Source organism: Rhamphochromis sp. 'chilingali' (assembly GCF_963969265.1).
Source record: "Rhamphochromis sp. 'chilingali' genome assembly, chromosome: 2".
In the NCBI taxonomy this organism is placed as follows: domain Eukaryota; kingdom Metazoa; phylum Chordata; class Actinopteri; order Cichliformes; family Cichlidae; genus Rhamphochromis; species Rhamphochromis sp. 'chilingali'.
The window spans coordinates 25,378,621-25,521,291 of record NC_137930.1 but is presented as its reverse complement, the minus strand read 5'-3'; the positions used below and the strand labels follow the sequence as shown (position 1 = coordinate 25,521,291).

Below are 142,671 nucleotides of genomic sequence, written 5' to 3'. Positions count from 1 at the left end.
CAGGTGTGAAATGTGTGGTTTTCAGGGTTTTTATCGGTTTTCAGCGTTATTTTGTTATTGTTTTTATTGTTAACTCGGTTTTCCTGGGTCTTTTCATGTGTGTTATGAATAAATCTTCTTTCGGTACCGGTACTAGTTTTATTTTGTTGTATTTATCCGCGACACCTTAAAGGCCGGCCCGTGAAAATATTGTGGGGCGTAAACCGGTCCGTGGCGCAAAAAAGGTTGGAGACTGCTGCTCTACACTATATCGAGATATGTCAAGTTTTCAGCTAATTGCTCTTTGGGAATCAAAACTGTGTTATTAGATTCAGCTATAGAAATGGGAACAAATGATCTGTGTCTAAAGAAAATTTTCTAAAGATACAAATTAAAATTAGTTCTTTGCTATGTGTAGACAAAATATTGATTTATCCCTCGAGTTAGTGGCCTTTTTATGTTTAAACGATTCATAGGTCAGTATTAATTGACATAACAAACAAAAAGCATATTCCTCTGAAAAAGACCAAGTATGTGGACTGGACTGAAAATGAGTAAAAAAGCAGTAAAAAAAGAAGCAAAACAATGAAAAAAACTTTGGAAGAACTTCAAAAAGTCTGAACAACTATTGCTCAAGACCACTTTCCAATACAATCTGGCTCCTATGAAACAACAACAAAAACAAATGAGAGGTGTCTTATCAATTTGGCCATTTCTATAAATCGGTAGGTACAGATACATATAGATTCGTGCTTTGAAGGTCTGAATGTCACTTAAGGTGATGATTTTGTTTAGAAAGAAGGATGGCTCCACCTACAGGTCACAAACAGTAAAAGCACAATCACATCAATTAGATTGCTGAAATTAAACTTGACTACACTTTTTTTATTACAATCTGCAGAGGTGAGAAGTAACGAAGTACAAATATTTTGTGACTGTACTTAAGTAGAAAACCTGGGTATTTATTTTTCTGACAACTTTTTACTTTTACTCTCTGCATTTTTAAACAACTCTGTACTTTCTGCTCCTTACATTTTCAAAACAGGCTCATTACTTTAACACATTTGAGGGGAGGGGAGTTGTTATTCCTCGCCATTGCTGGCCTTCAAGCATCATAACGATTTGAGCCTAAACTGTCTGCCATAGTCAGACGTTAAAGTGGGCTGGTTTTTTTTTTTTAGCACACTTTTAGCACAGTTTGTTGCTAGCTAAAGCAGTGTTTCCCAACCACTGTGCCAGGTTGGAGGAAGGTTGGAGGTTCGATCCCTGGCTCCTCCAGTCTGCATGCCAAGTATCCTTGGGCAAGATACTAACCCCAAGTTGCTCTCCAATGCATCCATCGAAGTATGAATGTGTGTAAATGTGGTTAGACAGCACTCAGTTTAGAGTCAGTGCTTGTGAGGATTGGGTGAATGTGGCATGTTGTATACAGCGCTTTGAGTAATCTGGAGAGTAGAAAAGCGCTATATAAGAATCAGTCCATTTACCTGATTACAGTTTTTTCTGATTGCTTAAGCACATTTTTTGTAACTATTGGCTAATTTTGTAAAACTCTTCACACAAATAAGAAAACCTGTCACCCAATAATCAAAACATTGTAGTTCCCTTGCAAAAGCAAACACAGCTAGATTAACTCTTCACACCTTCGTAAAAATGGTGTTTCCGTATCAAACAGTACACACAAGCCATCATCTACTAAGCACACAATGCGCCAACTGCACACTGATGGTATGAATACAAAACACATCTGGCTTTTGCTTTCTCTGTGCACAAGGTAGGCTATGTCAGTTTGAGCTCATACTTCTGTCATAGATCCATAAGCATAGAGGGATCCAAACTTCAAGTACTGGTGTTTATTCAAACACATCAAAACAAACACAAGTGTTTATTTCCAAGTATAGGATTATTTGCAATCGCCATAATGACTATATGGGTTACTTGGTCTGCAGTGAACATGCTTCCTCTGCCCCCAGCATCTGGTCATCTAGCAATTCTGTAAAGTAACAATTTCAGTATTTTTACATCAATGGTATTGGTGTGTTTCTCATTGGCATATGGCAGTGCTACAAATCTTTGTGCGAAGTGACTGTACTAACCGATTCTCATTTCAAGATGTCCCTATGGTGCTTGCTACAGTGTAGCGGCTCGAGTTAGGCTGGACCCGTTGGCCAGCTACCCTCAGGGTCATTCCACGGTTGATTACATGGTCCACTATTGTAGCTCTGATGTCATCAGCAATTCTATTTCTTACTCTTCCTACCCTTCCTCTCCCCCCCTCCTCATCTTCCTCTCCCCCCTCCTCGTCTTCCTCTTGCTCCTCCTTGTCCTTGTCGTCCTCTTCATCCTACTTCTTCACCTCCACGTCCTCTTCCTCGGCCTCCTCTACTTCTCACTCTTTCTGCTCCCTCCATTGTACTCCGCACACACAGCTTACCTGTATTATAGTGCTTAGGCTGATTGCAAAGTGAACTAATTATCTAAAAAAGTTTTCACATGTGAAAGTGTGCCAGACAGTTGGCAAATTAGTGTTAATGATAGCCATACATGTGTATACTTTTGCTAGGAGTGTGTTGGAAATTTGGTAATTGAGTGTTGTGCAGTGAATTGTGCCTACAGTTTTGCAAAGTGTGTGTTACAAAATTGCAAACTGAGTGCAAAGCAGTTTTTGTGCTTTTAGTTTTGCAAACTCAGTGAGTGGTTTTGCTATAAGTCTGAATAGTTTTAGAGATTGTGCTACAGGAATCACAAAAAAAAAAAAAAAAAAAAAATGTGCTTAAGCAATCAGAAAAAACTGTAAATGGGTTGCCAACCGCCAGTAAAACAAGAAAACGAAGAAGAAATTACATAATATTCATGCTGTGAGACAACGCAGCAATAGATAAATATTTGAAAAAAAAAGTAGTCAATCTGACATGGGTCCTGAGCATGAGTAATGGTCAGTAGTGGTCAGAAAACAATAAAGGTATACTGGGGACAAACCGAGCCAACTCCGCTATGCCTGGTGGAGGGAAAAAATTATCAATATGCTTTTTGTGACATTTTTGTTTGGTGGTGTGATTTTTCTAATGTGAAATATATGCCGAATTGCTGAATTAAGTTGTGTATATCCACAAAGAACCAGCTCCAGTAGGCAGGTATCCTGGCTTGACTTTATTTATTTGGCTCCGATTTAATAGTTTGCATTAAGATTTTGTGTTACTGTAATACTTCATCTTTACTTGTGAGCAGTAAACATGCTGAGTTGATTTAAAACACTGAGGAAAAAACATCGTGTGAAACCTGGAGGAATAATAATTAAGTAAACTGTCTTGAGAATTTATACTTCACACAATAAATAATTAGGCTCTTGCTGGAGCCAACAGTTGGAGACACAAAGAGCACACTGTTTATTGCAGCTCAGGTTTTTTTTTTTATTGAATGCAAAATGCAACATAAAATAGACAAGTCCATGAAAAGCAGATAAAGCAAAATATATAACATTTTCAAGGTATGCTTACATCTCATCTGTGCATAAAATCTTCGTAATAGCACTAGTAAATCCCATCATCAAATCTGATAAAATATTAATTTTGGTACGATAAACTGCATACTGTAACAGAGTTGGACATATCTGCTGAAATCACATATCACACTCATACAGCTGATTGCTAAAATTCAAATAATATGTTAATCTCGCACAATAATATAAAATGTAGTTGTACAATGTGCCCTAACCTAGCCATACAGAAAAAAAGCAGTATGTCCTCCACAATAATGCTCAATATTTACGACCTGATTAACGTAAAGCAAAGTGCAGAGTAATGATAACAGATCCAAAGACAGACAGACAGTGTGAAGTTCAGTGTGTCAGACAGTGAAGAGCAGACTTTTTAGTTAAGTGCCATGTCTCTCAATGACCAACGCTGAACACCCTGATAGACCTTCAAAATGTACAGCAGCAGCTTGGCCTACACTTTCTGCACTGATGAAGCTAAACCCATAGACACCAGGGATAATGCATGTAGAAAGGGCTGTCTGTGCACTCCAGTGGGTTTGTTTGTTGTACATGAGCTAATGGGAACAAGTGATTCTCTCTGGATATGGATGTACTCATTCAGGCAAGAATGATGGAGGTCAAGGTGGGTCTCTGGGGCCATTGTAGCTCTACTGGAACTAAAGAGAAACAAAAATGTAAATCACTTCAGAATATTGTAAACACATTAAATATTGCAGACTTTTAATTTTTCACAATTCCACCTCTCACATTATTTGGGAGACATTTTCACCCTCAAGGTCAAAACTAAGCACTTAGGTTAGAAATGGGAACAAATTTCTAACTTCATGTCTGCTACAGTAAACAGCTGTTTTGTCTTGGGTCTGTAGGATATTAGATTTTATATTATTTCAATATTTTGAGCTATTTAGAAAACATTTAGTATTGTTAATTGGATGGAAAATAATGATCTGACAGCAGCACAGTAAGATAAAGGGAGATATATACCTCATTGCCTTGCACGTCGTCTGTGACCCCATTGAGTCGCAGGTCGTCTGTGACCTCATTGGCCTCCAGGTCTTCAACGACCCCATCGTCCTGGAGGTCTTCGATGACCTCATTGCCCTGCAGGTCCTGACTTTGCACCCCGTTCAGAACCTATATAAAAAGAAATTTCCAAATTTTAATTAAAAAATGCACAAATTAGTAAACAATAAATGGTTTTTAAGTTTTTGTGTACCAGCTTTAGCAAGATGTGAAGCAAATAGATACTTTCATTTCACTTTCTACTCAATTTGAGCACTAAAAATGCTTTCTCAAGCCTCATTCATTCAATCATACAAGGGCTTTTTTCTTTACCTAAGGACCTTTAACCTCACTGACACAGTATGGACACTGCATGGACGGATCGGGGTGTGAGTGTGTGGAGATAAAGCCAAAAGTGTGCTTAGGTGCACACTCAGTGTGAATGTGGACTTCAGTATCTTGCCTAAGCACACTTTGACATGCAGTTCAGTGGAAGAAGGGATTAAATGACCTTCCCATCTGAGCCACAAGATATGTAAATAGGTGTTGTGCTTTTATATTGTGACTAGCAATTAGTTAGTGATGAATACTCACGTCTGCTTCATTGAGTGGAAAACAGTTGCCTGAAAGATCAAACACCACATTTGTTATTTAAAATTTGACAGAAGATGTAAAATAGTTGCATTAAACTACCGTGGGTGAAAAATCAGTGTGATTTTGGTGCTGAGTGTTTGTTCTAGTGCTGTCTCACCTAAGCCGCAGCGTCTCTCCCGCCAAGCGTCCAGATTCAGACGAGGCGCCGCTGTGCATGCCGTGAGCCGGTTGCGTGCTGATGTGACACTGAAGACATCACGGGTGACAGATTGAATCCCAGTGTTTTCACAGATAATAGAGGACAGTGTCACACGAGACAGAGCTGCTCTCTGTTGTGGGGTGAAGACACCTGGGTTCTCGTACCACAGCCTGAGAATTTTTCACCAAGTGGAGGAAGGAAGAGATTAGTGTCAACAGAATCTATATCTTAAATGATATACTGATGTCAATAAAAATAATATAAATAAACATGCATTAGCAAAGTTTCAGATTTTCTGTTTTCAGACATGATGTATAAATTATAAACGCCATAACTCTAAACTCCACATCCAACACTGTTTTGCAAGCATCCATACCCATACAGACCTGTCACCCTGGCGAATCCTTTGGAACTGGGTTGCGATGAGGCAAGCAAACAGAGGCCCGACACGGCCACCCTCGGCAAATGGCTCTGCAACGCCTCCGAGCCAAACATCAATGTTGTCGGGGGTTCCATAGAGCTCCAGCAGCTTGCGGGCCAGGTTGTTGTTGTTCAGCACCCTACCCAGCTCTTCTTGATTCTTGGGCTGAGACAGACCACAGAAACTCCGCCAGGCGTTGTAGCCTTAAGGAGAAAAATACATAAAGTTAGCACAGATGAGAACAATTCTGAGATGATGAAATGCTAGAAAGAAAAACCTAAAAGTGAATAAGGGATGTACCAGGGATGCCGTGGTCACGTGCCCGCTGCATGTTGAGAGAACCGAGGTCCAAGGATATATGCTGTACAAACTGGAACAGCTTGTCTCTCAGAGCGGTCACCATCATGTGATCCTGGGTGTTTAGTTTAGCGGGACTGCCAAACAAACCACGCAGCAGAGGGTCAATTCCACCTGGAAATAAAAGAGAAAAAGATTAGGCTGACAGTTTAAGACAGAGGATAAAAAGAAAATTCAACACAAGTTTTCTTCATGCAACTCACCCTCGAAAGCGATTCTCCAGGGTGTGAAGAAGGCTTTAAACAAGGGTACACTAGGGAACTGAGGGTGATCCCGGAAGTTTGTATCCAGGCGGAACATAATTGGCTGAACAGCTAAGTGGGCGAAGCGGTAAGCTGCGGTTGCAAAGACGTTGGAGATGCTGGGGTCAACGGCGGGATTATAGCCGGGGTAGCGGCCAAGCTGTCTGCGCATTGCATTGGTGCCAACGATGTGCGGCAGATAGTCTCTGAACACAAACAACTGAGAGAGACGGAGAGCTTTAATTTGAGTAAATATGAGCAAATGTTGGCGAATATAAAAGCTGATTCTGAAGTTTAGCTACCTGTGTGTAAGCACCCATGATCTTGCGGGCCTCTTGGTAGAGCGTCTCGCTGTCCCAGTGGGGGTTTATCCTCTTCAGTGCACGAGCAAGGCGGTTATGCTCACGCAAAAACAATGTGTGAAGGGAGGTCAGACCGATGTTTTCATCCACACGGGCATCACCTTATGAACAGAAAGAAAACAAACATCAATACTGTTCATCTCCTGCTTAGACTGTACATTTAGAGCAGTTTAATGGATTAGTAATAACTGAGCAGCCACTTCTGGCATTAAAAAATAAAACCAAAGTGCCACTAAGTGCAGTTCCTTTAATGATTGCTTGAGAAATTACTAACCTGCAATGAAACAAGGAATCTCCCTGGCGTTTGTATCGTTGGTGACTCTTTTGCGAGTAGCGCACATTTGCACCTGGAGACTGTGGAAGGGCAGCAGCTCACGCCCGTTGTCTCTGAACTCTGTGTTTACTCGCAACAGGCCGCCATCGTCAGTGAGATTGCGAAGAGTTAGAGCGAGCTTATCTTCAGAGCCATACACCTGGCTGAGATCGAGGAAGGCTGTCAGCGCGTTGACCTGCTCTCTCCTGTTCGTCTCACCACCAAAATTTAAGGCACTGTATCCTGTGCCGCAAGCCGGGGCGGATCTGAACGCAGGGATGCACTGAGAGAAGGATAAGCGAGAGTCGCCGGGAGGAAGCTGTTCATAGACAAGAAAACATGGGTGAAAAAAACTGCTGGTCATGGATACCGAAAACAACATGCCACTGTTTGGTTTCGTGCGTCAGACACTAACCGGGATGGGAATGCATGGCTCGGTGTGCTCACAGCTCTCGTCACAGTTCACCCCGTTGCTAAAGGAACGGATGCTGGGTGAGAAGGGTGTGAAGGTGAGATCATGGTCGTTCCACTGGCCAAACAAGGTCACCATGTGAGAGTACACGGAATCATTGCTTATGCCTGCGTCTCCTGTGCTTAGGATGTTGTTGGACACCTGTCGCACCTGAGAGTAAAGAAAGTAAGAATGCACAATTCTGGTATAAAAACTAGTAAATACATCCATTAAATTTAAAATTAAAGTCTGATATGTGTGCGTCCTACCAGTGGGAGCAAGAAGTTGTTGAATTTCCGGGTCCTGTTCCATCCTTTGGGTTCGGAGATGCCGTCGTCATACTCAGCAGGCAGCCAACGGGTGAAGGGGGTGTTGGAAGCACCGAGACGTGGGTTCTTTCTAAAAGTAAACAAGAAACACCCATGTTTGGAAACACCACTTGAGAAACTCCAAGGGAAGTGTACACATCTTTTGCTATAGAAGGTCTCAAATTTTTAGGTGTATTGCGTAAGGATTTCCTTTGAATTTAGACTCTAGTTGGTCTCAAAATCAACTAATTCCACACAAAATCTTTTCATTTTTTCTAGGAATTATGACATAAATTACCCACCCACCCCCTATCCTCAGCAACACATTATTATCCATGAAATCAAAAAATTAAAATAGGCTACATGATGAATAATGCAGTATTTTTCTTGTCGAAAATGAGAATGGTTTTATATTTTATGTTTGAAATGCACAATGGTGTGTGTTGTTGCATATGCATAAAAGAAGTGCTACAGAGGTTAAAGTAGAAAGTTTCTCTTACAGGTTGTTGCACACGCTGGTGATTGTGCGGTACTTGATGAGGTTCGGTGTGGTGACGCACTGCGGAGCTTTGACTCGAGCGGCACATCCAGTTATTTCAGCAAGTTTTTGCAGATCTTCGGGTTTGAGCAAATCTGGAAAATGTGACAGAAACAGTTAAGTGAGTGCAACTTTGTCACCTTCACAAGTCTAATAGTTAATTATATTAAGAGAGAATTGAGTCTTGCATCATGAAACACTAAAGATTCTCAACTCCAGCCAGTAAAAGTTGCCGCAAAGATTGTGTGTGTTGCCTTTGTGTGGACGCTGCATGTCTAACCTGTTGCATTGAGTGAGCGCTTGTGCACATGATGCACTTTCTCCTGCACAAGACGGATGGTTTGCGCCATGTAGTCCGCAGATCTCACCGCAGAGCGTGTATCACCTCGGGGTTGCTTCAGGAGACGAAGAGCATCGTGAGGACTCACCACATCCCTGCGGACTCGTCTCAGACTCCTGGAGGGAAAAAAGTCACACAGTTGGAGAAAAAGGTGCATTTCTTCTTCTTCTTTTTTTTCCCGAACTGATAAATTATGGCATTACTACTGGCTTAAAAACCAGTTGAAAAGCATTTTACTGCGTAGGTATGTGGGTTACTTTAAAAGAAAGCCTATGAGATTAACTCACTCTTCTCTGGAGTACTTGTATGCATCATCCACAATTTTCCTTGCTTCTTCAAAAGATCGCTGAAGAAAAGGACTGCCAAGATATTCTTCTGCAGACAAAGAAAATTAACAATCTTATGACATGACTGGGGGAAAAAAATATCAGGTGAGGATGAATATTAGTGACAAAACAGCAGCGTGAAGACTTACTTGCTGGTTTAAGCTCAGCGGGCACCAGGCAGATGCCCAGCATAAGCAGGACAGAAAAATGCATTTCTGAAACAAACATTTAATCAGAATCCAGTTAAAAACACAACAACAAACAAACAAAGTAACAAAAAACTTTTTTTTTATTATTATTTTTTAAATTTGGTGTCACATAAAAATATCTAAGAAAGAAAAAACATTTTGTTACCTGTGAAGGTTTCAGATGCTCTCTCAGGGCTTCAGATGCTCTTTGAAAGCTGGTGGTAGTGATGCTGTCTCACATTTTCACCCTTTTTATACTCTGTGGGAGGCCAGAGGCCTCGCCCCCATAGATAGAGCAGGTACAGATACCGTCAGTAAAGCGCTCTTCCTTGTTCCTTCTATATGTGTTGAAGGAAATGCTTTGTTTTTATCTCATCAGTTACTGCTTCTGGTCAACTGATAGGACTGACAATAATTTTTGGGAAACAATATAAATATTTTGGCATGCGTACCACTTCGGGTGGTTGTCATCATGGCAACAGCAGAGAAAAAAAATATTAATATTTGTAATTTCATTTAGGGATTTAAATAAAATTATTTATCTTCTTTTTCAGTTTTATTTAAATGCTTTCTGTCATCAAACATAATGATGTTTTTTATTCACATTAATCTCCTGAGCTGACTTTGCAGTCTTATCTGAGCACGTTGCATTTGGCTTTTCTGCACTTTATATTTCATTCTGCTCAACACAGACCTGCTGCATCCCAAACAATGGAAATAATTTAAATAAATTAAAGGAGATAGGAGAGGGAATGCTATGCAAAAAATGGCCTGTATGTAGATATGAACCTTGCACGTTTTGGTTTTCATTTATCACTTTCAGCTTTGGCCATCAAGCACACTAACTTTCTTTTTTCTTCTTATTTCTTTTCATAAATAAAAGTTAGACTGTGCTGGGTTGGCAGTGTTGCCTCATTCAGGCAGTTCTTATAAAAGGCTTTAAAGCATTTACGGGGTCTGTCTTTTTGTTTCATTTATTGATGTAGTTAGCGACGCGCAGCATTACAATACAAACTTCCTGTGAAACTTGGGGCAGATTTTTTTTTTATTGATAAAAAATGAAAATCTTCATTGAAAACTAAGCATAAAAATCAGTAATTGTGTTTTTTTACCATTCTTTCCTTCTGGGCAGTTCGCATTAATGCTCTATTAACTGAAGGCGTTAGCCACAGACGAACAAGTAAATAAGTAATAGGTTGTATTTGTTAGACATGCTTGAGCAATGAGGAAATGCAGTGAACCATAATTTTACCTTGTACCATTTTATCTGTGGGTGGAGATTCCTGTAGCTTTTGTATATACACTGGCTTTGTGTTATTTGTCAAAGCAACCTGTGACCCAGGGGATAATAACACAAGGAACAAGTCTGAGAGAAGACCATCAACCTGGATAACAATAACTATGTGCACGTAGTCACAAGAAAACCATACTTGTTCTCGTTAAGCTCAAAGATTAGCTGAAAACACAAGTCGTGACAGTCGATGATGAAAAACACCTTTCATTTATTAATAGACTTCGTATTTCTGCTGATAGACTGCAGGATTACATTAGAAGCTGGCCTAGCTGGAACTAATCGCACATGTTTTTATACTTCATTTCTTCACAACATAGGCCGTCCTAAAAATGTCTGATTGAACAAGGAAATAAATCATTTGGTTTTTATTTTAGGTCAGCTACAAATATTCACTTGTTGAGACTGGATTCATTATGCGTGTGAAGAAAACCATCTTTTTTCCTTTCATTGTGTTTCAGGTCATCCTTTGCATGTTTACTGTGTTTATCCTGGAAGTGATTTGTGAACTGCAAGCAGACTGATCATCCATGCAACAAAATAATTTGACCTTTGTTTTTGAAATATTTTTTAAAAATTGAGGTGCAAAAATTAAACATCAGGTAAATTTTCAAGCTGCAAAACAACTTCACTTCTGCACCATTTTTGCCATCGTTGTCTTCAAGAAGGACATTTCACAGGGTGGGTATCTTTGCCACGCTGGGGTTTTATTTTTTTATTTCATTTTTTATCTAAAAAAGACGGCGGGACTTCACTTGAAAAGTTGGGAAATTGGGCTTGCAGTCATGTCAAAGAAGAAGTACATCCTCTTTTGAGTCTAAGGTTTTACATTTCAGGGCATAATATTAATAAAACAAAAACAAAAAAACATCCTTACGAGATACTAAGTAAGGTACACACAACTTCAGATGAACAGCAACACATGCCTTGTTATATTGTGCCATTATTTTATTTATTTAACAGACATAAGTCAAAATGCAGAAGCAGAGGGTGGAAAAACTAATGACAACCTTACTGTTTCCATAGTAACTAAGAAGGTAAGTATTAGTCAGGTGATGCTAATTAAATGCAGTCATTTACCTAATCATCAACAACGATGAGCGTGTCTATAAAGTTTTAGCAGTTTGTTGATCTGGAGCATTCAGGTGTGTGTTAATGAAATACCAAGGAGGAAAGATATCAGCAATGATCAAGGACTACGCTTCAGACTCTCAGTTAACTTTTAAAGTTCATGGCAGGACAATTAGACTGAACATGTGTGATTTCTTTGGAAGGCTTTCAGGGAGAAAGCCTCTTCTCTCTACAAAGAACATGTCAGCACAGCTTAGGTTTGCAAAGTTGCATCTGAACCAACAACAAGACTTGTGAAACAATGTCGTTTAGACGGGTGAGACCAACGAGGAGACGTTTGGCCATAGTGCATGGTGCAATGTGAAGCACGGCGGTGGAGTGACCTGGAGTGACCTCTTGACTCTCTGTACTCTAGAGTCAAATGTGAGGCCATCTGTCTGACAGCTAAAGCAGCTAAAACACTCCTCAGAGATTTGGGTCCATACTGATGTGACAGATTTGTCGGCCGCACGTCCATGATGAGAATCTCCTGTTGCTTCAACTTGAAGCAGCCACATTCCAACTCACTTAAATCACCATTCTTACCCATTTCAATGGTCAGCAGGTGATCTTGACCATTTTTGCATACCTAAATGAGTTGCATCGATGAGCAGTTGATCAGGTGTACCTCACAAAGAGCCTGGTGACTCTATATTTTTGTTACGAGACAGTTTAATGCTTGCTTTAATGTGGTAATGCAAAGCTTGACTCGAAATAAGAACATTTCCTGCACATCAAAACAAATCACTGTTAATGAACTGAGATTAGTGACTGACAGTGCATGCAAATCTTTGGATGTGTCTAAGACCTTAAACATTAAGAACTATGATTCATGTTTTCGTTCAGACTGTCTGCCGGTGATAAAAAAAAGTTTATTTTTCCTTCTTTCTGTGAGGAAACCTCTGTTTTTCGCAACATTAGCTGAAGGATTTCACTTGCAGCCGTGTCCAAATCAGACTTTGAAGGAAGTAAAAAAGCAGAAATAAAAAGCAACGACTGAGATGTTGTTAACTAACTTCAAGGTTTAGCAAGAAATCCGATTTCACCACAGGGTTGGGTAGTAAGTTTCGAGGTGTTTTGTATTAGACCTGATTCTGCTTTTAGATTTTAGCAACAAGGCTGCACAATCAGTGCAACATTAAAGGTGCAGCACTTTCATTTTTAATGATCCCTTTTATCTAAAATTATTTTGTGAGATTGAACAATGCCTCTTAGTTCAGTTAGTAATTCCGCTGGTGCTTTATACTCACCTTCATTATAAACATGATAAGGAAACTGGGAACTAGAGACAATAAATCGTCACGCTTGCTTTGGTAGTTCAGCATGCATGAAATCTTATCTTAACTCACCACCTTTATCAGATCGTCCTAATGGTTAAACCACATTAACCCTTTTTACGTTTGTCTTTCTGAATCTGGTTCACCCCCCCCCCCCCCCCCCCTTGTTTTTCTTTCCACCAAAGCAGTTTAGGGTCATCAGGGCTATAATAAAACATCTTTGTAACCATTTTTTAAAGCAAGGTTAAAGGAAGGCTGTGTCATAAAATACATTTTACCCATTTTTGACTTTTCTTCTTGGAATTGAAAACTTAGCTGCTTGACCTGATTTCAGCCTGAACAAAATCCTAATATTCAGGGAACATTTCAGGAACTCCGTTATTGAAGTTTCGACGCGTCTTGTGAAACTAAAAGACAAATGGCATGTCTGTTGTCTCACGTGTGTTTCCTGTTTTTAAACAAAGACAAATGTTATAGTGTAACGAGTCTGCATTCAAAGAGTGTGTGTTCATTATTATTTACCATTTCAAATGCTTGATTTAAAAATAAAAAATCTATAAATTACAGCAGAAAAGGATTTCTGTCAGCCCTGGCATCACTTCACCTCTTTGAACTGCAGTTCTGTGTTGCTCCAGTTAATAACTGACCCAAACACAAATGCAGGTACTTTACAGTCAGTATTTACATTTGTAGCACAGCGGTTTAATATGCGATTCAAATGGTTGTGACTGTACTTGTTTATATTGTGTTTATATCAGTGAGTAATTCTGAAACTTTCTATCTCATATAGATAAGAGTTCTGAAGTAGGTCATAATAAACACACTGGCCACTTCATTACACACGCCTGCTGACGTTCATACGTTCGAGCGTCACGACGAGGAAAGAAGTTAATTTAATTGACTTTGAGTGTGCCGTTACTGTTGACAGGCTCCCTTCATCTCAAGAGTCGATTTCTGCTGAAACATTTGAATTGCAGGGTCAGAATTGGATTCAATTTCAATTTCAATTTTATTTCTATAGCACATTTAAAAGTCACAGGTACAACAAAGTGCTTCACAAACGAGCCATACTTGCAGGTTTACAGCAAAAGAAAACAATTAACAACAAAGAAATACAGTTATAGGATGGTAATATTGCAACAAGCACGAACCGGGAAGAAATTAAGCTAAGTAGTTATATATAAGTTATATAAACAAGATGAAAGCACAGGCTGCTGGCAGTGGTGTAATCATGTAGGGGGTATTTTAATAGCACACTCTGAACCCTTCAGTACCAATTTAGCAATGCCAGAGCCTATATATTGTTGCTAGCCGTGTCCATCCCCATATGACCACAGTGTAGCTTTTGATGGCTTCATTCAGCAGAAAAAAAAACAAACCTCAAATCATCTCAAATTGATTTTCTGAGCATGACAATGAGTTCACTTTACTCAAACTGACTCCACCATCATTAGATCTCAATCCAGTAAAGCACCTTTGATGTAGTAGAACAGGTGATTTAATTCACAACCATCAAATCTACAGTAACTGTGTGATGCTATCATGTCCATATGGACCAAAATGTCTGAGCACCTTTTTGAATCTGTGTCATGAAGTATTCAGGCATCTCTGAAGACAAAAAGATTCTAGCAAGTGTGCACAGAAACACACAGAGTAATAGAGACAGACACAAAGGTAATATGTGTATTAAATCTATGTTTGTTTGTCAACTTCAATCCATATTCCTCAGAGAAGCAGCTTCCACGTATCCCACCCCTGAAATTAAACTATATTTGCTACTGGCTTTATCTTCTGAGATTCAAATTTCAAATATCCATTCAAATTTCACGAGACTGTATTACAAGACTGTACTGTTTTCCAGCTTTTGTTTGGTGATTGGTTTGGTGATTGGTGTCCTCGCTTGCAAAGCTGCAAATACAAATATTTATTGTTTCTGGTTATACATGAACGACAAACGGAAAAAACCCCGTACTGTGATCTACAATGAAGAGATGAGCTTGATCGAGTCACAAATTGTGAGGTTGAAGGAAGAAGAAATGTGCAGAATGCCAAACTGATTTCACAAGCTGTGAAAGAAAAAGTACCTTGGAGAACAATGGGTTTAAATTAAACAATGAGTGATGCAATATTCAGTGGAATTCCAGCCTTTTTATTTACTGTATCTATTGTGACACTAGGAACACGATACTATAGCTTTCTGTTAATGTCTGTCATCTCCTCTGATTCAGATTACATGATACACATGATCACCAGGAAGTTTTATTTTTTATAGGGTTGAATAATGAAGCGGAAGAACAAAAAGAAAATATTAATCATTTTTCATTTCAGTACACGCCTCTGCAACACAAATCCAACACTCTTTGTTAGTTTGCGTGAGATACTATTCAACCTTTAACAACCATCATAAAAGTACGTTATTACTCACAGGGCAGTGCATTTCTTATTGTGCAAAGAGAAGTTATTAAGTGATAATGTGATAAACTAAATGACTGTGGGGTTTTGCAGAATAGCAACGATGAGGAAGGATCTTCCTGCAGTGTTGATGAGCCAGGTAATGAGGTGACGTTGGTATGGAACAGTGTTAAACCATGTGGTTGATACAATTCACAATGAGGATAGTGATGCCAAACTGCATTTCTTAGCAGCTTTTCAAGGCAGTTCTTGGAAAAATATTTAACAAGCAAATAAGCTGTCAAAAAAGAAATAGCTGCTCTGTTTCTTAATCTCTGGCTGACAGTGGCCAGTTTAAAACATCTCATACCAGCTTTGCTCTGTATTTTTAGATATTGTGCAACATTTACTGGGTTTTCCTGCATGCACGCAAAAATAAAATGAAAAATAAATTGGCAACCCCTCCAAGAAAGCTTTGGGCTCACTGTTTATTTAATCAAAATAATATATATATATATATATATATATATATATATATATATATATATATATATATATATATATATATATATATATATATATATATATATATATATATATATATATATATATATATATATATTTGTTCTTAACTTCTTTTAAGTAGCACAATACAGAATCACTATGCAGACCAGTTATGCTTACATAAAGAGTCAGCCCACAAAGGCCCATTTTGATCCAGGAACAAACTCTCCTTTCCCCGCTGTATGTCGACTTGTATCCTCAAACATAAAGCCTGAGGGGGGGCATAAATGTTGGACCTTTAACTGTATTTTCATAAATTTTACAGCCTGTCCTACTGATAAAGACCTTCCCCACAGCCATTCATACCACTAAACTGAAGTAATAGGTGAACAATTAAATAAACGAAAAGCTCCTGTTTTTTCACTGTGCACTCTGGAAAGATCTTTTCCAGCAGTTTGCTGACAGCAAAAATAAATAAAATAAAATAAAATAGGACATTTTCTATGACTTAACAAAACACTTCTGTAATTTTACACATTTATTTCTTACAATTTAAGCTCAAGCCCTGACAGACATCTTTCATTTACTTCAGCAGTATTTCTTTATCATGTAAAAAAACAAAACTGAGAGGTACTGTTGAAATGGCACTTCCTTCTCTTATACTGAGATCTCTCGGGAATTTAAAGTTAAACTACTTTGCACTGACAGAAAGACCGCTTAAGACCAAAGTATGTTGTATGTGGCTCATGAACATACATGATTTACATGAACGTGATGTACGCTTGACACTGAATACTAATATTCTAATTACTTTCCTTGGAGGCCAGCAGTTAAAACAATAAAATAATTACTTACTGTTGGGGGCGATCGTGGCTCAAGAGTTGGGAGGTCGCCTTGCAATCGGATAGTTGCCGGCTCGAGCCCCGGCTCCGACAGTCTCGATTGTTGTGTCCTTGGGCAAGACACTTCACCCGTTGCCTACTGGTGGTGGTCAGAGGGCCCGGTGGCGCCAGTGTTCGGCAGCCTCGCCTCTGCCAGTGCGCCCCAGGGTGGCTGTGGTTACAACGTAGCTTGTTATCACCAGTGTGTGAATGTGTGTGTGAATGGGTGGGTGACTGGATGTGTAAAGTGCTTTGGGGTCCTTAGGGACTAGTAAAGCGCTATACAAATACAGGCCATTTACCAGTACTTGAAAAGTAAGCTGGAACATGAAAGGGAACAAAGGCAACAGAGCTGACCACAAAAGAGGAACATGTGAGGGAAAACAACACATTAAATGAAGCTCAGACAATGGTGGCAGCAGACCATTTTTTTTGTAACAGTTTCACTTTGTTACAAAGAAGTGCTTTACCCACACTGAATTAAAGTCATCTGTGCAGCACTGAGGCTAAAGGATAAACAAAAACAGAAACATGAAGAAAAGGAGCCTACATTTCCAGTTCTTCCACAGATTTGGACACCTGACAGCTACATGTGTCTGCAAAGGTCAACGTAGCACCAACCAAGAGCCATGTTCAAGGCCTGGAGTTTCATCAGTAATAAGTTAGTAATAAACGAAACTCCAGAATCATTGTGTGGTTCTGACTTTGACTTTTGAATCATAGTTTGGTTCTAGGGAAGTGGATAAAAAATGTTTTTTGCCACAGGTATGATAATAATGATCGGGCCATGAATGGGACAAAACCCCTCGGAGTAAAGAAATGACACTTCCCTCCTGATTATGAATTCAAAACACGGCAGTGGACTTTTATCGGTTTTATCAGATGTGATCACATCAGCCAATTCCTGGCGTCGCTCTCGCTGTATCCTTTAGATTAAAAAAAAAATCCTATTAAAAAGTCCTATTAAAGTTTTTCCACCTTTAGTACTAAAGAGTTTTCAGACGGAAAAGTAGAAGAGAAAAGAATCATACCCAGGCTGCTGCACCAAGCATTGTGGCACATGATCACCTGCTTACAGTTTTTGCCCGTTGCTTGAACACTATAAACCCATGCTTAGACTAAAGTAACACAACTTGAAGCTTTTGTTGCCATACCTCAAACACATGTACCCATACCTTGAACAAAAGCGCTGCTTTGCACTCTGGTTGCAATTATGCAACACACTTACTCCTTTATGCAACACACATGGTCCTGCACACTACACTCTATTTCATACATAAGACACCTCGTTCACAAAATGACATTTCAGGGTGCCATTTGGAAAACACATGTATCCAAAATACAAAACACATCGGGTAATTGCAACCACTCAAATACACACCTGAAGGCACTTACTTGCAAAACTGAACACCAATTAGCCAACTACAAAAAGCCCTCAATTTAGCCAATTCAAGAACTTTGCAAGCATGGATGGAGGGAGAGCAAGAGGAAGAGGAGGAGGAGGAGGAGGTCGAAGAGGCCATGGACGGACCCATATTTCTGATGAAATAAGAGCAACTTTGGTGGACCATGTCATCAACCATGGCCTGCCTATGAGGGAAGCTGGGCAGAGAGTCCACCCACATCTAAGCCGCTTCACAGTGGCATCTGTAATAAGAACATTCCGACTAGAAAACAGGTCTGTCTTCACCTCTCTACCTTCTACTCTACTCAGATGGTTTTTATAGCACTGTTCTACAGTATATACCATTACCATATCAAGTGTACAGGGTATTGCAGAGTGCTAATGCTCCTTTTGCAGCCAAAGTGGTAGTTTCTGTGAAACATACCATGATTACTTATATTGAAGTACAGTGTTGTACAGTGGATGATACAGTGTATACAGTAAAGTACTGTAAGAAAAACAAGCAAAGCGATGACAATATGTGGTTGTATTTCTCTAGAATGACTCGAAGACCTTCTGGGGGAGGACGCCAACGCCTGTTCACACAACAGCAGGACCTTGCCGTTGTGGACCTAGTGGGGGCAGACAATGCCATCCGTCTCCACCAGCTACGAAAGCAAATACTTGCAGACAGGCAAGTGTTCAACAACATAAACCATGTGAGCATCACCACCATCAGACGCATCTTGGGAAAACACAGCATCACCATGAAGCAGCTCTACAGAGTCCCATTTGAGAGGAACAGTGACAGGGTCAAAGGACTTCGAGCTGAATATGTACGGGTAAGTGTAACTGTCCTTTACATGTACAATAGAGTATTGGTGAAATCCAGTAGCAGCTGAATATGTACCATATCAGTACCACATGGATCTATTCTGAGAGCTACACAGGTACCTGTGTGATGGGGTGAGGGTGCTGTATGTGTAGCACTGTAGTACAGTAATATGTTCTCTTTTTTTTTTTCAGAGAATCTTGGCCATGGATGGAGCTGCACAGCCTCATGAATTCATTTTCATTGATGAAGCTGGATTCGACCTGTGCAAAACAAGACGATGGGGTCGTAATGTAATTGGCCAAAGGGCAATTGTGCACGTCTCAGGGAAGCGCGGGGGAAATATCCCATTGTGTGCCGCCATAAGCCTTCGAGGGCTTCTGCATCATCATGCAAAACTAGGTCCATACAATAGCCAACATATACTCACATTTCTAGATGCTCTCCATAATATAGTTGTACAGAACAGACCAGATCAGCCCAGGTTTGTGGTGATATGGGATAATGTCAGTTTCCATCGGGCTGCTCTGGTCCAGGCCTGGTTCTCCAACCCCAACCAACTTGAAGTGGTATACTTGCCCCCTTACTCACCATTTTTAAACCCTATAGAGGAATTTTTTTCGGCCTGGAGATGGCGTGTATATGACCGCCAACCACATGCCCCCATGCCTCTTCTGCAGGCAATGGAACAGGCCTGCGGCGACATTCAGGTGACAGCAATCCATGGATGGTTTCGACATGCAAGAGGAGTTTAGGTTTAGAGAGTAGAGTTTCAATTTGGCACAGATGTGAATGGTATATTTCCCAGTGTTGTGTCATGTTTACTTGTGTTTAGAGTTTTGGCACAATGAGCGAAGTTTTGCAAAATGTGTTCAAGCAACGGGCAAAAACTGTAATCAGGTGCACTAAACTGGCACTAAAACTGACTTAAGGTTTCAGTGGACGGGTTAAAAACACAATGGTTGTTACTGTTATTACTGGCAGTGCGTCAGTAATGTTCTCACCTAAGTTATCTGTTCCAGTGATAGTGAAGACTATAATAATTAATCCTTTCACCCACCAGAGGTCACTACTGGTTTCTTAGTGTTTTTTGTTTTTTTTGCATATTTGTCATAATTGCATGTTTCAGGAAAACATATAAACGTTAATATTAGACAAACATAACCTGAGTAAATGTAAAATTTAGTTCAGTTCAGTTTCATTATTTCATTTATTAAGGGGAAAAGGCTGTCCAAAGCTACTTACATAATTGCTCCCTAATCCTAATAACTGGTTGTCCCACCCATGGCAGCAAGAACTGTAATCATGCATTTGTGATGACTGCCGATGAGTCTTTCACATCACTGTGGAGGAAATTTGTCCCACTCTTCTTTGCAGAACTGTTTTAATTTAGTCACATTGGAGGGTTTTCAAGCATGGACAGCCAGAAGGATCTTATGTCCAGACTTTCACTAGGCCACTCCAAAACGTTCATTTTGTTGTTTTTGAGCAATTCAGATGTAGATTTTCAGGTGTGTTTGGATCATTGTCCTGCTGCATAGAGAGCAGAATTCACAGTTCCAACAAATTACGCCAATTCATCCGGGTCCTGAAGCAGCAAAGCAGCCCTAGGCCATAACACCATGTTTGACTGTTGGTGTGATGTTCTTTTTATTAAATGCTGTATTAGTTTTATGCAGACGTAACTGGACTCCAACCTCCAAGAAAGTTCAACTTTTGTCTCCTGAGTCCACAAAAGTCTTGGGGATCATCAAGATGTTTGTTGACAAATGTGAGACTTTTTGGTCAGGAGTGGTTATTTCCCTTTCCATGCATGCTGCTGTTTCACTTTCTACAAAGAAGTGCTTTACCCACACTGAATTAAGGTCATCTGTGCAGCACTGAGGCTAAAGGATAAACACAAACAGAAACATGAAGAAAAGGAGCCTACATTTCCAGTTGTTCTACAGATTTAGACACCTGACAGCTACATGTGTCTGCAAAGGTCAATGTAGCACCAACAAAAAACTGTGCTCAAGCCCTGGAGTTTTTTCAGTAATAATTTGGGATTAAATGATACTCCAGGATCACCGTTTGGTTCTGACTTTTACTTTTGCACTACGGTTTGGGCTCAGAGACAGAATTACACCCAGGCTGCTGCACGAAGCCTTGTGGCACGTGATCACATGCTCAACCAGGTTGTAAAGCTGAAGCTTTGGCCATCACACACCTTTGCCATTGTAACACACATTCCAGAGAATTGATTTATTGGCAGGAACACTTACTGGCAGTGTGTCCATAATGATCTCACCTAAGATAGTTATCTGTTCCAGTGATAGTGAAGACTGTAATATTTAAACCTTCCAGTCATTCACTGAGTCTGGATGGTCCCTGTTTCATTCCCCCCCCCCCCCCCCCTCCCCCCTCCCCCACCACCACCACCACCACCAGAGGTCACCACTGTCCATCCCTGACGTGAACAGCTCACCTGTTGTCAGCTCTGGTTTTCCTGGATTTGCTCACGAGACTTGGATGGGAAGTTCGTCCCCAGGCTTAAGTGTTTCAGTAAAAGCCATTCTTACCAAGGTCAGCACCTGGAGACAGAACTGATAACAGATCTGTGTCAAGTCTATGGGTGTCCCAACACACCCTACCGGTAAATGAGTGATTGAACCAAACGGTGGCTGAGAACAGAAACAGAATTATCTCCTATTACACCTGAGTGGGTTAGGGAATAATCAATAACTAAGCTATATCTATACCAATACGAGAGATAAAGAAGAACAACAGGAAGCTAGGATTTCCCTGTTCTTCCAGGTGAATATGCCCCAGCTGTATATCTGAGAGCAAAGTTTGGTGACAGACATAAGGGACGTGAAGTAGAAAGTCCCCCCTATGATGAGAACTCTGAGTTAAAGCTAAGAGTCACAGCATAGAAAAGGCAGCAAACTCTCCGACCACTATAAATTTACAAGCATAAATAAAAAAAAGCAGAACTTTACTGTAAAAAGTTGCAGTTACAGGTGCACAGTGTAAATCAAGCATGAGTCACAAATGGAGTCCTTTCACTTCTTTGTAGCTGGATGTTACCTCAAACATAAAAAGCAGGCAGATTTTCTGCAAGAATACAGAAAAACACTCCAGTAATGATAAGCAGCTGTGCACCAAGACTGTAATGGGGTTGAAAGGGAATGACATTCATGTAAAACTGTCTCACTGTTGGCATCTAGACCGGGGTGGGGAACTCCAGGCCTCGAGGGCCGGTGTCCCTGCAGGTTTTAGATGTGTCCTTGAACCAACACAGCTGATTTAAATGGCTAAATTAGCTCCTGCAGTTCTCCAGAGGCCTGGTAACGAACTAATCATGTGATTCAGGTGTGTTGACCCAAGGTGAGATCTAAAACCTGCAGGACACCGGCCCTCAGGGCCTGGAATTGCACACCCCTGATCTAGACTGAAACTGTAAGGCATATTGAAATAACTGAAGTGACGTGTTCTCCTCTGACAGGTGCTGCTACTGTATTTTTGTGGTTTCTCACAGGAAAACTCAGGTTATATCGAGAAAGGGGAAGACTGTCGGGGGACAGCTTTCAGCTCTGGAAAACATTTACAGCATGCACTGACTTAGGAAAGTCAACACCATCTGCAAGGACCAAGCACACCCATGCACAGCCAATTTGAACTTCTCTCATCCAGCAAACTAGAGCAACCTTTCACACATAGACCTTGAAGCTCTGAATTACGAGCCAAGAGCCATAAACAGGTTTAACTAGTCCATCAAATGTCCGCATAACGACTGTTTGGACACAGTTTTAACTACCACACTGCAAACCTGCACTGCAACCATATTATTGCATTACCTGAGTCATTTTGAAACCATTTGCAATTTGCACTGTATTCATATTTTTTATTGTTTTATTAAATTACTATTTTTTTACTAGGAAAATGATTTTATTATATGGAAAACTTGCACAGTGTAAAGTCATTGACTGCGCTGTGAAAATACGGTTTTGGACATTTGTGAACAACAAGAATGAGAGAAACATAAACATTAAAATTACTCACGGTGACTTAATGACCTCAGATTTTTCCCTCAAAGGTTAATCAGGTAGAGACTATATAAAAACAGCATGAGCTGCACCAAGTTTAGTGGTTTACACATTTGCCTGGTGATCCCAGATTGCAACAGAAAGGACATCTAGTGTAAAAAATCTGGTAATCAAACATGCAGAGCTACCTGCTGGGCTGTTTGATTTGGAGGGGGGGGGATTGGCCCTTTTAAGACTACATGTTTCCCAGCATATATTCACAAATGCCCATTGATTGTTAAAGGAAAAAGAAAACAAACAATCAAAATTCTCAAGAACATATCAGGAATGCATCCAAATCCAGATATCTTTCTGTTTCAAGTGTTCTTAATTCGTGCCTGTTGTGGAGGGAATTTCAGGCCCTGGAAGAGGTTTGCAGTTTCAGACCACCGCTGTTCAAAACGGTGATGCTTCTCATTATCTGTGTCCACAGCTGTGAACGGGGCAGTTTTCAGAACTTCACTTGGTTTGGTGTGAGATTTAGTAAAACAAAAAACAAAAAAATTGGAATGGTATCAAAAGAGTGAGAGACATTTTTCTGAACAAAGCAGAACTAGATAATAGTTAAATAGTAATAAAATAATTGTAATCTAGATAAATATGACCCAAAGGTTTATAGAATTTGGTTAAATCAGCCAAATCCATTAAAAATGTATATAAAGTCCTTATTAAGTTGTTATAATTGAAGAGCCTTACAGTTTTCTAAATTCTAATTTTCTACATTGTCTTGTATAGAAATAAACGACTTCAACAATTTGCATTATAATTTAACTATATGAAAAAAAAAAGATTTCTGTAAAGTCCAGAGAGCTGCGTCTTTCCAACAAAATCACTCCACGAACTCCCTGTATTTTGATATTTGGTACAATTTCCAGTTGAATAGCTTTTGAATTATTTCTTGTCTAAACATGTGGGAGCAGGTACATCTGAGGTGTCACTGAGCAGTCCTTTGTTGTAATGCAAATATAAAAGTTGAAGAAGCAAGAAAGGGAACTAGTGCCATGATTTCCTGTAACTGAAGCCTCATGCTGCTTTTGACTTTATTTGAACCTGAACATGTGATTGTGCAGGTGTTACAAAATGTAGCGCAAACAATATGGCCTCGGTTATCTTCTACAGCAGTCAGTGAAATAATAATGCACATCTTCACGAAAAAAACCCCCACACTACTCTGCACAAATTAGTGACCAGGAACTGGTTGTCCCACCCATGACAGCAAGAACTGTAATCATGCATTTGTGATGACTGCCGTTGAGTCTTTCACATCACTGTGGAGGAATTTTCTTCCACTCCTCTGCAGAACTGTTTTATTACAGCCACATTTTTATGGTTAAAGGTTAAACGGCCTGTTTAAGGTCATGCCGAAAGCATCTCATGTCCAGACTTTTCCTAGGCCACTCCAAAACTTTAATTTTGTTGCTTTTGAGCAATTCAGACGTGGATTTTCAGGTTTATTTGGATTATTGTCCTGCTGGATAGAGAGCAGAATTCACAGTTCCAACAAATTATGGCAATTCATCCAGGTCCTGAAGCTGCAAAGCAGCCCCAAACCATCACACTACCACCACCGTGTTTGACTGTCAGCGTGATGTTCTTTTTATGAAATGCTCTTTTTTGGTCAGTCTCTGTTTTTTATTGTTGACCTTAACAGAGGAAAAGGAGGCCTGCAGATCTGTATATGTTGTTCTGGGTTCTTTTGTGAGTTGTGAATGTGCTCTTGGATTAATTTTGCAGTGGGAGATTCACAAATTCTGGGAAGGGTCAGCACTCTTCCAAGGTTTACCTGTTTGTAGATAAAGGCTGTCACCATGGTTCATTGGAGTCCCAAAGCATTAGAAATGGCTTTGTAAACTTTTACAGAAAGTGTCTTTAAATTGTGATGTGATATCTCGTTTTTTGAGATCTTTAATTTCACTTTGTCCGACAGGTTCTAGTTAAGTGTTTTCTTGATTCAACAGGTCTGGGTGTGGTTAGTGAAACTAACCTCAGGTTTCTACAAATGCGATTAGTCACAGCAACTTTCTTTCTTTTTTTTCTTTTTTTTTTACAAACAGTAGGCCCAGTAGGCGGGTGTGTTTAGTTTTTTCTCTTAATAAATGAAACCATCATTTAGAAAATGTGTTCTATATTTACCCCGGTTTTTAGTGTCTAACAATACTTTTTGTTTGATTTTAAGCATCTACTCTGTCTGACAGTATTGAGCTAGTTATTCTCATTTTTTCCACAGGAAGTAGTAGTACAAATGGCATGTCACAGAAGTTTTAAATGTAAAAATAAACTTAACAACGACCTACAGTCATAGATCTGTGGTTATCAAAGCTTGTTGTTAGCATTAGGTCAAGGCTGTAAGGCAAATTCCTACATGTTTTATATTATTTGCTGATATTGCACAGACTCTGGGAAGCTAAAAGGAACGAGTTGAAGCAGGAGAAACATTTCCCCCATTTATGTTTGTCAAATGCAAACTGAGATTACAATCTGAAACAGTTACGTTGTGAATGGTACAGTTTTAAAGAAAGAGCGATAAAGTATGCAGAGTTGGATATGACAGTGTAGTGCATTAGGAAATACAGCACATACTTACAAAAAAAGCCCACACATGTCTTGAAAGATAAAATAATAACTTGTTTTTGCACCTTTGTGTGAGGAAGTGAATATGAAACTCGACTAACATTACCATATTGAGAATGGGAGGGGAATAAAAAAACTTCTGCTAACTGAATGAGATCTTATCAAATTGGTTCAAGCGTGCCCCCCCCCCCAAAAAAAAAAAAACCTAACAGGTTGAGACCACAGCTGTGGATCAGATATAAGCAGCTCTTGCAGTTCACCCACAGATGTGAGGAAGGAAACCTTCCAGAGACTAACAGAAGATGGCCCTGCTTACATTTGCCCTGCTTCTCTCCATCGCTCTCCAAGGCTGTGGTAAGACAATAAAATAAAGTATAGTGATGAGATTAATTAAAGTGAAGGTTATTAATGAAAATTTCTTCCTGTAGCCTTGACTTACAGCAGCGGTGGTTTGGAAAGCGTTCCTGAAGAGTTAAAAGTAAGTGATTTCTCATAGTTAAGCCATGTTTTACATTTAAATCAGGGGTGTCAAACATAAGTGACGGGGGCCAGAATCAGCTCTGCAAGGACTCCAATTCAGTCCACTGGACGGCTTTGGAAAATCTTTTCATGAGTCTTACCCAGTGTTGGTCAAGTTACTTGAAAAAAGTAATCAGTAACTAATTACTGATTAGTTCCCCAAAAAAGTAATCCCGTTACTTTACTGATTACTTATTTTCAAAAGTAATTAATTACTTAGTTACTTTTTAAAAAACACGATTTACAACCTGAAGAGGTGATAAAGCGATAGATCTTTCAGCCCAATTCTACTTTTTCTACATAATCCATCATACAAAATGTAATCAAATGGAAAAGTCTCTTTTTAAAACTTGTTTTATCAGTTTTAATCTTTTAACTTTATGCATCAAACAAAAATAAAATTATATGCACCATTCTCTGACTTGAAGAAATTAATTTAACATTTAAACCTATTTTCTGCACATTCCAGCAGATAAAATAAAATATTTTTTGTGTTTACACTCAGTCTTTCAAATAGATGCAAGTAAAACACAGCAGAAAATAAATAAAGTCAAAGACTAGTGGTCCCTTTGCTCTATTTTCACCTGTAAAGCAGGAGTGAGGTAGGCAGAGGTTTACTTACTTTGAAAAGTAATCAGATTACAGTAGCGCGTTACTGCCCATCTCTGGTCTTACCGCATTGCCTACTAATAAAGGCCTCCTGCATGGCCACTCAAAGTAGACCAAAATAAATAAGTAAAAGACATGAAAGTAAAAGTATGTTGTGTGTTTTTTTCACTACTGACTATAGAAATTTCTAATTTGTTCAATGCGTGAGGTCTTTTATTTACTTCAGCAGCATTTCTTTGTCATGTAGAAAACCTGAGATGAACTGTAGAAATTACATTTCTTTTTCTTATGTTAAAATATCTCAGGCAGTCAATGTGTAGTCTTTAAACTCACAGGAGGGGAAACTTCACTTGTCCGGCCCACTTATGATCAAAGAGGGCTGTATGTGGCCCTCGATGTGAAAAGAGTTGGACATCTGTAATTTAAAATTTAGTAGTAGTTAGTGAAAAGGAAAAAACTCACATAATTTCCCTGAGTACCATGAACATGTTTGCAGACTTTTTCCCTAAAACTCTTTTTTTTTGTGGGGAATTGTAATGACACTATAGGAGTGTGTGATACTTTAGCACTGCTCACAGTGAGGGCAAAAGCAAATGTAAGGGCGCAGTGTTGAGAAGTGAGATTTTCATTTCTTCAAAATGAAGAAGTCTGCTGTTACGCGTCGAGTTATAAAAGGTTGTAAAAGTTTTACCACCTACTTTTGAATCCAGATTGAATAAACTTTAAACCAAACTAAACTGTGCCCACAGCACAGAGATCCCAACAAACCTAGATTTAGGGTATTAATTTATGTTCATCATGTGATTTTGTTTTTCAGACCGGAGATGTTTGCCAAGACTGCACCAAAATATTTGAACTCCTTGTTGACATGCTTTCCAATGCAGACCTGCAGGTGAGTACACCTGGTGCCCGAGGAGCAAACACATTCCTAAATGTTCAAATTTGCTCGCTGATAATGTTATCCACATCTTCCATTCCCATATTAAATATATTATATAAGATTAAAATATGAGACCTGTGGCATGAATAAAGAAAAACTAAATATTTTACATTCCAGGAATTTTTAGTGTAATCTTATCATCTAGAGCACATTTTTCACCTTCGGAGATGTAAATAATCTGTAACCAGTTGTGCATGTCTTAAAAACACACACACCAAACTAAAGGTCACTTCATAGTTTTGGTGGTGAGCCACTTCCTATTTTTTCTAAGAAAAGTTGAAATGAAATTTACCATTCAAATTTTGTTCAGACACACACACACACACACACACACACACACACACACACACACACACTTGACTTCCAAGATCCTCTTTTGATCTAGCCTGATCTGGTTTACAGGCTCCAAAGACAGAAATAAGTTGGGGTTTTTTTTTTTATCACGTATGTTGATAAACATTGATATAAAAGAGGATGTACACATGGAAAGATGCAGAGAAAGATGTTTGGGATTTATTACATAGTATGTGTCTGGAGCTTATGTAGCACAGCAGCATGCTGGTGTGAAGTCAAGCAATGCCTTTATTTAATGAACACAGCAGTATTGTGAACACCCCTTGTTTTCCTTTTTCACACTGACATGGAGTGATGTATATATAAAAAAAGAAACAACACATTAGTGTCTGAATATTTGCGTTTCACCAAACACCGCATTGCTCAGTGTCCACGCTTCACCTTTAAATCGGTTCTGCCGCTACGAAGTAACACCTAAAAAATACCAGCGTTTAATCACATGTCACTGTATCAGTGCACACTGTTAATCTCAAAAAACAAAAATGAACCAAATATCTGTTTAAAAAAAACAAACAAAACTGTCACACAATACTGTGCAAAAGTCTTGAACCACCCCTCGTTTTGTTGTGTTTTGCTGGGGAAAAGGTGCAGTGGTTCATTGCAATGTGTAAGCATACATGGAAATACAGCGTAAGAGACAAAAACAGAGTCTGATTCTAATGAGGTTGAAAGTCAGTATTTGGTATGACCTCCTTTATTCTTCAACACACCCTGAACTGTTTTCGTGTTATCTCTTAATATTCTTATTAGTCTTCAGAAATAGTTCTCCAGGCTTCTTGAAGGACATTCAAAGCTCTTCTTTGGATGTCGGCTGCCTTTTGTTCTGCTCTCTGTCAAGATGATCCCACACTGCTTCAATAATGCTGAGCTCTGAGAGGCCCATCCATTACCATTAGAGGCAGGCACACTACTGGATAAAATGCATCCCCACACAACAGGAGATGCCAGATGGCTGTAAACACTCACTGTTGGATCGCTTTACTGAGCTCCTCTGAAAATGACTTAAACCCAAAATTTTTCAAATGATGATTCATCACTCCATAAGTCCTGTTGCCACTGATTTTCAGTGTAATTTGGTCAACCTTCTCTTGTTATTTCCCTTCCTTAAGAGTGGCTTCCTGACAACCACCCTGTCCACTCAGACTCAATCTCTTGTTAGGCAATGATGAACACTTATCCTCTATTTGTCCAGTTTCCTGAAACTTTTTACGGACACGCTGCACCTGTCTGCCAACCTTTGATTAGGTTGGTGCAAAAATACTACTAATACTAGGGTTTTGATGCTTGAATGCATCATAGGTCAGCATTAAGTGTCTTAACAAGAAAAGGGTTCCTCAAGACTTTTAAATAGTATTATATAGAGGAAAATATGAAAACATAAATAAAAAGTAACATATGCCTTGTTCTCAACCACTACCACATGACACCATAATAAACAAGTCTGGGAAAAAAAAAAACCCTGCTACTGTTAGGCACAAATAGAAAACTGAATAGTATTCATTCAGTTCACTTGTTAACTCTGTGACTGTTAAGATTTTGTACTGAAGCTTTATATCCACAACACTGATTCTGGTTTAGGGCCTCACATAGTATTAATAGGTGGTTAATGAACATGTTGTGATTGGATGAAAGCTAAAGGGGCAGAAGACAGGGGGGCGATCGTGATTGATTGAATCTTTATTTTGAACATGTTGAAAAAGTACAACAAAATAGAATTAAAAGAGACAAATGAACAAAGCAAAACAAAAGGAAAACGAGCAACCAGCGGGGCGATCGTGGCTCAAGAGTTGGGAGTTCGCCTTGTAATTGGAAGGTTGCCAGTTCGAGCCCCGGCTCAGACAGTCTCGGTCGTTGTGTCCTTGGGCGAGACACTTCACCTACCGCCCACTGGTGTTGGCCAGAAGGGCCGATGGCGCGATATGGCAGCCTCGCTTCTGTCAGTCTGCCCCAGGGCAGCTGTGGCTACAACTGTAGCTTGCCTTGCCTTCCACTAGTGTGTGAATGGGTGGATGACTGGGTGTGTCAAGCGCTTTGGGGTCCCTAGGGGGGACTAGTAAAAGCACTATACAAATACAGGCCATTTAAATGCATTTTAATAAATCAACAAGTTTATTTATGTAATGTGAAAAAAAAAAAAAATGCCACACCTGCTCTGCTTACTTAGCTGAAGACAAATGGGGCTACCAGTCTTTAAGTCAATATTCTGACTCACCGCTTTATTCTGCACAGAAAAAGATCATGAATGGCATTGAAAGCGTGTGTGCACTCATACACGGTCCAGCTGCCAATCTCTGCAAACAAGAGGTGGAGAAGATGTTCCCACTGGCCATCAATTTTGTTACTTCCATCTTGGTAAGTCTGAGAAGTCCAAAACCAGATGCATCCTTGAGTATGGCATTTCTGACACTGAGAAGTCAGTAAACATGTTTTCCTCTCTTCCACAGAAACCAGCGGAGGTGTGCAAAATCCTCGGGCTCTGCAGCTCTTGTGATAAAGAGCAGATGCTCAGCTATTTTGCCCAGGAGGCCCTTCAGGCTGCTGTGACAAGTGATAATGTGAGTATCTGAAGTTTAGAAAGACACATTGCGGGGAGAAAAAAAAAAAACAAAAAAAAACATTGTGCTGAACTCTTGCCATTTATGTGCCTCAATCAGGTGAAGCCTTCAACCGAATGCTCCTTCTGCACCTTCCTCATCAAGACTTTGGAGGGTTTGCTTCCCAAAGAAAGAACAGAGGTGAAACACGGTTATACCGCACATAAAAACAGTACTTCCTTGTGCTGCACACAGACACTTAAAAGCAATCAGACCACACAGCTGAGAGTAATCACTGCCCGTGGTTTTTTTTTTAAACTCTGCTCCTCTTCTACAGGAAGCAGTGGTCAAGCTGCTGGAAGAGATCTGCCATATTCTGCCGGCCTCCTACCGCAACCAGTGTGAGACTGTGATCGACAAGGTCAGCAGGACAGTGCTGGATGCAATACTGGCTTATGCGACCCCGCAGGCCATCTGTCACCTCATGCACTTCTGTAAAGGGGAAGAATCTCTGCTTGTGGGTCAGTTTGTTCTCCCTTGCTTCTATTGCAGTGATTGTGATCGTTTACATAATATGTCATATGTTGGACACAAAATCTCCAGAGACCAGGATGTCCAATAATTTGTCTTGTACATGCTTTATATTTAAAAAAAAAGTTTAAGTGCAGACCTAATATGGCATAATTATACATTAGTTACAACTGCATCATTCATGCATTACAGTACTTTTTAGGCCCAGGAACTGAGATTTAAATTTGATGCATCCGTCTAATCTGAAAGCACAAATCAAAGTATACAAAACGTCCCTTTAAAGAATTCTCAGTTAGCAAGTGAACTTTCTTCTATCTCCTGCTTTAAACCTGCAGATCCATGCACTCTGACAACATACAGATGCAGAGACGTCAAGACTGCTCTCAAGTGCGGAGTAAGTAAACCTCTATTACAATGAATTCACCCGTTCAGCTTTCAGACACTGCAGTATTACATGCGATGCATGTCTCACTTTGTGCAGACTCTGTTCTACTGCCACAAATTTGCCTGGAAGCCTCTGAACTACAACACAATCTGAAGGATTAAGGTGGGTGTACATTGATTTCACACAAACTGTAATCAAAGTAAAAAACATGCAGTCTCAATAACACAACTTCTTTTCAAAGCAGATCCAATAAGAGTCAGCGTGGTGGACGCAGCAGATATTTCATCGAGCACCAAATCTTCATCAGCAGCATTTTAACAGTATTTCACATCCCAATTTGATTTCTTACTGCATACTGTAATTTTTGCATTATATATTCAGCCTGCACAGAGTTATGAAATGCAGAAAACATTGTGTTTAAGTCATCTTTACTCCGCTACTGCTACTTCTTGTAGCAGAGTAAATATTACTGGCTCAGAGTTAGATTTCACTTATTGCCTTTGTGCTTTTTTTTTTTTTTTTTTTTTTTTTTAAATATACCAACCATTTCTCAAGTTTCCTGTCTCTTCTTTAATAAAGTGTTTTTGTAGTGTTTCCCAGCTGACTTGACAACATATCCTTTGCTGTTAAATAGACTTATGTTTGAGATTTAGAAGTCAAATGAGGTAAAAGTGTTTGAGTCGACTGCTGAATGTAGGGTGGGCAGATATTTTAGTCTTTAGTCATCTTCCTACTTTCAAGTCAGCAGTTTGGAAGAAGTAATAAAGCACAAATAGAGACCGGAAGTGTTCGTCTTTACCACCTCGCAGACAGGATCACTTCTGCTTTATTTAAAAACATGAAAGTGTCATCTACAGCAGCACAGTTTAAAGATGTTGAAGTTAGCCCTTCACATAAAACAAGCACAGCCTGTAAGCACAAAGCAAGGGTGCATTTTATTTCAACAGTTTAAGAGAGTCAACAACAAATCACACTCGGAAACGCCAAAGACGGAAACTAGCCTTGGGGTTGTCAGGGTCAAAATGGTAAGTTGTGTACTTTGAGGTAGGGGAAGAGGAAATTTGCAAGAGGAGAAAAGGCACTTTTTTTTTTTTTTTTTTTTTTTTTTTTACCCCCCATGTTTAGCAACTGCTGGCAGACTTAAATGATTTTAAAAAACAAAAACTGAACAAGGGAGGGAGTGCTCCTCAAACACATCGTCCACAGGAGACATGTAAACAGGCTGGTTTCTCTGTACAACACCAACTACTATTTTCTCCATCTGTGGATGAGCGAGAGGAGACAAAGTTTAAAAAGTAGGTTCCTTAATTTAAATAACCAGTGTGACATTAGCCCGTCAGCCACAGCATCCTGTTATTGTGATTGCATCCTGATGCGTTTGCTGCATGCCTGAAGGAGCACGATGAAAAAATAAAATCTTACCAAACACTGCAACATTAATATATCACTTTAAGCATGCGCCAAGTCTGAATGAACGCAGTCACATAAATGCGACACCTGCATCTCTGTGGGTTGCTCAACTCACAAGACAGCAACCTAGAAATAAATACACTGGACATGGCAAGTTATCCCACCAACTCTTCCACTCGGCGGCAAGATTAAAACAGTCGTCTACAACTGATCTCTCCCTCCCTCTGTCAGAGGTTGTGTGTGAGGGTGCAGATGTCAATAAGCGCAAGTAGTCTTTTGCACAAATGCCAGATATAAAGCCTGCAGGATGACCGTAACTATTGTGGGAGTGTCTGAACAAAGGTGAGGGGAACATTAACCCTCTTTCAGACATGTTTGCCAGATTTGTAGGAGCAATTTAAATCTGTAGTACATGCAACGAGCCACAAGGTGGTGCTACAGGAGTCAGACTAAAAACCTACTTCACTATAATTTTGGGGAACACAGCACCATCTAGCTGCATGATGCAGGCATATTTTAAACCTGCCAATAACCAACACAGGAACATCCAAATGCTGCAAGCCTGAGTTGAATCAGCATTTAGGTGAGAAGTGCAACAGGAAAAGCATTTAAAGGCAAAAACTCCATAAAAGCCTCAGGTTTGAATCTAGCCAGGGTCTGACAATCACACATACATGAACAATCTAGAGTTTTAGCAAAAAAGTGTATCAGTCTCTTTAAAAGAACAGCAGTTATCTCAGAACAGTTTCTCATGGAAACATTTGATTTGTCACAATCATAGCCCACAATGTATGGCATTAAATATGAATACATCGCTTTAAAAACAAATATTTTAAAAGAAAAGCTTCTTTTACAACTTCTGCATTCGATTAACAGCATCTGTACATGCAATATGCGTTTTAGGTAACCTTAAAACTACTAACTGAAGCTGTGCGGTGCTCACATCTTTGTGATGTAGCTTTACTCTTCATGTTCCACTTTCCCATTGAGTTCAGGCGGGACAAACCAGGATAGGCAACAAGATTGGGAAATGTTTTCAGAATTTAAAAAATAAAATCGACTTGACAAACATTCAGTTGTCCCTCCTTGCTAGTCAAACTTAGGTCCCACATTCAAACACCATCATAAAATATTTAAGTACGGTGTTTCCATGAGATAAAGGCAGCCCCTGCTTAGAGGTGACGGAGCCCAGGTTTCTCTGTAATACACCCAGACTCTGTCTCGGTAATGCCAAGTACTGTGCCTTCATCTTGGTCAGCAGAACGTTGACACATTTAACATCATTTGTAACATTCACATGGTTTTAAAGCCTACAAAATAAATCGAGGTACAGCCCAACATAACCACGAGATCATAGCAGCTTCTGACTTCTCTGTAAAACGTCAGAAAACACTGGCCTGAAGGGACAGCACAAACAAAAATAGAAATAAATAGAAAACTGTAGCGTTTGACCCATCTTTGCCATCAAGAGGTTTATAAAAAAATATATACATTTTTTTTTTTTTTTAAAAGGAGTGCAAGTGGAATAGAAGACGTTTCTGTACTGTGTAGTTACCGTCAAGTTAGACAAAACATTTCCACTGATCACTTCTAAAACTACACTGCAGTGAGATTCTGAATTTGAAGGTTGTGGAATACTAGAAGTGTTTTCATTACTGTATGCAAGTATGGTTTTAATATGGAGGTGTCAATAATACCAGATTTGCTGACATACAAATCGGTGCACTCTTTCCATAGGTGTGCCAGGAAACATGATCGCCATTAATTATGCAAAAGAAAAAGAAATGCACCAGAAATTATTTGAATCTGGCCGCAGCGCTTAAACTCTGGTCTTGGCAACTGAACTGAAATAGCCATTTTTTTTCTCTGCAGGGATGTGTACCAACATGTGGATAAAGGGCATTTTGTATGTAGCAAAGGCTGTCAAAGTGTGGCTGTTTGTGAGAGGACGAATTTTAAAAAGGGAGAAGACTGGAAGAAGGATGACAGATACAAGGCCCATTAAACAGGAGGGGGGTGTTCAGTACATCAGCTTCTTTGGCACCTCCCATGAAAAGACGTCACGACCAAAGTGACCGTAAGCTGCTGTGTGCTGGTAGATGGGCTTCTTCAGGTCAAGATCTCTGAAACAAGAATTAAATAGTGACTCGCCAGCTAAACATTTCTGCTCTTGGTAGTCGGCATCACAAATGCAGTTTGGTTAAAGGAACGGTTTTAACAACATACAATAGCTGAAACTTGTTGTTTAGAGATGTTAAAAACACAAGATTGTAGAGGAATGTTATATCATATAACTCAAATACACATGCCAATGTTTTACCTCATTAACAGACTAGGTTCCATTTTGAGAGTTTTCTGACATTTAGGCCCCAGACCCCAAGAGAGAGGGAATAACGTCTGATTGGGTGAATGCCAGTTTCACTGCTGAAATATAGAGAAGTAAAACCACCTACTTTGTGCCCAATTTCACCTACCAACTACTTGCCAGCTGGTCAAGGAATCCACATTTTTCTCCGTAGTAACCGTAGGCTGCCAGATGCTCAGACCAGTTTCTAGGCCTGTACAGCTAAGGGCTTAGACTACATGACTAGCTTTTTTATGCCTCTTGTTTAAAACCAAATGACAACGATCCTAATAAAACAGAACTAAAGTGCAGGTTTGGTAGCAAAGACCTGATACTGTCACAGAATACCTGACAATAACTCCTGGACGGAGGTCAAAGTTCTTGTTCACAATGTCCAGCAGCTCCCTTTCACTCTTCTGGGAGGTCCCGTAGTGGAAGATTGAGACAGAGAGGGGATGGGAAACACCAATGGCATAGGATACCTAAAACAATTGTTAATCATAAACACATCATTCAAAAATAATGACAGGAGAGACATTTTAACACCAAAGCACTCCACATGTGCTTTAGTACACTGATTATAGTCAAAAAGCTTCTCCAATTCAATTGTGAGTGTGATGATACAGAGCTGATCATTGCTGCAGTTAAGCCCAGGAATAGTGAGCTTACGGACAAGCTGCAGAGACCAGTTAGAACTGCTCACCACTTGATTTGCTTTCCCAATAGAGCAGCATTGAGAACTTTTTAACTGTAGAGTACATTTTACAACACATACTGTACACACTGATCAACAACTCAAGTCTAGGCAGTCACAGAAAATATTTTCTATGCTCTTAGAAAGCACAGGAATCCAATACCAGCAAATGAAAATCCAGAGCAAGATGCAATGATGCATGTACAATGGTAACAGGTTTTTGCAGACAAATTAAATATGAAAACATTAAAAGGTGATTAAACCAACAAGCAGAATTCAATAGATGACAAGCTGGTGCATGACTGTCTACGGGGAGCTGTAAACACTGCTTTTTGTGAGATGTAAAACCATGAATTTGAGTACCTTCAGTTCTATAGGCAGCTGAGTTTTAAATCCCATTATATGCAGGTTTTAGATTGAGTAAAACTGATATACTGTGTACTCACCTGGACCAAGACACGCTTGCAGAGCCCAGCTTTTACTAGAGATTTGGCCACCCAACGGGCAGCGTAGGCTGCAGAGCGGTCTACCTTTGTGTAGTCCTTCCCAGAAAAAGCTCCACCGCCATGGGCTCCCCAACCCCCGTAAGTATCGACAATAATCTTACGCCCGGTCAGTCCAGCATCACCCTGCCAGAAGTAAAGGTGGAGGTATTAGTCCATTAAATCTCACTAGAAAGTTTAATGACCTTAGTGTGACAGCATGGCTGCCTTCAAAAGGTTTACAGCTTTTGTTTCACCTGTGGTCCTCCAATGACAAAGCGCCCACTGGGCTGCAGGTGGTAGATTGTCTCATCGTCAAGAAACCCGCTGGGAACCACGGCTTTCACCACCCGCTCCTTCAGAGAGCAACGCATCTCATCCAAACCTACGGCCTCATCGTGTTGCACAGAGATCACAATTGTGTGGACGCGCAGAGGTACCATGGCTCCTCTATCCTGCCTGTACAGAACAGTCACCTGAGGGAGAAAACAAAGACAGGTGATGGCTCCAGCTAGTATGATCACAGGCTTGAACAAACGTAAGCAAAACAGTTTGCAGGAACATCTGCAATAATAATGACATGCATCTGTATTTACCACAAATATTTTCACTGCCTGTGGCTAAAGCATTGATAGTTAATGTGAGGATGTCTTTTAGCTAACAGTATCTTTCCAAAAACAGCATAAAAACCCACAACACAAATCTTCATTTCTTGCAGAGCTCCCAAAATGTAGGACAGACAGTATTGTCCAATTTTATCTGAACTATAAATATAAATTGTATAAAGATGATGTAGCTTCTGTGTTTGAAAAGTGAAACCTGTGCACAAAAGCTTTAAATCTGCAATGTTTTTAAGGTCCACCAGGTGGAGATACCTGCAGCTGGCCTATGGGAGGACTGCTTTCTTTTTTCACATTGCTTTTCTGGTCTTTCTCCTTTAGATAACAGTAGTGGGGAAATGAGGGATTAGGGGGAAAGACATGCAGCAGTGAACCTTTGATTGGAGTTGAACTTGGGCTGTTGCGTTTAGCTTTTCAACACAGTCACCTGCTTACTATGCAAGATAAACTGGTGCACAGGAAAGACTAAGAGTCAACATGTTCAAGTGAGAATGTACTCTTTACAAGTCAGTTTTGTAAACTGTCTTAACACATCCCATCAGAAAGGAGGATAATCCATGGCATGACTTGTCTACCAAGTTGTTAGCCAATGAGTGTGCAGTTTCACAGTCAAACCCTCTCTCCTCACATCAGGTTTTACAAAAAAAAAAAAAAAAAAAAAAAAAAAAAAAAAAAAAAAAAAAAAAAAAAAAAAAAAAAATTATTTTGAGGCTTCAAAGCTGGACTTCCAGAACTAATGAGTGGCATCATGGTAGCTACATCCACCCATCCAACTTTTACACCGTCTGTGTGAGTGAAACTTTATAAACTGCATCAAAAATGTACAAGAGTCAACAGCAAATGCACCAAAACAGGAACAGAGGGCACCAAGCACTTTAAACACAGAATATAAAATATTACCATTCATTATTTATACACAGTATTAAGATTTCCCTTTTACAGCATGTCAAAGCAGGAACTCAACATTCAAACCACACTTAAATCTGCAAATACTGTCTAAATTATTCAGTACAGTCAGAAATAGGGTTACAGCCAATTACCAACTAACCATAAGTGTACAAACTGAAGAGGAGGAAAAACAAAAGCCGAACAAAGGAAGGAAATAAACAAACTTAGCTTCCACCTACACTTATAACTTAAAGAACTGGCTCCAAACTGTAAATATACTTTGACCACATACCTGAGTCTTGGAATCGGGGCGGAGCCAGGGCAGCTCTCCATTTCTGCGCAATTCAGCCATCTTGGCATTGAGCTTGTGAGCCAGGACAATGGTAAGCGGCATGCACTCCTCTGTCTCATCAGTGGCATACCCAAACATCAGACCCTGCCACAGTTGCAGTCATGTGTCAAATCATTAAATGATTTACCAAATCATTAAAGTACATTACTGCTACATTTCTGGCTTCAGTTACTTGGCTCTAGACAAAATGTAAGAATCAGCTGACCTGATCACCGGCTCCGACATCCTCCTCTTTGCGATCCAGGTGAACGCCCTGGGCAATGTCAGGGGACTGCTGCTCCAAAGCCACCAGCACATTGCAAGTCTTGTAATCAAAGCCTATAAATCCCCCAAAATAAGCCTCAGTAAAATGTTTCAGCTTATCATTATACGTCAAAATAAAGTAGTATTAGGACAAATTTTGCATCTACTGAATTTGTCACTATGTGCAAACAAGATCTGTAGACCAACTATAGTTGATAATAATTTTTAAAAAGTTCAAGAATCTTTCAGCCTACGTCCATGATATCAGTGGCATTAAGCCAGAGTGGTGGCACAAGTCTTTTTATGAAAGGGTAATAATCAGACTTCAAGATTTACTGTAATTTTCTCCAAGAGAGAAGAGAGTTACCATTACTTTTCTTTCTTTGGCCTTTTGGATACAACTGCACACATTTGAACCGGAGCTAAACTCACAGCTAGCTGATCTTACCTTTCGAAGAGTCGTTATAGCCAATATGTTTAATTGTGTCCCTGACAACCTTCTGGTAGTCCACATTAGCCCTTGAGGTGATTTCCCCAGCCAACAGGATCATCCCAGTCTTGGCAACAGTTTCTGAGGACAAAAAACAAAACAATATGCAGTGAAAGCAATGAAAATGGCCTGAAGAAAATGCAGTTCATTAACAACTGTTGCCTTTTTCTTCAGTGCGCATGCGCCAACCAGCGTGCAGCCTGTTACAGTCGCTCCTGCTTTTCTCTTAGTTTAGCTCTTTTTTCTTACGTATTCTTTTTTTTTCTGACTTGTATTTTCCTCCGTTTTCTATCTCTTACTCAATCATGTGGATTGAGAGAGTTTTTGTTCTTCTGGTGGCCGTGGAACTGTTACTTTTATCATGGAACGGGACCGCGGCACATCTCCTACACGCACGGACTGTTTACTCCAGAGATCAGCTGATCGCCCTGATGCCGGCCAGCTCGCTGGCCAGGCCCGCAGAAGTGCCCGCAGAAGTACCAGCTGAAATTTGGAGGAAAACACATCGGGGATGCAGAGGTCAAGGACAGAAGAGAAGAAAAAAGGTGACGGTGAGACAGCGGAGGCTCGAAGCGAGGAGGAGGTTTAAACCGTGTCTGCCGTCTATCGTGATGGGAAATGTGCGATCGTTGGCAAGTAAAATCGACGAGCTCTCAGCACTGGTACGGAGTCAGAGGGAATACCGAGAGTGTAGCCTGATGTGTTTCACCGAATCATGGCTGCACCAGGTCATTCCCGATGAGAATGCTTCCGTGGAAGGCTTCCACACTGTTCGGGCGGACAGGGACAGCATCGCTAGCGGTAAGCGTAAAGGAGGTGGGCTTGCTGTTTTAGTTAACAACCGGTGGTGTAACCCTGCCAACATAACAATCAAAGAAAGGATTTGTTGCCCGGACACTGAACTGTGTGCTGTTGGACTCAGGCCGTATTATTTACCCAGGGAATTCTCTCACGTCATCTTGGTGGCTGTTTATGTTCCCCCCTCTGCTAACCCCACAGCTGCATGTGACACTATCCACTCTGCCATAGCTCGGCTACAGACTCAGCACCCGAGTGCCTTTATTGTGATCTCGGGTGACTTCAACCATGTATCACTGGACAATACACTACCAACATTCAAACAATATGTGGACTGTCCCACCAGGGGAGAGAAAACTTTAGACTTACTGTATGCTAACCTCAAGGATGCATACAGCTCCTCCTCCCTCCCCCCACTTGGTAGGTCAGATCATAACCTGATTCACCTCACCCCCCGCTATGTGCCAATTGTGAGGAGGGAACCTGTGACCACCAGGACTGTTAGGAGGTGGTCAGAGGAGGCAATAGCGGAACTACAGGGCTGTTTCGAGGTGACCGACTGGGAAACACTCTGTGAGCCTCACGCCGAGGACATCAATGGGCTTACTGAGTGTATCACAGACTACATAACTTTCTGCACCGACTCCATTGTTCCAGCTCAGACTGTTCATTGTTACCCAAATAACAAGCCGTGGGTGACTAAGGACATCAAAGCCCTCCTCAACAACAAGAAGAGGGCTTTCAGAGGGGGCAACAAAGAGGAGGTGAGGAAGGTCCAGGTGTTACTAAAGGACAAGATCAGAGAGGCTAAGGACAATTACAGGAGGAAGCTGGAGTGGAAACTCCAGCAGAACAGCATGAGAGAGGTGTGGAGGGGCATGAAGACCATCACTGGATTCAGGCCAACCAACAGCAGGGGAGCTGAGGGAGGTGAGAATAGAGCCGACGAGTTGAATCTGTTTTTCAATAGATTCGACACCACAGTGTCTGCTCCCACCCCCACAACCTCACCTGCAGTCAGCCTGGAATCCAGAGCCACACCACTGTGCCAGCCTCTCTCTTCACATGTTGCCTCCTGTGAGATTCCTGACACCCCTCCCCCACCCATCACCTTCACTCAATACCAGGTTGAGATGCAAATGAGGAGACTTCACTCAGGCAAGTCTGCTGGACCAGACGGAGTGAGTCCCCTTGTCCTCAAGGCCTGTGCCCCCCAGCTGTGTGGAGTCTTTCATAAACTGTTTATGCTGAGTCTGAGTCTGCAGAGGGTCCCGGTGATGTGGAAGACATCATGCCTCGTCCCTGTACCAAAGACGCCTCGTCCCAGTGGCCCCCAGGATTACAGGCCCGTGGCACTGACCTCCCACATCATGAAGACCCTGGAAAGGCTCATCCTGGACCAGCTGCGACCCATAGTAAGACCACATCTGGATCCCCTTCAGTTCGCTTATCAGCCTCGTCTCGGAACAGAGGACGCCATCATCTACCTGCTCAATCGTGTCTACACCCATCTGGACCAGCCGGCGAGCACTGTGAGGGTCATGTTTTTTGACTTTTCCAGTGCTTTCAACACCATCAGGCCGACCCTCCTGGGTGATAAGTTAGCAGCGATGCAGGTGGATGCTTCTCTGGTGTCCTGGATTGTTGATTACCTGACAGGAAGACCACAATATGTACGTCTCCCACAGTGTGTGTCTGACAAGGTGATTAGCAACACAGGGGCACCACAGGGGACTGTCCTCTCCCCCTTCCTCTTCACCCTCTACACCACAGACTTCAGCCACTGCACAGAGACCTGCCATCTTCAGAAGTTTTCTGATGACTCTGCGGTGGTTGGATGCATCAGCAGGGATGATGAGACAGAGTACCGGGCTGTGGTCGACTCCTTTGTCACGTGGTGTGAGCAGAATCATCTGCAGCTCAACGTGGCAAAGACCAAGGAACTGATCGTGGACTTCAGGAAGACCAGGAAACACTTGACCCCTGTTTCAATCCAGGGGGTCAGTGTTGACATTGTGGAGGACTATAAATACCTTGGAGTACACATTGACAATAAACTGGACTGGGCTAAAAACACCACAGCACTTTACAGGAAGGGCCAGAGTCGTCTCTATTTTTTGAGGCGACTGAGGTCCTTCAACATCTGCCAGAAAATGCTGAGGATTTTCTATGAGTCTGTGGTGGCCAGTGCGATCCTCTATGCTGTTGCATGCTGGGGGAGCAGGCTGAGGGTCGCAGATGCCAACAGACTTAATAAACTGATCCGTAAGGCCAGCAATGTTGTGGGGATGGAGCTGGACTCCCTCAAGGTGGTGTCGGAGAGGCGGATGCTGTCCAAGATAAAGACAATGTTGGATAACACCTCCCACCCACTCCATGACATGTTGGTCAGTCACAGGAGCTCGTTCAGTGAGAGACTGAGATTACCGAAAAGCACCACTGAACGACACAGGAAATCATTCCTGCCTGTGGCCATCTCCCTGTACAACGCATCCACTTAACACACTGTTTGCTGCTACAACTACACATGTTTCTTTTCCAAATATTTATTTATAAGTGACTTATGTATGTATGTATATATATATATGTATATATTGTACTATTCTTAGTTAGCGTATTGTCTGTCTTGTCTTAATGTTGGTTTAAAATGGAGCACTGTAACAAAAAATAATTTCCCCCAGGGATCAATAAAGTATTCTGATTCTGATTCTGATGTCTGCACCTAAACCCCACCCTAGGGCAGAACTCTGAAAGCACATGATAGATCATTTGAATACAAGCCCCTAAAAACAACATTTTAAGAAAGTACATTTTCAGACTGGTATTGTTTCAGAGATTTGTAACATGCCCAATTTTGCATAGATATGGTTCAACGGTGGATCATGTGCCATAGTTAAAAAAAAAAAGAAAAAAGAAAAAAAAAGAAGAAAAAAAAAAGCCTTTATGGTTGCCCTGCCTCTTTGACTTACCACATGCTACTTTGGCATCAGGATCTTGTCTGAGGTGTGCATCCAACACGGCATCGCTGATTTGGTCACAGATTTTATCTGTGGAGCAAAATAAGCACAACAGTTTAATGCGATTCCTTAGTTTGGTTGGTAAAATGACGATAACAGCTGATATTTTACTTCATAATTAAATGAATGAAACATTAAATTATGCATATTATAAAAAGCCAAGTCTCAAATTAATAATTACGATCATTAAGAGAAGGTTTTACACTTCTTGCCACTTAAGACTGGATAATGACTAGTTTTCAATCAATTGTAACAAAAGCAAAAATCATTTCAATACAGAACAGATGCAAAGATATTTGTGCTTGCCCTTTCATGATGTAGTTTCCACATTTGATTGCTTGAATGCAAAGAAATTGAAACCCATAGCCTAAACTCCATATCCACATATTTGGAGGCCTTTAACTATAGTATAAGACCAACCATAGTGTGTTGGTCTTCAACTTCAACATTTCCAAAAAACAAATTTTAGAACCGGTGTGACAGGATTTACAAACAGACTATTCAGCTTTCAGGTTGTTGAAGCAGTTTTTCTTCCCTTCTAACTGCAAAGGCTGTAAACGGGACTACTTTGCCCTCAGAGTTGAGCACTAGCCCCTGCAGTGCCTATATTTAGGAGTACTGGTAAGCCTATTATCTGTTGCAACAGAGCTGTCCCAGTATGAGACTGAGAACTGCAGCACACTGTGTCCCAAGCTGCTCAATAATTCTTCAATTAAAGCATGCAAGACCTCAGTTTTGGCTTCTTGTAAGTCTTTTCACTGAAAAGATTTAACTAGTCTTGTCACAGCGTTTTTAATGATGGCTTAAGTGCTCTAGTAAGCCCTTACAGTGAATTAGCCAACACAAAAGCAGTCCTGCCACAGGCACGAGCCTCATTAAGCTTATTAAGTTAGGTTTTTGTTTGAGCTGTTTAGGAGAGGTGTCAGTGTGCGACTTGAAAAGTGGCGATAAAGCAGGACAAATCAACTCTTAAACATCTCCGACAAATTAAGCATTATTATCTGTCTGAACTTATGATATGATGCAGTGCTAAAAGGTAGCCAAGGGTCCTAAATAACCACAAATTTGCGTGTATTGCCAACACCCCCAACGGGATAAAACATCTGACTGCTGACGGAGAGATGGGGTGGATGTGATTGACAAGCACCAACAGTCCGGGATAACGTGGTGTTAGCATACCAGCTAGCCGCCATGCAGCTAGCATGCAACAGTGACTTTGAGCTTTCAAATAAACTATTCCCTTAACTTCTAAGGAGTATAAATGATTACAGGTAGAGTCTGTAAGGTATGTGGGAAACTTTACATTTTGTATAAACTGTTTAACAGTCCACAAAACAGAAGCCGAGCAGGCCATTCTTTCATTCATGTTTTTTGAGTTAAAACGTTCTAAATATCAGTTTTATTCAGCTTTAGAGTTTAGCCGAAATTAGACTGCTCCAGCCAGTGTAACTTTTAGCCCTTTCCCTTTTAAAACAACCTTTACATTCACTTAAATCACGTCGTGTCCTCTTCTTTGTGTCCCTTTTACTTAATATTCCCTGACTTTACTGTTCAAAAGTAAATTAAACAAGCCACTGAAATTATTATTTCTAGCTTTTCCATAAACTCCACTCAGACATGCCAAGCTAGCAGCGGTACCCAACCTTGTTTGACAGGCTAACAGGATGCTAAGCTAATTATTATGGTCAAGGAGGAGGAGGGAGGAAACTACCTCACAGACAAGGAATGGCACGTTAAAACTTACCGGGGTGTCCTTCTCCAACTGACTCAGAAGAGAAGAGGAAGCAGTCTTCATCGTAAACCGAGCTGCTGTTGTTAATGAAACCGTTCATCTGGTAGTTCATTTTAGCCACTCTTAGCTTACAAGCTAGCCGACTATATACCCACTACACAGCTTTAATAGAAAACCGGGAGACACGTTTTACACCTTCACTAGGGTCACCTGCTTCTCTCACACATGCACACACAAAGCGACAACCACAGTTAAAGTTCAGGGAAAACAGGACGGACCAGACAGCTGAATTTATGGTCTGCACGAATTTCCTCAGACCCCTCAAATCATTGCTCTGCAGCCAATGTTATTGTTGAGCACAGACCATGTGGTGCTCATGGGCGTGTTCATACCAAGAGCTAAACGCCAAATGGCGCTGAAGACAAATTGCTCAAGTGACTCAAGTGAACCCTGAGATCTGCTGCACGCTGTGTTTCGTTGTGTTTAGTATTTGGAAAGCAGTTTCCAACGTTTGTGACAAGATGTTATGGTCTAGAATGTGGAAATACAAAAATAAGAACCCTAATAAACCATGATTGCACTATTAAAATATATGCCATGAGAGGGATTAATTTATAGCGCGATTGTAAATACGTAAAGGATAAATTTCCACTGTACTGTGTGCAAAGTGTTTTCATTTTTTTTTTATATTTGTACTGAAAACATTATGAGATGTGCAAAGAGAATAGGAAGATGTCAAACAGTTTTTTGGGAAAATTACAATTTTTGTAATACCCTCTGCACACCAGCACAATGGATTTAAATCAAACAATTAACATGTGATTCAAGTAGAGACTTTCAGATTTAATTAAAGGGGTTTAGCAAATGTATTGCATTAACTGTTTAGAAAGTACAGCCACTTTCAGAGGCTCAAATGCATCTGAGCAATTGACTGACAAGCAGTTTCATGGCCATGTGATGTCTTTCCCCCGATAATTCACAAAAAAATTAAGCAGATAAGTTGATTCTAAGCATCCAACCTTTGGTAGCTTTCCACTGGAACACTCAATAAGAGGTCCAAAGGGAAGAATGTGCAAATGAAGACTGAAAAACCAGAGAAACAGCAACAACTTTAGGAAGAAATTCAGTGAGCAGCTCAGCACCACCAAAAGGCCTAAAACATGACAGGAAACAGCTTAAGTGGATGATGACAGAATTGTTTCCATGGTCAAGAAAAACAGATAACAAAACATCTAACATAGTGAAGAAGGAGGAATGTAAATACAAATGGGTTTTAGAACAAGATGCAAACCACTGGTTACACCCAAAAATAGGAAAGTCAGATTAGACTTTGCCAGAAAACATCCAAAAGAGAGCACAGTTCTGGAAAAAACATTATACAGATGAAACCAAAACAAATTTGCACCATAATGATCGTGGAGAAGGAGAGAAACAGCTAATGATCTGAAGCATATCACATTATCTGTCAAACATGTTGGAGTCAATGTTATTGCATGGGCATGTATGGGTACCAGTGAAACTGGATCACTAGCATTTATTGATAATGTGACTGCTGATAGAAGTAACAGCATGAACTGTGAAGTGTACAAGGCTATACTCGCTACGCATGTTCAGCCATATGCTGCAAAACTGATGACTCAAAGCGACCCAAGAGTTTCACAAGATAAAGAAATGTCTTCAGTGGTGACGCAGTCGCCTGATTTCTGTAATTCTTAATCATATTATGTAATACTATTGTTAAACCCACAAACTGCACTCCAGTCACATCTTGATCCACTTTTAAATCCACCATGTTGGTGTACATAGGCAAAACTACAAGAGATATGTCATTGACCAAAGATCTACTGTACTTTTGGAAGTCAAAGCTTTGCATCTATTTTTTCAATAAGGTGCCACATTTATTATTTGATGCTGAAGAAATTCAAAAGTAATGTTAATGTAATGAGATCACACTCCATGTTTTTGTAATCCCAACTTTAAAAAACGTTATTTGTGTTCTGGGATAGATAGAAGAACTAGAATTAGTGTCATAATCCATTAGATTAATTAATGAATTATTAAGGGACACCAAATAGCTCCAAAATGGTACAGCCACATGAGGGCATCTCACCTTCATTTAGGCAGAACCACATAAGTATATAATGGAAATATATCTTCTCCAATGGTAAAGTGAATTGGAATTAGAGTCCTGTTTTCTAACAATACAGCCATGAACATTTAACACGCTAACTGATTCAGGATCTGAGATGCAACTCTTATTTGTCTTATTTATTTATCCATTTATTTCAGTTTCACCGTTGTATGGTTAGTCCATCAAGTGCATTTGATCAGCAACATCTGGTTTATACCTACCCTCTTATTTACTATGAAAGCATTAAGTGTGTACTTATTTTTTCACATGACCACAGGTAAAGTTTCTTTTTCATGTGACTTGCTCAGATAAGGATTCCTTTTTTCTTATGCTTTTTCATCATCTTTGGTTTTGGATCTTGGATCTTGTTGGTTAGAGTTCTTAACATTGACTCAACATTGACTTCTTGTTGGACATTCAAAAGAAAGACTTTTTACCTTTTTGAAAACACCTTTTTAAGTCCAGCATGCACTCTACACATACATGCAAAAATATAAGTCGAGTCCACGTCTCTTATGTTTTCTGTTCATGACTGATGGATGGCCAACTACGTGAAAAAATAGGTACCCTGCTTGTGTCAAAATTTGATTGATGGCCCCAGCCTTGACCTTTTGACCCTACCGGAAGTACTCCGGAAGTGTCTTATCGATTCCATATGTGTGACTAATCGCATCCGGTGGAGGAAAAAAGGAGGGGTGGTTCCTGGGGGGATCAGAGAGGGAGGGTTCCTGGGGCATGGAGAGTTCAGGGGGGTGACGCAGCAGATTTCTGTTGAGTCAGTGCAGTCCACAGACAAACTCATAGTTTGAATTCTGTTTAAATATTATGACAATGTGATCTTGATATCCTTTTTCTCAGAAAAGAACTATTTCTTTTTTTCAATAGTGGATGTATTTTACTTTCTTATATTACAGGCACAATAAAATAAAAACCTTTAAGATTATCTGACTAGTAACGGATTGCATTTTATTTATATATATATATATATATATATATATATATATATATATATATATATATATATATATATATATATATATATATATATATACACATATATATCCAGTGCCTGGGTGGAGGTAAGTGCTTGTAATGACAAAAGAAGGACTTTCTATCTGCTTGTAACCTACAGGCTGCCCACCTCGTATGTGTAAAAAAACCATAAATAACCCTCATGAAAAAAGCGCAGCGCCCGTACTCAGAAATCGGCGCCAAATAATTTTATTAAAACACCCTCGGATGAGGTATTGTGCGGGAAAGACTTTTCTTTGTTTTAGAGTGACTTTTCCGACAGGTTTTCTCATTAGCAGAAACTCTCGACAGACAGAAACTCTAAAAGAAAAAGTTCTTGTTTTACGCACATCAAGGAGGAGTCAACAACCCCTCTAATCGTTATTAGTATTTCTTAATGCCTCCAGCCAAGAAAAGAATTTCATAAAGGCCCCAACTCCTTGTACGTGCAAAATAACCCAGATGACTACGCCAGATGGAAGTATAACCGGAAGCGTGGCAGGGACTTTCCCTTTGACCTTCATCCTGCTCCATGATCAGCCGTTAAATCTTTCCTCAATATTGCTGTAATGTAACAACAAAGTTAGTTTTTTAAGATCAGACAGTTCCCGAAACATTCCTTACACACCCCCGCAGTCACTGAATTAGCATCTGTGGCACAAATAAGCTTCAGGGACTGACTTGTTTTTTAGAACCGACCTTTGACACTTGGATGTTGGCTTAATTTTTACCCAAAGAGAAATTTGACCCTAATAAAAAAAAAAACACGATACTGTGGTGAATACTTACCTCAACTTTGATGGGTTTTTTCACAGCTATTTATTTTGAAAAAAAGTAAACATGTCACAAGGACACAATGCACATTGCAGAGTACATGAATGGGAAGTAGGAATTCCTCCTCTCTATACTTACACTCCTCCCAAACAAATGTCAAGTCATCATTTCCATATTGTGTGTCCCACTTTTCGAGTTTCATTGAAGTGTATCCAAGTGCACAAGATGTAAAACAATGTATTCGTTTTTTAAGCCCTTCACCGAGTCCCCGTCAAGATGCCGTTCATTTAAGAGACTAATAATTTTTTGAATTTAAATTGTGCTAACTTCAACGCAGTAACATTAAAAATAAAACATATTAGAACTAATTTTTGTCGGACACAAGAACAACTCGAGCATCTTTCTTTCGGGAGCCGAACTAGGGCTTACAAGTTTGCCGTGGCCCTGGGGACCAGTGCGAGGTTGTGCGGCAGATCCTGGCGTGGAGGGTCCAGACACTCCCACAGCGCAGACTTTGCTATCCGCACAGAGCGTTTCTGGTGTGGCTTATGCAAAAGAGACAATACAGCTCCCTGTAAGCATGTCTGTTGTAGCCTGCCCTTTATAAATATCTCTTTGATTATTCAAACAGTGTTTAAATTGTGACTCGTTTGTTATCCAAAAACATTTTATCTATGTTAAAATATACAGATATATATATTTCAAGTTTTTTTTAGCTCAAACAGAGTCTTGAGCATATTCATATAGCAAATCCACATAACCAGTGTGCACCCTAATGTACATCTTTGAACTGTATGTTAATCAGTACATGAAGCGTACCTCTGAAAAGAGTCCGTCATTTGGGAATTTACTGATTTGTTTTTTAAACTGCAGTTTTCACAAACTACGGATGATGAAATCCTCTGTATTGTAGAAAATGCCTTTAAACTATCGCTGTTCCTACTTACTGAGTTCCCTAGCTACTTCTTTACTATGTGAATAAACTATTTGAACAAGAAAGGATTTAAAGACACATTCAAGCAAAGGCAAAAAATTTGTAATGAAATTTATGTGACCATTCTTCTGAAATCACAAATTACCGTAGATCATTAATAGGGAACAAAAAAGGAGGATCACATCAGCAATGGGAGACAGAAGTCTTGACACGTGCTTATAACTTAAAATACAAAAAACCCAGTTACAGCTGGTAAGATTTATGGTATAAACCAGACTTTCACAGTCTGCATCTTTACAGGGTTTTTTTCTGCTTTTGTTCACTCCTAGTGTGATTAACATACAACAACCACAAACACAGAGCCCACTAACTATTAGCTGCTTTCCCCCCTAAACAGTCAGTTGACTGAGAGAAATGCAATCCATTATTGTTAACACTGAAGGAGATGTGCTCCATAGTCAGACTTATATTTCCTTAACTTACATCCTCTGTTTAATTCCAACATCCCTTTGATGGAAAATTGGTTAAACCATTGCTCAACTTATGTCTGAATGACGGCAGATAATTCTGATGAAAAGGAAACTGACCCCGTAAGCACTTTGCAGCTGAGTCAAGGGCTCGTGGAAATAAGGTCAGGAGGTGTCCGGTATGAGTGCGCATGCGGCCTGACATTCCATTTGGGGCATCTGACAGACACATTAGTGCAACTCAGGGTGTGAGCAGCAACTCCTGTATGCTAAACATAAGAAAAGTAATGTGTAGTGCTTCTTTTTTTTTTTTTTTTTTTTTTTTTTTACAACCGAGATTCCAGGGCTCATGCTTGTATGGTTTTCTTTTATTCAAAAACAGGTTAGTTTAGCGATCGTGTAACTGTGTAATTGACCTTTTTACCGGTTTGAGGAGTTGGTTCCCTGGTCCAGATATTTGGGATGGTCAAATACCGAGTCTCCAAATGCAAACAAAAGGATATTTTCTACTTTATATCTTAAATGTGTATAAATGAGATCGGATGATGTCCGATAAAAGTAATAAACAAGAAATGTAAATCAGTTTTTTTTAACTTTGCAGACTCATTTACCCACTCCAGTGAAAGCGGTAAAAAAAAAAAACGATCATGACTTTAAAGAGATTATGAACAAAATGCAATACATTTTGTTTTTTGCTACATTAACAACTTTTCCAACTCTGATTCTCTGTAGGACCCACACGGACATCAGTTCAGACTGAAATCCAGTTCAGATGGCACACGCAACATGTTCAAGCTTGCACGGAGGCCTTTCAGTAAATATAAGAAGATGGTTAAGGCGAGAGATTGCTATTCTGTCTTTTACATCGGTACAAAGGGAGGACTAAATGCCAAAAAAGACAAAAGTTTTTTTTTTTAAATGACGCTTTACAACAGTTCAAGTATCTTTGTGTTTACGGGGAGAAGGGAATAACTGCGGCCGAGGCTCTGAAAAGAGACGGTCGATGACCTGGGCTACTTTGAGCTGGTTAACGAACGTAAGACTGAGTGCACAGACATAATCGATTGTCTGGACAATAAGAAATTCTAGATATGTTTTCCACAGGGAGCAGATACGGAAATAAAAGATGTAGCCATCCCAGGGCAGCAGAAACCTCCACACGCATCAAATAATGCAAAGCGCAGCAGTGGAATGACATCAGTCTTAGATGTAGCACAGCAGAAATGGGCAGCAGCATAAGGAGGTTTACGATCTACTTTGCCAGCAGTATCCGCATCTGAAACGATGGATGGAGAGTAGATTCCCTAAAAATTCTTTTCTGGAAGCACTGAAATACAGGAAGGAGACCTTTGGAAAGAGCCGACAGTCTTTTACTGAAATTCGCAGTGTTATGTTGCTGCTCGAACTGAGCGAGTCAGTTTGTCTCATAACTGGTTCCTTCATAAAGCAAGGCACAGGCTTTGTGCTATTTGACAACTTTGTCTTGACCAACGCCCACTTATTCGACTACTGGGTTAAATCAAACACACCTAACTGGTGTGAATTTTTAAACGTTACTGTGGTCTTTAACTTTGAAGACCAAGAATCAGACAGGAACAACCTCAGCGCTAAGGTGTTCATCGGCAACGATAAGTTAGATTATGTCATACTTAAGCTGGAAACAGAGAAAGTGCCGCCAGGGCTCCTTAAGAGATTTGGACATGTGCCTTCAGGCGGCGAGGCCTGTGTCGTCGGACGCCCAGGAGGAGGAGTGAAAAAAAAAGAGTCCTACGTGCGTCGTCAGAGAGGCGAGAGAACGCTGAGAATAATGAAAATGTAGAAGACTGCGAGGAATTTTGCAGTCTTTGTGAAATCAATCAGCAGATCAAAAATGACCCGTATGGAAATATCTACGTCACCTACAACACTCTCATGTAGCTACCACGGCTCTTCCGGCTCCCCGGTTTTCGATGCCGACGGACGAGTGTTTGGTCTGCACAGTGGCGGGTTTTTCTATGGGTTTCCGAATCTTAGTGAGAATGTGATTGCGTACGCCTTTCCTCTGCTCACTATATTTGAAAACTATGTGGACAATCTGAAGAAAGACGAGTATGTGGAGGTGTTGGAAAGAGTTGAGGAGGAGGCAAAGGGAAATCCTCACCTAGAAAACATTATAGCCTCTGTTGTGGGGTCAAAGAAAGGCAAACCTGACGCATTGTTGCAGGAAGTTGAAAGTAAAACAGATTCTGAGGAGATCAGTGATGGCTGTGTAGAGACAGAATGATCGCAGTAGTTTGTTTGCCTGTTTTGTACAGACAAGTGTTGAACTCTTTTTTACAAATTTACAAATTACGAATTTACAAATTCTTAGTTTTCACTCGTTATCATTATTATTACGACAAAGGGTATGGGGCTCTTGACAACCATTTTCACTGTTGGTCGATAAATGTTACCATTTTTAGAAAAAACAAGGACAATTTGTTTTGCCCCTACATAGAGACTACACCCGAAAGTCTCTACATGCGTTCTTCTTCCCCACTCTCGCCAAGTGCGAGATAGGTGATTATTGGATCATTGGGCTTCTCCATCTGTATTGTAAGATCTTTACCTTACAATATAAAGCATCTGGAAATGACTTCTTGTGAAGTGGTGTTTTATATATAGAACTGAACTGAATCCAATTAATCGCCAAATTTAAACCCCCAAGTTAAGTGGCAACTTGTATTGCATCTCCCTTTCCTGTGATCCATAATAGTTTGTAAATGACGTATCAAACACACCTTTCCTGTGACCCCGTGACTTTAGTAACATGTTTGGCTGTTAACATTTGCCAGGGGATTGAAGACGAATGCTAATTTTGACCTTTGGTCTTTCAAAGTCTCTCTGAATCAAAATATTGAAGTCCAAGTGGAGTCATGAGTTGTTGTTCACTTAAAGCAGGAATGCAAGTAAGATATATCTGAACTGAGGGTTAAGTGAGTTCACACGAATGTACAAACGTATGCTTTTTCTTGACAGCATAATGTCATCCAATAATCTGCATTTGTTAGTTTGCATTTGCTCTTTTATTTGCACAATCGCATAGATGACACAACACAGTTTCCTGGGAGCCAAAGAAACACATTATTAGCCTAAACAGTCACTCAAGGTGCCCTATAGAACAGGGGCTGTATCCACAAAAAGCGATGTTCAAGTTTTCACAGTCACATGTAGATTTCAGATTTGGAATGATTTGGATGCATTGGATTTGTTTTATGAATACAGACCAAGACCTATAGAGTTAAACATTTAAACCATCATGTGTTCCAAAATGAAAGTTTGACATATTTATGGTTTAGCACAAAGGTCTACACAAAACCACTCACACACACACACACACACACACACACACACACACACACACACACACACACACACTCTGCTGTTAACTGTGATACCATCAATACTTGTGATCCAAGGTCCTTACTCTGATGCAGAACTGACATATTGACAGCAATATGGATCCATGTTTACATGGATCCATATTGCTGTCAATAACATCTGTTCATATCGGTCACAGGTTTGCTCCAACTTTAGCCTCATATTCTGTATGCTTGTTTACATAATGATATAGCTTATGAGTCTATAAAAGCACTGGGAAAGCAAAGGAATGTTTGCAAACTACATTAGGAGTCAATAAATGCCCTGTGACACTATGAGCACAGTGACACGGGGGTCAGATCAGACTCTGATTTGATGGATATTGCTTTTTTTCCCGCTCATACACAGTCTCATTTTAACTCTTGATCTTCATTTTCTTTGCAGTGTCTGTTTCCCCTGTCTTTCCTATCCGTTTCACCCCTGTGGGGCTAACCTGAGCTGGTCTGGGTTCACCTAGGATAGCAGCAACCAGGGCCTCTGGTGCAGTCACCACACTACCTGGAGACACAGGGCTGCGAGGACTGAGCGGGCTGATGGTGGGAGATGGCACGGCGTCGGGGGACATCAGCCGCTCCTTTTTAGAGCAGGGAGAGCGGCTTCGTGTCTGGCTCTCTTTGGAGCGAGGCCCGAGGCTGAGGCTCTGCAGAGAAGGGAGGGGATTAGATGAAAGAGCAGGAAGTGCAGGGCTGCGACTGCGCCGGTGACGGTGGTGGTGTTTGCCCGCTTTAGGGCTCGGGCTGCGGGAGTTTGGAGCCAGCAGAACAAGAGTGCTGTCATCTTCAGAGCTGACATCGGAGCTCTCGGAGCGACACACGGTGGGACTGTGAACTGGCATGTTGATCTGTTGAGGACAAGACGTATGTCGGCACAACGGTCAATATGCTTTACAAGTAAGTACAATAAGTGCAAGTGAATTAAAAATAATAATTAACTTAAAGATATCAGGCACTTCGTGTCTTTTGACAATCTGCATTTTCGAGCAGATTTTTAATGTTGTGGCCAGGTAAAGTGGGGGTAATTTCACTGCTTGCACAGTGGTAGCAGTTTAATCTCCATATTTTGACTCAGATAAATGAAAAGTAGCGGACATATTAAGAAGTTTTATGATAAAATATTCATGTTTTTCTCTTTGATAAGCCCAGCTGCCTTATTCATGCGTCCTGTTTTGTCAGTCAAACAGCTGGAAATTTGTCAGATATTACTTCACTCTCACAGAGGACAAACAGATCCTGGAAATATTCACATTTAGTGGATAGAATCGGATTTTTTTGCTATTATATTTGCATTTAAATGGCAAATATAATATACAGTTTACTTATATATACAGTATACACTAGCCATGCCATTTATACCTGTTCAACTGCTTATTGATGCAAATATCCAACTAGTCAATCATATGGTAGCAGCTCAGTGCATATAGACGTATAGATATGGTCAAGATGACCTGCTGAAGTTCAAACTGAACATCTGAACTAGGAGGAAAGGTGATTAAAGTTGGTTTGAACATGCTCGTTTCAGTATTTCTGAAACTGCTGATCTATTGGGATTATCCCACACAGCCAGTATGGACTGAAAAAGAGAAAATATCCATAGGAGAGCAACAATAATCCAAATATCCTCTGGTTATGACCAATGCATGTAAAAGATGATCACATATCAATAATGTGAGTGAAGTTGCCCCCCCCCCCTTCTTCAAATCCAACAAAAGTGGTATCAAACGTTCGTGCTGGTTCGTGCTGCTATCATTTTAAAGATATTAATAAAAATTTCTAGAGGTCGTCAGAGGTCAACCAGCCCCCCCACATTAATGGAATCAAACAAAACTGGTATCATTCAACTGTGCTATGTTTGTGCTGGTTTGTGCTGCTGAAATTGTCGTTTGTGCTGCTTCCGTTTTAAAGATATTAACGAAAATGTAAAGGTCAAAAGGTCAACACAGAAAATTTCTTGAATATCTTTAAAATGATAGCAGCACAAACGAAAATCTTTGCAGCAGAAACCAAATTTTTGCAGCACAAACCAGCACAAATGTAGCACAAACGTTTGATACCACTTTTGTTGGATTTTTAGAAGGTGGGGGGGGGGGCAACTTCACTCACATGTGCACAATATGTCAAACCTTGAAGCAGATGGGCTATGGCAGCAGAACACCACCCTGGGTGCCACTCCTGTCAGCTAAGAACAGGAAACTACGGCTATGTTTCATCAATCTTCAGCAACTGTGTGATTAACTGTGTGATCCTATAATGTCAATATGTACCCAGATTTCAGAGGAATGTTTTGCAGCACCTTGCCCTAACCCTGGTGCTAGGAAGACATACCTAAGTGGCTGATGATTGTACCTGTGTACCTGGATCTGTTCTTGACTAACAGGAATGCATTTGCTTCACGTTGTTCTATAATTCGTGTTACCTGAATTGGTGATGACAATCCAACAATGCTGTTCATGTTATGACTGTAGTAACCCAGGATATATTCACAGTCATCTCTCGGCAAATCCTCCTCTGAGAATGTCACCTGTGGAGAGAAAACCAGACAGAGTATCTCTGAGTTCAGCTCAAAACATATTTGTGAATTTGTGCTAAGGCTCACCTGCGTTGCATGCTCCGCTTTGGCCCACACATACGCCTGATAATCTTTGTGATGTCTGAATCCAACCTGCAGGAAGATAATTGCAGGTGCTGACACTGTGGGAAATATGTGTAATAATTTATAAACTTAAGACTTACCTTGTATATTGCCACCCAGTCCCATGAGCTGCGCTGATAAGTTGATGCAACAGTGAATCTGACTGTAGCATCTGAGGCTTTGCACCATTCCTTGTTTACCTGCAGTTCCACCAGAGGCATATCCACCCTGAATGGGAACTAGGAGATAAGTTATAGATAGTTAGATAAAGCACAACCTAGCAATGTAACAACACAGAGATGTAATTATGGCATGCTTCATCTGAGGTCATATGATAATCATTGTCTCACATGTAGTGAAAACAGGGCAGAAACAGGTTTGTGGTCACTGATGGTGAAACTCATGTGACTGCGATACGCATGCTGTGTCACTTTAGTTGCCCCCCCCAACCACGAGGTCAGGCCACGCTGCAGTGCTGCATTGTGGGTAGGAACTGGTGAACCAGTGCGGCGAAGACGCCATAGGATGCGATCTGTCCAGGCAGGTTTCCTCTTTTTAGCACTGACAGAGAAACAGACACACGGTTATAAGCGGTGGAAACTTTGCTTTTAGACAATAAAATCAACAACCCTGTTTACACTTGGTTTTAAAATGCATTTCAGACATCTGAACACCAACTGGAGAGCTGATAATTCATCATCATTTATACTTGCTACTCCAACCCTAATGCTCACTTCTGTTTACGGCCAAGGTTGATAAGCTGAAGTTGAAAGAGCCCCTCAGTTATCACACACAATAGTTACAAAAATGTTCAGATCTGTTTCAAGAATAAATGCTGTTGTTCCCACAAGGGAAAACGATTGTTGGAAACAGCAAAAGGGTCAAAATTATTATGAAACTTGTGACAATTCTGCCTTATAGATGATTACTTTAAAGATGAGGACCAGGTTTGTGACCACTCACAGTTAATTGCTGTCTTCAAGGTGAGTCAAGATGGCAATACAACGGCATTAGGATGGAGTCAGTCTGTTAGTAGCTTGAGACTGAATGCGGTCAAGTTGGCAAATAGAAGCAGTCTGTTTGTGATGATACAGGAGCTAACTTTGATAAAACTGTGAAAATCACAAATCTGCTGCTTTCTACATGCACAGAAATTCACATTCACTACTTACATTTAGATCCTCATTTGAAACAGAAATTCCATAAATAGTTACATAGTTTCTGCAGGACAGCAACTTTACTGCAAAATGATACATACGCTCAGCTACCTTACTGTTATATAGAAGTCTAACCAGAATACAACCAGTTGAGTCCAGTCCCCCATTGCAAAGAGATCAGACTGATTCAGTTTGATTCTGTTGTGTTGTCAATCTGGTGACAAGTATTTGAAACCCTCCATCAATCTGTATGAGCCGGTCTGACTGGTTGACCGTGACAGTTTGGAGGCAGGTTGCCTCTGATCAGCTGATTTGTGTTATCACCTTGCAATTGAAACTGTTGTCCAGAGGTTAAAAGTGTTGCGTATTCAATCTTTGGACAATCAAATGGCAATCATTTACCAGATGGAACAATAATAATGCAATTACCAGGCAACCACCAATTTTTCCTATAGTCACAAGAAGGTTACAATCCTATTTCTATTCTGGTGTGACTGATTCATAATATGTGTCCATGCTATTCCACCTGATGAGACTGAGTGGATGTCCTTCAAAGTCAAAGACGACTACACTGATGACACTTTGTGTTATGTCCTTATCAGAGAAACATCCTGACATATTAAAATTTAGGATCATAGTGTGTCTCCACTTGGGATCTGATTGCCCAAGATGCATTTTAAAACCAAGTGTAAACAGGGTCTAGATAGAGATGACTGAACCAACCTGGTATCGTAGGTATGAGTGCCTACATCAAACTTATAAGTAGGTGGGAATTTAAGTTGTCCCTCCATGAAGCCTTCCAGGATGAGCTCTGTGTTTTTAGCCATGTTGAGCTACAGAGTAGGGCAAACATTCCAGAATTATAATATTAGAAATAATTATTATTTAAACACAGGTTTTTGTGCTACAGCTCCCTCTGTTGGTTGTAGTGTCTGATTAAACAGGTGGCATGAAGCCTTCCAGAAAAATCCATCTGTCTCTGTGAATGTGTGAATGCTTTATTAAAATGCTGAAGGTGCCTCACCTGATCCCGCTCCCACAGAAGAGGCAGCTTATTGCTGTCAATGGCACATTTCACCACATGGATATCATAGTCTTCAATACGGAAATTTAAATCCCCAAACCAAAACACGACACTGGGAACAGAATAAAGAGGCCTTTACTTCAGGAAGAGAGCACAGATACAAAGAATAAAACAGTCAATTTACCACTGTAGTGCACTGTGCCTATGTAGATTCAATTAAAAAAAAATTAACATAAATACATATCATTATTAGCTAAATTAAGCGTGCATGCTAAGGGTTCAAGAGGTTCGATCAAAGCAGGAAACATTTTTTAACAAATATATGTGTGGGATTTGTTCATTGTTATAACTTAATAATAACATCACTTTGTATGGGTGTGCAAAGCTTTTTTCAGTTAATTAGACCTTTTATTAAAAAAAAGAAAAAGAAAAAAAAGAAAAGTCACCCACTCATGGTCTAGTACACCAGTAGCAGCCCCTCCTTCAAACTGCTGCTGCTGCAGGATGCTTTCAAAGTCTTCCATCCTCTGTTCCAGGTTCCTCATGTGAGCTGGCAGGTGACAGTTGAGGAAGCACACGGGGTGGCCGAACATGGTCATCCTTGCACTGACGCCGCCTTTATTCCCCTTAAAATGACAGGAAAGGGCGAAGCATGCAGCGTCAAAAGGACCTCTTATGCAGACAAGATTTAAAATTAAACAAACATCAGCGTATATCAACCAGATCTGTGCTCGAGAACAAGGTCGTGTTGTTTTTTTTCCCCAACACTCACAACACCAGAAAGCCAGACAGTCTGCTGCTGCTGCACTGACCTCAAAGAGAAGGAGACTGCACCAGCAGCAGCCAGGGGTGATGCTGACATCAACATGCACAGGAAGGTCACACACTGACATATGCACCCAGGCATGCATGCACCTGCTGGCAGAAGGGAGCACACACACACTATATCTTCCCTTGCTACCCCCAGTGACATGAGCCCACTTCAACTTTTGCAACATCATGAATCTCAGCTGGTTTCAAAGCAGCACTCTGTAATGTGTAGCACGTACCCAGTATCCCCCAAGTCCTGTGCGTGTACTCTGTGTCTGCACACCTCTGAGAAATGGAAGGTGGCAGAATTTAGAGAAAACCAGCAGCAGCACTCCCTGCATTCGCTGGGACGCCACCTGAACACATGAGATGGATGAAAAATAATATATCCATAGCAAAAGAAACTACAATTCTAATGGCGCTAAAGGTTATGAAGGACAACAGATTTCACTCCTTACTGACCAAAACATATCCAAAAGGGCTGAGTGTGTCCATGCAAAGCTCACTCCACTGGTCTGAGAAAAGAACATCCTTCAGTCTTTTGTTTATCATGGAGTTGACTTCTTGGAGTCTGGATGGTGCCAGAAAGTAGAGAAATGTCAAAATGAAAATAATAATACTAAAAAAAAGGACAGTGATGGGTAACAGGAGGGGAAGAATCAAAATGAACACAGATGACTGAGTGGGCATTCACGGCTGTCTCTTTGGCACCGCTGAGCCGTGCAGAATTACTTGCTTACCCGATGATAAACATGTCAATGTTCCCATCGGAGACATTTGGTCCAAAGAGAGAAGTGATGTCATCTGGCGGCACAGCTGATCCCACGTTCCATGTGATGATGTACACCCTTTGAAAGGACAGAAACAGTGGAAAAATTGCATGAGTTCTATAGTTTAAGGTAAACAAGGACGTAATCCATGCTGTAATCCTCAGAGAAAGAGCTTTCATCAGGGTTTCTGTGTACAGAAAAAAAGATAAGCACAATTAAGCACCTCTGCATCCCTTGATGATGACTAAGTATTCTGCCTGCCTGTGTGTCTGTGTGTGTGCATGTGTGATTGTGGATGAGTTATGGCAAAGATAAAAAGAAAGTATGGAGCTAATCATCCTTTGAATTACCAGTTTGATTATTTTGTGCTGAAATATCCAAAATAATTAATTAAGACTCCATCTAACCATCAGTTTCTTTGGTTTGTGATTTTCCTCGGTTAACAGAAACAGTGAGAACCACTGATTCACTTTGCTTTAACGTGAGATCAAGAAAAAGAAACACATCCTGTTTTTCGAACCGCTGGAACCAGCAAGTATTTGGCATTTTTTCCCCAGAAAAAAAAATATTTGAGGTTAAATGGACTCAGTGAATCAGCTTTACACCTCTGCACATTTTGCTTGTCATTATTTGGATATGCAATTTCTGCACTGACAAAATGGTTTTATTAGCAGAGACACACGTTCGGGGTCAAATAATTTATGTAAATAGACATCCTGTTGTTAGTTACAGTGCTTATTTACAGAAATAAAAGCACATCATTAGAGTTAATATTCTGCTCTGCCGATAGCCATTTATTCATAATTTAAAGTGTGCAGATATGATTTGTTGTGAGCTACATTACACCAAAAAAAAAAAAAAAAAAAAAAAAACCAGGGAAAAAAAGTGCCTTTGGATGAATTTGAGAGCTGTTAAACTTGGTGTCATCTAAACAGCCTTTGACATCATTTTTTCATTCAGTCCAAAAGATCCAAATATCTCAACATTATTAGACCTTTTTCTTACAAATGTGCCCAACAAATATTAACAAATATTCATCTGTTGCAGAATTTTGTAATTATAACGTGCCATTGCTTGTTTAAGAAACTTAAAATCACCCAAGCTCAAACTGCATTATGTTTTTAAAAGGCGTTTTAAGACATCTGAAGCACAACCTTTAGTTTTACATGTACAATAGTGCTGTGCGATAATGCAAATTTTGACATCGATCTGATTCCAGAAAAATACAGGTGCAGTATTGCAGATACCAGTCCTGATACTTTTGACTTGTAAGGGTAGCTTAAGTAGGGAGATCAGTGTGTCCTAATTTATAATATAAATTATCATCAACCCATAAATTCTAAACACATTTTAATGAAAACTAAATCATTGTGATTTTTTTTTCACAATAATGAGTTAACACATCAAAACAGTGTTTTCAGCATTTCATGTATTTTGAAACTGTTTGGATTTTTTTGACCTGGAATGTAATTGTGGCTTTCTCTAAAGCACTCTAGGCCACCTTCTGTCCATTATTATTATTATTATTATTATTATTATTATTATTATTATTATCAATGGATCCATTTGTTTATAGAACCAATTCTGCTGCTGTAATCTGTAAAGCTTTGAAATCCATTCACCCCCCCAAAAGTGTCAACCACACCTGACGGTATGGATGCTTATCTTGTAAAGCTTGCAGCTGATTTTAATCCTGAGCTTATTAATTACATTTTTCCCATCTGAGTCTGTAGACTAATGTTGTTACTAAAATATGGAAAGCAGCCTGTGTTCTCCTCTTATATAAGACTGGGCACCAATTATTGCCAGTGATATATAAACTTTATACCCTGCCAAATTTCAAGAGTCTGAAATAAACACTCACCTGAAACAATATTTGTCTGACTTAAGTCCTAAGTCAAACTAGGTCTGTTCTCAAATTGGGTTTTAGTACCATAATAGCCAGTGTTTTGGTAACAAATGATATTATTAATTCCCTAAGTAGGACAGAGCATTGTGCTGCTATGTTTTTTTCTGATCTTTCAAATGCATTAGGTTCTGCTTACAATGAGTTGCTGTTAGGCAGATTCAGTGATACTGGTTTGAGTTACAGGGCTTCACTTTATATAGAACACAGTGCCAAACCAAGTTTCCTAAAGAACAGAATACCCCAAGGTTTAGTTTTGGGTCCTGTTTTATTTTCTATTTTTAATTGAGAACATTGGGAAGAATATGCCTCAAGCTAAAGAGCTAACGTGAACCTTTATGCAGATGACACCATCATTTCCTCTTTAGTCATTACGGTGATTTAGGCTGTTTGTGAGTTTCAAACAAGTGATGACTTTTAGGAATTGCGGGCATCACTGAAAGGTTATAATTCATTCACATGCCTAAAAAAACTGAGCTCATGTTGGTTTCTAGAAATCGCTTTCAAATCTTAGACAATGTCGGTCTTTGAACCGTAGGAGAGAAGTATTTGGTTGGATGCCAACTTTCCTTTAGTGCTGAATATTAAGCACTTGGCGAAAAAGCTGAAAGTCAGGCTTGGTTTTTATTATTGAAATAGGGCCTTATTAATTGATCAATTAAGAAAACATTTGCATAGGCTACACTCTTAAATGTACTTGGTTATGGTGACATTATTTACATGCATGCTGCCACCTCTGCACTTCATTTTTTACATGATGTGTAGTATTTACACTTTATTGTCTGGTACACATCACTGTGTACTTTATAATCTGCTTCCCTGGCCTTCGTTAACCCAAAGGAGACAACCATAATTTATGTACAAAGCCATACTGGGTAAATTCCCTTCTTATCGGTGTAAACTCCTAACCCCTTTAAACAGCTGCTATGATTTGCGTTTCTCTTAGTGGCTCCTTTTTAGGGTACTCAGGATTTTTCTGAACTTGGTAGAACAGTATAGGATACAACAGTATCCCGTTTTGCACCTTGGTCTTGGAATAACCTTCAGAGGACAATTAAGCTGAAAGCTTTTATCTCCCTGGGAGACTTCAGAGCACTCATATATGTTCTTCTGTAACCAAAGACTGCAACTGCTATTCATAAACTGAACTTGATATTTTGTATTGCGTTACTTATTGACTTTGACTTGCTTTACTTTGTATAACATGTAAGCACTGATTTTATAATTTCTAATTTTATAATGGTGTGCCTCCTCAGCCAGGTCTCCTTGTTGAAAAAGATGTATTAATCTCAAGGGACCTTCTAATTAAATAAAGGTTAAATAAATAAATAAACACAACAGAAGTGCCTCTGGGAAATCTACCAACACAATGTGGCCGTGTCACTCTGTCAGTTCAAAAAGCTTTTAGTGAAATTTGCTGCTGTGATTTATGTGATGTGGTCTGGCACACATCAGCTCTCTTATCAGCCCTGACTGAAGGACAGCATCTGTAGCTGTGCTTCAACACAAAATGGGCAAACAGCCACACACATTGTTTCTCTCACCTGAAGTCATTGTTCTCTCCTCCTGGCTTCTCAGACTGAAGCTGGCTCTGTGCTGAGCTTCCAGGTGAGGGGGTCTTCTGGGGCTGAGGGCTGAGGCTGGGCTTGAAGCTTAGGCTGGAGGGCAGGTGAGGTGATGGCTGGCGAGGAGGGGGGGGAGGGGGAGGAGGGGATGGTGGTGGTGGTGGTGGAGGAAGGCAGGGGGTGGGGTTCAGGTAAGGCTGGGGGCAATGGGGAGAATGAGGACTGTGAGGAGGCAATGAAGAATCTGTTGGGGAGTGTAGGAGTATGTTTGTACTCTGAGGTCCTGGGATGCAAATAGGGATCAAATCTATCTCGTTGGATGGCTCCACTGAAATTCTGGTTTGCCTTGGTTTATTTCCAAGAGCAGTTGGCCTTGGTCGGCTTATGCATGCCAGTGTTACTGGAGTGGACGCAGGCTTCGTCTGCCCTGACTGCATCTGCTCAGTCCCCCTTTTTGGCATAACGACCACCTGCATGGGATTCAATCCAGACGTTTTCTTGAGCTTTTCCGACTGGCTGCTTAGAGGTGCTTCCTGTGTTTGGAGTTGTGGAGGTAAATCCAGACCAGCTCCAATTAATGAACAGTTTCCAGGCTGTACTTTATGGCCACAAGGGTCCGTGCCAACTTGTTTCTGCGGCAGGCGATCCATCAACCTGTAACATCGTGTTTATGACATTTTTCTTAATGGTGTTTAAAGGAAAAAGAAATCACAGTGATTCTGCTTGCAGAATGTAAAAAAGGCACAAAATTGCAACATTGCTTGTCAGCACACAATTGGAAGAGCAAAAGAAGTGCCTGCAGTGAGTGGAAAATGAGAAAGAGTATTACATTATTTTGAGTACCTGTCCACATCATCCTCCCTTGGCATCACTGATGATGTTATCATGACTAGGCAACTGGGCTAAGGAACTAACTTTAGGCCTGCTGCGTCCTGGATTACACCCTAGCTGCTAAGCACAGTTAATTAGCCCCTGACCCTCTTACAAAGCAAAAGAAAAGATTGTTAGTAGTTATTTAGATAAGGAATAGGGCTGTAATGTGCTTTTAGAGCACACTGCTTTTTGTAATCTCTCACTTTAACATTTGAGTTCAGTCAGAAGGGAAGCAAAGGGGATCAGACACAGCTGCAGATAATGAAGCACATCAGGCAATGTCAACAGATGCTGTGGGTCACAAGCGTAGGTGTCAGTTCCGCTTGAATATTCAGGAGGAGACACATTAACCTGGGGTACGTGTTAGTCCCCTAGGAAATTTGAAGCATTGTACACTTCATTTCCTGCATTCTGGTAATTTTAATGCTCCAATTTGTTTCTTTCTGTTTAGAAATGTCAAAACTAACCCCACAAATAACAATTTACAACAGCCTCCTGGAATATAATGCAGTGAGTCTTTCAGGCTTTTTGTCTCAATTTTGTATATATATATATATATACATATATATATATATATATATATATATATATATATATATATATATATATATATATATATATATATATATATATATATATATATATATATATATACATATATACATATAGATAGATAGATATGAGCTCATCTCTGGTGAGTGGACACATATAGGCTGATTTACTCTCCTGCACTCCACTCCTTTGTTTCTGCCTGGATGTTGATGCTTAACAAGTTGACAGTTTGTGCCTTTTCTTTGGAGTAAAGTAAATGCACACCTCTTATTTTTTCACAGATTCACTAATAAATCCACATTCAAAACTTCCTGCACATTTTATACAATCGTTTTTTTCTTGGCTATGTTATTGAGACTTACCGAAAATAACAAATGACACAAACTTAAGGTTATTTAATAAACTAACAACATTTTTAATGTCCTAACATTAAACCTCATCCTCATCATTTCTTTCTGTGCTCCGGCAAATTATCAGAAGTCAAGCTTTGCAGCTTCTGACTGACATCAAAACAGGGTGTGTGTTCGTGGGCTTAGTGGGATTAATTACATTTAGGAGAAAAGATCCAGTGTTGTGAGCTTTGGATATTGCAGGGATAAATAATATTTCCAGAGTAAAAGAATGAAGCATTGCTGAAAAAAAAAAGATTTTAGAAGCATTTTCTCTGATTTTATTTATGGAGTCAAATGTGTTCAACCCTAAAATCTACACCTGTGGTTACATGAAAGAGGATGCCTGACATAAGAAGGACAGGTGCCTCCCTCCATTTTGTTTAAAGTCCTTCCACTCATAAATTATACACCTCTGTTAATAATGAATGACGTTCAAATGAGGACATCTTTGTAACTGAGAAATTCACGTGATCACAGCAATAACCCGTGAAACAGAGCTGTGAGTAATAGCGATCACACAGGTTTGAAGTCAAGAGGAAACTTTTGGAGCTTAAAACCCGGTGCCGGTGGGCCTTTCACATATGCACCCCCCCATGAGGCTGCAAGTCTGAATGACAGCTCCGTTTTAAACAAAGGTAAGAGACTTATAGAAAACAACAACAACAAAAAACGCAGTTTTACAGGTGCAACCAAGACAAACACAAAGACAGCGGCTGTTTCTCCCCTCACACTGACGCTGTGAGGGGAGAAAATTACCTTTCATGCGTTGTTATATTTCCAAGGTGAACGAAAAGGTGAGCTCACACATTCATCAGTCCTCTTCTTCTTCTTTTCTTTTTCTCGCACACTTATGAACGTGAGCTGGCTGTCACAGAGTAAAATCGATGATGTCCGGAGACAGTCTCGTCCGGTCTGCAGGGCTGATGCGACCCGTCGGTACTGTGGATCGTCTTGTCACGGTGCAGCCTGCGCCGCCGCCGGACTGTCAGGACAGAAAACGGTCACGGTTGATGCGCCCGGACTCTTGCATGTTGATGCCTGTGCCGTGATACAGCAGTTGATTATACCTCATCCTACTTACTATCGCTGCCTCTGGCTACCTCGCGCAGTTCGCCGGTGCAGCTGTGCACTTTGTAGTCAGCATCCCGCCTGCACCTCCTGCACAGCAGTCTTACACCGACCCAGCGCCTCTCTTTCCCTCTCTGTCTTCCCAGCACACAACCTCTCCTTCTCTCTCTCCATCACACATACACCCTAGATAAAAGCATGAACACCAGGGGGTGGGCAGAGCAGGACAAGCAAAACAAAATTCAGCTGCCAAAATGCAGCCGGCCAGAAATAACTGAGCATCTGTCCTATCACTGACGCATTAATCTGACATTAGTGCGTCACTGATAGCACGAATTGATCCATATGTCAATATTTAAATTTCACTTTGGGCACTGGCAGCTGGTAATATTATGTAATATTATGTACATCACAACAATCCATTAAACGAACAAAATAATAAGCGTTAATAGCAACTGATGGTGTTTATGCCGAGCTTTTTTGTCGAGCCTATCAAGAAACAGAATTTTGATGTATAATGTTTGTGACTTTGCATTTTTTTTTTAACGTTTGTATTATATTCCTTAATACACACAAGCTTGCGCAGTAAACAACTGCAAAAAGCAACCGTGTCTCAACAGAAAACATATTACCTCAAAAGTACTGTTATTACTGTTTGGGCCAGTAGTAGGGCCAGTCTATACAGTGACAATGCATTCAAACCAAACTGACTACATACAACATTTTCTCTAAAAGAGCATTTAATAAAGCCTTTAATTTTGATTCTTTGCAAGGTATGAAAATTACTCTACAGATTTTGCTGGACTGCATTTAAATGCACATCAGAAAAACTCTTGTGAACATACAAGAGATTCCAGAAAATAAAGTGTGAGGCATCATAAGAAACATAACAGCAAGAAAAAGGGAACATTTGTGATCAGGAGTTTACATCCACGCAGCATGAGCATGAATGTCATGGTAATTTGGGGCTTTTAATGATTTCTTTGTACTGTTCTTTTTCCTGGATGGAAAAAGACTCTAAAAATCAAGAATTGGGTGCACAAGTTTGACTTAATTTTATATTTTTTCTGATCCACACAGATTTAAATATATACCCCACTAATATTTCGTACAGGGATTCTCAGCAAGCTGCTAAGCTTAAGCTTAACAAGCTTCTGCCACAGTTCTGGCTGGATATTTCATCACTCTTCTTGGCAGAACTGGTAGAGTTCATTTACATTAGTTGGTTTCCTTGACTGGACCCGGCTTTTAAGCATAGTCAACAAATTTTCAATAGGGTTGAGATCAGGGCTGTGGGAAAGCCGCTCCAGAAGCTTAGTATAAGCCTGCGTTATCCATTCAAAAACCTGTTTTGATGTGTTTGGGATCACTGTGCTGTTGGAACCATCAACTGTTCAATGATCCACCTGCTGATTTGAGGTGAAGGTGAAAAATTTGGAGGTTGTTCTTCTCCTTCAATATTCCATCCACTTTGTGCAACGTACCAGTACGACTGGCAGCAGAACAGCCTCAGAGCATTATGCTAACACCACCATGCTTAAAAGCTGGTAAGTGTGGAAGCTTTACCTTTACTCCAAACACACCCGTTGTCACTGTAGTCAAATAGCTCTATCTCGGTCTTGTCTGATAATACATTTTCTTCTTCATAAGGCATTTGCCTTGTCCATGTGGGGATCTGCAGACTTCAGTCAAGCTTGAAGGTGTTGATTTTGGAGCAGGGGCTTCTGTCTTGGTCAGCATCCTCTATCTCCATGGCGATGTAAAACACCCTTCAGTGTGGATAGTGATGCTGGTTTTCTCAGCAGTTTCCAGTTTATGACTTGGCAGGCAGGCTGAGCCTCAGAGGTTCCTGGATTGTTCCTGAAAATGCTGACCAACTTCCTCTCATCTTCTTCCAGATCTATGCAAAGTGGTGACATATCAGAATAACTCGTATTTGTATACAGTTGTTTGAACTGATGATCTTGGAACCTGCAGTTGCTTAGAAATGGCTCAGAAAAACCTTCCTAACTTGTGCAAATTGGCAATTCTCCATCTTTAGACTTTCTCAATATTCTGAGTATTGATCCTATCAAATAAATCCTTTATGCTGCCAGACAAACTACCAGTCGTAGTCAATCATGATCACTAATGAGAAATTAACAGGCCTTGGACTTGTCAAGTTTAAAGACATTGTTGATCATTTGTGGCTTAGGGACAATCCAGAATAAATTCAAACTTGTGTACCCAATTCTGTTTTTTGAAGTTTGTAAAGATGTAGGCTGTACAATCATTCCCTTTCATGGCCCTAAAGTATATATATTAAGTTCTGATCACAAATTTTAAAGGTGAGATAGTCAGAGTTGCAGACAGCCCACGTCTTTTAAACTCCACGCCCCATGTCAAGGCAAATTGTAAACTGTTCATTAAAGTATCCAGCACACCACCAGCTGCTGGAGAAAATGGCATCAGGGAAATGCTTTAGTACCATTTTTATCAATATAACAGTAGGGGGTACAACGCATATAATGGAACTAATATTTATTAAATGGATCTGTAGTGCTTACACTCTCTGGCCCTTAACAGCATCATCATAAAAGTTGTTCCCAGAATCTCCCTGTGACTGTGGGATTAATACACATGTGTAATCTCACTGGAATGTACTGATCCAAAGCGCCAGCTGTCCACTGAGAGCACAGACACCCACAAGCCCCTGCTAACACACACAAACCAATATGAATACTACACATTTGGCACATTCAAGTGATACATGAGCCAGATGTGATCGGAGGCGAGATGTAAATATTTAGTTGAAAAAAAGCACACAACATTGTCCCTTTTGACATCAGCTTTCTGTAATGTGTGTAATATTTGTAAAAACTGTAATCACAGCAACTCCCGAAGTTTCTGAGTCTATGGCCGCTTCTTGGTTTTAACCAGGCCTTTTTCCACCAGACAGCGGTAAAACTCCTGGATATATGTGTACACGCATTTCCAGTCGGGCTCGTTCATCCGGACTAAGTCATCGGCATCCAGCAGAGGGGGGCAGCCTGCCAACCTCCTGCAGAAAGTGCAAATGTCAGTGAAAAATGACTTGAGAGAAACAATGTAAGTGTAAAGTTACTTTGTTATTTATAATTCAAAGCTCGAGTTTTTGCAGATAGGACATATAAGGAAGGAGAGCTCACTCCGCAGTGTTGAAAGCCAGCTGGAAGTTTTCCTTGGGCTTGTTGGGGTTGAGGATGGAGTACTCGAAAGCGTCAGGGAAGAAGCGGTGCACCAGGGCGCAAAAGGCAATGCCGTCTTTCCAGCTGGAGGAGAAGTTCTGAATGTCCACCCCCTGTTTCATACCAGAGCGGGATAAGTTTAGAGGGAAAAGTGGCAGCAAGAGGGACATAAGAGTCAGGGCTATGTGTAGCTCCACGGGGCAATAATTCATAGACAGAGTGAGGTAGGGCATATTTACCTCATATGGCTCTGTTTTGGCCCTGCACCAGTCCAGAAGCATCTGTTTGACATTCTTAGCGTTGGGTGCCGCAGCAGGAGGAGCAGCAGCAGCAGAACTGGCCTTGCTGAGGAGAGGAAACAAAGACACAAAAGTATGGGTCACCTCATCTTTTCACATGGCAAATGCTTTGAGCATTTTCCCGCTCATTGAGCTGAAGCATAATGTCTATATCAAAGAAGCAGATGATTGTTCTTTAATCCCCTTTTTGCAAAAATGTTCATCTACACCGCCTCGCATGTGACTCACCTGCCTCCTGTCCTGTTAAAGGGAGTAGCTGCTGATGGAGATGGCTGGCTGCTTGGTTCTAAAATGATGAAGAGAATTAAAGTGTCAAAATTATTAAAACTGAAGTGCAGGATGATGCATTAACAGACATTAGGGGGTTCACAGTTACTGTTTATTGGCGGCTGCTGGTTCATGGATGCCCTTCCTATGCTAACGGTCCCGCCTGTCGTTCCCGCTTTGCTCAGACCTTGCTGTCTTAGGTTTTGCTGCCTTAACCCTCGCTCCTGCTCCCGTTTTTCTGATGATAGGCAATTTAAAGAAAGAAAAAGGAAAGCAAAGGACCAAATGAGTCATGATTATAGCACTTCCCCTCACTATTTGACAGAGCTGTCAAAGTTTTCCTGAGATTTCACCTCTTTTTTTCTTCAGGAGATCCCTTAATGCAGAACGGATCATCCGTCTCTCTTCAAAATCTGAGGTGTTGTCGAGCTAAAAAGATAATTACAGGTACAGAAACAATATAAAGAAAAAATATTATAAACCACCTTGTAATCCGGTCTTTCAGAATATTTTTATATGACTGCAGGCATGTCTTGTAAATCTAGGCAAAACTGAGGTTACTTGGTCCTAAGTAATGTCATTACTTTGGCTTCCAGTAACACTGTGAGGAATCTTGGAGTCGTTTTTCTGACCAGGATATGTATTCAGCGCGCACATTAAACAAATATGTAGGACTGCTTTTTGTCATCTGTGCAATAATCCAGAGCGATGCTGAAAAACTAGCCCACACATTTGTTACCTCTCAGCTGGACTACTGTGATTCATTATTATCAGACTGTTTTGAAAGCTCCTTAAAAAGCCTTCAATTAATCCAAAGTGTTGCAGTTATTCTCTCAGGAGAGAGAGGGAGATCATATTTAATATTTTGCCCATATTAGCTTCTCATCATTGGCCCAGATTTAAACTAGAAATAAAAGAACTACTAAAAGAATTATTGAACTGAATTTAAAACCATTCTCCGCACATATAAGTGTTTTTGTGGTTCCCAAAAAAGATCATTGTTATGTCAACTGGTAACATGTGATTTAATTAAATTAAGTTAACAACTCAGATCAACCCAACAGATTTAAGTTACAGTTTAAGTTTAAGTTATACAATAAGTGAAACTTAGCATTGTCACTTAACAAAAAAAAACAAAAAAAAAGAAATAAGTTAACGAAACAGGTTTTAATTTCAACTTGAATTGAAAGTTGATAGAAATCCCCCCAAAATTTACTAAACTAAAGCAGAAAACTGAGTGAGAATCATTTAAAACATTGCATTACATCAAATACAGTGTAGAGTTTCTAAAAGTAGAGTGGAAGGCAGAGACTTCAGCTATCAGGCCCCTCGCCTGTGGAACCAGCTCCCAGTTTGGATTCAGGAGACAGACACCTTTTCTAGTTTTAAGATGAGGATCACAACAAGCTTATAATGGCAAGCTGGATCAGGTGATCCTTAATTATGTCATAGTTATGCTGCTATAGCCTCAGAATGTTGACTTCACATGATGAGCACTGAGCGTTTCTTTTCCGCTCACCCGTTTTCATTCTCCTTGTGTTTATTCGCCGCTGCTTTATGTCATTAAAATTGACCTTCTCGTTCCCATAGTTTGTGTTTTGTCCTGTCTCCCTTTCCTTTCCTTTCCTTTCAACACCCAGCTGGTCATGTCTCTTTGATACTGTAAGACATTTATCTTATAATATAAAGCATCTCGAGGTGACTGTTGTTGTGATTTGGTGCTGTATCAATAAAACTGAATTTAAATGTCAGAAATTACACAGTTTAGAACACACAGGATGGCAAAATGGAAACGAAACAACAATTATCTCACTGCTTTTTCTTTGCATAGATGTGATATGGATAATTTGATTGGCTGAAGCCACCTATAACTCACTCACCATCTTGTTGAGAACATCTTCATCCTCAATAGCAGCCAGTTCTTCGCTGGTTAGCGATGATTTGCCATCAGTTTTTGACTCCATGTCTGACAGGTGAACCTGGCTGTATGATAACAGAGCTGTCCTAACACATACTGACATAATTCTTGACTTTCTGGGTTTTTTAGTTGTTGTTTTTTTAGCAACAACTTCGCCTTAATAATCCAAAGTTAATCACTGACACAGGATTAAAAATACTTGAATTATTTCTGACCAACCAGGCCAGATAGTTCTCACTGTTTACAGTAAAATTAAAGCACAGGTTTTACAGATAGATCTGAAGAATTCGTCTGCATGCAGTCAGTAATTTTAATACAAACTACTCTGTGAGCCTTTGCCGACACAGAAGGACGTCTCAGTTTATCGCAGCAGATGCCTGACTACGGCACAGAGGCGGGAAAAACACGTACAAATATAGTAATGTAGCAAGCATTACTAAAAGAATCTGATAACAGCGTGCAACTATGTGCTGAGACACTGGAAAAATCTAGTACTCATTGACACAACATGGGAAGCACAAAGAAACAAGACTGTGAAAATTAGACTCAGATTAGGGGTTGGCAGCTGCTGAGGTTTGGTGTGACTCACCTGTTTCAGGGTGCGTTTTGTGGTGATCTTTAGGAGTCAGCACGCCTTGCTCCTCTCCCTGCTCCTCCTTTAAAGTTCTCTGGGGAGCTGTGGGAGCTCAGCCCTGCATCACACCTCACACTGCAGCGCTTCGTAAGGATGCATGTTTGGAGAGAGAGTGCAGATTGCTTACACGAACCACCCAAAAAGGGATGAAAGAGGAGGAGGAGAAGAAGAAAGAAACACATCAGGTCCTGGTTCATCCATCTCTGTCACCTTCAGAAGAGTCCCTCCTCCTCTTGTTAGTGGATTCTGGATGATGCCATGTGAAAATTTATGGCGCATAACCTCATATAAACTTTGACCGTGGCTCTACTGGAGTGCTCCAGACGAATCATCGGGGTGGAAAATAAGGAGTTAACAGTGGCAAAAAAAAGTGAGGAGCATTGCCTTATTGAGGCAAAAGTATGACCACTGGACTTTGTTTACAGAAGTCAGAATGTCTTTAAAGGAGGACGGAGTGCAGACACACAGAGACGGATACAAACAAGCGTCTGGGAGAAAACAGCTTAAAAAAATATGCTCAACTTCAGCTGTGACTCTGTTAAGTGTTTGAAAAGTTTTAGAGCCTAAGATATGGTGCCATTAAATCACAAAGCACACAAAGTGCTCCATCCAGTGGTGAGCATGCATAACTGCTTCAAAATGTCCTCGAAGTGAGAAAGCACCAACATGAGGTGGCTCAGGCCTTATTTCCCCAGCAGAGATTTTTCAAGCTGCAGGAAAAGCTGGGAATTGCTAAAGTTATACAAACTGATTCAAAGTTTTCAAATCTTATAATCAGTGGATCTTGAATCAGAAATGAAAATTAGTTCCAACTCTATTCTATCTAAAGAGCTTGGAAAGAAAAGCGTCTGGACTTCTTTGAGTTGCTTGAAGACGTTTCACCTCTCATCCGAGAAGCTTCTTCAGTTCTAAGGGTCAAATGGTGGAGAGTCCCAGATTTAAACCCAGTGGGAGTTTCCCCCCAAAGAGGGACAAAGGACCCCCTGATGATCCTCTACCTAATCACATGAGCCATGAGCCAAGGAGGTACTGGTCCGTGTGTGTGGGCTTCCGGTAAACTGAGGTTGAAGTTTACCGTTTACCATTTGTCTTCTCTTTCTCCAGCTCCTTGGAAGACAGGACCAACTTCACACCCGATCAGATTTGCACACTGTTAGACCTCTGCCTCACCACTACATATTTCAAATACAACGAGGGTTTCTACAGACAAAAACATGGCTGTCACCTATTGTAGCCAACCTTTACATGGAGGAAGTGGAAAGAAAGGCTCTTGGCTCTTTTAAAGGGAGAGTACCCAGCCACTGGTACAGATATGTGGACGACACCTGGGTCAAAATCAAGACACAAGAAGTGGAATCCTTCACTGCTCACATTAACGCTGTGGATAAAAACATCAAGTTCACCAGGGAAGACACAAAGGACAATTGTTTGCCTTTCCTGGACTGCGCTGTGCACATTGAAGAGAACGGCAACCTCAACATCGAAGTTTACCGGAAGCCCACACACACAAGGTCACTCTTTCAAGGATGCCAACGTTCACATTTTGGACAGAGAGGACAGATGGTTTGAAAGAGGAGTGAAAGAAGCCATTTACGTCCACTGTGAGCGACCATCTTTGAACAGAGGCGGTGGTTTACGACACCAACTGTCTGCCATCTATAACCCAGTTTTGCGATCCCTTCCCAGACGCCTTAACGCCCACTCACATCCTGGGCCATCTGACCTCAGGAAATCACATGATAGGGTGGGACCAGGTTTCACAATGAGCTCACCCGAAACCCTGGCTGACTGGGACCCACACCCGCTTACACACCTTGGCTCATGTGATTAGGTAGAGGATCATCAGGGGGTCCTTTGTCCCTCTTTGGGGGGTTACTCCCACTGGGCTTAAATCTGGGACTCTCCACCATTGACCCTTAGAACTGAAGAAGCTTCTTGGATGAGAGGTGAAACGTCTTCAAGCAACTGAAAGAAGTCCAGACGCTTTTCTTTCCAAGCTCCTTAGACTACGATGACCTGGATGACTGAGAACCTTCACAGACTCTATTCTATGAACTGCACATATGTGAAAGTTTCTGAGGACCTTAATGATACTCACCCCCCACTTTGTTAGGTGCACCTCTTTAGCTGCTTATCAATGCAAATATCTAATCAGCCAATCACGTGATAGCAGTCCAGTGTCTTTAGACATGATGAAGACGACCTGCTGAAGTTCAAACCGAGCTTCAGAATCAGGAAGAAAGGCGATAAAAGTTGATATAAGAACATTGTTGGTGGCAGACAGACTAGTCTGAGTATTTCAGAAACTGCTGATCTGCTGGGATTTTCCCATAAATCCATCTCTAGGGTTTACAGAGAACAGTCCAAAAAAAGTAGAAAATATCCAGCGAGTGGCTGTTCTTGGGCAAAAATGCCTTGTGGGTGCCAGAGGAGGAGGGAGAATGGGCAGACTGTTTGAGCTGATAAGAAGGCAACTGTAACAAAAATAACCACTTGTTACAGCCAAGGTATGCAGCAAGGCACCTGTGACTACACATGACATATCAGATCTTTTATCAGATGGGCTACAACAGCAGAAGACCAAACAGGCTGCTACTACTGTGAGCTAAGAACAGGATACTGATGCCACGGCCTCGTCAAACATGGACAACAGCAAATATGGAAAGCGTTGCCTGGTCTGATGAGTCGTGGTTTTGTGTAAACAACATGAAAGCATAGATCTATCCTGACTTGTTTTAATGGTTCAGGCTGCTGCTGCTACCGGTATAACATTTTCTTGGCACATTTTGAGCCACTTCGCACCAACAACACAGCCTACCTGTGTATGGCTGATCACGGCCATCCCCTCATTCACATCATGGATGTTTAGATGACAAACCTGCAGTAACTCTGTTGACTGTCATATCGATAGGAACTAAAATCTCAGAGGAATGTTTACAGCACCTTGTTGAATCTATATCATGAAGAATTAATGCAGTTCTGAAAGGAAAAGGGAGTCTAACACAGTACTAGCAAGGTGTGGCTAATAAAGTATCCAATAAATGTATTTACAATAGTTAAAAATGCTAATGTCTTCTAAGATGTGTGTTAAGAATTCAGTTTAACCTTCCTGCCTTCTTGGGACCTTTTTGTGCCACTGCTATGTGTTAAATGGCTGCCATTTCCACTGTGTTCAGTGGAATATAACCAAACTTGCCACAGGATAGTTTTTACCTGTCAATGTTAATATTCCAGTGTGAATTCCTTAAATCAGCCTAAAATGGCTGAGCAGCAGAAATCCCCACACCCATCACCCTGGGGACCATTTTCTGCCCATTGACTTCCATTATAAACGCTATTTTTCATCCCCAAATTATCATTATATGATTTTATTTTTTCTTCTTTTCTTGGATGTCAATGAAGACTCAGGGCCTTGAAGTTTTAATTTTTAAATTGCAAAAAAAATGCAAAAAAATAATGGCAGGTCAAAATGTATGTTGGTGCCAATCTTTGGTCCATCTAAAGGCCTACTTATAATGACAATCACATATTACTTCAACTGGTTTTTTGTGGAAATATTTAGTTTCGTTTTTTGTTTTTTGGGGCTTATAACACAGGGCGCTCATGTAATAACACTGGGATTTGAAGGGTTAAAACAACGACAATATAATTAAAACTTTACATGAATATTTCAGGGAGAAGTAGTTTTACAAGGTTGGCTAATTTAAAGTGGAATAAAATATGGATATATGGTCTTTTTATGGCGTTTTTGGGCGTGGCTGAGAATGGTCCCTAGGGTAATGGGTGTGAGTTTTTTAAAGGATGGCAGGAGGGTTAAACTCAGTGACCCAACCTAAGCATATAATTACATCAATTACAAAGGATGTGGTTGGTCTCTCTAACCCCATAACAGGAAGGTGGTGTTGAATTCATTTCAGATATGAATGCAGTTTCAAGAACAAGGCAATTCAGAAATGAGGTGTTTGGTTTTGTTATTTTATTATACCAGTCCATTTTTTTCTTTTCATACATTTGCAGGTCACGTGTACATGGATGAGCCGTATCTTTGCCCGTAAACAAGAAAAACACCTACAGCATTCATCAAAACTGCATTCTCATCTACAGTATGTCCAATTAAGGCATGAGGCAGACATTTCATTCCTGAACCAGTATAGTTTCAACCAGTCATATGACTATAAAATACATAACAAAATAAAATAACTATTTACATCCAACTAACTTTGCAAACAATCAAACACAGTATGCACACAGGAACTGTAGGCTTTTTTTTAAGCGGCGTCTTCGTACCGTGTCAATGCAACAATTGCTTTGTTTTTTTTATCTTCTCCAGACTCATAATCTTCTCAAACATGACAAGAACAAGTAGCCAAACCTGCCAAACAGAGCTGAGACTGTGAAATTAGATCATAAACCTGCAAACCAACTACAGCTTACCGATTATTAAATTGTCAAAATGTATATATGAACTATTTTATCTGTGAGCGATCTCCCTCGCTGTGGTTTCTTTATGACTATTGAAAAGCTGCTTGATCTCAGTCCTATGAACGCAAGGGGGCATAAGTCCTGTTTAAGAGTTGAGGTATTCAGTACAGTAGCCTAAAACCAGTGAAATGATCTGTTGAACATCACTTTTAAATGTGAGTGGTGTTATTAAGAAATATAAAACCAGTAAAACCATACACACTGCAAAAGAAATTAAATGCAACCATTTTCAACTAATCATGGAATTATAAAAGCATCTTACACGTTTTGAGTAATTTTCATGAATGACATCCTTGAAATGTTATTCAGCTGAATCAACATGCGGCGTTGTTTGCTGTTATTCTTACGGTGAAACATGCTGAAAAAACTGGTGTGTCATACTGAGCCTTTTTCCACGCAGGGCTTTGTTGTTTTCATCTTTTGAGAGCTCACACTGTACGTGAGCATTGGTCGTATCTGGTCACTGACAGAACAGGTTTCACAAGACAAAAAAAAAAGAAAAAAACCAGAAAAAAAAAGCTTTAAAGTAAACATTTGGCATACCGTGCATGTAGGAAGGTGTGCAACAAGCATCCGAGGACATTTTGGATGCTTTCTGGAGCAAAAGCATGCAAGCGTCTGCTTTAACACACTCAGACTTTACATGTACACAGCTGCAAGACACTTGAGGACCAAATTCCACAGCATTAAACCCCCTCTGATTATTGCTAAGGCCCTAAAAAATAAATATTTTCTTTCATATAAATATCAGAGGGGGGCTAAAATATGTCATAATAAGATGCTTTTTAAATACTGAGAGTGAAAACGGAACACTTTTTAAAAGAAGTCAGTTTCTCTAAGACGTGCTGGCTTAACAAAGGTTAGGATTTAAGAAGCGACCTTAAAGTACATCTCAAGTCTTTTTTTTTTTTTCCTCCTCAGGTCTTCCAGAGGGAAAAGCCAGCTAAGGTTGAGTGACACTCCTTAGAGACCTTGTGAACCTAATTATCAGTGCGCCGTTGTAAAAGTTGGAAATAATTGGACTAGCTCTACAGAGACCGTCTTTCCAGGTTGGAGCGAGAACAAAATTTAGGCCTGAAGTGGAAAGCCACACTGACATTCCTATAGTAGGACGAAACACAGCCTCTTATTAAAAATGTGCTTCAGGAGAGGAAATGTTATGTGGCATTGCACAGAAGTGTCAGCTCTATCCATACTCGTAACTTACCAACACTCACAACAGCAGTGCCTTTGCCTTTATTTAACAAGCTACCCACATTACATGTCTACATAAAAAAGCTGCCAAAAACACCCAGTCCCTTACCACAATAGGGCCGGGAGAGTGTCAGGTAACAGTACCATAAATATAGCTTTTTATTACAAATTGTGCCCGCTCAGATCTGAGGCCCCCCCCCCCCAATCTATGAGGCTTTACTGTAGCGGATAATATCCACAACAGACACCCAAAACGTTGATTAAAGCCCTCTGGATACGAGAACATTTTCACAGTGGAGTAGTAAGAGTGACAGTGTGAATACCTGATGAGGTATCAATGAGTTCAGTGTGCTCATGCATGCATATACCGCTATAGGCTATATGTGACACGGATAAGGGCAAAAAAGTTACCTTCATTGTAAACCAAAGAAATATAAATAAATAATAATAATAATAGTACTACTAATGCAAAAAGGCAACTTTTCCTCTCTGCAGACTCCAGTTCTGTGTGAATTGGAGATAAATAAAGTGGCACAGTGAGGAAGTCAAAAAAAAATTTAAAAAACATCTGTCACTGTTGGCGACACTATAGCTGTACAAAGTCACACACGAGGGTACGACTCCTCTTTTCTTTTCAGTCCATTTTGTCTTCCTGTTTTCTGTCTGTGCCCTGATGATGGGGATGATATGTTTTATCAGACGCACTAGCTTTAACCGAGTCTTCTCCACGTGCACTGTGAAAATCCACTCGTACGGAGCCTTTTGCTTTGGCCCTGCGTGCATCCAGGTAGCTAACGATAAATTCTGAGTTCTGATAGATGAGCATGCCAGACAACGTGAGCACTGCGCCGGCACAGCTCAGGGCCGACAGTTCGCTGCCGAAGAGCAGTTGAGACAACAGCAGGTTTCCCACCACGCTAAGGTTGCCGAGGATGTGCAGAGTGACCGCCGAGGTGAGCGTGATGACGCAGCAGCTGGCCAAGTTGTACATGACCGAGCCCAGGCAGCTGAGCAAGATGAAGACCCACAGGTGGCGGTCGTAATGAAGCGGCGACTCAAGCATAGCCCAGTTTTCCAAGGCGAGAGCAGCTATGGCCAAGATGCAAAAACTGGGAATGGACATCAGGTACAGCAGGAACACGGAGTTGATCTTTTCCTCCTGAAGTAAAATACCTATAAAAACAGACAAATGTACACAGCAGTTACAAACAGAACACACTACTTATTCCCATACAGAAAACAGAAAACTAAGCACTGCCCAGCTGTGTCAAAGTAAAGATACTGAGGCACAGCTAGCGGTGTCACAAGCTAAAAAACGTGACAGCAGTTCTTTCAATTTAATAGTCCCACACATGCTGTAAGTGCTGGAGATGCTGCACAATAACACCAACGTGGAGCTGCAGGTGCATCAACGGTCTGATGAGACTGGGGACGACAAACCCCCACCCCAGCACATAAAGAGTTTCGTATACAGAAAAGACATGTATACAAATGAAAGTACGCAGAGGCTTTGCAATAGAAAGAGGAAACACTTCAAGCTTATCTAGTCACATCAATGTCCTGATCTGTACTCATTTAGGGAGAATTAGTTTATCTGGTTTACTTTATATTTACATCTGTAATCTCTCTGTGACAGCTACATCTGTTGTAACAGCAATGACACGCACATGCACACGCACACACACTTCAAATGGCTATTACCCTTCAGTCTGTCAAAATGTAATAATGTGTGTTTTAGGCAAGCTGGAAAAGGAAGTCAACACTGAAGTGAAGTTCCTTTAACGACCACTTAAAGCAGTACATTCCAATAGACTCTCATGCCAAAAGTTGCTGAAAATTACAACACTAAACCACATGTTTACAGCCTGATATAACCAGATACATTTCATAGTTTTTATTTTCATAACATCGCAGACAGGTGATGATTATCTGCTGTGCCTCACTGAGCCGGAGCTTTTACACCATGCTTGTGCTGTTCCTACTTTTTGGAACATGTTTAAAAGTCTACTAATGTTTTGGTTTGCTATGAGGTGCAGAGCATCCCAGAAGCTTGTGCATCAGCTGTGGTAATTAATTAGTGCTTTATTAGTCTAATTAGCAAATATCTCTATCAGTGTGTTGCAGCAGAATGCTGTATGGACATAGCATGCTAACAGAGCCTGCTAGCACTAACTGACAGGTTAATGCTCCACTCTCTCGTCCATATTTGGTCAGGTCTGGCTCACGTGACAGGGGCCAAATGCTAACCTAGAGCCTTTAAAATGAGTCCAGTGTGGTAGTTATGTCCAGCCTTTAACTACAGTCTATGTAGTTACCATGATGTGTGAGAGCAGCTGCAACAGGCAAAAAAAAAAAAAAAAAAAAAAAAAAAAAAAAAAAAATCTGTATTACTGTAACATTCCCCATTACAAAAGATACTTTTGCTACCAATCGATTCAGACATATTTCCTAGCAAAAACACAGGGAGTACTTTCATAACAGCAGGTCCGTGTGATTTTATGTGCGCGTGTGTCCATCAAAAGGAGAGCGAAAAGCACGTCAGAGGTCATTATGCAAATCTCCTTTTTGGGAAATTTGTGTAATATGCCATGATGTCATGGAAAATCAAACACATTACTGTTAAACAACAAAACTCTAAATGCTGAATGTTTTTAAAAAAAAAATGCCCTAACAAAGTGTGTCAGAGTACAAAAATAAACTGCTGCAACAACACGCGTAATAGGCTTAAAATAGCTTCTTGAAACATGAGACAACATCTGAGGGCATAAAATTTTAGCCATGATTAAAAATAAAATGTTCAGGACATCGTTTACATATTACATCCCAAAAGCAAAAGCAGGACCTACATTTTCCTTCCAACATTTAAACAAAGCAACAAGCAAAAAACATCTGCAATTTGTTAAGAAGGGATTTAAAGTGATGACCCCTGAGGTTATGAGCGTGCCTGTACCTCTGCTCCACCAGGAACAGTGTGCAGCATTACATTCCTCTGAGCAACCTGCATGTCTGCTTCTGCAACAGACTAAAGACAGGGCCTCTCTTTATACGTGTGTTTAGAGACTCTTTTTGTCCCTCTCTGACAACCACATTCTTATGGAGACTGATGACGTTGCGGAAGCTAAGCTACCGATCTGTGGCGCAATCGGTTTGCAGCTTTAAAGCAATTTATGTAATGAAAGCTCCAGTGAGAGCTCAGAACATTAGGTGAATGAGTACACCGGACAAATGCAGCGAGGGCAAAAGTTAGTCCACATGACATCAATCTAAGAAAGGAATCTCTCGCATGTTTTTTTTCAACTGAAAGCCATTCATTTTTACCTCATTTAGATAATCCAATCACGAACTTTAAAGGTCTCTTAAGAATCATTTAAGATTTAACAAAGTCAAGCAACAATCTGGCCTTTATTATTATTTTGGGGGCATTTTAGGTCTTTATAGCTAGATAGGAAAGTTAGAGAGTGAGGGACACACAGGACTGCAGAGAAGAACCTGACTGATTTGCAATTCAAAAACTTCTCAGTTTGTGGTGGATTTTCTGAAATGTTGAGTGTACAAAAAGCTTATTCAGTAAATCGAAACCTGAGCAGCAAATGTAAAGAAGATAAAATCATCTTCATAATGAAATTAAAGTTTATATTAGAAACCAAAATAAACATACAACAGATCAGCCAGCCACTGGGGCATACCACAAAAACATATGTGTTTATTTATCACGTTCCCCTAGCAACTGAAAAACCAGCCAATGTGCCATTCCGCCTTAATGCTAGGGTGCGTTTATGAACGGAGAAGTGAATCACCAAATTTCTAAGAAGTTCCAGGACCGCAGACGGCTGCAGTGTCTAAAATGCTCCCTGATGTCAATTGGGTTATTGTTTTCTTTAGCAACGGGACAAAACAACATGTCAGCTTCCCAGCATGGCAAAACGGGACAGTGATGCAGAGAAAGTGGTACTCACTCTGCTGGATGGACTTGACTCCTCTCAGCATGGTTGCTGCGAACACAAAGAAGCAGCCAGTCTGATCGAACTGGACCTCTCCCATAATGCTGAAAGAGGCTCCCAGGCAGATGGGCATCATGGCTGTGTATTTGATGATGTGATGCTGCTTGCCTAGGATCAGTGTGGAGATGGCCAGGGTAAAAAGCGGGGTGGTAGTGTATATCATTTGTGCAAATGACAGCTGGACATAGTTCAGACCCATGTTTCCAAAGGCGATGCTGGCACAAAACGTCAGGCTCAACAGGAACACCTTACATTTTGCGCTGGGGGTCAGGTCCTGCTCTCCGACCCCTCTGTGGCGGATCACCTGCAGCTTGATCAGGCCGTAATCCACCACTATGGCTGTCAGCATGTGCAGAGCTGACAGCAGCAGAGGGTACCTGAAGTTGTAAACGGCAAATATCCATTTGTTGAGACTGGAGATGGTGGTGCCGGTCACCAGCCAAACAATGACAGCTGACAGCAGATGGAGCATCTCTGCGGGTGGCCGCCTCCTCCTCCTCCCTGTCTCTTGCAGGGTCGCCTCGCATTTTGAGAAGCCATCGGCGCTGATCATGTTCTTATCATTGTCCTCTCTGCAAGGAAAACACATGTTCAGCTCGCACCTCTCATCTCAATCACAAATGGATGATAAAACCGGCTGAAAGCTGCGAAAATAACCGAGAGGCAGCTCTTTTTACCCACTCTGCGGTGTCAATGTTTCCCAGTAAAAAACAGAAGTGCGTTTTTCAGCACCGCCTATAGACACGTGTTTCTGTTTTACATGACGGCCTGATTGTGTAACACACCCCTGCGTTGGCAATATGACATTATCCAACAGTAAGACAGCCGGAGGAGAGGAGCTCGGGGCGGGCTGGAAAACCGTCCGCGCCTTCCAACACACGACGGGGAATGACTGGATTGGTTATTATTATCCCGACGTGTAGCAAAAGGACCGCAAGTGACGAGGCAGTGAGCTGTAAACACGATGAGGCATGCCGTGTGCCTGTCATTTAAAGCCAATAAGTATTAATCTACACATGAAATCAGGGGAATTATGTTTTTCCCGTTTATGCAGGCTACAAATAGCATCTTTTTCCCAGCTCTGGAGAAGCAGAGCGAGAACCTGACATCAGAAGCGACATATAACGCTAAGTGCAGCGCACTCTGACAACATTTCATTCATGGCCCTGAGCGCTTTAAATTTAACAGTTTTAGCCAAAACAGAGGGGTCGACAGCCTCACACAGTTTAACAGTAATGTGTCTGAAGTTATCTGACCTCTACTGTGGACTGGCACTTGACACCAGACGGCTAAATGCCATTATGCTCATGCTAACGCTAGCTAGTGACTCTAAACCGCAGTGTTAGCTAACAGCAGGTTGTTAGCTACAAGAATATTAAGGAAAAAAGGAAACACCCGTTTATCCTACAGGCTTTGCGACGAGTTAGAAACCAATTAGATACACCTCAGAGATACTTGATTAGAATAGGAGCTTCGCCGCTTTTACCTTGTTCTGACAGCATCCCCAAATCTCCGTCACTCGGTCACCAAACTGTCAGCCGAGCCGGGCGGGTGGTGTCATTGGACGGTTCACTTAAAGGGCAATGCTACTGTTTTTAACTGTGTTTGTGTAGTATGTCATAGACCGGGAGTGTCACGCTCATTTTTAGTTCACGAGCTCCGTCTAGCCCAGCCAGCTTAATCCTAAATGGGTCAGATTGGTTAAGAACTGAGTAATTGAATAAAAACAGTACAGCCTAGGATTAAAAAAAAACCTGTGCACGACAGTAGTGCAATAATAAGTAATATGTACTTTAACTATACCAATCTTAAAAACCGGCTGAAGGTGTATAACAAAAATAATTGTGTAATCTTATGCCTGACAGGAGTGCTCACCAGTCACAGAAAGAAGAGTTGTTGTACAGTTTTATAGAGAACAGTAGGAATGATTCTCACACCTCTCTCACTCTCTGATACCTTGATAGATGGGTATCAGTTCTTTTTGAGTTATTACTCTCGCTATATATGCATATATATAAAGTACAAAGGATAAAATTGAATAGAGTTCCTGTTTGAAAAGCAAATGTGTTTGGCACAGCAGTGCATTCAGACAATGATTGTGCTTGCTGAAGGTGCCGGACAGGATAAGTTAATTAATAAATAACTACAAATTCTGACCTTACGCCTCAAAAATCTGATGCCACCATCTCAATGTTGCAGCAGAAATCAATACCTAACGAAATTTTTTCAGAGCTCTACTGTAAAGTTTGGTGATCCTGTATAAACTGTAGCTTTATTTTCCTGGCTAACAGGAGTGCCACCTTGTGTGCTCTTTTTGCTTCTGTAGCCCATCTGCTCTAACATGTTGTACATTCAGAAATGCCCTTGGGTGCAGCAAGTGGTCATTTGACTTACTGCAGCCTTCCTTTCCCTTTGAAACAGCCTAGCCATTCCCCTCTGACCTCTGGAATTTAAAAGGCATTTTCACCCAGAGAACTGCTGCTAACTTTATATTTATCAGACCATTTTCTGTAAACCCCAGAGATGGCTGTGTGGGAAAGTCCCAGTAGATCAGCAGTTTCTCAAACACTCAGATCAGCTCAGACCAACAACCAGCCACATTCAGAGTCACTTAAAATGTCTTTCTTCCCCATTCTGATTCTTCACCGTGTCATCTTGACCATACATGCATTGAACTGCTGCCAGGGGCTTTAAACTTTAATGCACATGCAATTGCATGATAGTAAATACAGTGAGCATGGAAAAATGTTGAACACTGTTGCATCTGTCAATCACAGGCTGCCCATCATCTGGTTTGTAAAGGATTGCTGATGAAATGAGAAAAATAACTGAAATCAAAATACAAATTTATGTTATCTGCCAAATTTGTAAGAGAGCATCTTTCACTGGGGCTTATGGGTTCAGTTTTATTCTAAAAATCTTGGATCTTGGGTAAGTCTTCAGGATGTACTTGGAAGCATGTTTTTACACCTGTGCATTACTTCAGGTGCTGCTGAATGAGTTAAGGGTTAGTTTGCATGTGCACTTGTAAAATATGCAAATGTCTTTTCCATGACTCATCGTCACCATAGCATTGGTACAACAAAACAATCACACTTGCATGTTTAATATTTTTTTTCTAAAGAAGGTGGAGTTTAGAAATAATGCTTTCAGTTTGTAGGGTAAACCTCGTAAATCCATGTAGTTCATGTACGAGTGACGGCTGAGCACATGAGGAAATTCAGTTATTTACTTTTTATTTATTCTTTTTGAGTAAACAACATTAGTTAAACAACTAATACATTTTTTACATGTTTTTGTAGATCAGGACAGTTGCTTTGGACTCAAGAAAAGCTCCAGACAGAAATACCCACTTTAAAGCATTGTGACAAACTCTGTTTTCTTCTTTATTACCTGTGCTTTGTTTGACAGAAGATTAAAAACCACTGGTGTGACAGTAAACGGTTGCACACTGGCAGCTTTAAGTCTTTATTTGAGCTCAAAAATGTAAAATTTCTGAGGCAGTCGGGCACAAAAGGTGTTTCAGTAACAATCCACAAACAGCTAGCTAGGTGAAGAGGCCTAGTGCACAAGCAGTCTAAAACCATGCATAGCTATACTTTGCTGTGGACTTTAAATTATAGAGCATGTCCTGTCAGGTAAACATGACATTGTGCTTTATTTGATCAACATTTCATTGCATCATTTATGTACGCTTATAAACATAAGATTCATTATTTAATTTACCCAACATCTCCTTAGCTGGTATACAATCATGACTTGTTATGTATACATAATAGAGATTAATATATGACAACATGGATGTTAAAGCACTGTATATCTTCTTCAAATGGTACTACGATTTTATTTCTAGTATATTCTAGCTATTTACAGGCCAAAACCAAACAGGCAGCCATATTTGTGCATCATGCCCCGCTGTAATAATACACAGTAAACTATAAATAAACAGGTTATAGAGTGTATTTACTACCAATTTACACAAGTGCTTGCCTCCGCACAAAAACGTGAGCAAGTGTAATGTTTTTGAGTGATATGATGAAATAATGTTAATACAACTTAATATTTGGGCTGAATAAAACAATTCCCTGATTGGGGAGTGTTTTGTTTTTTTTAAATCACAAGTGACTGTGCAGGATTTCTTATTGCTAACATAATGCAAATGAACAATTTTTAACATACAAATAACTAATAGAGTCATTTGCAACCATTTTAAGCAAGGGAACAGGTTCATTGGTACTTGCCACAATGGTAAACCCTGATAATGGGTAAATTTAATTTTAAAAACAATTACTCAGTTGAATTTACCTGGAGGTATACCTGCAGAACCGTTTTAATCTGTACAAAATCTTTTTTGTTTCAATGAGGGGGTTACTGGGGAGTTGCTATTCTGTTACATAATTAAGGCTAAAATTGCCACCAGCAGCAATAATATCTCCTGCTGAGGAAAATCCCAAGATTAGCATATTTATACTTACGGTTTTGTTTAAAGATATTTGAAGGGGTACTCTAGGTGCCCTGGGCTGGTTGCCGGTCTGTTGCAGGGCTAACACATGGAAACAGATAACCAACACTCACATTCACCTGCAGCTATTTAACCTTTAATCATCATTTAAAAAGTTAAACTGATGCAGCAACATCCTAAATTTTAGTTCTTGGTAATGGCGGAGCTCCAAAAATCCTGGATCCTACACTGCAACTCGATTTCCCCCTACCTGGTAAACGTTTGCTGCTGGATCCAGACCTTAAAATCAGTCCATTGCAGTTGACTCATTAGGCATTTTGATGTGAAACAGCAGTTTCTCTGGAAGAAAAGGTTAAACCTGTCCAGATGACTGCTGTGGAAGAATGAGTGCGAGTGGGACTAACACTCCTTTCAAGCTGTTTACAAGTGTTAGCAATTGATGAGGGAAGCCCCTGGTGGCAATGAAAATAATATCATGCAATCTAATGAGCTGGCAGTTTTGTCTGATATGAGGCAAAAACCTTTCAGCATCTTCAGCTTAAGCAGACTTTTTTGAATATAGAGTTTTATATAGAGTCCAAGCTGAGATTACACAAATATGTTGTTTTAGTCATTTTCTCACACTCAGGCTCCTCCAGGGTCAGTGAAGACATTATTCAAGTGCTTTCAGTGGGTGTGTGCTGCTCTCTGCTACTGACTTAAATGTAACAGTGACGGAGGTGGACATACTGTAATTTCAAGATTATGGGAGACAAAGCAATTATCTGTAAAAAGATTTGGTGGAGTGACTGTTCTTTAGAGGCCAGTCAGACAATAACTGTTAATCCTTTCAAACTGCAGTTTGTGCAGTTTTGAGAAACAGATTAATAAAGAACACCAAGAAATCATAGGGATTGGTCTTGAAGTCTTCTAGCACAGAAGAAGGCTTTGTCCTGCTAAATTTATTTTGAAACCCAGCATCACTGGGAGATCTCAGCAAGTTGTGCCAGTTTTGAAGAAAATAAGACATCGGTCTTCAGCCTAGAATTATCCCCACACACCTGATCACGTGTACACTAAACTCCCTTTAGTGTACATATTATTCGCAGCTCTTAACTCTCTTATACTGAGGCCATGCATTTTTTGAAATGCAGATATAACAGAGGAAGAGCAAGTAAATTAGGAACCAGATGTTTTTGTGCTTGAAAATCCCTGGAGAGATTAGCTGTCTCACTCACTCACACATGTACATCCAAACTCATACACACAACTCTCCATCCTTCAGAGTATCCTTAAACCACGAGGAAATGCTCAGCCTGGCTGATGCTGTGGAGCAAGAGGCATATTGTCCTAAAAGATCTGAGGACACTGGCTCCAGTCTTGTCTTTCTTTGGCCTCCCAGTAGCCGCCTTTGTAGATAAAAATGTTATCGCCTGTCTCGTCTGTCCTCTTCTCAAACCACAGTGGCTGGTAACCCTCAATATCTTGCCCTAAAGACAGAACATATGTGCTCATTTTCAGGATATTGCAAAGTTCTTTCTTCATAGACTCTAAATATTGTAAAATTTGCCAATTACTGCAAGTTTTTGTCAGGTTTTGTCAGCTGTTGACCAAAGCTAAAGATCAATAGTCACTCATTTTTATAACAACAGAGCTTTCACCTGTGCTCTTTGTTTCTAAATAAGGAAAAATCTGTTATTGCTATGAGCTCACTGCAAAATAAAGCTCTGAACAGCTGCTCGATATGTGCTGAAGGTTGGCACAAATGATGCAAAAGCCAGAAAAGTCTTTGTCATCACTGTTCTTGTTCATTTCCTTGCACTCACCCTCCTCCAGGGCCTGGTTAGCTTGCGCCCTTCTTTTCCTCTCCAGTCTCTGTCGTTCCTCTAGACGTTGCTTCTGACTGTTGGCTTCATCCCACAGACCAGCCTCCATCAGCCGCTGGTCTGGCCGCAAGCGACTGTCAGTGGGTGCGACGCCCTCTTCTGGCTCATTTAAGGTCAGTGCCAGAGAGGAGAAAAAGTGCATGTTCTCTGCATTTTCTCTGGAGGACGGATTAGAGAACTCAGTGTGACAAAAGATGCAGACCGAGAAGGAGAAATAGCACACCGACACACTCAATCATTAAGATAGAGCACAAAATGTATTACATACGGAAGGGGATATTTCTTCCACAGCAGTTTGGGCGGAAGAGTCTGATAAACCGTCTTTTGTTTCCCTTCGGAGCCTCCGCATCCTTGGCTGCTATCCACTATCTTGGCACTTTCGATTTTGTCATCCCAGGTTCCGGACAGGATGTAATGAGCTGTGCCCTCTCGGTCCTCTACCACTCCTGTCACCTAAAAATAACAAAGAACATAGCACACAAGAAGAGATCAGCCCTCATCGGGGTCTTTAGGTTTTTATTTACTTTCTTTTTTTAAAATCCATTTTAGTTTCAGTTTTTGCTGTTTGAAAATGTCCGACTATGAAACTGCATGTGCACTAGCTAATGACATGCGACTGGGAAGCCATATGAGAATGAGAGCGTGGTTGCATACCACAGAAACAGCATTACTGGGATTTATAAAATATACCTAATTAATATCATTGCCTGTGATAAGAATTTATTTTACCCATGCCCTTACATCCTGCCAGTACCTTAGATGAGCTCCGAAATCATGTGAAAAACAGGTGGACAGCCAGCTTTTCAGATGGGGTCTGCCCGAGTCTGACCCAGCTGATCCTCTTTTATTTCTTCTTCTTTTAATGATCCTGTTTTCCTATTCGTGTTAGTTACTTGTTCTATGTTCTATTATGCCGTGTGAGAGAATACTGATAAGCAGGTTATATAACCTTATTCACTTAAGTGTTTTAATTAAATATGTTTAATCATCTGTTTTGTGTATGACTGTGTTTTTCATATTTGTGATGGTTCGGGGTGTCTGGGGATATCAACGCCCTACCGAAGGGTAGACAGCCTAGAGTGACAGTTGAAGATATTTTCTTTCGGGAGTGATTCAGGAATTTTTTTTAGGAATAGAAAGAAGTTGTCATAACAAGGATGAAGCTGGTTTCTCTCTTTGTGCAAGCAGTCGTTTCCCTCTGATGCATCAGCTCTGGTTAAACCTGACAGCTCAGTCTACTGAGATGTAATTTCCACAACATAAAGTGAAGACACAAATCAGCACTGGAAATTAGTAGAGCTGTTGCTGCTGAACACTGCTGCTTTTCTCCATTAAGGGGGATTTTCGCTGCGTGTTACTGGTTTTAAGGCTGGCAGAAATAGAAAAATAACTCATGGAAAAAGAACCGTGAAAGGCAATTTGGCGTTCCAAAGGGAGATATGCTGCTAGATGGAGTTTTCAGCCATGTGTTTTGGCTCTATGTAACCTCTTGGGTTAGAAGAAAAGGCCTACAGGCCGACTGTAAGACTATATTTTACTTTAATCTCTTCCCAGCTCTCTGGCTGTTGGCTCTTGCTGAGAATATTAATAGAAATATTGCAATCTTTTACTTTTGATATTTCTTTCATCTTTTTTTTAAGCTGTTGTTTGGTTCAACGTACTTAAAATGTGCTTTAAATGTATTTAATTTATCACACATTTTTTGCCACCCCTCCTGAATTTTGCTGCCTTTATGATCTTTAGTGCTTCAACACATCATAGCCCTCAAAGAGAGGTTCTTGTTCTGTTAGTTTGACACTTTGTGCCCTCCTTTTTCTTATTTCTCCAGCTGTAAGGTTGGTAATCCTTGTTTTAAGTAGGTTATCCATTTTTTTCAATATTCAATATTAGTCAATATTAGGAGAAAGTTGTATCTGTTAAAACAGCATTACAGATTCTCTCTAAAGGGCTTGTGTAGCAGTAGACATTCGGCAAATGTAAGACTGAGTTAATGTTGTAGTTGTCTATTAGTTCATCAGAAACTTACTTTGCGTGGGACTTCCCTGGAAAAGTAGCTGTAGGGGGAGAATTTAAGACGACAGGTGTCCTTGGTTGTGGTGTTTACAATGTCAATGTCCCCAGACTGCCAACAAGAAAAAAAACAGATGTGACTTAAAAGTGTACAGTGACTAAAATTACTTTCCTTTATGCTTGGAAAAAAAAGAAAGAAGAAATTTTGCTTTTGTTTGCTGGATGCTTTCCTTATTTCTTAAGGAAATTACTTTCAAATCAGTTGCTGTGGATCCTGTTTAGGCTTACCACTTGTTCAGTTTCCCCAGATTTTTTTAAGGATATGCCAAGTTTCAGCTAATATTGTCACTGTTGGTCCAAAATTATTATTTTCTGCTTGTTGAACTGTGTTATCTATATATTTTTTAATATATTTGACTAAAGAGATTTAGCAAAAAGAAATGGAGTACATAGAGATGCAATTTAAATCCCTTCATTCAGGTTGTTTTTTTATCCTGGAGTAATTCATAGGCCCATTTTAACGGAATAAACAAACAAGCATAAAAAATATTCCTCTGAACATGATAAGCTACAAAGACTAGTCCACAAATGAATGACAAAGAATCTAATACATAAAGAAAAAATGTAAAGGACCTTCAGAAAGCTTTGCGAACTGCTGTCCAAGAGGAACACACCTGATCAATCCAGAGCTTCCCTACAATAATATTGTGCACTGTGGAAGTCACTTTGCTCCACACATAGTGGTTTCCACTCGAGTGGAACTGCAGGTGAATGTTTCCTATGGTAAAAAAAAATGCATACAAAACATCACACAGACATTTCAGTGTATTTATAAATCAGATCTCAGATGTAGTAGCATTTGTGCTCATATAAAGTGACTGTCATCGTGAACACTGACTGCTTCTTACCTAACGGCACCACTGAAATATATTTCCCACGAAATTTGCTGTCTATAGTGATATGCTGCCACAGGGTCCATCCTCGCTGTGACGTCACATGGTGGGCAGCAGCTGGTGGGTGATGACTAACCTGAAAGTGAATTGTATCAGCTGGTGTCAGTAGAGCCAATATAAGCACAATATGTTGGGTGTTTGCTCTCCTCTCCATTGTTTATAAAATGTGATCAAAGACGCATAAACGCAGTAATTAAGTGATTCCTTGCCTGCTCACAGATGGAGCGATAACCATACTCATCCAGCCGATCCAGCTCATAAGTCTCCCCCTGCAGAGGGTTGAAAGGCTTGGCTGTGCGATGGACTGTGGTGGAGTAGGAAGAGACAGAAAAGGCAGCCACCAGGCACATCTGCTCCAGGGACGAGTCGCAGCGAGCGGCCCGGTCCAGAAGCTCACTGTACTCCAGATCCTCAGTCAGACGCTGGAGCATCGACAGCGGCTCGTTGAAGTTTACCTGCAATTGCACATTTCATACACATCTAATTAAGTTCCCGCCACATTAAGCTTTGACTAGAGCTCATTAGTGGAGAATGCAGATTTGTCCACTATTTACAGGCATGGGTATCTTCGATAGATCTTTCCCAATGCAATTTTTCATGATGCTCCACAGGTTAAGGGAGTAATTTGGTTTGTCAGGAATACGGCTGCGCCTTGTTCTTCGTAGCTGCATGTGGTTTGCGCCTGAGGTGTCCTGTAGAGAAAAGGACAAGCTAAGATGAATAGGGCTACTCGGTAAAGTGTTTTTCATTAATATCCGTATTCTTGTGACGTACATTCTCATTGTGAGTCCAGTCATTGGGCACGCCTCCACTCATCATACTCTGATTACTTCCTGAGCGCCTAAGTGAAAAAAACAAATATTAAAAACATTCACAAAAATAGCTCAGCGGGTTAGACATACAGTAACTGTGTAGAGATGATGCCTCTCACTTGTGCTCTATGTTACCAGTAGCAGTCACAGTTATGAACGCAGGTGAGTCCTCCATGGCATCGAAGAACTCTGCCTCGTCATTCTCGTCGCTCGCATCTCCCTCCTGGGATCGCTCCACGCCTACGGCAGCAAGCACAGGACAGGTCAGCTGAGAGTCCTGCACATCCTCTACATCCACACAGGAAGTAGCAAATAATGGAGACTAAAAAGACTTGTATGTTTGCTTCAGGTAATAGAACTTTCATTAATACTTGCCTCAAAGCGGTATGAAGAAGTTGTTTAACTATTAGTAGCTTCGTAATGTTTGCTTTGCAGGTTGCTTTTAATTGACATGAGGCATTTCACATAACTAACATATAAAGGTCTTATTTACCTTTATAAATGTTATTTACAGCAGTTAATGATTGTAGGTGTTCTGTGTTCACACTCTGTGCACTGCAAAAAGGCCTTCCATGCTCAGAGACACATACGCACAAGCCCAGGGACGATTAACAAACACTGAAGCTACACTTCAACATCAACATTGGCCGCTTTGTTACTTTTGTGCGCAAAGCTCAGGTTGTAACCATTAACCTGTTAGCATTAGTTATACCAAACAGAAAAAATGTGCTCCCAAAGACTAACATTGATCACAAAAACAGTAAAACATAACAAACTACATCAGAAAAAACAAAAATCACTAAAATAATAGTTTATTTGTTTACTGTAGTTTCTTATGCAGATTGTAGATAAATATGCTTAAAAAAAGGTTAAAGTCTAACTCAAGTAACCTGTCTGTGCACCACCCGTTGAAGAGGCCCATTTGCTCTTCGGTGACACAGGATGTCTGGGAGACAGACAGAGTCTCACCTGTATATGAGGTGGGATTCTCCCTCCAGGCTCTTTCTAAGCTGTTATGCTGTTTGGCTAACTGTTCGATGGTCTCCTCCAGATGGTGACGCTGTTCTCTCTCATGCTGCAGGGCCTTTTGCCACCTCCGACTGTGAGATTCTGCCACGTCCACAAAGTCACGACAAGCCTGAGGTGTGAACACAAAACACATCAAAGAATGCGGGCGGCACCCTCAAGCTCTATTCCCCCTTTGTTAAAAAAAAGCATTTCTGCTAGCCTCCCATTAGAGTGGCTACATACTGGGGGAGAACTGAATGGCTCACATTGATCATAGCATTGGAGGTGATGCGAAAGAGGGTGGCTCGCTCATTAACGGCTTTCACTTTGTCTGTGCTGTCAGTGGATCCACGCAGGTCCTCGAGTTCACTGAGGGAGCGCTGGAGGGCAGCACCATGCTTTCCTATCAGCTCATTACAGGTGCTCAGGTCATCTAGCTTGCTGGCCAGAGTCTTAAGCACCCCTTGGGTTAGAGTACGATCCTCCTGAGGTACTGGGACTTCATCCCCCGAGTCATCTTCAAACACACATGCACAAAAAAAAAAAAAAAAAATAGAGCCAGGACAGAATTTTATTCATTTACTAAAATAGCATCATTAGAGGTTATTACATGTAAACAGAGTGGGTGTTTGTGATGGTGTAGTAAACAGCGCACTGGGATGTAATGGCAGATTGAGAAATGCATTTAAAATTTAGATCGAGACAAGCTGAGAGAGCATTAATGGGGACTGGCTAGAAGAAGATATTAACACTTCACACCCTGATCCACCACAAATCTTCCTCTCTACAACACTGGAAAGCTGTGAATGAACACTGTTGCCCTGGAAACGTAGGTCTGTGCAATCAGGAGGCAAGGCTATTTTTAGAGGAAGAAGGAGAAAAAAAAAAGATGACGCACTACCCTTTTCTCCTCTGTCTCCCCCTCACTATCTCTCTCTGTACCCATTTGCTGGAGTGAGCCAAACCATCAGTCTGAAGCTTTAATGGAGGAGTGTAAAGAGACTGGGCTGATTACAAAGCATCATGGAGAGATTTATGACAATGCTTTTACCTGAAAGTATCTCATTTACAGTCCCATTTTCACTTATGGAAAGTTAGGTGAAAATGTATATATATATATATATATACTGTATATATATATATATATATATATATATATATATATATATATATATATATATACTGTATATATATATATACTGTATATATATATATATATATATATATATATATATATATATATATATATATATATATAGCATTGTCTCGTCCCAGGATGAGACAAGGAACATCCAAGAATACATTGGGAAGATGGCCCCAACTGACCGAGTGCTCAGTGAATACCTCAGGCAGCAGAAACCCAAGAAAGAGGAGGGAGACGAGGAACCATCATGGAAGGACAGGCCCCTGCACGGTATGTACCACCGGCAGATAGAGGAGGTGGCTGATATCCAGAAATCCTACCAGTGGCTGGACAAAGCTGGACTGAAAGACAGCACAGAGGCACTAATCATGGCAGCACAAGTACAAGCTCTGAGTACAAGATCCATAGAGGCTGGGGTCTATCACACAAGGCAAGACCCCAGGTGCAGGCTGTGTAAAGATGCCCCAGAGACAATCCAGCACATAACAGCAGGGTGCAAGATGCTAGCAGGCAAGGCATACATGGAACGCCATAACCAAGTGGCCGGCATAGTGTACAGGAACATCTGTACCGAGTATAACCTGGAAGTCCCGAGGTCAAAATGGGAGATGCCCCCAAGGGTGGTGGAGAATGACCGAGCTAAGATCCTGTGGGACTTCCAGATACAGACGCACAAAATGGTGGTGGCTAACCAACCGGACATAGTGGTGGTAGACAAACAGAAGAAGACGGCCGTAGTGATCGATGTAGCGGTTCCGAATGACAGCAATATCAGGAAGAAGGAACACGAGAAGCTGGAGAAATACCAAGGGCTCAGAGAAGAGCTCGAGAGGATGTGGAGGGTGAAGGTAACGGTGGTCCCCGTGGTAATCGGAGCACTAGGTGCGGTGACTCCCAAGCTAGGCGAGTGGCTCCAGCAGATCCCGGGAACAACATCGGAGATCTCTGTCCAGAAGAGCGCAGTCCTGGGAACAGCTAAGATACTGCGCAGGACCCTCAAGCTCCCAGGCCTCTGGTAGAGGACCCAAGCTTGAAGGATAAAACCGCCCCATATATATATATATTCATTTTCTTTGCATAAGCACTTTGAAGATTGAATGATGCACCTGCTCACAATTCTGTGCTCTATTAAAACTTCTTATGCAGTATAAAAACAGACCCATATCTATAGCGAGCAATAAATGCCAAAACAAACAACCCAGCTTTAAGTTCATGTAACTGCTTCCATCCTATGCAATGAAACTTTTCTAGGTCCTGCTGTGCTTGAAAGAAAGCCTTGCCTATGTACGGGACATAAACTACTTCAATCTAAAGGGGCAAAGAAATGAAAACAATCAGGGCAAAGTGGATTAAGAACGTCTCTGGAGGAGAAGATTAAAAATGAGAGGGTGAAAAATCCTTCAGGCATCTGTAATGGTTTCATGACCCACATATATATAGAGAGAGAATAATCGCACTCTGCTGGTGGAGCTCAAGGTGTTAAGACGCTATGAATCTGCGATCTGAGGCCATCTGCCATCCGATGTTTTTATATGGAAGTGCTCGGACATAGAATAACAGTATACATGTAGGGCAGAGGGATACTGGTCTAGTCTGTGCACTGACTGGTTAATTTCCACACAGGACTTTGGAGAGTTCAATTGGTGACTCATCGTTGAATCATTTAAAAAAAAGAAAAGAAAACACCCACAGGTGATAGCGGGAGCATCAATATGGACACAGTGTGGGAGGAGAGAGTTAAAAATCAGGGGATGCACTGTAAGCTTCCTCAGCATGGAAAAACCATTTAAAGTCTGACTGTGTGTGCTGAAAGCTGGCTCCAGGACAGGCTGTTTGGATTCATCCTCACGCTTTCATCTTGTCTTCAACACCAGCGGGAAACATTATTTTTTCACAACACACCTATTTATACATATTTCAGAGGAGCCTAAAGATTTTAGTAATAGCTATTATAAGACAGACAGATGCTGTTCGAATCGACTTTTAGCCAATTAATTTGTCCCGCTAATGAGCCCAGATGAAAAAGCTCACTCGATGATAATCTATAATCACATCACACCAAAAAACACAAGGCACTGTCTCTTCTTACACATGCACACAAGCACATCAGCCACAGCTGTGTGAACGACACATAATATATGGAACATAAACCTATGATGAAAATAATTACCCAAAAACATGGAGCAGCAGCACTTTAAGACCATTTCTGGAAGTCTTAAAATGCATAAAACAGTGTAAATGGGCTAAGCTCTATATTTGAACCAGTATTTCATGTACATCTCACACATCAGTCCTTCCGAGTTCGAACATTTTACACAACATTTTTGGGTGTTGCAGACATCAAATCGAACTAGGCAACGTACACAGAGACGGTTGACGACGGCTCTGCTGTGCATGTGCAGTAAATTAAAGGGACTGCCCAACTTACTGAACTCCATAAACATAAAGCTATGATTACTAATGCATACATGGATGCAAAAAAAGCATGCAAGCAAATGCACGGCGACTGTCTCACTTCTAATCCTGCCACTGGTAATATAATGAGCAGGCTACTTACAAGGTGACACAGTCACTGAAAAAGGCTGCCCTCGTGTCTTCCTATTGTCCACAGAGTGTATAGTGGAAAAATATTTTCAATGAAAATGCTCACACCCTCCTGCTCTCTCTTTTTTTTTTCTCTTACCCCTCCTGCTTTCAGAAAGGGGAGGAGGAGTCTACAGGAAGGTCATTTCATTCAGCACTCACTGTCGTCATAGTGAAGGAGACGGGGAGGGAGAAAGGAGACAGCGTGGTGGGGAGGGTAGGTGGCGGTAGCTGCATGTGTGATTCTGCATTTGTGTAAGACAGAAAGATGCTCTATTTGTCTGAAGGTAAAAAAAAAAAGGGAGTATTAGAATGATCATAGCTGAAGGTGAGGTGTAATTTAATATGACAAGATTAAATACAGCTTCCTCTTTTTACCTTTAATCACACCCCTTGCCCCCAACGGACTGTTCTCATAAGGACATACTGAATAACACTGCCACCTTGTGTCCTTCTGTTTACATAACTATAAAGTCAGCACAGAGAATGTGTAGAAATCTAATATGCATTTAGGAAAATGGGTCTTGGTTGTGTCAGCCTGCATTCATGTTACAGCTAAAATTAGTTTGACTGCTTCAGAGCTTCTCGGCTGAACCATGCTGTTCCTTTAAAGTGCAAATTCTGGTGTGGGTGTTTTTGTTTAAATCTCCCCCAAAAAACCCAAACCCCAAAACAACAACAAAAGAAACCCATAAAATAAAGGTACATGACAGAACAGTAACACTAACACTACACTAAAATTTACTGTCCAAAAACACGAATCACAAAGAGTATAAAATGCCTGTCTCACCTGAGTGATGCATGAGGAGAGTGGCGTTGGCTTTGGCCTGTTGCAGTGCTGACACCCATTTCTGGCACTCTCCCTCGGAGGTGGCCTTCAGGTGGTAACTCCGGCCTCCGCTGGTTAACACCAAGTGGCAGGTGTCGCCCACCTCGATGTGCGCCGTCGCCAGGGGAATTGTTCCCCGACAAGTGTGTGCCATCTCTGCCTGAGTCCTGAGGGGAATAACAGCAGCGTGTAACAGCAGAACAAAAAAAAAAAAGGCAAGAATACACCAGCCTCTCTGCTCAGCTCCATGCTGATGTGCCCCATTTACAAAATGGAGCAGCTCCATTTTTGACTTATTTCAGTTTTAAAAGAGTCGCAATAAGTGTCATACCAAACAAGTTTAAGTTTCCCTCAGGAGACAACTCTGGACAATATGTACTGTAGGTTAACAATGACAGCTTTGCCTTGCATGACTTACAAGGCTAAATTTCTGTCCATTCGTCCGCCCGTTCGTCTATCTATCTATCTATCTATCTATCTATCTATCTATCTATCTATCTATCTATCTATCTATCTATCTATCTATCTATCTATCTATCCTCTCTGTCTGTCTGCCTATCTATCTACATAGAGACTACATATAAAATTATATGAATACTATGTTATATATTATTAGTTGTATTATGCTAGGGCCAGTCCCTCTAGAAAGACTAGATTGCTGTTCACTAGATAGATATTTATTACCTTATTATATATAATAATGTAATAATTAATATATCTAGCACTCTATTATAGAATATAATACTATAGAAGACTTTTATGATATGATATTTCAAGAAATATGAATTTCCTGTTGGGATCAATAAAGTTATTCTTAGAGACAGGCAGCATCTATCTATTTATAGATAGATAGACGTAATAAGTGCTATTAGACACCATGTTTAAACTTATATAGTTTTTAACATCGTTCACGGGTCATCTCATTGTAGTTATGACTCATGTGATTTTCATTTATTTATTTATTTAGGCTGCTGTTACTAAACCTCTTCCTCCAGATAAGGTATGCAAAAAAGTTTAATTTCCTTTTAAATAAAACTAATTTCTGACATGCTGCTAACAGCTTCCATTATTATTTCTGATATTATTAACTGAGTAAATCACCGTCACCTGTAGTAGGACAGCAGGCCGTTACTGAGCACGAACCACCGCCTCTGGTAGCCCTTCAGGTAGTTGGTCCATTTAAAGAGCCAGCCTTTGTGGGTATCCACGGACGGGAGGTGCAGCCCGGGCAGAGTCGGGGAGGGTAAACTCTTCACCAGCTCGTTCATTTGCCCCTGTCGGCCGGTGCTCCGGCGGGATGGACGGAGGAGAGTCGGTGCAGTTTCAGTGGACTTGCTGCCAGTCAACAGCTGTACCGATAAGCTAGCTGCGAGTGAGCCAGATTATTGCACTGCAACACTGTACCCTTCGCTTAAGCTACTGCCTGCTTGCAGCTGTGTGGTGATGAGGCAGTGTGCCCCTCCACCCGGAGACACTTTGAAAATGTCGGCTGTTTCAGGAGCCAGGGCGGAACAACAGAGCATATTATTGCACGAAACTACTCAGAGGTTGCACTTTGACTGCGTGCAGGGACAGAGGCAGAGGATGTGAAGGGGGGGGGGGGGGGGGGGGGGGGAGTGATGACGTCCTTCTCGCAGGGTTGTAGCATAAGGATGCGGGTTTGTGTGTGCGCGCGTGCGCGTGTGGCATATGGCATATTTCTACATCGCTGCAGAAAATCATTGCAAAACCACCGAATCACATTTACAGAAGTCTTAATTTAGAAATTGTTGTCGGGGTTGTGAGCTGAAACACACTCCGGAGGCAGAAGTTTTATAATTCAGAGTTAAAAGATTACTTCCTCTATGGGCCCTCAGGTGCACTGCGAGCGTGACGCCGAAAGAGGACACCGTTGCTTCTTTACGTGCCTGTCAGGGGCGTTTCCAGAGTTTATTAAATGGGGTGGGACTGCTTTAACAGATATTCAAGCTTATATGCAGTCCTCTTATTTTATATTGAGTATGTCAAGTAGCAGTTTTTGTTTTCTTCTTCTCTTCTGTTGTCACTTTCTGTCTTATGTTGCCTTCTTTGTGATTTGTCCTGTCTACTTTCATGCCACCTATATTGAATATAATCATAGACTTCCTTTATTCGCAGATCATCGTCTGCTTTTTGTAGTCCAGTGTTCTTTATATTCCTTCTGTGCTTCTGGATGTTTCATAGCATTTACATGTTGCTTGCTCCTCATTTGGATTGTTTGTTGATGGTGTCTGATTCCCTGTATGTAACCACTGCCTGTTTTTGATTAAACTTTAGTAAATTCTACTAAAATGATAAATGCATGAAAATTATTTTTAAGATGAAGGTATTAATTTTTTGCATTTGCCTTCTAATTAAATACATACTCAGCAGCATTAGAACTACCTTAATTCTTCACAGAATAGATTCAACACGTTGCTGGAAACATCCCACACAGATTTCGATCCATGTTGACATGTTGCTGCAGATTTGTTGCTCAGTTTTGATGCAGTTTTTATCTGAAGTCGCATCCAGTGTGGTCTTCTGCTGTCGTCCATCTGCTTCAAGGTTCAATATGCTGTACATCCAAAAGTGCTCTTGTGCATACCCTGACTGTAATAAGTGGTTACAAGTGTTTTCCTGTTAGTCTGAAGCAGTCTGGACATTCTCCTCTGACATTAAAAAAGGCATTTTCATTCAGAGAATGGGTGTTTTCTGTTTTTCAGTCCTGTATACCCTGGAGATGGTTGTTTGACAAAATCCCACAACCCAAAAAAATAAATGCAAATGCAGTGTGGTCTACACCCCTAAATGGAATAGTTTGCTGAAATTTGATTGGTTAGATTATTGTCTGTTGAAAAGGTGAGTGTATGTTTAAAGCTAGTCCTTTGTTTGTATTATTAGTATTACTATAATATACCACCAAAGTGACATATTATACACAAATAGATGCACATATTTGCATATATGCAAAATATTTCATTAAACATTAATTAATTATTTTGATTTATAGCTTTATTTTTCATAAGCTTATTAATCACTTCAGATTTTGACTAAAAATGACCTGAAGCAGGTTTTTAGTGTAATTAAACTGACATTTTAAAAAATTCCAGTAAAATGTGTGCATCACAGAGCCAGTGAAATCACAACAAACATTTTTATTTTTGCTTGCATTTCTTGGAACCTTTATTTAACACGTCAAAATGGTAAAATATTCAACTATTATTGTACAGACGATAATTTAAATAAATACCATGATTAATTATCATTAACAAATGCAATAAGCGGTATCATCAAAGAAAGAAAGACCTAAGACTTTTTGTCTTTTTTTTCTGTAGTATTTCAGTGTTTTTTCTTCTTCTATAGATTATAGGGGAGGTTACATTTAAATAAATGCATTAATAAGTAAATAAGCAAACAGCAAAGTTGATTATTTTCATTTGGCATCATCGCAGTTATCTGTGAAAACTTTCAATTTGTACAATCATTTCTGCAAAGTGCGTTGTGACAGCCTCACAAAAAAGGGTTGCAATGGTTTAATTTGTCTTTAAATTTACTGCCTAAAAGTATTTCTTTCATCACAAGGAGAAGAAATTTAAAAAACAAACAAACCCATTATTAGATATCGTCATAAAAAAACAACAACAACAAAAAAAAATCTCTATGGCACTACATCAGGATGCTTGATATGGTTTTTAGACGCTGCTGTAACATCTGAAACTTTACGTTGCACTGTATTAACTGTTTAAATACCATGTTGTAAGTAATGCAAAAACCAGTTTACACAGCACAGTGTAAATGAAATATTTAAATCAAACCCAACTGGTGCGATGAGTAGTGCTGAGCAATGTTTCACCTACAAAACCCAAATAGCAGAACAAGGACCGCGAGCCTCTGTATACTCAGACGTCTGCTGGGTGCAGTAGTAAGGCAGTCAGCACAGCCGATAACATTTAAAAACTGTCGTGGTGAAAAACACTGCTACAAGAATGACTTTTAAATCAATTGTCTTGAAGGTTTGTTTATCACAGTGCGAATTGTTCCAACTTCCAGTAACCTTCCGAACTGTAAAGTCTGTTTCCAGTCATATCCGGTAATTCAGAGGTTTCAAAGCAAGCCGTCTTGCTCAAAAACGGAGGGCAGCAGGGAGAAGTCGAAGGGCACAAACTTGACACCGGTCCCGTGGTAGAATTTGTTCTGAAACTCCACCCTGAGATCAAACAGAAAAGTGAGAGAGATCACTTTAACAAAGGTGGACTAATTAACGATGAAGGCACACTTGATTTTCAACTCAGTATTATCATAACTGATGCTTTTACTTTATAGCTAAATAACAGGCATGATTATATCATTCAACTTATCTGCTGCTTTAATAGTGAAGACATGTGAGCTTCCAGTTTAGCTACATGAAAATAAAAGAACTGAAGAAAATAATATTTGCATGTTTTCATGGGTAAACAGGTGAATACATTCACATGTGTTTCTAGCAGTCATAGCATTGATTACTGGTTTGATATTATTATATTTGTAGTCTTCCCACTGTCTCCCTGTCTTGTTTGTATGCTCTATGTTATTACGTTTAGGGCTAGTCTTGTCTCCAATGTTTTCTTTTGTTTATTTCCTGTCTGAAGCTTTCTTTCACCTCTTGCACTAGTTTAACTTCCTGCTTCATGATTATCTGCCCTAACTGTCTTCAGCTGTGTGTAATTGCTTTCATTTGTGTCTCATTTCTCTTGTTTACCATCCCAAATTAATCCTCTGTGTACACTCAGCCCTGTCTTCCTTATTATTTTCACTGGATTTTCCTCCTGTGAGCCTTTTGACTCCAGAACTATCTCGATTCACAGCTGATTTTTGGCTTTTTGCTGTTTAGTTTATGGCTTGTACTTATTTTAAATTGTGTTTTTAGTTTGTATTTGGGACCAAAAATGAAAGGATGACAGTTACAGTCTACAGCATCATAGTAAACTCAGTCTTACACTCAACATTAAGGAAACTGTAAGTTTGCCTCTTCTTTAAGGCTCAATGACTCAACAAAACAAAACAAAAAACAACAACAACAACAACAATTAAAAAAAGTCCCTGCATTAAGACTTCTTAGAGGTTATTTCATGCCGGAAAAAGTTTCCTGACATCTTCACGTGTAAGTTAATGTTTCAGCTCTTGTTCAAAACCAAAAGCTACATCAACCAAGCCTCTTATAATGATTCACAAATGAAAAGGAGATTAAAAATGTTAGACAATCATTATTTCAAAAGATTGTTGATCATAAACTCATCACGAAGCTACAGTTACTGAGCTTTTGCCACAGAGGCCCACAGACTGGAACTTTCTCTAATCTAAAATCTGTGGACTCTGTACTTTCTTTAAAAATGCAGATAAAAATGCGTCTTTTAAAACTTGCCTGGTAACTTTTTATTTTTGTACGTTTTTGTTGTTCATCATTTTTTGCTGTGAAGCACTTTGTGATATTTGTCTTGATAGGTGCTACATAAATACAATTTTTTACTTCCTTACATAATCAGGCTTATATGAGTTTTTAGCTCAAGAACACAAACAAACAGTACCACTACCTCTGCGCTCTTATACGAGATATTTAAACTCATTTGGGAAAACAGCCTTTTCTGTTGATTTATGACTTTAAGCTTGTACTGTTTTTGCTAATTGTGTTAATATTTAAGTATTTTAAACGCCTAGGCTTTAGGGCAGGAGTGCCAATCTCATTTAACATTGCAGACCACATTGATCTTAAGTGGGTCAGACCAATGAAACTCCCCTTTCTGTCAGTGTGAGGAAGTTTAACTACATATTGGATTGCTCAGATATCTTGATATATGAAAAAGAAGTGCAATTTTTACAGTCTATCACTGTTTTTTCTACATGATAACAAATGTTCATGTAGTAAATGAAAGACATCTGTCAGCAGAACTCTTTGGGATATAAATTAGAAATAAATGTGTTAAGTTATAAAAAAAAGTTCTGGTAGCTTATTGGTAATTAAATTGTTTATCTATACTTCATTACTTTGGTGTAGCATAAATGGACATAGGGGAAGACTTTGTCAGGCTCACTGAGAGGTTTTGGAAAATGTGAAGGGTCAAAATTTTTAAAACATCGCTTTGAGTGAGGTTGGAGTCTTTCAGGCCAATTCTGGCCCCAGGGCCTTATGTTTGACACTGCAGCTCTAGGGACTGGCACTGAAATGTAGCTATATTATGTATAAATATCCCATCAATGCTTTGGTTTGTGGTGTTGCTCATGCTAGGTTCATCAACATAAGTAGGGGCCAACCTACACATTACACCTACAGGAGCTGCTCAGTTGCGCATGCCATGAAGCTCCCAGTGCACAGTTTTTGTGCTGATGTTAATATCAGACGAAGTTTGGAACTCTGCAGTTACTGAGTCAGAGAGTGTCGGTGGTTCCACCGTTCCACTGTGAAGTAACACATCTTTCAGTTGATCGTGAAATTCAGCGAGCTCTGTAGAACGACCCATTCTTTCACACGTTTGCAAAAACAGACTGCATGATCATGGGACATGAATTTATACACCTGTGGCAGTGCGACAAAAAACATCTAAATTCAAAGGTTAAGAAGTATGGTCCACTTTTGTTTATATAGTTTATCTGTCTGTATGAAGAAAACTCACATACAGATTAGCCAGTGCAATAAAGAGGAGCACACAGCCTCACCAGTGAAGTCGGAGAGCGTGGAGGAACGCTGATAAGCCTTCCATGACGAGCAGGATAGACACCGTAAGCGTGGCGAAGAGGCCGAACACAGGGACCAAAAGCACTACACCGACTTTTGTGGTGATCCTGAAACCCAGGCGCATTACCATGTCCCACAGCACCTCCGACAGCTCTGAAGCCGACAGAAACAGCGCACAACAAACGAGATTTACAAAAATGAAGGCGTACCAAATGTCGAGAATTGCATAGTAAGCAGAAAGAAAGAGGCACAGGCAGCTCGTGGGAAGACGGCTTGACCTGAATGCACTTACGGGCATGAGCCAGGCTGAGTGCCCAGAGACGCAGGTAGGACGCAGTGTTGGAAATGCAGCCCAGGCAGTACTCTATGGTGTGAATGACCTGGTGCAGCAGCACATCTGCAAAGTCAAACTGCAAAACAGTTCAGATTATGTATAAAATATTAAGCCTAATTCCTACTGTTAAAAAAGGTTAGGATTTATTAACGTATGCTGTAATGCTGGTACTGAATTAGCTCCACTGGTGGCCCTGTTCTGCTGCCCTACTTTGTCTTGTCTAATGCTGAATACCACAGGTACAATTAGCAAGGTGGATAGAAAAATGAAGACACACTGAATCACACTTAAACTGACAGATTCCTTAATGTAAGAGATCATTTTTCTCTGACCTCTTTGGGAAGAGCTTCTCTGTTGGTCACTTCATCAAGTCCCTCCTCTTCATCATCATCATCATCATAGGATGGTGCTGTGGAGCCGTCATCCTCGCTTACGCGCCTCACCCTCTCATAACCCTGAGGTGTGGTAACAAATACTATTTTTAGGTACTGAATAAAGATCCAAAATAACAGACTGCGGTATTTTGGACTAGACTCACTCTGCGTCTGCGCAGCCCTTTGCCTCCACGGTAGAGCCAATACAAGTAGAGAGGTTTTCCGAACAGCAGCACAGGAACTGACAGCATCGCTATGACAAGTAGGAAGATTTGCAGGCCAATCTGTGGAAGCAAGGCGGCATGCTTAAACTCATGCTATAATGAGTATCCACCCGAATAGAAGCCGATCGACAGATTATTATTACCAGGACACATACCTGCCCTGGGTATAGACGAGCGATATCCTTCCCCTGCATGACAAACATGTTGATGAAGTGGATGAGGATGCTGGGCGCCTGGCTGGAGTAATGTGCATCAAACATCAACCACTTGTATAAAATCATGAAAACCAAATAGCCAAAGAGACACAGCAGGAAGAGCAGCTCAGGAAGAAACAGCAGGTAGACGTTGAACTTCTGTCGGAAGTGCCTGAAGGGAGAAAAAGTGTACAGGGATAAAAGAAAAAGTGTTATGACTTAATGTAAACAAAAAAATAAAGTAGTTTGTGAGTAATAAGACCATAGCAGGAATGCTATGTGTGTGTCACTGCCTGCACACGTGTGCTGATGTAATGCAAAACGGCAATACTGCAGCTTTTTATTGTATTCTACAGCTTAGTAATATTCTTTGGTTTCTGAGTTGCCACCACTTTAAATCTCAAAGATCGTCACTGGAATTCTTTTCTTTCAGTGCCTCCTGGGATGTGAATCTGAGTAGATTCACATCCCAGGAGGCACTGAAAGAACCCTAACCCTAACCCCAGGTATGATTCCTAGCCATCATCTTCCAGCAGAACTGTGATCACCAAACTTCATTACTTCTTTGTCAACATAGCCTGGTAGCAGATGATGATGATGATGATGATGAGATAGCCTTTATTTTTCAGTTGCAGTTGCCCACAACCGAGATGACAGACCTTGCCAACCGTACATACAATACACAAACATCACATTGGGGAGACAGGTCAGGCTAGGGGGAAAAAAAACATTGAAATGTGTAACACAAAAGGATAATACAGGAATGCACAGATATCAACACACCATAGCACAATAAACACAGACAAGCAACATGGGAAAGTGTTCCAGTGTGTACAGCTGATCTGGGACCGCTGCAATCTTCGATTGCGCCTCCAGCTGATCCGGTGTCCACATTAGATGGGAGGTAAGCATGGGAGGAGGCGCTGGATTCGGGGTAGGGAGGGTGATAGTGAGGGCGTATCAGTGTATGTGTTTCGTGCGTGTACATGTGTGTCTGTGTGTGTGTGTGTATCCTGTGTTCAGCTGAGAGAAAGTGTCACCACGCCCGGTTAAGCGTCAGTCAACAGTCTCCAGTGGACTCAGGTGGCCTTGAAGGAGGTACAAAGAGTTCTGACAACAATCCTGTTATCATGGGAAGAATTTGTTGTTCCAGTCAGCTTCAACCTTGGCAGGACTTCAGCTGGCACCAGGGGGGCCGCATGAGTGAAGATGGTGAATGTTTGGGTTTCGTGCGAACAACTGCATCCAATTTTTACAGTTGGTCTAGTGTCCATCACTGGTCACCAGTTCTCTCAATTCCCCTTGTTCTTCTCCAAGATCTTATCCATATTGCGTTCAAAACAGTCTGAGTACTCACAGCCCAATCGTCTATCATGTCAGCCAGCCTTATGGGATTTTGAACAGCTGTAGACGCTTCTTGTTCTTCGATAAGCCAGGTCCAAGCCAGCTCCAATTAGCCCGAACTCTGCAATCATGGTTCCAAATTGGTAGGTGTCGTTTATTGTCCTCCATCGGGAGTGTCACCAGACACACGACGCAACCGACCATCGAGTATCCGGCAGCAAACGTCTCCGCAGGACAATCGGGCTCTCCCAAGCCCAGCAGGGTGTCAATTCCATTACGGGACCAGTTGATCAAATCCATAATTCTTTAGGTTTTAGAGAACAAGACTGAGAAACTCTTTGAGGGTTAGAGTTAGACGAGACTAGACAAACACATAGAAGCAGCAGCAGGCAAGATAAGGGAGGGAGAGGGGAAAGATGCGAGAGCCAAAGAGGGAGATATATGAAGTAAAAACAATTTTCTGAGTCACTTACAAATGGTTGAAGACACTCAGAACCACACCGAAGCTCATGTGAATGACTCCGATGACAACTGACATCTTCATCTTGTAAGAGTTGAGGAAGGACAGACGGTTCACTGCCAGGTTCCATATCTGATGGTGTATTAAAAAGCATTTCAGTGAAAATGACAGAAGGAGGTTGTATTTTGAGTATGATGCCTAAGTGCAGTTACTCACAGGATCGATGCCAAATGGGTACGGTCCATTAAAAACACCACTGACATTAGGGTCTAATGTGAGCAAAGCATTTGTTTGGAGCGTTTTGTTTCTACAGAGTAAAAAGACGAAAATAAATTAGAAACAAGTAAAAGGACTTCGTGCACTGATATGTTTAAGTGTGCGTTTGCACTGATAACTCACGTCCACTGACTATGAGTGAACATAGCCTTGACGCTCCAGCCAGAGCCAAATATATTAAGAGACTTGGAGAAACAGTCGTTGTAAATGAGGCCGGTGTAGATGGAAAAAAGCCCCATCATCAGGATGATGTAGCGACCGCTGAAAAACGTAGCCCATATCTGAGAGCAATGAAAATGATAAGCCTAAGCTGATTTACGATACTCCAGCTCTGCATTATAGATGATCATAACAGGTCATTCCCACCTCATTACTGGAGCGTTTCTTCTTCTGCTTTTTTTCCATCAGCACCATCCACAAGGCGAAGAGGCTCATCACCATCCCGTGGCCGAGGTCACCAAACATCACAGCAAACAGAAACGGGAATGTGATGATGGTGTAGGGAGCTGTTGATGATGGAAACATGATCAGCTTATTTATTCTGAGCTCCTTTCGAAAGAAAACAAAGAGATGCTTTTGCTGCTATTCACAAAAACACAGTATGACTACTTCTTCTTACCTGGGCTTACCTCGCGATAGTCCCCCACCCCATAGGCCTCCACAATGCTCTGAAAACCAGCAGTAAACTTGTTGGATCTTAAGAGGGTGGGCGGAGTGTCAGTGCTCGGGATGCGATTTACAAAAGACGGTACGGTGGCGTCACCTTTTCTCTGATGATAAAAGACGTACAACATCAACAGGGGCATTTTATAGACCTGTGATATTCTAAACCTTTCTGGCCCTTAACTTCATTATTATAGTCAGGTAATCACAGGAACATTTGTTCTTTTCTAGGTGAGAGATTTTATATTAAAGCAACCAAATAAGCTGAATAAAGCAGGAGGAATGGTACAAGAAGAGAAAAAAGTGAAGCAAAAACAACCTGGAAAAACAAATGCTGCAGATAATAATGCCAAGAGAAAAAAACAAGAAACGTTTTGTTTTACAGTACAGTACGCAGAGTCCTCGGGGAAAACATTAGTGTGATTCAAACAATTCTAACTTATTAATTTAAATGCCAGACTAAGGATAAAATTGTAAAATCTTACAATTTGGGGAGCATTAAAATTATTTTGCTTGAATAATAGCAATAAATATTCAGCGTTTAAACTCAGAACGTTGTACTCACTGAGCCTTCTTCTAGCGCCCCCCTCAGGTTTGCGAGGTCACTGACGGGACACCACACCTCGGCAATCAGACACTTGTTGGTGACATCGAAGCTGCAGAGGTTGAGGATGTGATAGATGGCTTTCATCTTTTTCACCTGCACCACCCAGGTATAGACAGATTCTGAGGCCTTCTGCAGAACCTGCCTCAAGTAGTCTTCAGTGCGATGAAGCACCTGCAGGAAACAGCAGTTAACTACAAGCCAGCTCTGAACTTGCGATGATTAAAAAGGGCTTCAGTCCTACATTGTTAAGGTCTTGGATGCGCGTCCTTAAGCTGTCCAACACATCGGCTCGCTCCTCATCATTCTCAGGGTGTGGATAAAGGTGGCAGTGGTAACTGAGGGAAACAAAGGCAGATGTCCAGGCTGATAATGATGGAGAATATAGTGACTATTAAAGGGTAAAGCTGGCTAATTCTTACCAATCGCAGATTTTTTGCACTTTCTGTCCAATTTGGTCTCCCCAGAACGAGATGAGAAACACCACACTTTTGCTTATCTCACCCTGAAACAGCACAGTTCAGACCCGTTGACACTAAAGTGCTGAGCTCACGCTAACAGAACACGTCAGCTAATTCTTACCTGCAGTGTAATTATTAGATTTCCTCACAACATTAAGACGACATTCAAACGACTTACAGTGTCAAGATCGGCCAGGTTTTCGTCCACTTCTGCATAGCTGAGGATGGTGTAACCCTTACACACTCTCCACAACATCCGCTCAAAGGCCTCCACCTTCACCCGCTGGATCAGACCCGAAACAAACCTACACCCAGGACAGATCAGGTAAGGTTTTGCTTTTGTTTTTCTTTTTAAAAATGTCCGTGGAGGAACTTTACGACATCTGGTCGAGTGGCTGTGAATACATAAATAATACGGAGCTCACCCGAGCTTGGCGCCGAGCCTCTGCATGCCAGTGGATCCTGTGACCGAGTCTGTCTCCATGGTGGGGAACTCTTCATACTGGTTACCAAGAGCCTCGTGCTAATTATAAAAAGGAACATGTTTCATTTATGACGGCTTCCATCGAGTGCTCCTCGCACACTTCTAGCACACAAAGCTGATGTAATGTTCACACGCTGGACTGTAATGTTTACTCTCACAGCTGACTGTCTCACAGCCCGGGTGAGTCAGGTGGCGCTGGTAACAGCTGCACTGTGACCGTGTTATTAATTAAAGTCAGCATTAGTTCCAGCTCTGTCACTGAGGGAAATAAAACATGTCAGCGACAAGAAAACAAGATGCTGCCGGGGAGGCGAGGGTAGGCGCCTCGCCGAAGGAGCAAGGAGCAAGAAACTGATGCGAGAAAAGATCAAAGAGACGGAAACGCACTCACTCTGGAGCGGCTGTGGATGAAGGTCCGCGTGATCTTCAGCATGTGCGTGTATTCGGTGAGCTCGAGGAGGTTCCTCTGAAGCTTCTCTTTGTTCTTCGCCACCTCGCTCAGCTCCATCTCCAGCCTTTGAAGCTGCTCCTGAACATGACAAGGAACACGCCAAAAATCAATAAAAAATAAATGAATAAATCTACTCACAGTATTTTATTTCATTCAGGCAACCACGCCAGTGTGCAGGAAGCATGCGTGCAGCAGCGATGAGAGGCTTGTGCTTGTGACGCCGTGAAAGAGTGACCCATATTTGACTGTCTGTCATTTTAGACAATCAGATATGGGTCAGCTGTGATTCGCTCCCAACTGCAACAATCAACAGCAGGCTCGGTCTGCTGCTGAGGCAGGAGGATTCGATTAAAGGCTGCAAGCCTTGACAGCATTTTAGTAGCAAAAGAAGCAGTTCTCACATGAAACTGCTCACAACCCTTGTGGATTTCCAAGTAACCGGGTCATGATTTGTGAAATGGCACATTGCTGCTTTTTAAAAAATATTATGATCAATTTTGTCACGTTGTGCACCACAAAGCCAATGCTACCTAGTTTCTAGTTTATCTATGTGGAGAATATTTGCTTTTTGGGTGAGTGAACCTTTAGGTCTCAGTTCATCAGCTGAAAAACCTGTTCAGTTAAGTTGGTGAACCAGCAGATTCAAGTCAAAGTTTATTTCTAAGACTGCATTTGCATAATAAAAGAAAGGGTACTCTGCTCGACTGGACCCGAAAGGAAAATGAGAAAAGTAGGTTTTCAAAAGCGTTTTAAAATGACTGAGAAACTGGGCAGCTCACTGCAAAAAGGCAGGTTGTGCCAACACTGAAAAGACTCGATCGCCTCTGCTTTCAAAGCCTGGCTCTAAGAGGAGCTGGCTCGTACACCTCTGTGCTCTGGCAGGATTGTAGGGTTTCAAAAGTTTAAACCACTGAGACTATTAAAAACAAGAAATAAAATTTTAACTGGTTTTGGTAAATGGAGAGCCTAAACTGGAATATTGGGACCAATTTTCTACCATTTCGCCGCCGTGTATGCAGACGCAACCTTCACTTGAGTTATGTATAACACAAAACCCAACAACAAACGATGTCATAATGGGCTACAGGCTGAAAATAAATGAAAACACGTTTGTCATCAGCTGCAGTTAAGTTCAAGAAGTGAATTCTATTCACTTCTATTGGTGGGATCGCTGAGACAAACTCGTGCGGTGCAGACAAACTTTATAGACTAGCTTAAATATGTCTGAAATATATCTACATCATGATGAGATGAACAAATCGTTTATCCAGCAATTGATAAGCGACGAGAAAAAACAAATTGCTTTACTACAGTAGGATCTTTTAAACAGAGATATGAATGTTTTATTTCTTTAACCCTCTCATGAGGCTAAAATGGGCCAATGGGGTCATTTGTGATAATCCTATGAGTAGTTCATGCCAGGCCTGAAGCTCTGGATCACATACAAAAAAAACCCCATAGGCATGTGTGTTAATTTTATCTTCATCATATCAATGCATACAGTAAGATAGAAAAAAATGAACAATAAGTACATGTATTAATTATTTTTCTTTTTTTACAAGCTCAGTTTTCATCGTATGAGAGAAAGTAATTACTTCCAGATACTTTTAGTGTCACACATTGCAATCACTAAACTAAAAATTGTTTAGAAAAATGTATTTACAAACAACAACGTACAGGTAACATCACTGTTTGTTTTATCATTTATAATTTGTTCTAAATGCTATTTAGAGCTTGATAATCCCGTTACTCTAGCTAGTTTATATAGCAAGTCTCATCCAGGTTGATTAGGGCATCTACGAGGAGTTAGAGAATAGATATTATAGTAAGAAGATACAGGAATACTGTTTGTCCATGACTCTATATGTGCTTGTCATACCTATACAGTTTCCTTTATATACAACAGGTATTCCAGTGTAATTAATTAATAATAGTTTTCAATCAAAAAACAAGAGGAATTCTGGCTCCTCACCGTCACCTGAGCTATTTTCATCATCACCTCAAGTTTTCTGCAGCTCTGTTAGCCACTGTTCACAACAAAACATCACAATGTAGCGTTTAGAGGCAGAAAGTTACAACCCAATCAAAGCCTCTGATTAAAAAAACAAATGTCTAAATGCACTAGAGGGTCAAGTTCTGGAAAATCACTGAGTAGGGTATTAAAATGAATGTAAATCCTGCATTACCCCCACTTCCCAATATATTGGCATATACTCACCATGATCTCCAGGACCTGTCTTGGGGGTGGAGCAAGTGGACTCTCATCCTCCTGTGGAATGGCTATTTTAGCCTTCTGGATCTCCCTCAGGAGGTAGCCTGTGCACACAGATTTGCTGATTGTTTGTTTTTCATATTAATTACTACTTAGCCATCAGAGGAAGCGGTGAAGCCTAAATCTCCGAGGGCAAACTTTTTACAAAGCACAGTCAACCACGACTTTCTTGCTAAATTAACTGTACAGGTGCGTGCTCAGGGTTTGGAGCACGCATCCCAGGTGCTCTCCGTTCTTACCCAGAATCCTCTCCATCTCCTCGCATCTCTTGATTTCGCTGACGAAGCGCCGCTGGAATGAGCTGACACTCGGGTTGAGCTGAAACAAGAGGAGCATCACAAGTCAGACGGATGCAGATTACTGCATGATGCATAATAACATCATGGTGAGGTTCAGCAAAGTGATGTGGTTTTTTTATATTATTAAAACTCTATCCTCCTCTTGCTGGCCAGGTATAGACACTGTATATCATCTAGATAGATGCCCCGTCTTGCTCCCCTCCCTTAAATATGCATGCATAATCAATTAAATCGGTTGACAAAATGCAAATACTCTTTAAACTGGTGACACACATCTTCCATTCACGCAGTGAAGTGTTTTGTCTACTTACATCTCGGAACTCGACCAGCCCCAGCTCTCCGAGCTCACTAATGCAGTCATATTCAGAGCCGGACTGCAGAAACAATTGCGCCAAGCACATCTCCTCACTCCTGAACACCATCTTTATCTGCCACACAGACAGATCCTCCTCCGCTGCCTCGTAATCTCCCCCCTGCCCCCCACGGTAGCCTACTGAACGCGGACGACGAGCCGTTCACTACAAGCGAAAACACGACATCGCAACAAATCAGCGAAATGAGCCCCTCAGCCAATTACCTCGCCCCCGGGATTAATTAATGCATCCATATTAATAATTACGAATAATTACGACAAGAGGGGGGGTGGGACTGTCCTCATACTGCGCCGGTTTGTTTTTCAGCGGGAGGGTCGCCGGGTATCTACTGAATAAAGAGCAGCAAAACAAAGGAAGAAAGCTCCCCGATGCACCTTTTACGCGGAGCGATCGCGGAGAAAGGCGTCATCCTGAGGAATCTTTACCTCTGACACCTGTCATCATCACAGCGCAAAAACACAGAAAGACAAAGAAGAAACCCGAAAAACGACACAACACAAATGGAAACGAGCAACAGGCAAGCTAGAGGATAAATTATCAACCCGTCACGCAGACAAACGGGGCTAAAGGCGGCCTCGCCGGTTAAAAATAAGCCACAGTCAGAAATAGGCTACGGCCTTTATTCGCGCTACGTCGCCCGGCAATTGACACAGATTGCGTCCCCCGGGTTGCCAGGTACGGTCGCATCCTCTGAAATAACCCGTCTTTCTCAGTTTATCTTTTAAAAAAAAGCTACCTCGGAGCTCAGTAGCAGCCGGGTGACCTCACTACATACCCACTGCAGTAGTTTACCAGGCACAGGTATGATTAAAAAAAAAAAACCTAATATCAAAAATACATAATCATGAAAATAAGCTTTAAATTAAAAAAAAAAGTCTCCTCCTCTTCTCTTTTGCTTAAACCAGGAAGGAGTGACACAGCATACACGTAGCAGAAGGAAACAGAAAAATAATTACTATATATAATATTTATTGATCGTTTTGAATATATGTAATGTCCTGATGTATTAAAACGAATAAGCAAATTAATTAAGCTAATTATTTACTGTATAGTGACTGTAAACTAACAGTGGGGAAATCATGCTCTGTGTCTGATTTGTATGAATGTGAAATATGAAGGAATATTACTCGATCATTTTATCTGTGGTGATTGTGAACACCCCCATCACAATTAACGATTATATATATATATATATATATATATATATATATATATATATATATATATATATATATATATATAAACAAACCCCTTCATTCTTTTGTCTCTTGAATGGCAACTGTTTTTTTTTTTTGTGTTTTTTTAAAAAAGGGGGTTAGCTCACAAACCTGGCAACCAGCGCATATTCTTATTCGGTTCCACCGCTGAAAACCGACCGACCATATGCTTTTCTTTGTATGTGAAAGTCTTTCTTTGGGCTGTTTTCGGGCGGTGATTTGAACGTTTTTAAAAATAGAGTTTTAGTTTTGATAACTTTTTCCAGAGGATTTGAATACAGCCAATCACCTGCTGCAGCACATAATCGATGAGACACGCACAACGTGACTCAACACTAATGTCACCTGTGTGATGTTTTATAAGAAGTAAGAAATCATGGAGTTATCATCTTGCAAGCAGGGACTCACATATTACATTTACATGTCTTTGTTTTTGCACATTCTCATACAACCACTTTATAAACCAGAGGTCAGAGATTCATCCATTAGAACTTTCAGCATCGCACTCAAAATCTCAGAAATCCTCATAGATGGCGAGACAAGCCGTTTCCAGTAATTTGACAGATAGCTGTCAGATAGTGAGAAGAAAGGTGGTTTTGGCTGCTCCCTTAAACCCAAAAGATCACCATAGCGGATGGATCCGGGCGCTAAGCTTGTAACTGGGAGCAGCTAAGGTTGGATTTGTGTCTCCTGTTAGTGACAAACCAGGGACGTTCACAAATAACCACTATAATACAGATATAATACAATACAAAAGCTGTCATAACACAGTTCATCCGGTTGAGCGGAGCCACTGCTTACAAAACAGAGAACGCGGTGGTGTCGTAACAAGGTGTGGAGTGTTTTGTAAAGTAGATTGTGTCGGTCCATCCTCTGCAGCTATAACAGCTTCAGCTCTCTTGGAAGGCTTTCAACAAGGTTTAGGAGTGTGTTTATAGGAACTTTTGACCATTCTTCCAGAAGAGTATTTGTGAAATCAGACCCTAGGTCAGATTTATGGAAAAGAAAAGACAAGCTGCTTGGCTCTGATGACCCATATGACATGTTCTCATCAGTGGGGGAGGCAGAAAGACAATAAACAAGATCCAGGAAAACGTGCTAAACATTACGTGGCCGAGTGTGTCCATGTGTGTCTACTAAGGCACTCTATTGTACAGTAAAACAATATATTAAGTTTATTCTTTGATCAAATGGGCAGAAAAACAAACCAACCAACATGTCATGACTGTGCATCTTTTGATCTCCTCAGAGTCTTATGGACAGGTGTCTCCTGAGTCCTGGAGTTATGTTGTATGGAAAACTGAAAACTGGTAACTTAGTCTTTAGATACACATACAATTTACAATTACTGTATTTTTTTAGAGCTCCATTTTCCATATAGGATTGTTGCATCAGTCAATATGAATAAATGGCTCTTCTGAATGTTTGTAAATGCAGATATGAGCTCACAGCAGTTTTGCTTGTTTTCAGCAGAGCTCATTCACCTGCAAGATAAAAGCTGGTGCTTGCGTCCTCTGTTTGGTAGTGTTAGTACTACACAAATAGGTGACAGTGGTTCTTTTCACACATACAGGATTTCAAGAAGAGCACATATAACGTTCATGGTGTGATTTTCAAGTCTTCAAACTCTGAGCCAGTCTGTTGAGCTCCTGTGACAGAGCGGTGACTGTATCCAGGATCTTCTGTTTGTCCTTCTCCTCCAATCGAGCTTCACATCGCTGCGCGAATTTATCGGGGTGCCACAGCGCTTGCTGCTTTCGAAGCGCTTTGCGAAACGCCGGTACGTCCTTTCGGTCCACACCATGCAGCATGACCTCGATCATCTCCTGGACCGTACCTCTCGGAGCCGGCCAGGGGATGTCACCGAAGCTCAGCTTCGTGCTGCCTGCCGAGGCGCCACCCTGAAAGGTCGCCGCGCACCTCTCATCGTACTGCCGCTTCTTGCCACGCTGAGTCTCCTCCTCTTTGCGAGCTGCACGAGCCAGATATTCTTCGTGCTCCTTCTGCAGCCTTTTGTGCAGCTCCTTGCGGCTTCGCTCTTCTTCCTCCATCTCTCGTTTACTCTTGCTTCTTTTCCACCCAGAAGATGAGGCCGCGAGTCTCTGGGCCTGGGTGTGTTTTTTATCATAGTATTCCTTCCGGATGCGATCAGCCCAGTCCCCAAAGTCTTGCTCGTCATCATCAACGGGAAGAAAGTCATCAGCTGTGAAACAAATACAGCAGTGTTATCAAGCAGAGAGAGAGAGTTAAACTCAGATTCATCTGTGATGTTTAGGATTTACCATCATATACTCCAAAGGTTTCATAAAATTCATCCTCGCATTCGTCAAACAGCTTCTCCAGGAATTCCTTCTCAGGGTCTGCTTCACGTGGATGGCTCATGTTTTCTTCAGCCTGCGATAAATGTCAGGGGAAAAGTGTAAATATTACTGAAGACGCAGGAAATCAATGTGACATGGGTAATCCAACACAGCAGAGCTGAGCTCAGTTTATTCCAACTCATCACCAATTCATCAGTAATGAGGTCTGGCTGTGCTGAGCCAGAAACCCTCACACACTCACCCTGCATTTCCTCAAATCTAATCTTAGGGTAATGTTATGAACCATGTAGCTTTGAGCTATTTATAATCCCATGACTCAAACAAATTCCATGACAACACCTCCTCTGTGATCTTCTTTTCCTCCTGCATGGCAGCTCCATACTCAACATCTTTAGTCCAGTGTATCCACCATCTCTCCTCTGAACATGTCCAAAACATCTCAGCCATGCTTCTCTAACTTTGTCTCCAAATAGCTCAACCTGAGCTGTCCCTATGATGTTTCATGTCGACACTGGTTACTCTCAGTAAAAGCCTTCACATCCTCCACTCTGTCAGGCTTTGGATGTTTAAACACAGATATTTAAACTCATCCACTTTCACCACCTGTCCTCCTTGCATGTTACATGCTTCATATCTTTGCTGTCCCACCTCTGTGTCCCATGTTTAGTTTGATGGGATTTGGTTATTCCGGTTTCAGTTAATAGATTCAAAGACGCAGTGATAGACAAGTTTCAGTCATAGTTTCAGCTCACTTTTACCTCTGGATGTTTCATCCAGTTCAGCAGGTCTTGCGGTGTGACTCCGGCTCTGTTTTGGACGTTTAGGGCTTCAGGGCAGCGCTTTCTCAGAGGCACCACCAGGTCATCAAACGCTGAAAGAGCCCCCCAAAAAACACAAAGTTAACAATTAGCAGCGGATAAAGCTATTTATTTAATTATTAATGTTAATTCTCCAGGTCCTCCTCACCCGTTTTTCCGTGTTTAAGAGCTCTATTGGCCGCGACGTGTAGTGCCGTGTCCCCTTTGCGGTCCCTCTGGAGAACATCGGCTCCGTGTTTCAGCAGAAGCCGCAGAACAGCATCGTCCCCCTGACAGCAGGCCAGGTGCAGCGGGCTCCTCTGCCTCTTACCCTGGGAAAAGTTCACGTCCAGATCCGTGTGTTTCCGTAGGTATGATTTCAGTTTCATCAAACTGCCGTCGTTCACGTACTTCCACACCCGCGTCTGTTTGCGGGACACCATTACTACACACAAACAAAGGCGAAGCTAATGCTTAGCTTTCGCTAACAGGATTCGGTCCGTCTTTTTAATAGGTCCGTAGTTAGCAAGAGCACAGACACAGGTTCCGGGGACAGATAATGTCCTGTGTTACCACAAGATGGCAGCATTAACTATGAAAGTGAATGCCTGCCATTTAATGGGATTATTTTTAAATTATATTTATTATAACTTGCATTGCTGCTAAGAAGGTCGGATCGAGAATATGTTTGTCTGGGATTAAGGTAACGTAGTGTAACATGCAGATAAAAATAAATAAACTAAGCAGGTTACAGGTCTGCCCCTCATCATGTGAAGACAGATATATTGTATTGTATTTCAGTGCAATGTTTCCAGCTTCTTCACAAGGCAAATAATGAGCATTGTCATGCATTGGCCTTCATACATTTCTCTCCTTTTCCATTATCTGCTAGTCTGTCTGCCACAATCCTCTTTGCACTTGTGTTGAATAGGAACCAGACAGTCTCACGTGACACATAAGGAGGTCACCCCAATTACTGCCTTTTAAAAATGCGAAAAACAAATCTCAGGAGTCACTTTCAGGAACCACGTTGCAGGTTATATCAAGATGAACTAAGGCGCCACTCAGTATTCATCCCCCTTCTCTTTGGGTTTCTGTGCCTCAGCCTGCTTTCATCATGGCACCTGTCCGGAGGTACAGCGCTCAAACTCCACTGTGCCCTGATAAAAGCTTTGCCACATGACTTTGCACGTTGTTTTGAAGTTTGATTTTATGTCCATAACTATGACTAAACCTTGAGCAGAGAAACAACTGTTCCAGCTGCCTGAAAGCTGCCCGACTGTATCTCGCTGTAGAGCAGGGCCTGAAGCATGAATGAAGATTCTTTATTCAGAAGCACCACTTCAGTTTGTCAGCTGCAGACAGGATCACAGGGAAGTCATTTTACTGAGAGACTACACTGTAAAAAGAAATCACTCACAGTTTGGCTGACGTCAATAATCTTTTCTAGTTTGCCTTAAGTACACAGATTTCAAAGTGAATTGAGCTAAGCAGAAGAAATCTTCCTCAAAATGTACAGTTGTAAGTTTGCACAACTCATGAAATGAAGTTCATAAGGAACAAAACTGTCAACCTATAGCACTAACATTCCTTCCTTTTCCAAAAATGAAAGAATTATAAGTCACTAATAGCAGCCTCACAGGCCAACTTCATATCTGCTCTTGCATAAAATGACCTCACAGGCAGCGAACTGAAGAACCAATGCAAAAAAAAACCCCAAATATATGTGGAACAATCGTCTTTATCACCCTTATTTCATTCAGTGTAACATCTTAAGTTGTTTTTATCAAATCTTAGTTGCAATCTTTCCAAAAGAAAGCATCTGCAACTGGCAGACAATGGGAAATGCCTGTGGGCACTTATTTTTGTAGTTATTTTGATGTTATACCCCCCACCCCCCAAATTATACTTTCTGCAGCAGATTTAAACTCAGGGCCATATCTTCATTTTCCTCTCTCATAACGTCTCTGATTCAGGTTATCTCAGCCAAATTTATGAAGACACAAATCAAAATTGACTTTTTGCTAATGAAGCCGCCATCACACTAACAATTTAAATTAAAACAGAAGTAGCAGCAGATCAATTAAACACTAAGAACATCAGGGGTTGATGCAATTTGATGCTTGTCCACAGACTAGATGCAGAGGCCCTTTATGCTCATATCAATCGCTTATCACAGAATCACAGCTTGACTCATAGAGTGTGATGAAATGAGGGAAACTAGTAACACAGGAAATGATCATTTATTTACAAAACATAATTAAATAAAGAGAACATGTTTGTCAGTAGGTCATTAGAGTAAAGCACGCATGGAAGTGTGGGAGTGTGCAGAGAGCAAAGGATATCCGAGAAATCACGTTGTAGCCAAGCTGGTCCGAGCCAAAATCTGGTGTGGGCTCCTCAGTGAGCCCCTGCAGAACAACAACCCAGAGACACCCAGTGCCTAAGGGGTCATCACACTTTGAAACGTATTACTAAGTTGCTGCATAGTTAAGTCAGAAGTGCCTTTTTAAAGACAGAACAGAGACTTCTGGCAAACTTCACCTACTATCGCCTCTGTCAGTGCGCCCCAGGGTGGCTGTGGCTACAATGTAGCTGCCATCACCAGTGTGTGAATGTGTGCGTGAATGGGTGGATGACTGGATATGTAAAGCGCTTTGGGGTCCTTAGGGACTAGTAAAGCGCTATATAAATACAGGCCATTTACCATTTACCATTTACCATATCCAAACTGCATGGAGACAAACAAGGTCTGAAGAGGTTGAAGCTCCAGTAACACTTGTAGTATAAAGAGTATAAAGAAGTAACAAAACTGTTCTTTATACTATAAGTGTCGCTGGAGCTTTGACCTTTGACCTCAGATGTTTAAGCCTTGCCGGGCAAAATGATGCATGTGCAGAATTTAACCCAGCAATTCATCTGAAAGGAGAAAGTTTCACTGTGCTCACCTTAAATTTAAGCTCAACAACTGGATATGAAAGAAGGTGGTTCAATGTAAAAGTGCTGTGTGGAATCTTCTGTTAAAAACACACAAAAATCACAATGTTCACTCAATATTACTCAAAGTAGAGTATTTATTTTAGCCTTAAGACATGTCTGCACCCCAGAATCAGCCCTTAACTTATTTTAAGCCTTAGCTTAACCTTAAACCAAGTCTTCAACCTAAAATCGAATGATTTACAATAATCGACTGGCTTTTTTTGTCTCCAAAAGGAAGCAGGGTCGCGTCAGTGTGACTGCGTAAACAAAAACCTGTTTGTATAAACAGATTTATGTCCACACAACATGTAAAATGAGTCAGAACACACAGAAGCACAAACATACTGTGTGTGGTAGTGGATTGTTGGGAAAGAGTCGCTCCAGTGTGTGGCTACAACAACATGCGACAGCTGGAAACTCTGATTTTGTTTTCGCTCTACAAATGAATTTGTTGGGAGTATTAAAGGTTTGTGATCTTCACCTCATTAATGAAACAAATTAAAGCTGCAGCACATAGCCTCTCTGGATGTTGCTCTGATGTAAGTTCTTTTTCGATTTGATGCTCATCAACCGTTACCTGTAGCGCTTGTAATGCTCAAGTCAGTGCAGCTGAGCCTCTGAACTGGCTCAGTGCTGCACTGTGGGCGACAGTGCCTCCATTTAGGCCCGAGAGAGGGAAGGATGCACAATGGAGAGGATAGAGGAGAGAATGAAGGGACACTTTGTGCTCGTTGAAGAGGATGATCTCCTCTGAGACTCACATAACCCAAGATCCGGAGTCTCCCAAAGCTTGGGCACTTCCGCTCTTTCGGAAAAGACGTGTCTCCACTAGCGATAGCTGTCTTGTGTGAATGCTTTTGAAATGCCATCTCAGGAGAGACAGAGAAGAGGGACACGTCAGATTTGCCACTTCAAGTCTCACATCTGCAGCTTACTCTATTGTAAACTATGTTGCCTTCAATGTAGTACTGCTTTATTGTCACACATGCTATCAGAGAAAGTAACTTTTCACATTATGTGTCTGCTTCCTTAAAAATAAACTGCAGGAGAGTGTGTAAAGCAGGCAGGCCTCAGGTGGAGCTTTCAGGTCTTGCACAGGGCACTGAATGCAGAGAGATGCTTCTGAATGACAGGATATCCCAGTGCAGGAACTCCTACCTTGCCTACCCTCCCTTTACTCTTCCTGCTAGGCCTGCTGACTCCTATCCTGTCCATGGGGTCTGTTAATCTCTCGGGACAGTACAGGGAGGAGATCTGGAATACCGGGTGGCAGGAAGCTGAGGGTCTTCCAAGACTCTCCAGGGGTCAGCATCTCATCCTACCACACTATGGCAAGACCAGGCTCAAGGTCCGGTTTAGTGGCTGGGCTGCTAAGATGCTATTGTTAGGCTCAAGGAGAAATGTGTGCACACTTCCTTTGACTATTTTCTGCTTGACCTGAATTATTGGGTTCTGATTTATGACACTTGGACACGTGTTTGTAGCACACAGACTGTCTGATTTTTAAAGCAACACAATAGCTGTTTGTCACCCATTTATATGACAATGAATCGGTTGAAAATCTTCTTACTTTTCCATTAAGGAAGCAATTTGCATTTACTTGATAAAGAGCTGACCCAGTGTGCTGATGGACCGGGGTTGGATATTTTCACAGGGTTGTGTTTTCTCTGCATTTAGAGGTCGCCTCTAAGGTCAGTGATGGTAAGGAAGAAAGAAAAAACCGTGAAGTGAATATTTGAACTATTGTGAAAAAAAAGTGTTTATAATAATTATAAATTGTACACGCGGACACTATATAAGATACACCTTGCTAATAACAGCTTGGAGCCCTTTTTAGTAACAAAACTGATTTCATTCTTCATGGCACAGATTCAACAAGGTGATGGAAACATACCCTGATAGATTTTGGTCAACACTGACATGACAGGATCGCACAGTTCCTGCAAATTTGTCCGCTGCAGATCCATGATGGGAATCTCCAGTTCAATATCATTCCAAAGGTTCTCATTTGGATTGAGATCCGGTGACTGTGGAGGCCATTTGAGTAGAGTAAAATCATTGTCATGTTCAAGAAGCTAATTTGAGATTATTAGAACTTTGTAACATGGAATGTTACCCAGCTGGAAGCAGACATCCCAAGATGGGTGCAAGACACGATGGATCCATGCTTTAATTTTATTTATGCAAAATTTTGCTTATCATTCGAATATTGTAGCACAAATTGAGGTTCATGAGGCCAGGCAACATTTTTCTAACCTTTTGTTGTCCACTTTTGGTGACACACTGCAAACTGTAACCTCACTTTCCTGTTCTTAGGTGACAGGAGTGACACCCGGTGTGGTCTTGTACTTCATAGTTTGAGATGCTGTGTGTTTAGAGATGCTCTTCTGCATACCTTGGTTATAATGTACAGTTATTTGAGTTACTGTTGACTTCCTATCCGCATTGTAGCTCTCCTCTCTTTTTTTTTGGACCATTTTCAGTAAACCCTAGAAATAGCTGTGTGGGGAAATTCCCAGTACATCAGCAGTTTCTGAAATACTCAGACCAGCCTATCTGACACCAAGAACTATGCCTCATTCAAAGTACTGAAATCATCTTTAGTCCCCATTTTGATGCTTGGTTGTCTTGACCAAGTACCAAAAGTACCGCCTACCTCTTATTCCTAACCTCATTTCCTTAACCTCAATGAAAATGCCATTGTAAAGAAAAGGAAAAGTGAGTAGGAGAATTGCTAAGGACTTAGGAAAAGAGAAGAGCCGTGTGCTAAGAATTGGAACAGCCATACTCTAGTCTCTCCTTAACAACATGAAGCCGGATGCTTTCCATGTTGAAACTAAAATATGCAGAACATGGACTACAAAACCTGCCAAAACGTGTTGACAGTATAGTTGTATGGAGGTCTTATAAACAAAAGCAGCCTTTAAAAAATATAATCATAACAAAGGCTGGCATTTTAAAGGAGGAGGGACATTTAGGACCAGATCTACTAACGTCAGCAGCTGCAAGCCTTCTTTCAACATTAAAAACGCTACTTAAGTTGATAAAGAGGAACAGCGTCTGTTTTGTGACTGACAGTTTTTAACAGTTTTTAACAGTCTTTAACTTCCACTTTCAGGGGAAGAATATTTAAAGATGCACACAAAATCCTGTGTTCATGCCTAATGTGGTTGTGATAGCTGCTGCTAGGAGAGTGTATTTTTAGAAGTGGGGAGATGATATCAGAACGAGTGTGTAATCAGCACTTTGCATGGGTGGCTCAAAGCTGTTGCGCAGTGCTAAAACTTTGGCTCTGTCATAAAACGCTTGACTGAGTCTTTACGTGGAGTGTTTAGAGCGAACCCCACTTATTGTTCCTCAATAACACTGTTTTCATAAAACAGCAGAAATGAATAAAATGAGCTTCTTTTTCTCAGCAGTGCATACGATGAGCAACTTCTTTCTGCTGAAGTTGTAACAAGTAAAAGTGTTACTGTGTTAGACTGATGCCTGAGTGTTGCAGTGTGCTATTAAAACTAAGTGATGCACACACTCATCCACAAGGAGCAGTAACATAGTAACTGGGACGGTAAATAATGTTTTGTCTTCTTCTGCACACCGTACAGATCAGCTGTTCCACACAGATTTCAGGTTTATAGGGTCGAACAATTTGTACTGATGCAGTACTGATTCCCTCCATCCACTGATCCCAACTGAAGTAAGGTACTGTGGGTGGAAATCAGAGTTCACCTGAATGACAGATTAGACTGGAGGACCAGCAGTGATGCTGTGCACAAGCTCTAAAGTAAGCAGGAGCAGCATCAGTGCCAGGGATGCCAAAAAGAAGAACAAATTAATCTGCAAGGTTAGAAGAAGCACTGGTGAGAATTTGGAGGCGTCTGAGTGAGTGAGGGTCAGAGGTCACTGAACAAACTGCTCTCCATCATGGACAACCCGTCACACCTGCTCCAATCCACCTTTGTGAAGCAGCAGAGCTCCTTCTCCCTCTAACTGATTCAACCACGAAGAACACTTAGAGAAACCTTTCTATGGTTCTCTCTGTAAAAGTGTATAATAACTTCATTATGTGACAGGATCAGTACAGTATCTGTCTATCTCTCTATGTATAATTTTCTGTGAAACCTTACAGTTCAGAGAGCTGTGAGCCGGAAGAGGAAGAGTGAGGGTGATCTAGAGTAAGAATCCAGTGAAATATTTGTGTCGCCTCTAACAGTTTCCTGTAATAACATTTTAAAAATACACAATATCAGAAATGCAGTACTGCAATTTTCTTTTAGTTGGGGATATGGTCAGGTTGAATAGAAATGTACAGGATAGTGAGAAGACAATGCTTCAGAAATATATTGTCAACTCTTACAGAATTTGTAATTTTTATTTTTATTTTCAATGTGTAGTGAAAGAATTCTAAATGTATGAATTGCTAATATTTCGTACCGTAATATCCGTTAAAAAAACGTGCAACAACATGATTGTCACTGCATGACCCCAGTTATGACAAGATCGTTGTGGTTAAAACCAAACTGTGTGTTTGCAATATGGCTTTCCCCCGATCTCGACGCTGAAACTCTGCGCTCCTATCTGACTGAGAAGCTAGGTAAGTCCGTGACATGTCGGAAAATTGACACAACCCACAAATGATTAGCATCATTTCATGTTACTGCTGAATGTGATGACGTAAAGGATATGTATTTATGTCCGCCGCTATTTTGAGGCTCGTAGGCCTAAGAAGAGCAGAGGCAGCGGAGTCACTGCCACAGGGAGGATTGGGGTGCAGCGGCAGTGCACTGAGTCAAACACTGATTCTGAAGCAGCACAGGGCGGCAGCTTTCAGTGGGGTGCACATGACACGGTGAGATAAATGAGTATTAATATTGTCTCTTTTAATGGATAAACTCTTAGCGTCCTGTAATAGATTGTGTGCCCAGGAAACGTTTCTATCTAAGCAAGATCTGGAAAAAACGAATTGTTTGCACAAAGACTTTCATGGCGTTGGTGAATCTACCGCTGATCTGAGCTCCAGGGTGGTTCGTGGGGGTATCTCTATGCCATACAAGATGTATGATCAGCTGGTGAAATTTGATTGGGCTATAGGAATTGAGATTATTGGCCGAGATAGAAAGTTTACTATTCTTAATGTATATGTGCCCTATGAGTGTCCCCAGAATGAGGTTAGGTGTCCTAATAGACTGTCCTATGTCCTGAATGTCTTTCATTCAGGACATTGACTCCACTTGTGTATCCATTGAATGCAGATGTCTGATGATAGATCTTAATTTGCAAATCATTTACTGCAGTGCTGCTTGGATACTGGCTTGATTCTCTCTAGGAAAGTATTTTTGCCTGATAATAGCTACACATACAGTGGCTTGCAAAAGTATTCGGCCTCCTTGAACTTTTCCACATTTTGTCACATTACAGCCACAAACGTGAATCAATTTTATTGGAATTCCACGTGAAAGACCAACACAAAGTGGTGTACACGTGAGAAGTGGAACGAAAATCATACATGATTCCAAACATTTTTACAAATAATAACTGCAAAGCGGGGTGTGCGTAATAAAGTCATGGAAAGCAATTTTATAAGTTATACAACAGAGGGGTTCCTAAATCTTTGGTAAGAATTCTGTCCTTCTGGTATGCCCATCAGTCCATGCACATAAAATGGGGTTACTGTGTGTCTGCCCCCTTTTATGTGAGGAACGGGCTTAGACAGGGGAGTATTCTGCCTACTCTCTTGTTTAATGTTTATATGGGTGATTTGTGAAAGCTGTTAGATGACTGTGTAACAGGTTGTGTAGTTGGTAATACCGTATAGTGCTGGCCTTCAACAATTATTGAGGGCATGCTATGAATGTGGTCTAGAGTTTGATATTCATTATAATGGCAAGAAGAGGAATATTTTTATTGACAAAAGTAAGGAGGACCAGAATTGAGCCATTCCTGAATTCTCTCTTAAAGTGTGTACTCCAATTAAATATTTAGGTCATTACATGTCTGATGATTTGTCTGATGATATAGTCTGAAGTGAAACTAAACTAAATTCAGACTGCTTTCAGGACTTAAGGGCAAAGAAATTCTTCTCATTAAAACCGCTGAATGACTCATTGGCTGGTTTTCATCTTCTTGGTAGCACATAGGCATGTATGGTTATGGACATACATAATTAGTGGTAATTTATTTTATACACCACAGCTTTGATTGTTTTTTTCCCAGATAGGACAGCTACTGTCCATCTTTGCGCAGGCTTGACTGCACCTTTCAGCTGCAGAAGTTACCAACAGAAAGCCGTGCTAATTGTCAGGTTTTCTCTTTAAAACCCCCCAAATAACTCCATGTTTGTGTTTATCCTAGAACATACTGTCCTAGTTGTATATGATTCATTTGAGTGGGAACTGAAGGCTGTTTCTGCTCTCGGGATTCCCTGCGGCAAGCCTGCTTCCAGTCTAGACATGCTTAACTCACACTCATTGTAATTACAGGAGAATGAAAACATTGGTGTAAGTCCTGAATAGTCATGTCAGTCACCCAATCAAAGGGAGTAATTCTCTTTTCTCTGGTGTAGTTTAGCAAATCTGTAACATGAACATGTGAGCTTCATAAATCCTGGAAACCCATGAAAATAATCTGAGCAGATTATGTTTCACTTTGATGCTGTGGAGGATAATGTGACTGGCCATCTTGTTAAAAAAAAAAAAGAAATAGCCATTGCATGGGATTTTGAAATTGTACGCCGTTTCACTTAGAAACATTTAGCTGCACTGGCTCGAGTACATAGTTTGTCCTTATTTAATTTGCACCTGAATGTTTGTCCCAGTTTGAAAATGTGAAAACTGAAAATTGACAAAAAGTTCAAGATGTTTATGTCCTCTAGACTAAATTCGGATAAAGATTTTTCTTGCATGTCTGTGTGTGTGTGTGTGTGTGTGTGTGTGTGTGTGTGTGTGTGTGTGTGTGTGTGTGTGTGTGTGTCGTGGCTCAGAAGAGATTAAAGAGAACTGAGACTGTGACTGAGAAGGCAGAGCGAGTGTGGCTGCAGCTGTTTAAGTTCCTTCTTTTTCATAACAAAGACTTTTTCGACTTTCCCAAACTGAATTCAAAGCTGAAGTTTTCCTCCTACAAGAAATTCAATTTGGTCACATTTAGCCAAAAAAAAAAAACAGTCACATGTTTGTGACCTGAGAATTTTTACAGTGTAATATGGTATTTTACTTGTGATGAGTGCCAAAACTCATGGGAATGTAAATGTTTAAGTTAAAATCATTAATTTAGTGGTTTTGTAGCTGTATTTTATTATTTAATGTTTAGATATTGACTGGTGTGAATGCATCTGCAACTAATATAGCAATTAAGATCTGTCTCAGTTCCTCTCCAAAGGTTTTGCTGCAACAAAGCTGCTATATTACCATAGTAAAGATTTTAAAAAAGGCAAGAAACTGAGTTTGGGGTTCATGCAGTTATATATGAGCGAAATATCACTACAAAGGTTGTACTGTGCTGTACTGTATGGGTTTCTGTGCTATATAGAAGAGTATAGTAGGTATATTTTGAAGTAAGAGCTCAAGGCTAAAGGAAATCCTGCTCCCAGTTTTTACTATAATTTCCAACAGTGTCACCTTTAAATGTGGTGTTCAGTCTTAACTGATTTAGACAAAGCTCTGCTTCATCTAAGGTTTTACAAAGAGACGGCAAGTCCACTGCAAATTAGTAACCCAGGATTAATCCAATCCCCAAGTCTCCCCGCTGTCACTGAATTTATCCTGTAAAAAGCTCATTAGAGTCCGAATTGGTTATCTGAATTAAAGCTCAGTGTGCTATCACATTAATATTGATATCTACCAAAATAATTCAGATGCATTTGGGATACACAGCAGCGCGGATTACAAGTGAAGTTTTGGTAATTAACACTTACGACTCTGTCTGGGACAAAGCCGAATTCTGTGTGGTTGATCCCGTTTGTGCTCACTGATTAATTTGGGGGGAACTGTAAGAGAAGAAACAAACACGCCTGAAGAGGGAAACAGAAGTCCAACGTGCATTTCCTCCAGACATACTGTACGCTTTGATTTCGGCCCCCCGAAACACAATAGGAGGGAAGGCTGCCTCCTCTGAGCAACTCACCAAACAGGAAGACGCGTATTCACTGGATTGGAGAAAATACATTCCACAAGATATCACAGCAGGGTATAACAAAGTGAGAGAGATCGAGAGAGACTGGGTTTTTTTCTCTTCAAAACACCGGCTTTTAATTACAAATCATAGACATGAATTCAAAAAATAGTGTATATTCAGAAAAATGGGTTTCATGTTGTTACCAGGGAACAAATTCATTCATATTCAAAGGCAGAAACATCAGAGGCTGTCGATACAGTCACCTTTTAATTGGGGCTTTCCGCAGCTAGAAAACATTTGTCAGCTGCCATCTGTCTGTCTGGTCTGTCCACCCCCCCAACCCACCCACACACACACACACACACACACACACACACACACACACACCTCTTACGCTACTCTTATCAGACTCAAACACCTCTTACTGACTAACTTACACCCTTCTCACACACACACAGACGTAGTCCTGCTGGCTGTGGTGCAGATACTGATCAGTCAAGACAGATCTCAAGAGCACAGTTTCCAATATGTCACACCTCCACCTCAAGAGTTTATTAATAAAAAACAGTAATGAGAGAGGGAAATTGCATGATCATAATCAACCTAATAGTTTCCCATGACTTGAGGACATGATTTCAGACTTTATAGCTCAGTACTTTTGCAGAAAGTCCACAGGAGAAGACGAACTGATGAGTATATCAGTCTTAATAAAAGTACATTCCCCTTATTTTTAAATGAGTCTCTCTTATGTTTCCTTATGTAGCTCAGTTTCAGTGCCTGCTGAAAAAAAAAAAAGTCTGGGGTTTTGGTGCTGTCAGACACCAAAACCATAAGTCTTCAGTCAATAGTCCAGAGTGAAAAGCAAAGGTTACACCCCGAAACTGGCTGCTGCTGAACCATAAACAAGCACTCAGTACTGGAAACTTTTGATTCACCTACATTGTTCTGCAGTGTTCATTTTGACCCCAGCGTGCCTCTGGGTGTTAATCCATAGTCACACCTTTGTGGGTAGAGACTGAATCTCTGTCTTCTGCAAGGACAGGGAGCTGGCCGGGCTCGCATGCAGGAACTTCTTCAGATTAAGTAGGCACAAGCACTGGGATCTGAAGCGCAGGTCAAAGAAGGCGTAAAGGAAGGGGTTGAGGCAGCTGTTGACATAAGCGAGGCAGGTGGCGTAGGGATGAGCCAGCAGGAGGAAACGCAGGAAATCACAAGTGGCGGGAAACAAGTCCAGGTAGGAGAGTGCGTCAGCGCTCTTCAGGATGTGGAAGGGCATCCAGCAGGCAGCAAACACCACTACCAGTGTGGTGATGATCTTCAGCAGGCGTCTCTTGCGCTGGTCTTCTTTGCGCAGGGTGTTGAAGTGGCGGTTGATCGTGCAGCCGATGAAGCCGTAGCACACCATCATTGCCATGAAAGGTAGAAGAAAGCCCAGAGCGGAGGAGGAGATGCTGAGGCCGGCAATCCACAGGTTCTCCTGTTTCTGTGTCACCAAACTGAAGTCCATGGCACAGGATGTGCGGTTGGTTTCTGCATCGTACTTGGTGGTGCGGAAGACGAGAGTCGGAGCGGCCAGTATAACAGACAACAGCCAGATGGCTATCAGGGAGCCTTGCATCTGAGCCCGGCTGCGCAGCTGGTTGCTGGATAAGGAGTGGACGATGGCTAGGTAGCGATCAAAGCTCATGCAGGTGAGGCAGAAGACGCTGGCGTACATGTTGAGCAGCACCACGTAGCTGCTTATCTTGCACAGAGCCACTCCGAAGGGCCAGTGGTAACCCATGGCTGTGTAAACAGCCCAGAGAGGTAGCGAGACTACAAAGGTGAGGTCGGCCAGGGCCAGATTTCCGATGTAGACGTCGGCAGCTCGCCGTTTGCCTTGTGATCTCCACACGGTGAAGATGACCACTCCATTTCCAGAGAGGCCGAGGATGAAAATGAGCATGTAGAGTACTGGGATGACAGAGTACGATGGCGTCCACTCTGAGTAGTCACACATTGAGGAGTTGTCTGGCTCCTCGTAGTCCTCGTAGTACTCGTAGCCCACAGTTGTCTCCATATTCACCCTTTCCTCTTTTCTTATCCTTATGTTAAAAAAAATTTGAGAGCGGGGTGAAAAAAAAAAAGACTTGGTTCACAGCAGCTGACAGCACACTCAAGTCTGTTGCTGTATGTGAATTCTGCTTCCATTTATATACCCCCACCCAACTCGCACCCTCCCACTGCCTTCCTCCTTCCTCCTCTGCATACACCCCCTTCTTTCCACTGACTGCCACACTAGATAATGCACTGTGAAGTAACTTCATTAAAGCCTGTCAAAGTTTTAATATATTTACAAGCAATTTCTGACTTTTATGCACAAAATATTTGCAACATGAACAAAATTCTGGAGGCAAACGTAAACTGTACAGACTCTCAGAGAAGCTGCAAACAAAACCACCAGAAAACTACAAATTTGACTCCCCCTGTAGTTTAAAAGTGCAAAAAATGTCTTAGAAAATTCTATACAGGAATTAAAAATGAAGTAACTATGAGCAACGAAAAACAAAGACAAACAAAAAAACTTGTAACATTAGCTGTTTGTGTTTTTTGTGCGTCTTTTTTTTCTAAAAAAAAAAAAAACCATTTAATTTCCCATATTTAGTTTGTAAAAACTAAAAAAATAATCCTAAAATCTAACTTACAAATATAACAGATACAGATTATTGATGAAAGTTCATTAAAGAAACAGACATGTTTGGACAGCAGCTCAGAGTTACGCCTGGGCACAGCAAGTTCCTTAAAGTGGCCAATTTTCATATCAATAGAGTCGTTCTGGTAGTGGACGATCCTGATTACCCGAAACCCGAATAAGAAAATGAAGGTTTTTTTACCTGGATTTTTTTGTTTTGTTTTGTTTTTATCTTGCCAGTACATGTTCAGACATGTGGAGCCACAAATTGGTTTTGGTCTGTTGAATTAAAGGACACAAAAACCATTAAAACAGGCAAAGATTTCCATTACAAATATTAGCTTTGAAGACAAACTAAAGATACATTCTGCAATTTGTTTGAGATGAATTTTTATTTTGTTGGAGATCTATATTTATATATGAAAAACATAAACACAATGGTAATAATAATCATCTATTTTAAAAATAAATGCTAAAAAGTGCCTCTGTAAGCAGCAAAACTTACAACCAGTGTGACACAAAAGACACAGTAGCCACCGTAGGTGTTACAGGTGCTGCTAATGACATTAATCAAAGTCCTGTTAGGTGCAGAGCTTTAATCAACACCATTAGTAACACCTGGGTTTACCTACAGTTTCATGTCTGAACGTCTTCCAATCCTAAATTTTAGAAACTTGGATATATATTTTTATAGGGTGACCACATCCCAATGTGGGACAAACAGTGTTTGTGTGGGACAAAGTGGGACACGTTTATATGGGGAAGCAGTCAAATGACATTTTTAAATGAAACTTTTTGCCAACTTTACATTAAGAACGATAAAAAAGCTCTCATTTGAAAGTCTTTATATATATTCACAGTATTCTCTGTGATTTCATGGTTACTTCAGCTGCTGCTCTGTCTTTGGGTTTCAGTAGAAATGCAGCCAGAAAATTGCTGCATATGTGAGTGCCTATGTTGCAGATTTATGCAAGAAAACAAACTTCCAAAGAGCTTTGCGCGAACAGAGAGATGTAACAAGCTGACACAGAAGCTTGCTGCTGTCTTAAAGTGCAAAATCACACATTTCTAACCACTGAAAGGGAAACAAAGGGGGGGCTCTAAAAGCAAATTAAAGCCTTCATCTCTTCTTTGCTGTTTTGTTGGTCCAGGTGGAACATCTCAGTCTTCAGCCGGCTCCGTCTCTCAGCACAGTGGCAGCAGTGGCGCCAGGGCACAGACCTTTAGACACAACTACTGTATCACTCAACAATCTTCCTCCACTGATCCCTTCCTCCACCACTCCACCATGTTTCTCCTGTCCCCTCCTTAGTCATCCCCCTCTCCCTCTGATTATGAAGATGAGGATATATTCCCATCTCCTGTCCTTTCACCAACATCATTTACTGTCACAGAGCTGCTTGTTGTTGCCAATTATTGTGATGTGTTGTTAGCCTGTGGTACTCGGTAATCACATTGATGTGACTGCATTTGTGTTGCCTCCACATTGTGAGCCTTGATTGTCCATCCAGCTCTGAGTTCATTGGGCAGAACAGGAAAACAGCAAAGCAAAGTGAATCAAAGCAAGCTTCCTTCTCGTACTCTGGTGGGACTGAAGTCTGTTTTTAGCTGTGTGTTGACAGAAATGTGAACATATAGTTGAATAAAACACCAGACCTTGATAATCAGCCTGCCACCCACTCACTTTTCCCAAAAATAAAACCCTTGTTATGTTTTGTAGAGGAGTTTTGGGAAGAAGAAAATTAACAAAAAGTCTCCTTTAAAACAAATCAAGACAGAATCTGTGAATCTTGTGTGATGCATTTCTTGAGACCACAAAATAAGTATTTTTTCCTTCTATTTTTATTCTTGAAGGCTGGAAACTGAGCTGGTAACTCCTTGCAGACCATCGACTGCTTCACTTAATCAGACCAGAGCCTGTTTCCACAATGTTCAGCTCTTGTTTTTCCTCTTTAATTGGCCACCTGTGTGTGTCATACTGTTTGTTGTTGTAGTCCACTCTCATGTGTGGCCTAGTGCTTTAAACCACATGCCATGAATGCACAAAGATGCTCCTTGTGTTTTGCCTTTTCTTCAAGCACTTTAAGGCATTTCACTCTTAATCCCAGCCCTTCGCTCAGCTGTCATCCGTCACAAAGACATAAACACACGCTACAGTGGAAGTGTGTCTGCAGGGCTGCAGAACGCCTCTCTGATCTTTTATCGCAGCCTCGTGTGTTTGCGTGTTTATGGACCTCTTTCAGTGATACTTATAGCGCTAGAGGAGCATGAGGTGTGTGTTCTCTCTGTTTAGGTGTGTGTGAGAGCTGGTGGGGGTCTGACAGTTGTTTGATGTGTGTTAAGTTGTCAGACCACATGCACACCAGCACCCCCGCCCTCCCCCACTTTACCAAGGCAACTGTCTCCGCAAAGGTTTTATTTGTGTTCTGACGAACTCTGAGTCAGACTCGTGTGGAAAAGTTATGATGTTGCCGATGGTAAAATAACCCTCGAGGAGATACTGATCAGCACAGGTTATATTAGCAATTCAATTACAGCCTGATATCCACTTTTAATTATGAGAAACTCATTAAAGCTAACACTTGAGTTGCTCCTGGAGAGCGAGACCATTTGGGTGTCATTCTGGTCTTTTAAGCAGAGACGCTGGGGTGATTGACACCAAGTTGTTACCAACAGGGTGGAAGTTTATGCATAAATATTTCCGCAGAGACTACTGAGCTTTACAGCTTTACATTTGTTTGGCTGAACCAGCGTTGAGCTCATCTTTTAAGAAGTGATTACCTTGCATAGACTTGTGGCAGCTGGTGCCCAGTTGCCCTGCCAGACTGTGGGTGGGGAAAAAAGTTTTCACCTGTAGCTTTTCTCTTGCAGATGATACAGAGTAAAACGATCATACTCTTTTATTTGGGATGTTTCACTTGAGTTTTGGATAGCTCTACTTTAAGTTATTGTTATATTTTTGTTTTTTGTTTTTTTGTTTTTAAAAAGAGCAGCAGTTAACAGTTAACAGCAGGATGGCACAAAAGCTATGAGTACTGAATACATAGATTTCCTTATTTTCTCTTTGTCCTCCTCACATTTAGCACTGTTTCAGTTGTGTGTTTCACTTTCACAGCCATAATAAATAAATGGCGTATAGTACTTCGAGAACAAAGGTCACAAAGGATCAGGAAATAGCCATGCCGCAGCAACCGAGCAGTGTAAATACTAATACTGCACTTTCTTGTTTCCTTGCAGCATACGTGCAAGAGGTCAGATAATTTTTTTCTTTGTGCACTTTTGACCTGATGACCCCACTGCACTGCGTGTCATTCAGATATCAAGAAGAACAGCAGCTAAGCTCAACAACAGGTCAACCCACTGCAGACTTGTTAGTGTTTTCTGTTTGTAGGTCATCTGGCCAGGACAGTCTGTTGATAGAAATCTTCCTGCTTTCCAAAGTGTTGCTGTCTTCTGAGCCAAGACAGAAATATTTATCAAATACAAAGCCGAGGACAAGACAGGAAAATCCTGAATATTTTTGTTTTTATAAATAACTCAGGCTTGGACTCCGGATCATTCGTGAAAATAGAATATTTACAGAGAGCGACTCCTCGTCTCTTAAGCTGAGTTGAGTTTTGATAATAAACAAAATGTGATGAGCTAATTCATGATTTATAGAAGCACTGTTGCATGGCAACAGCGGCTTGTTTACAGCCACAGAGCGCTGTATCAGTATGTTTTCATTTCCTGTCTGCTGCAGGATAATGACCTATAAGGAGGTTTGTTTGTTTGGTGATGGTAGGAAACAGATACAGCATATAATAGTGAGAGATGTACAGTAACTCGTACCGCCCTTGTTTACAAAGTCACAGCAGTATGAGATGCGACTGTGTCGTCTTCAGGTCACAGCCTTGGAGAGCAAACCTGCTTTGCTCAGACTATTTATTTATTTATTTATTTATTTATTTATTTATTTATTTATTTAATAGAGTTGACTCTGTTTAGAAGATGTGAACGTGACGTATGTTTATTACTCAGTATTGGTTTGAGTGTTGCAGCCATTTGAAGCTACAGACTGGAGCTGTATTATGCACGCTGCGGGATTTAGCCTGCTCAGGGGTTTGTTACTAATATGGGGGGATGGGTGAGGACATGGGGGACTGGACTCCTTCTGAAAGTTTTTAAGGGATCACGTAGATAGGAATTACAGATTACAACTGCAGTTATTGAATATGCAGTGCTCAAATAGTAACAATACAGGAGTGATGAAAGATGAAGTAACTGATATTAGTTAGCAGCAGGTGCAAGCTGTATGTATACAACAAGTGTACATACAGCTATACTTGTTGTATACAAGGCTGTAGTTCATCTAGGAGGTGCAATGTACAGAAGTTTTCATGCAATCATCATTGGCACGAATGTCAATGGAAATTGTGAATGGTAATTTTACAGTTTATTAATTTCTTGTAATGTTCCTTTTTCCAGGGTAGAATGATTGTATAGCACACATCTGTTCTTAAGTTTGAAAGCCTCACCTTTACTCCTGTAAAGATACCTCTTGTCACTGTGAACAAAAAGTCTTTGTCTCACCAATCTTAAAAATACTTAAAAATTCTCAAAGTTGTTTCTTATCAACATCACCCAAGATTATTCATTTTGGCGCTACCATTGTGGTCTCAGTGAATAAAAAAATAGCTAATGGGCTTGCCTTCTGGACATAGGCAATGTTAGACATGTCAGATAATTTAAAGAACCCGTCTTCCACTTGTGTTGGGCGTGCAGAAAAAGAAAAACATAGTGGATTTACTGATAGCAGACTTAGTGGCAACTGAATCTGTAGCTGTGTCATTAACTGGCAGTTATGCGTGTGAATGTTATGTGTTGAGGGAGAGGATGCATGCCGATTTGACGATCCAAACCGTTTGGGAACAATAGAGATAGGACCAGTGGTTCCCTGCAGTAAAACCCACAGTAACACATCCTTCTTCCTGCAGGGATCATCCAGCAGGCAGGAAAACTTTATCGTCTGCATTCCTTTGCCTTCTTTTTCTTCTTCTTCGTCTTCTCGTTGGAAGACCAATGTTGTCTGCAAGAGCACTAGGTAGCCTAACAACTGTGTGAACTATTCCAAATGCACCTCAAGGGTTTAGTAAGTGTTTGAGTCTTTTATCCCTCACATGTAACATGAACATTTTTATAGATTTTTATGGCTGTCCAAACTTCACAGAGTTTTTGAAACACAAGCCTCTGGTTTAGTTTCAAGGTTGAGAAATGGACACACACACACACACACACACACACACACACACACACACACACACACACACACACACACACACACACACACACACACACACACACACACACACACACACACACACAAAATCCTGCATGTTCGTAAAATAACACCCATGACTGCACTGGATGCAATACAATAAGCTATTGTAACCTCAAACCAGAGGTCTTGATGGACATGTGCTTTTGCCATTAGTTCAAAATTATAAAATGAGGTCACTTGCTGCTGTGTGTTAACACGTACATCCCTTGCTCTCTCTCTCTCTCTCTCTCTCTCTTGAGTGGACACACGTATACACACACAAAGCAAATATTAAGAAAAGAATATAGTCTCTCTTAGTGCCTGTTATTAGTTTATTTTTGACTTTTATTGAGAATTTCAGTATTTGAAGGTCGCTCCCATTAGTTCCCCACCACTGTATCCTATGTGCACAATGCACTTACTTGTGTAGCATAAATTTCTACAGATTACTGTGGCCCCAAAACATTGTGAGAGAAATGATAACCACAGCATTTAGCTGTCTGACACTTTTATACACATAAAATGAAAATGTAAAATCAATGCTCCTTAGCTAACTACTGGTTGATGATGTATCCTCTTCTTACGCTGTGGTCAAATTGTCCACTTGTTCGCTCACTCATCCACTAGTGTTTGCTACATAGTGGGGAACATGTGCAGACAGCTGTTTGTAGATTTCAGACCCTACTTGGACGTACTACAGTTGCATAATTATCCACCTGATATTTCTAATTATTTCTGTTTCTGAAACACTGACAGACGATCTGCACCACATTTGAAGCTACAGAAGCCTGAAGATTATTTTTGAAACTATACATATTGTAAGTGACTTAAATCTCTCCACATTTATATAAAAATAATAACATATATATATGTGCACAGACATTTGTTACACTATATTGAAAATAAAGATGGTAACTGCTTGGGGTTGCTACTTTTTTAGGCGATGTCTTACATATTACTTGTCATTTTAGAAAAGTGTGTTACATAAAGCATTACATTACTTATTAGCTTCCTTTTGTACAGTACTGTGCAAAACTCTTGATGATGTGCTTTTGTGACAGCCTGCGAGTGCAGAAAGTAGTGAACTTAAATTGAAAAAGAAACAAGAAATCCTCTGAAACTGGTTAAGTACAAGGACTGGACTGAAAATGGGTGAAAATGCAACCATTGTCCAACAGAAAACACATCACATAATTAAGAGTATAAATGTTGGGCTACAGTCGCTCATACTGGCCACAATCTCTGCGCCAATGAGGACACATAGAACACCTATTATTTGGTTTCTAAGCATTAACTCAAAGCTGCTTTAAAGTTTTAAAACAACACAAAGAACACTTCACGGAAAATCCTGTAGCCACTGTAGCTACTGTACTACTACAAAAGAAGGTACAAATAGAAATGGAGGGTACAATCCCACAAGTGTGACTGCTGGGTTCTTAGCTTTGTATTAGCATGCTGTTTTTGTAGAAGCTTGTACTGCTGTGTTACTTTCTGGGAGGGTGCTAATTGCATATAAAAACTGTGTACAAGTACAGCTACAACAAGTATACTGCACTGAAGCTGAGCCAGAATACTGCTTTGTGTCTGAAAATAAGATCCATCTATTCATGCAGTCATTTAAAAATATTATAACTGCTTATCCAGTTTAGGGTCACAAACCCAGCTGTAACCCAGGAAACCCAGTAAAACAAGATCCACTAAAATAAATCGAATGATATACATTTCTGATAGGAACTTTGATTCTCTGTATCTCTGAGTTATTCTGAAGGCAGGCCTAACTCACTAACCTCAATATTTTTTACACTTCTGCATGTCTTTGTTGATGTAAGGATCCGGCTGATGTTTCTGTTGGTGTTATCAAATGCTGGCAAGTGCTTCTGCTCACCAGTGGCTACGTTATCAGGGTCAGAGCAGACTCTGTCCCTCACACACAGACACATGCACGCCACAACTAACATATCCCAAGGTTTGACCTTCATATAATTAACACAGCTTCATCTTAATTTTTTGAATCACAGCCCTTGGAATTTTTTCTTATTATTGTTCTTTTTGTCCCCCTCACGTGCCTGTAAACAGATTAATGGCCCTAAAACATCAGTAATGCTTAAATACTCGCCTACGGCACTACCCCCCCCCCCCCCCCCCCCCCCATCCCCTTCTTTGTGTATCCTCTTCAAGCCCCTGGTTTCCTTGCCGGGGGAAAAGAGGACTAGATGGACAGGAAGAGAGGAGACAGTGGGGATGTGAAAAAACAATGGCAGGAAGTGGCTTTAGATCAATACAGATTAGTGGAAAACATCATCAACGCAGCAGAGCGGAGTCAACAAACATCCCCCGGTGAAGAGATAAACACGCCACACGAACAGTGCCAAAAACTCTTCACATGGGATGGGTCTTGTTATAGGATATTTTACACCATAAATCAGCAGAACATCTCCTACATAATACAAAATTAGCTGCTGAAACTTCACTCATGAGCTACGACATTTTCATTGTCACTGGTTTTTGATTTACAAAAAACAAAACAAAAAAAAATGAGTAGTTGTTGCATGTTAGCACCCGTTATAGATTACAAGCAGCGCTGGATGACTTTAGCTAATTATTATAATCATATGTTAAAATTGGAATGGTTTAACCACAGTGAATTAGAGCTGTAGGCATTTTTAAGTTATGATGCATTCCTCTATGTTTTAAATATGCAAATAGATAAAGTATAATCATCCTCTGACAGCTTCAGTTGCAATGAATGTAATAAACATGCTGAGCAGTCCAGCCTGCAGGCTTCCATCAGCTTAAATGTACAGTGGGGCAAAAAAGTATTTAGTCAGCCACCGATTGTGCAAGTTCCCCCACCTAAAATGATGACAGAGGTCAGTAATTTGCACCAGAGGTACACTTCAACTGTGAGAGACAGAATGTGAAAAAAAAAATCCATGAATCCACATGGTAGGATTTGTAAAGAATTTATTCGGAAATCAGGGTGGAAAATAAGTATTTGGTCAATAACAAAAATACAACTCAATACTTTGTAACATAACCTTTGTTGGCAATAACAGAGGTCAAACGTTTACTATAGGTCTTTACCAGGTTTGCACACACAGTAGCTGGTATTTTGGCCCATTCCTCCATGCAGATCTTCTCGAGAGCAGTGATGTTTTGGGGCTGTCGCCGAGCAACACGGACTTTCAACTCCCGCCACAGATTTTCTATGGGGTTGAGGTCTGGAGACTGGCTAGGCCACTCCAGGACTTTCAAATGCTTCTTACGGAGCCACTCCTTTGTTGCCTGGGCGGTGTGTTTTGGATCATTGTCATGTTGGAAGACCCAGCCTCGTTTCATCTTCAAAGTTCTCACTGATGGAAGGAGGTTTTGGCTCAAAATCTCACGATACATGGCCCCGTTCATTCTGTCCTTAACACGGATCAGTCGTCCTGTCCCCTTGGCAGAAAAACAGCCCCATAGCATGATGTTTCCACCCCCATGCTTCACAGTAGGTATGGTGTTCTTGGGATGCAACTCAGTATTCTTCTTCCTCCAAACACGACGAGTTGAGTTTATACCAAAAAGTTCTACTTTGGTTTCATCTGACCACATGACATTCTCCCAATCCTCTGCTGTATCATCCATGTGCTCTCTGGCAAACTTCAGACGGGCCTGGACATGCACTGGCTTCAGCAGCGGAACACGTCTGGCACTGCGGGATTTGATTCCCTGCCGTTGTAGTGTGTTACTGATGGTGACCTTTGTTACTTTGGTCCCAGCTCTCTGCAGGTCATTCACCAGGTCCCCCCGTGTGGTTCTGGGATCTTTGCTCACCGTTCTCATGATCATTTTGACCCCACGGGATGAGATCTTGCGTGGAGCCCCAGATCGAGGGAGATTATCAGTGGTCTTGTATGTCTTCCATTTTCTGATGATTGCTCCCACAGTTGATTTTTTCACACCAAGCTGCTTGCCTATTGTAGATTCACTCTTCCCAGTCTGGTGCAGGTCTGCAATATTTTTCCTGGTGTCCTTCGAAAGCTCTTTGGTCTTGGCCATGGCGGAGTTTGGAGTCTGACTGTTTGAGGCTGTGGACAGGTGTCTTTTATACAGATGATGAGTTCAAACAGGTGCCATTCATACAGGTAACGAGTGGGGGGACAGAAAAGCTTCTTACAGAAGACGTTACAGGTCTGTGAGAGCCAGAGATTTTCCTTGTTTGAGGTGACCAAATACTTATTTTCCACCCTAATTTATGAATAAATTCTTTACAAATCCTACCATGTGGATTCATGGATTTTTTTTTCACATTCTGTCTCTCACAGTTGAAGTGTACCTCTGGTGCAAATTACTGACCTCTGTCATCATTTTAAGTGGGGGAACGTGCACAATTGGTGGCTGACTAAATACTTTTTTGCCCCACTGTATATTGTCATACAGTGTTTGATATAGGTAGGTGGGTAGAGCCAAATATCTATGATATCGATACCAACCTTGGTATTGGAAAGACACTAGTGTGGTGGGATAGATATTGATTATTGCAGAAAGTTTACATCACAGTGATTTAGTCGTCATTAAAATGTGTCCAGAATTTGCAAGTTGATGATGATTCATGTCATAAATCATGGCACACTGCTCTCTCCTGCATAAGCTGCCTAAAAGTGTCAGTATAGGTATTGGCAATACTGGCCTTGTATTCACTTGGTATCAGATTGATACAAGTACTGCACGGCGCTAGTGTTTGAGTGACATCCCAAAAAGAAAACGTGCAAATTGAAACACAAAGGCTAATCAGGAGATTGTGACTGCGATGAAACGAAAACAACTTGAAACAGAGTGGGAGGTTCAGCAGGTCAGAGGTCACATGGAGGTTACTAAAACAGAAAACCTGATAGGAGTAGAGGCTGTTTATTGTGTAACCAAGAGCCTAGCCAACTTCAAACATACTGAAATCTGGTGGAAAATTGGCAAATTAACTGTCAATGCTGGTGCACAGAGCTGCAGTAACCAAAGAATATTATCATTTCACTGTATGACGTCTTTTTTTCTGTTAATGTATAAAACTTGACATGACCCAATAAATTTTAATTATATTTAGTCTATAAAGGGCAGCGATTTCTTTGCATCTTCTTGGATCTTTTGTATGAAGAGAATCTGTGGTCCTAGAACCTCAAGGCTTTGCTATCCTGCACTTCATGCTCTGCAGTACAGGCTACAAAGAGAGGAAATCATTCTTTCGGTGATTGCTTGCTTAGTTGTAACTTTTCTATAAAAGAGACTGGGGGGAACCCCGGGCTTAAACCAAACAGGTGTGTGCTATCATTTCCTATTACAAATCACAGAGTGTCAGAAAAAGCTGATGGAGCTGAGATCATCAGAGTTACATTCCCAACTACTGTTATCCTGAGGGAGAGTGATAAAGGGAACACACACACTTCCTGTTCACTGTCCATTCAATGAGCATCTGTCTGCCCCCCTGACACCTTCCACTCCTCTTCCTGTCCCACACGTGCTGCTCTGCTACTTGAAACTTCTCATCAAAGCCCCCCAAATACAGAGGGGTTACCAACTGGAATGTCCACAAGGTCTCAGACAACTAAGATGGATAATTTCCTAAATGCATGTTTCTCCCATAAAAAGTCAGCCTTCCTAAAGGAGTACTGGGTTGGATTAGTTTTACAAGAGCAGCTGTTTTGTCTGGCACTGTCCAGCAATAATTTGGTTTTGCACGCAAATGCAGACTTCAGAAAAATCATATCAGCAAATCATAATGGACCCACAAGAGCAGTGGAAGGCTCTTAATGAGATTGACGCAAGCGTGTGTGAGGAGATGACGTACGGCGAGGTGAAAGCCCCAGAAGAGTTTGCCCTGAGAGATGAAGATAAATAATAATACCACTACCCTGCTGAGGAATTCTACCAGGACCTTGTGGAGTGGGTGGTGCCAGTCATCATGGAGCTGGAGAGGCGAGAGAACATCGAGCGGCAGATAACCAGTATCTGCCTGGATAAGAGTCCAGATGAGATGACCTACCTGCTAAAATGCCCACTATGCACAGTTCTCAGAGATACACTCTTGTTGTATCTTGTCCTCACATGTTCCCTTCAGGGATTTTTATCAACCAGCTGGGCTGTGTTTATTGTCATTGCTATGCTGATGATACTCAGTTGTGTGTGTGTGTGTGTGTGTGTGTGTGTGTGTGTGTGTGTGTGTGTGTGTGTGTGTGTGTGTGTGTGTGTGTGTGTGTGTGTGTGTGTGCGCGCAACTTTGCAAACTGT

General features: G+C 40.9%; 9 protein-coding genes across 12 annotated transcripts; all 9 read right to left on the bottom strand.

The window, feature by feature from the left end:
• Positions 1–3,374: 3,374 nt before the first annotated feature.
• Positions 3,375–9,376, bottom strand: mpx (myeloid-specific peroxidase). The gene is made up of 16 exons (XM_080862185.1): positions 9,283–9,376; positions 9,078–9,143; positions 8,890–8,977; positions 8,543–8,718; positions 8,225–8,357; positions 7,686–7,815; positions 7,381–7,587; positions 6,927–7,284; positions 6,593–6,753; positions 6,252–6,510; positions 5,992–6,162; positions 5,657–5,894; positions 5,229–5,440; positions 5,072–5,100; positions 4,460–4,609; positions 3,375–4,131 (listed from the first exon to the last, which is right to left on the bottom strand). Exons 2-16 carry the CDS (start codon positions 9,139–9,141, stop codon positions 4,123–4,125), a joined length of 2,385 nt encoding a protein of 794 aa, XP_080718311.1. The 5' UTR covers positions 9,142–9,143; positions 9,283–9,376; the 3' UTR covers positions 3,375–4,122.
• A 20,598-nt stretch (positions 9,377–29,974) lies between these two features.
• mat2aa (methionine adenosyltransferase 2Aa) lies at positions 29,975–44,705 on the bottom strand. 2 transcript variants are annotated; one of them, XR_013970728.1, is made up of 10 exons: positions 44,379–44,705; positions 42,587–42,664; positions 38,778–38,900; positions 38,292–38,404; positions 38,027–38,170; positions 36,484–36,702; positions 36,191–36,373; positions 35,399–35,532; positions 30,481–34,829; positions 29,975–30,384 (listed from the first exon to the last, which is right to left on the bottom strand). XR_013970728.1 is itself a non-coding variant. In XM_080874764.1 (9 exons), exons 1-9 carry the CDS (start codon positions 44,476–44,478, stop codon positions 34,727–34,729), a joined length of 1,197 nt encoding a protein of 398 aa, XP_080730890.1. In that variant the 5' UTR covers positions 44,479–44,705; the 3' UTR covers positions 29,975–34,726. The 2 variants fall into 2 exon arrangements, 1 of the variants encoding a protein (XP_080730890.1); XM_080874764.1 differs by having other exon boundaries at positions 29,975–34,829.
• An 8,565-nt stretch (positions 44,706–53,270) lies between these two features.
• On the bottom strand, positions 53,271–65,598 carry inpp5ja (inositol polyphosphate-5-phosphatase Ja). The gene is made up of 13 exons (XM_080874308.1): positions 65,516–65,598; positions 62,922–63,596; positions 59,442–59,549; positions 59,164–59,272; positions 58,941–59,057; positions 58,342–58,517; positions 57,892–58,003; positions 57,591–57,700; positions 56,061–56,271; positions 55,812–55,949; positions 55,675–55,740; positions 55,495–55,599; positions 53,271–53,923 (listed from the first exon to the last, which is right to left on the bottom strand). The coding sequence occupies exons 2-13, from the start codon at positions 63,590–63,592 to the stop codon at positions 53,438–53,440; spliced, it is 2,409 nt and encodes an 802-aa protein (XP_080730434.1). The 5' UTR covers positions 63,593–63,596; positions 65,516–65,598; the 3' UTR covers positions 53,271–53,437.
• A 2,982-nt stretch (positions 65,599–68,580) lies between these two features.
• On the bottom strand, positions 68,581–72,261 carry smtna (smoothelin a). The gene is made up of 8 exons (XM_080875606.1): positions 72,107–72,261; positions 71,480–71,582; positions 69,953–70,028; positions 69,709–69,837; positions 69,561–69,618; positions 69,273–69,378; positions 68,995–69,146; positions 68,581–68,867 (listed from the first exon to the last, which is right to left on the bottom strand). Exons 2-8 carry the CDS (start codon positions 71,561–71,563, stop codon positions 68,720–68,722), a joined length of 753 nt encoding a protein of 250 aa, XP_080731732.1. The 5' UTR covers positions 71,564–71,582; positions 72,107–72,261; the 3' UTR covers positions 68,581–68,719.
• A 3,856-nt stretch (positions 72,262–76,117) lies between these two features.
• On the bottom strand, positions 76,118–83,390 carry slc35e4 (solute carrier family 35 member E4; the record flags this gene model as incomplete). 2 transcript variants are annotated; one of them, XM_080874536.1, is made up of 3 exons in its annotated part: positions 76,118–79,000; positions 81,784–82,400; positions 83,315–83,390. In XM_080874536.1, 2 exons carry the CDS (start codon positions 82,379–82,381, stop codon positions 78,462–78,464), a joined length of 1,137 nt encoding a protein of 378 aa, XP_080730662.1. In that variant the 3' UTR covers positions 76,118–78,461. The 2 variants fall into 2 exon arrangements, with proteins under 2 accessions (XP_080730662.1, XP_080730661.1); XM_080874535.1 differs by lacking the exon at positions 83,315–83,390 and having other exon boundaries at positions 81,784–82,417.
• A 1,740-nt stretch (positions 83,391–85,130) lies between these two features.
• On the bottom strand, positions 85,131–99,063 carry osbp2a (oxysterol binding protein 2a). Of its 2 annotated transcripts, none has more exons than XM_080876403.1 (14): positions 98,602–99,063; positions 97,456–97,661; positions 93,205–93,455; positions 92,900–93,068; positions 92,050–92,170; positions 91,893–91,959; positions 91,673–91,810; positions 91,328–91,573; positions 91,074–91,194; positions 90,840–90,943; positions 90,182–90,277; positions 88,424–88,608; positions 88,096–88,313; positions 85,131–87,759 (listed from the first exon to the last, which is right to left on the bottom strand). In XM_080876403.1, exons 1-14 carry the CDS (start codon positions 98,760–98,762, stop codon positions 87,620–87,622), a joined length of 2,223 nt encoding a protein of 740 aa, XP_080732529.1. In that variant the 5' UTR covers positions 98,763–99,063; the 3' UTR covers positions 85,131–87,619. The 2 variants fall into 2 exon arrangements, with proteins under 2 accessions (XP_080732529.1, XP_080732530.1); XM_080876404.1 differs by having other exon boundaries at positions 98,596–98,724.
• A 1,598-nt stretch (positions 99,064–100,661) lies between these two features.
• Positions 100,662–113,669, bottom strand: atp6v0a2a (ATPase H+ transporting V0 subunit a2a). The gene is made up of 20 exons (XM_080875823.1): positions 112,955–113,669; positions 112,584–112,662; positions 112,291–112,388; positions 110,013–110,150; positions 109,563–109,660; positions 109,316–109,442; positions 109,099–109,181; positions 108,921–109,014; positions 108,638–108,850; positions 108,029–108,179; positions 107,776–107,915; positions 107,533–107,690; positions 107,350–107,440; positions 107,147–107,265; positions 105,291–105,501; positions 105,076–105,195; positions 104,870–104,992; positions 104,496–104,613; positions 104,185–104,356; positions 100,662–101,701 (listed from the first exon to the last, which is right to left on the bottom strand). Exons 1-20 carry the CDS (start codon positions 113,063–113,065, stop codon positions 101,599–101,601), a joined length of 2,547 nt encoding a protein of 848 aa, XP_080731949.1. The 5' UTR covers positions 113,066–113,669; the 3' UTR covers positions 100,662–101,598.
• Positions 113,670–114,642: 973 nt separating this feature from the next.
• Positions 114,643–117,845, bottom strand: nfkbil1 (nuclear factor of kappa light polypeptide gene enhancer in B-cells inhibitor-like 1). The gene is made up of 4 exons (XM_080875622.1): positions 117,522–117,845; positions 117,314–117,426; positions 116,517–116,628; positions 114,643–116,437 (listed from the first exon to the last, which is right to left on the bottom strand). Exons 1-4 carry the CDS (start codon positions 117,793–117,795, stop codon positions 115,848–115,850), a joined length of 1,089 nt encoding a protein of 362 aa, XP_080731748.1. The 5' UTR covers positions 117,796–117,845; the 3' UTR covers positions 114,643–115,847.
• A 10,707-nt stretch (positions 117,846–128,552) lies between these two features.
• Positions 128,553–130,592, bottom strand: LOC308391576 (apelin receptor B-like). The gene has a single exon (XM_080874228.1). The coding sequence runs from the start codon at positions 130,497–130,499 to the stop codon at positions 129,435–129,437; it is 1,065 nt and encodes a 354-aa protein (XP_080730354.1). The 5' UTR covers positions 130,500–130,592; the 3' UTR covers positions 128,553–129,434.
• Between the last annotated feature and the right edge of the window lie 12,079 nt (positions 130,593–142,671).

Excerpts from the sequence above, each read along its gene's own strand:
- mpx (XM_080862185.1), bottom strand. The coding sequence starts at position 9,141 with ATGCATTTTTCTGTCCTGCTTATGCTGGGCATCTGCCTGGTGCCCGCT. Across the intron at positions 7,816-8,224 it reads ACCAGCGTGTGCAACAACCT|AAAGAACCCACGTCTCGGTG; the intron begins GTAAGAGAAACT and ends GTTTACTTTTAG. Across the intron at positions 7,285-7,380 it reads AGCCATGCATTCCCATCCCG|CTTCCTCCCGGCGACTCTCG; the intron begins GTTAGTGTCTGA and ends GTCTATGAACAG.
- nfkbil1 (XM_080875622.1), bottom strand. The coding sequence starts at position 117,795 with ATGGTGTCCCGCAAACAGACGCGGGTGTGGAAGTACGTGAACGACGGC. Across the intron at positions 117,427-117,521 it reads TCTTAAACACGGAAAAACGG|CGTTTGATGACCTGGTGGTG; the intron begins GTGAGGAGGACC and ends GGGCTCTTTCAG. Across the intron at positions 116,629-117,313 it reads ACTGGATGAAACATCCAGAG|GCTGAAGAAAACATGAGCCA; the intron begins GTAAAAGTGAGC and ends CATTTATCGCAG.
- smtna (XM_080875606.1), bottom strand. The coding sequence starts at position 71,563 with ATGGAGTCAAAAACTGATGGCAAATCATCGCTAACCAGCGAAGAACTG. Across the intron at positions 70,029-71,479 it reads AAGATGTTCTCAACAAGATG|CTCGACAACACCTCAGATTT; the intron begins GTGAGTGAGTTA and ends TTATCTTTTTAG. Across the intron at positions 68,868-68,994 it reads CTGGCTTTCAACACTGCGGA|GAGGTTGGCAGGCTGCCCCC; the intron begins GTGAGCTCTCCT and ends CACTTTCTGCAG.
- atp6v0a2a (XM_080875823.1), bottom strand. The coding sequence starts at position 113,065 with ATGGTGTTCAGGAGTGAGGAGATGTGCTTGGCGCAATTGTTTCTGCAG. Across the intron at positions 109,182-109,315 it reads ACCTGGCCGATCTTGACACT|GGTGAGATAAGCAAAAGTGT; the intron begins GTAAGTCGTTTG and ends GTGCTGTTTCAG. Across the intron at positions 105,502-107,146 it reads CTGAGTGTCTTCAACCATTT|GCACTTCCGACAGAAGTTCA; the intron begins GTAAGTGACTCA and ends TTCTCCCTTCAG.
- mat2aa (XM_080874764.1), bottom strand. The coding sequence starts at position 44,478 with ATGAACTACCAGATGAACGGTTTCATTAACAACAGCAGCTCGGTTTAC. Across the intron at positions 38,405-38,777 it reads CTATAACGACTCTTCGAAAG|GCTTTGATTACAAGACTTGC; the intron begins GTAAGATCAGCT and ends GGGGATTTATAG. Across the intron at positions 34,830-35,398 it reads CGTCCAGGAGTTATTGTCAG|AGATCTTGACCTGAAGAAGC; the intron begins GTATTCTGTGAC and ends TTCTTGTTTCAG.
- inpp5ja (XM_080874308.1), bottom strand. The coding sequence starts at position 63,592 with ATGGATCGCCTGCCGCAGAAACAAGTTGGCACGGACCCTTGTGGCCAT. Across the intron at positions 56,272-57,590 it reads ACTCATACCTACGATACCAG|TGCTAAAAAGAGGAAACCTG; the intron begins GTTGGTTCAGTC and ends TTTCTCTGTCAG. Across the intron at positions 55,950-56,060 it reads CTGCCCTGTTTTCACTACAT|TTCCCATTCAGGGTGGATAT; the intron begins GTGAGACAATGA and ends CTTATCTCCTAG.
- osbp2a (XM_080876403.1), bottom strand. The coding sequence starts at position 98,762 with ATGAACGAGCTGGTGAAGAGTTTACCCTCCCCGACTCTGCCCGGGCTG. Across the intron at positions 91,960-92,049 it reads ACTGGTAACATAGAGCACAA|GCGCTCAGGAAGTAATCAGA; the intron begins GTGAGAGGCATC and ends TTTTTCACTTAG. Across the intron at positions 91,574-91,672 it reads TATCGAAGATACCCATGCCT|GTAAACTTCAACGAGCCGCT; the intron begins GTAAATAGTGGA and ends GTGCAATTGCAG.
- LOC308391576 (XM_080874228.1), bottom strand. The coding sequence starts at position 130,499 with ATGGAGACAACTGTGGGCTACGAGTACTACGAGGACTACGAGGAGCCA.